Below are 144179 nucleotides of genomic sequence, written 5' to 3' on the forward strand. Positions count from 1 at the left end.
AGGTATAATTGACTGAGGGTTTAGACCAAATCAACTCTAATTTTTATTTAATTTAATTTTCAATTTGATTTATATTTTTATTGAAGTTACTAACAGTTTATTCATGATGTAGCAATTCAAGGAAACGCGGAAAGTGAGTAATTGATTCACTTAATTACTCTTATTTTTATTCTTATTGCTAGCATCATGATTAGGTTTTTTTTTATATTTGATTTGACTAACAATATTATTGTTAAATTGCTTCCAATATTAATGTTTATTCTATTATATTTTTTATGATCACCATATTGCATGTTAAAGGGAATATGTAATTGAAAATCATGCCTAATAAGATAATTTGGACAACCGGTTTAGGTTCCTTTTTAATCTTGTTATTTAATCAAGTGATCACAATATTTTAGAATTATGTGTTGCATTAATATTCAACCAATTTAGCTTAATAATAGATTGGAGCAAATTGAATATTTTATTTGCATGCCTTTGAAATCGCAGGAATCACTTTTCACTATAAGAATCGAGTAGAGGCCAATACAGGCAAATGTGACTCCATGACTCACTTCGTACCATCATCCCCGATCCTCCTTTCGTGGTTCCGAACCATATGGAGTTAGTAATCTCATGGATTATGAATGGGGTGTAACCTTCACGTGTCAATTGTTGTTGTCTATCGTTGTCCCTTATTCGTGGTTGCCTTAAACGATCCGTGAACGGTTTACAAGTTCCTTAAAAACTTGTTGGCGGCTCCCTACTTTATTTCTCCCTAATCGTATTATGTCAATTCCTACTTCCTATGACTGCCAAGCATATTCACAATGCTTTTAACATAGGCGCACTTCGAGCGACGCCTACAATTTGGCGACTCCACTGGGGAGGATTCTTGGTTATTTATCGATTTGAGTGATCGGTATTTAATTAAGATGAGTGGATGAGACTTGAAAGATTCTTGAAAAAATATTTCTGTGATTAATTTGGCATTTTTGCATATGCATAGGCGTTTTAACGTCGCATTTAGGTCTGTCCCGTAGGAAAAATTGAATAACTTGGTTGCGCACGAAGGAAAACAGGGCACCAGTTAGATCTTCTGACTGCCGTGCCACGGCAAAATCTGTCATGTCACGGTACAGTGCACCGTCTGACGGTGCACAGTACCGTGGCACGGGAATTTTTGCCGTGTCACGGCAGTCCTAAAATAAGTCCGGTGGCTTATTTTCTCTTCTAACAGTCAACTTCCATTGATTTTTCTAAAAAAAACGTATGTATTCTACATGCGTCTTAGCCCCGGGGGATTTAAGCTCTATCAACCCAAAAACGCTCATGGCAATAAGGGTTCATCCGAGTTATTAAATCCACCCAAACCATGGAGTCGAGTTCGATTTCATCACGAACTCGCGGAGCCGCCCGTTGGCATACACCCTCAAGGGAGGCTGCCTTGCTAACGCGTCCAAAGTCTTAACCATGGTACCCTTTTGACACCCAAAGCTTGACCAATAGTTGAACATAGATCTTGACTCTAGGTTGCGAACTTTTTTTACATCATCGTGCCTAAATGCTACGTGGTTGTTTGGTGCTAACCTTCATGTGTTTACTCTTTTGTTTAACCCATGACTGAGGGTTTTTATTCTCACATAGTAATTAGTACGGACCTAAAATCGATTAAAATCTGGAAAAATCACAAAACTGACCTGGAACTGCGCACCGTGTCACGGCATGTTCTGCCGCGTCACGGTGAACAGTGCCGTGACACGGGGCTTTCTACCATCTTATGGTAGACTGCACCGTGTCACGATAGTCAGCGTCGTGACACGGTGCCCAGGAAAAGTGTCCTGTCAGTATTTTTTCGGTTTTTGTGCGTACGTATGTGGTTGATGTGTCCAGTTTGGTGTCATGTCTAGCTGTACGGTCAAAACACGCGTCCATAACCTCACTTAATCACTCACATATCGTGTTCACACACTTTTTTCCTTAGTCGTGCGCTACTTTTTTTGACCGTATTTTAGGGTAGTCTTGTTTTTTTTGTCGTTTTTTTCGGAGTAAGTCGGATAATATCCTCCCATTTTTTTTTTTAAAATAAACAAATAGAATTTAAAAATTATAGATTTTTTTAAAATTCATTTTTTTTATCCGGATGGATTAAGGTTAAGTTTGGTCATTAATGGTGTGTTTGTTTCAGTGTCATAGCACTTGGTCAAGAAGCAGGGGTAGATTGTTACGGTTCGACTCAATACCTCAACAACCTCTTATACCAAAGAGGCGTACAAGGAAACCACCACAATCATCTCCACAAGATCCATCTCCAGTCTACTTTCAACCAATGGCTACTAAGGAAGACATCGAGAACATCAACAAGACAATTGAAATGTTACCTAACATGATGCAGACTCTCACCACTAGAGTCAACACGGTAGAGCAAGATAATAAAAACAATGTCACTACCGCTGCAATGGACAAGATTAAGGAACAGATGAGCAAGATTTCTGAAGAATTCACTTGTGTGGAACAGCCTGTCACCTCTTCGTCCATAAGGGACAAGCTTCCCGAGAAATTTTCCACTGCTGACATTCCCATATTCAAGCCTACTGATAATCCGCTTTTCCATTTGAAGGCTTTTTCTGCGACCATGTCTCTTAAGGGAGTAGATGTGACACTCATCCCTACAGTGTTCCCTCTTTCCTTGGAGCATGCCTGTCAACAGTGGTTTTACTCTTTGGAATCCAAACATGTTGCGACCTGGGAAGATGTTGCTGAAAGCTTTATGAATTGTTACAAGTGTAACATTCAGGCCAAGACTTCTGAACGTGAACTCTCCATTCTCAAACAGAAAGAGAATGAAGGCTTCACCACTTACCTAAGCAGGTGGAGGGAAACAGCTGCGCTCTTGGTGGATCCTCCCAAGGAAAAAGAAATGGTTCGCTTGTTCATTGCCAATCTGACTCATAAGTACAAGCAACACTTGAAGTTTCTGCCTCTGAGTACCTTTGAAGCTGTATACGATATTGGAATCAATATTGAGGACGAACTAATGAAGACTGCTGGTAGCAACAATAATAAGAGCACTTGGAAAAACAAGAAGAACGACACTCCTTCTTCTTCGTCTTCCAAGCCCAATAATGCTACCAACAATATCAATATCAATGATGTGCTGGCCCTTAATGCTCCTCCTCAAAGATTCCAAAGGCAAAGAAGGGTTTACACGCCTTTGGGAATGACTTATGATGCTGCTTTTGACCGTTTGCATGGTCAAGGATTGATTATGCCAATTGGACCATTTCTAGAACCTCGACCAGAGAATAGGACCGCTAGCTATGACCCTAATGCTTATTGCAAGTTTCATCAAGGCAAGGGTCATAATACTGAGAAGTGTTGGAGGTTGAAGGATGCAATCCAAGACCTAATTGATGCTAATCAACTTCCTGTCCCTCTAGGGGGCAAGAAGCCTAACATTCAAACAGGTCCTCTTTCTGATGCTTTGGCTATCATGGGAGATGAAGTCTCCTTTGATCCGTCAATACTCATTCAACTTGTGAATGAACCTCTGCTGGAAGTTATATTTGTCTCGAGTTATGAAGAAGTGAATGGAATTTGGGATAGTGACGATGAAGACGTCTATCTCAAGGATATAGCCTGTTCATCTCTTGGCACAAGTGAAGATGTTTGGGGAGACTTTGAGGTCAAGGTTCTCACCGGAAGTGGACGGTTGCAACAACCTAGTCCACCTCCACCACAATCACATCCGATAGTTGATCCCATCGACCCTGTGAACATCGTTGTGGTCAAACAATTGCAAAAGACCAAGGTGGAGATGAATGTATGGAAGCTTTTGGCCACCTCCCACGAGCATCGAAAGGCTGTGATGAATACTCTAGTGAAAATAGGAGTTGATGATGACATGACTCCTCAAGGACTGGTCAACTTTCTCACTACTGAATTGCCAAGTACTAGCAATCTGATTTCGTTTTCTGACAAGGATCTGCCCCCGGAAGGGGATCAACATAATAAGGCCTTACACCTCACTGTGGTGTGTAGGCAGATGAATGTTCCTATGAGCCTGGTTGATAACGGCTCTGCAATCAATGTATGCCCACTCCGCACTGCAAAGAAGTTGGGCATAAAGAATGAAGAATTGACTCCCTCGACCCAAGGGATTCGTGCTTATGATAATACTCGCCGTCAAGCCTTGGGTACTATCACACTAAACATAAATACTGGGGCCATTGAACGTCGCACCAAGTTTCAGGTGGTAGATATTAAGGCCTCTTTTAATCTGTTGTTAGGACGCCCTTGGCTTCATGAGCTAAAGGCGATTCCATCATCGCTGCACCAGAAAGTGAAAGCCATAGTTGGAGGGGTTCCAATTACCATTGATGCCTCTCCTATGCGCATTCAATTTATCGACACTCCTATCGTCCATGTCGAACATGACGAAGAAGACGAAGATCTTTGGGGGTTTTCACTTGATGATGTTCTCGTGATTGAAGAGGAGGAAAAGTGCCATCTCGACTTTGATCCCTATTCAAACACCAATATTAATGCCATTCTGAAGAAGCAAGGGCATTTCCCTGGAATGACCCTCGGACTCAAAAAGAAAATGGTTGAATTTTGGGGCCATCCTGGTGCACTCAAGAAGGATACTTTTGGCTTTGGATTCAAGTCGACAAAATAAGATGTGAGACAAGCCCTCTTGAAGATGAAGGCTCGCAATAATGCTCGAATCACGAAGACGGAAATGGCCATGGATCCATATCCATTCACCCTCAATGGCCATTATATCAAAGAGGGGGAAGACTTCCCATGTTATGAATTCCCTGAGCCATTTGTCCACGATGGGAAGCGTGAACCAGGATTCGAGATGTTCCTCGATTGTGACTTTGTTGATGAAGACGAAGAGCTCTTCGCAACTGAGAAACCAGCTAGCCCAAACTCTGAGGATCTAGGCATCAACCTGCTTTTTGGAATGGAGAAGAATAAGTCTAAGCCCGTCTGCAATGATAACTCCGAGCTCGTTCAAGCTGTCATAGCGAACAAGGATTTTGACCCCTCCTAGTTAATCGTCCGAGCTGATAATATTTCAAAGGGGTGGCGCAAGACATTAAGGATTACTACACCAAGCGGAGAGAAGTTGGAAATAACCGCTGGCGAAGGTCCTATGTTTGATGAGTCTGAGTCGTCTGGGTCCAAGTCTGAGTCTAAATCTGTAGACGAGTCCTTAGAGTCTGAGGTCGACCCTCTTTCTGTTATAGAGCCCAATCCTGAGTCTCTTGTTGAGTTTTCCCTTTCCGGTGAGGTCGCAGCTGACCTTGCCCCTCTTGATGTATTAGCCAATGAATTCAATAAAATGAGTACCTTTGCTTACGATGCGTGTCATTCCCCTAGTCCTGATCAATATTGCTTTGCTAATGATAAAAATGACAAAGAAATAATAAAAGCAATGGAAGAACACGAAAATAAAACAACAGTTATCGAAGATACAGAAACAGTTAACATTTCCAATGATACGACTGTTAAAGAAGTAAAAATTGGATTAACACTAAGTCAAGATGAATGCAAAGAGCTAATTAACTTGCTTAGTGAATTTGTTGATGTATTTGCTTGGTCATACCAAGATATGCCAGGAATTGACAGGGATATAGCTCAGCATACGATACCACTCATTCCAGGTATTAAGCCTGTCAAACAAAAGCTGCGCCGTATGAAACCAGATGTGGCTCTCAAAATCAAAGAAGAAATCAGAAAGCAGTTGGCCGCAGGTTTCATCAAAGTATCCAAGTATCCAGAATGGATAGCAAATGTGGTTCTAGTTCCAAAGAAGGATGGAAGGGTCAGAATGTGTGTTGATTACAGGGACCTCAATAAAGCAAGCCCGAAAGATGGGTTCCCTCTACCTCACATTGACATTCTGGTCGATAACACAACAAACCATGCACTCCTATCATTCATGGACGGTTACGCCGGATATAATCAAGTATTGATGGCTGAAGAAGATATGGAGAAAACCACATTCATCACACAATGGGGTACATATTGTTATACGGTAATGCCATTCAGATCGGGTTGAAAAACGCGGGTGCCACCTATCAAAGAGCAGCTACAGCATTGTTACACGACATGATGCACAAAGAGGTGGAGGTCTATGTCGATGATATGATCGTTAAGTCTAAAGATTGCCCAGGCCACATCGTTGCACTTCGCAAGTTCTTTGAAAGACTCCGCAAGTACAACATGAGATTAAATCCAGCAAAGTGTGCATTTGGAGTCACGTCAGGCAAATTACTCGGATATTTGATCAGTTCTCGAGGGATTGAAATAGATCCCACAAAAGTAAAAGCGATCATGGCCATGCCACCGCCCAAGAATGAGAAGGAGATTCGAGGTTTCATTAGAAGGCTGCAGTACATAAGTAGGTTCATATCAAAGCTCACAGCGATATGTGAACCTATATTTAAGAAGCTTAAGAAAAACGTCCCAGTCACATGGGATGACGATTGCCAAAAAGCTTTCAATAAAATCAAAGAGTACCTGGCAAACCCACCTGTGTTAGCGCCAGCAATACCTGACTTTCCTCTTCGACTCTACCTTACGGTCACAAGAGAAACGATGGGGGCAATGCTAGCACAAGAGATTGAAAGCAAGGAGAATGCAATCTACTACTTGAGTAAGAAGCTTCAAGGATATGAGACACGATACACACCACTTGAAAAGTTGTGTCTCGCACTTGTGTGGGCTGCACAGAAACTAAGACATTACATGCTCACTCATACAGTGCATGTCGTGTCCAAGATGGATCCTCTCAAATACTTGTTCGAAAAAGCAACACTCAACGGCAGATTATCAAGGTGGATAGTCAATCTTGCTCTGTTTGACTTGAAATTTGTACCACAAAAAGCCATCAAAGGTTCTAAGGTTTCTGACTTCTTAGCAGACTTTCCGCTAGAAGGAGTTGAAAAAGAAGAAGATGAGTACGATTTCCCTGACGAAGATTTAATCATGACCGAAGATGATAGTTGGAAGCTCTATTTCGATGGAGCTTCAAACCAAAAAGGATGTGGTGTAGGAGTCTTGCTCGTATCACCCAATGAAGAGCACATCCCAATTTCCATGAAGCTCGATTTTGATGTCACCAACAATGCTGCAGAATATGAAGCATGTATTTTGGGGTTAGAAACAGCTGTCGCCTTTGGAATTAAGAAGCTCAGAATCTACGGTGATTCTTCACTAATCATTAACCAAATCTCTAAGAGATGGAAAGTGAGAAGTGAAAGTCTCACTACGTAGCAAGCTCATTTAGAAACTCTCACGGAGCAACTAGATGAAGTGGAATATACGTATTTGCCGAGAGAAGAAAACCAATTCGCCGACGTACTAGCTAAATTAGCATCAATGGTGCGAATTCCAACGGATACAATCAGAATGTCGCTGACCATAGAAAGAAGATATGAACCGGCTTATGTTCACGCACTCGACGATGAACAAGAACCACAAGAAAAAGATGAAGAGCCATGGTATACAGATATCCTTAACTATGTGACAAGAGGAGAATACCCTCCTAATATTAATAAAAGGCACGCCGTGCTTTGAGGCTCCTGGACTAACAATATGTGCTCATCAGGGGAGAACTCCACAAGAGAACTGCAATGGGGAGAAATCTCTTATGCATATCCAAGAAAGAAGCACATAAAACCATGGAAAACTTTCATACTTATATATGTGGAACGCACATGAATGCAAAGATGTTAGTCCAAAAGATCCAACGACAAGGTTATTATTGGACCACTATGGAGAGAGATTGTCACGAATACGTCAAGAAATGTATGAAGTGTCAAGTCTACGCAAATTTACAACATGTTCCACCTTCGCTTCTCTACACATATACTTCTCCATGGCCTTTCTCCACTTGGGGCATCGACATCATTGGAAAAATAACACCACCAGGACAAGGGGGACATGAATTCATCCTCGTAGCGATCGACTATTTCACCAAATGGATCGAAGCTGCCTCATATGCTAAGTTGACGGCGAAACATGTAGCTCAATTCATTGAGAAAAATATCATATGCCGCTATGGGGTACCACATGAGATGATCAGCGATAATGGAACGCATTTCCAAGCCGAATGCGCGGAATTATTACAGAAATATCATATCAAGCATCACAAATCATCACCTTACAGACCACAAACAAATGGGGCGGTCGAATCGGCTTACAAAAATGTGAAAACTATCATCGAAAATATGACAGAAAATTACAAGGATTGGCCAAGTAAGCTACAAATGGTAGAAGTGAAAAAAATGAGCATACTTCAACTCATTTTCCGCACAAATTGGACAGTTAGTTTTTCAGTAAAATTACGCGAAAAATTCTAGGTGACGTTTAAAGGGTATCAAAATTACTATTTTGCCCCTAGCAAGCGTCAAAGTCAATTTGCCGACGTTTTAAACACCTAACATGGTCGGATAGTCAACTTGAAGGTGTGAATCATATGCGGCCCACGTTCGGGGATAATCGAACCATCATACACTCGCAAATTTCAGCGATTACAGTAGTTGTCGGCTTTCCTCAAGCATGGAAAGCGTTATCGGTGGATTTTTCTTCAAGTATAGAAAACCGCCAAGTCGGCTTTCCTCAAGCATGGAAAGCGTTATCGGTGGATTTTTCTTCAAGTATAGAAAACTGCCAAGTCGGCTTTCCTCAAGCTTGGAAAGCGTTATCGGTGGATTTTTATTCAAGTATAGAAAACCGCCAAGTCGGCTTTCCTCAAGCATGGAAAGCGTTATCGGTGGATTTTTCTTCAAGTATAGAAAACCGCCAAATTCCTTTGTCGGCTTTCCTCAAGCATGGAAGGCATTATCTGTGGATTTCTTCAAGCATAGAATGACACCAAATTCATACGTCGACTTTCCTCAGGCATGGAAAGTATTATCCGGTATGTTTCTTCAGGCTTAGAAAACTACCAAACTCCTCAGTCGGCTTTCCTCAGGCATGGAAAGCGTTTCAACAAATGTCACCCGGTGGATTCCTTCAAGAATAGGAAGCTGCCAAATTCGTTTGTCACCGATACACTGGTGCCAGATACGTATTCTATCCTTTTACTCTTTTATCTGTAGAATTAACATTTTTCTGCAAGTATCAGCGTATACAGAGTGATTTAGGATCGCAGAACGTCTTAAATCATTCTCCGTCCCTATCGACTACTTTGACTATCGTTTTTGAAACTGGCGTTTCTACAAACTCAGTCAAAGTGGGGGCTTCTGTAGACACCTAAAAATGTCTCCCCAAAACCAAACCCGATGATGAACAACCTTTCACCGCTACTATTGGTCGGGTCCAGTATTTAATCCCGAGAGTGTTTAAAAAATCGTATTTGATTAAATTCATATTTTTGAACAGTCCATGGATTAGTCTTGATATTTGGTAAAAGCATAGTTTTAATTTCAGCCCAAATTTATTATTTAATTTTAGCCCAAACCTTTTTTTATTTATTTATTGTTTTATTATTTATTTTTGGCCCAAATCTTTTATTTATTTTATTTAATTATTTTCTTATTTTAGCCCAAATAATAATAAATCAGAAAATGGCTTAAAATTATCAATCGACACTTAAAATGCTGAACGAAATTAGGGTTAAAAATGTATTTAGACGGAAAAACGGGCTGGGAATTCCCGCGCCATGGCAGGTACCCACCGTGTCACGGCAATCATTTTCGTCTGACGGTGGGATTTCCCGTGACACGGGAAATCTGCCGTGACACGGGAATTTCCGTGTCTTTTCCGCGTAAACCCTTAACGCGTTTTCTTCTCCGTTTACTAAAAATTTCCCGCGTCTCACTAAAAATGCACCGTGTCATGGGAATGTTTCCCGTCTGACGGTGGGGTTTCCCGTGTCACGGTACAGTTTGCCGTGTTGCGGGATACTTTTTTAGGGTTTTTATCATTTTAGGGTTCTGTGTGCTCCCTCAGCACATTTTCTCTATAAATACCCCCTCATTTCTGATGTACTGGGCACCAATTAATTCTCTATTTTTTCTCTCTTCTATGCTTTAGCTTAAACACTAGCCTACCCTTCTTATTTCAAAATTCCTTCTTCAAGTACTCCAAGGAGTACATACTTTACTCGTGGTTCTGTCCTTAAGCCAAGGCGTGAAAGGTAGAACTGTTTGAGGGTTTGGCCCCAAATCAACTCTACTTTATTTAATTTAATTTAATTGTTGTTTTATTATTATTTCCTTGAAGTTACTAACTCGTTTATTATTTTTTAGTTGCAAACAAACAGAATCAAAGTAAGAATTATGTTCCTTTTATTTCTATTATTTTTCTAACGATTTTATATTGTTGGAATTATTGTTAAATTGCTTCCAATATTAATGTTTATTCTATTATATTTTTTATTGATCACCATATTGCATGTTTAAAGGGAATATGTAATTGAAAATCACGCCTAATAAGATAATTTGGACAATCGGTTTAGTTTCCTTTTAATCTTGTTATTTAATTCAAGTGATCACAAATATTTTAGAATTATGTGTTGCATTAATATTCAACCAATTTAGATTAATAATAGTTTGGAGCGAATTGAATTTTTGTTTTTATGCCTTTGAGATCGCAGGAATAAATTTTCACTATAAGAATCGAGTAGAGGCCAATACGGGCGAATGTGACTCCATGACTCACTTTGTTCCATCATCCCCGATCCTCCTTTCGTGGTTCCGAACCATATGGAGTTAGTAATCTCATGGATTATGAATGGGGTGTAACCTTCACGGGTCAATCGTGGTTGCCTATCGTTGTCCCTTATCGTGGTTGCCTTTTTATGATCCGTGAACGGTTTACAAGTTCCTTAAAAAACTTGTTGGCGGATCCCTACTTTATTTGTCCCTAATCGTATTATGTCAAATCCCACTTCCTATGAGTGCCAAGAATATTCACAACATGCTTTTACGTAGGCGCACTTCGAGCGACGCCTACAATGCCCCTACCGCATTCATGCACCGATCTCATGAACTTGCTCCTTGCATTCCTTCAAACTTGAGCTCCAAATGACAAGCAAGAGGCATCCAAAATGATGAGAAATATGAGAAGAAGGCTCGGGAATCATCGGAACACGATCATAACCTGAAAATACACGAAAACAAGCAAATAAAAGGGAAAAGGACCAAATAAACAAAGAAATGCACAAAGAAAGAAACTAACTAAGGAAAGCACAAACTAAAGAAATAAAGAACAAAACTAAGGAAAACTAAAGAAAAGAGCTATAAAATAGCATGAAATTCATCCTAAAAGAAGTCAAATGAGTGCCATAAATGACACTCATCAAATTCCCCCAAGCTGAACTTTTGCTCGTCCTCGAGCAAATCAAAGCAAGAAAGAATAAGGATGAAAGACTTATTCAAAAAGAAAAAGAAAGACTCAAGATGAGAATATACACTAATATTCACTATCGTAGGAATCACGGTTGTTTTTAGCTTTAACAAGCCATTTTAAACCCCTAGATCGCCTTAGAGGACAAGTAATGCTCTCGTAAGGGTATCCTAAGAGTTTACCCATAACTCTCCCCTAACATCCAAGAGGCAAAACCATAAAAAGAAAAGAAAAAAGGAAAACAATACCTTTGCAAAATGGACTTACAAAGAGACTACATTGCAAATGAATGAAAATCTTTCTCAAGCAATCAAGGTATGCACGTTCCAAGATATCCAAGGTTGATTGAAACATAAGGTATGTTAAGCATAGGAAATAGACATCACAATCCACGTTCATCCCAAACGATCTTACCGCGTTCTCCCCACTAGTCTCAAATCTCCCCTTAGTGAGTGTCCCAATGATTCCTCGAAGGAACCGGAAGAAGAGATTTATTTAGGCTACTCGACAATCTTGACTATGCATCCCCTTTCCTTAGGCAATGACCCATGATTCCCTCCCCCGAATAGTTACTCAACTTCTAGGTCGAAAGGGCTTTCCCAAAGGTTGTAACGTAAGGCATAAAGGGTGAAGGTAGGCTAAAATTTAAAATTTGGCGGTTTTCCTAAATAGTGAAGCAAAAGGGTGATCAATCCTCAACATCACGAACAAGAATTCACCAAACAAAAGCAACTACACCCCAAGCTTATTAAAAGCTATACTCACAAGAATATGTACAAAAAGCGTAAACGCTTCTCCCCCAAGCTTAGATGAAGCATTGTCCTCAATGCTTAGAAGGAGAAAAGAATACATCAAAATATTTTTGAATTTTTTCACTTTTTGATTTTTTTTTTGTTTGCTATGCTTTGTCATTGCATCTTTCCAACTTCGGACGGCTTTTTCAATTTTGCACTTATTTGTCCATGCCTTTTTTTAATATAGGACGGCTTGTACTTATACTCATTTGCCATTATTCACAAAGAAAACATAACACAAGCTAGCATCAAGGGAACCACATATCCCAACTTTTTCACCACAAACTCTATCAAGAATGATCAATTGCTTCACAAAAAAACAAGAAAAGAAAGAAAATGAAACAAAAGGCCAAAGATCTAAAGATGTGGCTTGAAAAGAAGGTAATAGGCTCAAATGGTTGCAAGAAGGCAAATGTAAACCCAAAAACAAAGATGAAACAAACTATCCTAAAAATGAAAAATACCACCCCGAAAAGATGCCTTTGTCCTCCCTAGATAGCTCGGTCTCGGGTTGAAGAATCATAAATTAAGCTTTATAGATTAGGTCCGCAATAGTCAAGGATCCACGCCGCTCATACAAAATAGGTTGAAGGCTTGAAAAACAATGAACCTCACATGGATGTAGCAAAAACTCACTAGTGGTGTCAAATCGACTATAGGGAGTGATATGTCTATTTTATATAGTATTTTACCCCCGTCCCTTGGTCATAATTAGTAGTGTTTTTGGCCCTTTAGGGCCACTTTTATTACTAATATGTGTTTTCTAGTGTTTTCGTAGTTTTGGTTAAGTTTTGCAGGGAATTGCACCTTTGGAGCGTTATCCCGGGATTTTTATGAAGCAACTACGAGCATTGGAGGAACGCGACCACTTTTGGAGCCCAAGGCCGGCTAGAGTCATCGAGTCGGTGATTAAGGGCTCGGTTATTTGGATCAGGAGGCAATTGGACCATGTATTCAAGACCCGAGAGGAAATATGGATTGGGCCGAGAAATCTAGCCCAATCGAAGTCCAAGCCTCGAAGAAGAAGACCGGACCCGATCGGGCAAGCATATGCCCGATCGGGCGAGATGCATGCTGGTGCGTAGCCCAAGGCGCGCCCGATCGTGCGAGGCTTAGCACGATCGGGCGGGGCTATGAGAAGATCTGAGCGAGCAAAAAGGCGCGCCCGATCGGGCGCGTGTTTCTGGAGAACCATTTTTTACGAGCAATTAGTTTCTAATTAGGAGTTGTTTTAGTTTTGTTTTAAATACGTTTTGTGCGGAATAATTAGGGGTCTCTTCTCTTAGACCTCTTCTTCTTCTCTTAATTCTTCTTCCTTAGACTTCCTCTCTCTACTTAGTCTTCTCTCTCTAAACTCTCTCTCTAAAACTTTGTTCTTATTCCTTTGATTAATTTCAGATTATTTTGGTAACGATTTCTCTTCCTTTAATCTTATTTATTTTATTCCTTTCACCATGATTTATTTTATTACTTTGATTAGTTTAGTTTTTAATATGTGTGAGTAGTTTAATTTCTAGGGTTTATGGGGATCTAATAAATAATATGAAGGGGTAAATTATTGTTGTTGATTATCAATGCTAGATTAATTTCCTATTGATTGATTTAATGCTCTGTGACTAGATTAGGCCTATCTTTTATGCATGAGTTTGACAATATTGATTCAAGAATCGAGAGATGAGAATTAATGTTTAGGTCTGGTTTCAATAGGCAAGTTAATTTATAAATGGTTAAGTCAAGATTCGAGAGATGAGATTTAATACCGGTAAATTAATTGTGTGATTGTAATACGTAGCGTGAGCCCTTTACAATCTGGTTAATTGATGCATTGATGATTGACTATTATTGATTATTGGTATTGCATGATAATTTCTTATTGGATTGTTTTAATGTTTTACAATTGCGGCTTGTAAAAGTATAGCAATATTAAATTGATGAATCGAGCATATGTTAATTTGATATTAAAGGCTATTTTCAATAAGGACTTAGATCTAGTAAATTGCGAGAGCCTGTTAGATCTATGTTGATTAATAAATTGCGAGAGCCTGTTAATCATGTTATTTATGCAATGTCAATGATTGATTACTATGTTTTACCCTGGAGTATTATTTATTGGTGAACCTATGCCCTAGATCCCTTTATATATCGTTTTCTCCCTACTCTTATTCTTTGTAGTTTAGTTTCATACTTAATTATAAATATTGGTTACTTAAATAATTTAGATTATAACAATTAATTAGGAGTAAAAAGACTAGTTTCCCTGTGGAGATTGACCCTACTTCCCTATCTACCTTAGTTAGTGATTTAGGTAATTATTTTTTATTAGGGGATACGACTTTACCCTGTCAGGGAGCAACTACCAAGTATGCCACAAACAAGTAGAATCCGGCTTCATGATCCTCCTAGTTCAAACCAACTACCCTAGCATACACCTATCCTAGAGTCAACCAAGCATAGTCTCAAACCGTGCATACCTTTACTTCGTAGGAAGAAATTCATTCAAAAGACAAAATCCAATGTACAAAGTCCAATTCATAAGTAAAACAAAAAGGGGTGAAAAACAAGCCTCAAAAGCATACCACATAATAAGACAAGAACAAAGTAAAAATAAGGGAAAAGAAAAATAAAAGGAAAAGAAAAGAAAAGCCATAGATAAAGGAAGAATAGGAAAAATTGAGAAAGGAACTAGAAAGCAAGTTAAACACATATATCCCAATTGACATTCAAGTGATCGAATGACAACATCGTCAACGATCCCAAACACATTACGTGTTAACAAGCAATCATCCTCGAACCGTTCAACTTCCCCTAAACTAAACCTAATCTATGCATCCAAAGAAAATAAAGAGAAAAATTAGAAAGGTCTCACCGGGCTATCCATGCTTAGCATAATAAACAAAGGCGATAGAAAGAACCACCTTCGTTGCGCTCCAAAATCGTAAGCATCATCAAAAAGCCATGTGAGAACAAGAAAAGCAAAAGAATCTATAAACAAAGAAAAAGGTTAGTAACTTCAAAACAAAAGAAAAAGATACTAAAAAGTAAAACTAAACGAAGCTAACAAAAACACTAAACAACTAAGCAAAACTAAGCTAACAAAGACCAAACAGGAAAGTAAAGAAAGACTAAGTAAACAACTAAACAACAAACTAACTAAAAGACACTAGACTACAAGATTTGGATTCAAAGGGATTTGGATTCAAGGGTTTTGGATATAAGGGAGAAAGAATCAATCAACATCATCATAAAGAAAACATCACAACAACAATGGCAAAACAAGCTCATGGGACTAGCAACAAGCATCATCAAGACTAGAGACCAAGAATGAAAACCATCATGCAAGAGGCAAATAAAATACAAGGTAAGAAACAACAACAAATATTGGCAACCGAGATACAAATGAAGTTCCCCTAAGCTAAACATGAATACATCTCAACATCCTAACAATATAAATCAAGCACATAAAACATAAGGGATGGAGGTAAAAGGCACAAAAGTGAGGGAACAAAGACTCATCATTACTACCACCACTTGGCCCGGCCTCATTGGAATCATTGTTGCCCATGTAGTCATCGAAGGTTGGGGTGATTAAGGAGCCCAATCTCCGGTGAATCCCTCGGACCAACCACAATGCCCCTTGAAGTTATCTTGCTGCCAAGGGGCAAGAGGTGTGAATTGCTCGGGCAAGGCAAGCTCAAATGGATGGTTAGGGTGCACATAGGGGTAATTAGGGTCACCCCTATAGTCACACCCTCCGGGAGCAGGGTACCATGCTCGTCCGGGTAAGAACGAGGCTTGGTACCGGGCTCTAAAGGCCCTTGTCAATAAGGATGCCCATGCGAAGGTATAGGACCTTGCTGGGGCGAAAAGTAAGGATAGTTAACCAAGGGAGTGATGTTCCCTCGGTTAACCTCCGCATCATAGAGTTGTTGTTGTTGAATGAACATACCTTGTTGCATTTCAGAAATACCTCGCATTTGGGAGTAGAGGGCCTCAAAATCTTGGTCATACATGCCCTCCAAGCGAATTTGCAACCCACTCATTTGGTTGCTTAGGGCCTCCAAGTCCGAGCTAGCAAATTGAGGTTATTGCACTTGCCCTTGTTGTTGTTGTTGTTGATTTGTTGATGTTGTTGTTGATTTTGTTGATGTTGTGGCTCTTCTTCCTCTTCTTCTTCTTCTTCTTCTTCCTCATCGGAGTCTAAGTAGGGGCGACGGAAGCTCTTGGGGACATGCCACACATTAGGGGTGTCTATCCGGCGAAGAGATGTCAAAGGTGGGTTGGGAAGGTAGCACCAATGCTTGTTATCCCGAAGCCACTCATAATGCCCCTCCTCATAATGCTTGGAGATGAATTGAATTTGCCCCAATTGTTTCATATCAAGGTATAGGGAGGCGGCATCTCCAACCGGCTTGTAATATGGAAAATGATGATCAATGTGGAGGTTGGTCAAGAGCCTAGTGACCATTCCCCCACAAGGAATCTCCCTGGTGTCCCGGTCTTGCAAAGCTACACAGTAAGTGGCAAAGCTGTACCCCAAGTTCAACCGGCCACGATATTCTCCTTTAGTGGCCAACCATAAAATATAAAGCTCCAATTTACTCATCTTGCCCAACTCTTGCTTGGGGAAAACTGAGTACCCAAAAAGACGGTGAACAACCCGAAGACAAGGTTGGTACACGTTGCTAATCTTGGCCTGCTTGGTGACAAACTCACCACCTCCGGAGATATCATCCCACCAAGAATCCTGATCATACTACTCAAAAATATAAGGCTCTAGATCCAAGATATCACCATGAGGATCAAAATCTAGAGCGGCATTGAATTGCTCTGAGGAATAGTCGAAGAAGTTGTTGAAAAGCTGAAATCAAACCCTATATTGACCTTCTACGGGAACTATCTCAACCGTAGCAAAGAACTCGAGAGTGGGCTCAACATAGGTGCGGCAGCTATGGGAGATGAATGTGCCCATCCGAAGCTTGATCAACAACTCCCGTACATCCTCATCAATCCCAAACGCGGACATGTCGGGTTGGAAGTAGTGCCTTGTGGGCTTGAGGGAGCGGTTTTCCTTTAATTGATGGTATCGGTTCTTTTGTTTTTTATCGTGGATTTTTCTTTAGGGTGGTGGAGTAGGTTTGCGCGTTTGGGAGGTGGATGTGCTAGGGGTAGGTTCATCAATGGAGGTGATTGTTTTGCGTTTCTTGACAAGGTTTTTGAGGACTTTCGACATGATGAACTCCAAGTGTAGGATCACAAAAACCAATCACAAAATTTCCAACAACAATCCACAAAATTCACTAACCAAGAACTTCAATTTCCACCAATCACAATTCTAATCCAAATTGCCAAACAACACCAAACAACAAACAATTTCTTCCCACGCAATCAAAATCACAAGAAGAACCAACCAATACCACAATAGCACCTTACTACTGCTGCTATAATTTGTTACCCCCATCGCGTCGCTCGTTTTAGAAGGCATATACAAGTCTCCGTGTTGTCGATAGGCATTTCAGGTTCCGGATACGCTCACTTTTCTTATAGACCTCGGGATCGGAGGTTTGAATGACTCATATGGATGGTCGAGTCGGTTTCCGCATATTGCCCGGGCAAAGGCGCCCTCTCGAGGCTGAAGTACTTCCCTGGTACCCCCGGATCAACGCGTTTACACGCTTGTCTTTTTTCGGGCACCAAACTTTTCACAGGGCGCAAGGGTAAAAAGCTGTCTATCCCAAGCAGATAAGCCTTGCCTCGCGTCCTGCTACGTCAGGTAGTATACTTTCCTACCAAAATTCAAATTCCAAATTTCTCAACAAAAATTGCTCACAAATGCTACAAAATCAACAAACAACACAATGTGAGTTGAAATCAAACAACAAACAACTGAATTAATCATCCAAAAACAAATATCAATCATCAAAATCATAACAAATGATACTACTACTATTCATGCTCATGAACAAATCAAAACTTGCAAATATATGACATAATTAAGCAATTAAAAGCTAGAGAAGATGATTATACCATATATGAAGCAAGTTTGAACCAACTTTAGCCATCAATTCCCACCAAATTGAAAAGCCCCAAATTATACCCAATTATGGAGGAGAGAGATTGGAGGTTTAATTTGGTGAAAGTAGTATGAATTTGATGATTTGGATGAAAATGTAGAAGTTATTAGTGAATTTGGAGTGAGAAATTGAGTGATTTGTGTTGAAATTTGATGAGAATGAGAGGGAAGTGGTGCGGTTTCAAGGGTTTGAGTTGATGGGGGTCGAATGTAGAAGGAGGAAATAAGGGGAAATGAGAGAAGGAAGGAAGGAAGAGAAGATAAAGGGGCACGGGCTGGCTGGCGCGCCCGCACCAGCCAGGTGCGCGGCCGTACCAACCACGTGCGCGCCCGCATCTGTGCCTAGCCTGATTCTTCTTCTTTTTTATTTTTGGTGCGTTCATCGGTGGGTTTATCGATCAAGATCAACATTTGGGCTCTTGAACCCACTGAAAGTGGCAGATTCAAATCAAGATTTTAGTGGGTTCAAAATCCCAAAATAATGGTAGCACCACATGAACACACCAAGTGCAAAATACCTTCAACTTTAAAGCACAAAATTCCCTATCTTACCTCACTAAAATTCTTACCCTTTTACCTCAAATTCCGATGATATCGAATATAATCACATCAAAAACCGCAAACACCTTCTCATTCCTCATGCTTACTTGATGAAATCCAATCCCAAAAATGCAACCTACAAATCCAAACAAGTAGAAAAGTGAAAGAAAAGAAACTAAAAGAAGGAAAAATAAGAAAAAATCAAAAAGAAAAGTTAGAAATCTCCGGGTTGCCTCCCGGGAAGCGCTTGCTTATGGTCCTAAGCTCGACCCTTCCTCCAAATCTGGAGGGTCAAAGAACACCACCTTCTTCAAGGTAGCGAAAAGATCAAATTCCTCTTGAACTTCTAGCAACCTCTTGTTGTTGCTTGATGAAACTTCCTTCAAAGACTTTTCAATTGCAAATTTTTCTTTCCGCAACTTCTTTCTCTCTCTCTTCTTCTTAGAATAACGAGATTTTTTCTTTGGCTTGTTGTTCATTGTATATGGTTCCTCACCATCCATACTCATGGAAACATCCCCTTCATCTTGAGGATAGAGCTCAAACCAATGAGGAATTTCAACTACCTCCTCGTCCATAAGCTTGGGAATCATCATTTTCTCTTCACTAACCTTCTTGCCATCAAAACTTGAAAGAGCATAATCACAATTCTCAAGAACATCGTTAGTTGAAGAATCAATCATGCACACATTATCAATAGAGCGAGGGGAATTAGCACACATAATTCCTTGCACAAGAGACAAAGACTCATAACTCAAAACTTTCCTCTTTCTTACCAACTCTCAAGGTAATACGACCTCCTTTCGCATCTATTAAGGCTCCCGAAGTGGCTAAGAAAGGTCTTCCTAAAATGATAGGGATATGGTCATCTTCCGCAATCTCAAGCACAATGAAATCAACGGGAATAGTGAACCCACCTATCTTAAGAGGAACATCCTCAAATTTCCCCTTTGGAATCATAATAGTTCGATCGGCCAATTGAAAGGTTATGTTAGATGGGAGGAGCTCACCCTGCTTGAGTTTCTTGAAAATGGAATAAGGCATGACGCTCACACTAGCTCCAAGATCACGAAAAGCATTATCAAACATTTTTCCTTTGATCTCACATGGAATAGAGAAATTACCTGGATCCTCCATCTTCTTGGGCAATTCATTATGAATGAAAGCACTACAACAATTCCCAACTTCAACCGAATCAACCTCATTACACTTTCTCTTCCCGCTCAAAATCTCCTTAAGGAACTTAGAGTACCTAGGCATTTGGGTAATTGTATCGGTGAAGGGGATAGAAAGGTGAACTTCCTTGAGCATAGCAAGAAACTTTCCAAATTGCTCATCCATTTTGTGCCTCAAGAATTTTTGTGGGTATGGAAGGTCGGGTCTCCACACTTCCTCACGCTCTTTCTCACTACTCCTCTTTTTCTCTTGCACCTCCTCATAACTCACACTCTTAGACACAACCTTCTCAACTTCCTCTCTTGGGTCACTCCTGTACTCATCCTCCTCAATGGACCTTGAAACTCCCTCATTAAGAACACTCCCACTCCTAGTGGTGATAGAATACACGGGTTTCTTAGGTTCCACTCCTTGAGAAGGCAAAGAGGATGGACTAGCACAATCCTTTAGAGTGTTGGCTAGTTGGGTTATTTGTATCTCAAGCATTTTGTTATGAGTCATCATCTCATTAAATACTTGTCACTCACCGCCATATAGGTGTTTATGATCTTGGTTTGGTTATCAATCATTTCTTTCAAATTTGTCTTAAATGATGATGTTTGGGAATAAGATTTTCACCATTGGCTTGAGGCTTTGGAGAAAAACTGGGTGGGGGTCCCCTTCGGTTGTTATTTTGAAAACTTCCCCGATTTTGGTTGTTGTTCCAATTGCCTCGGCCTTGACTATTGCCACCATTATGGTAATGGCTACCAAAGCCTTGAGATTGACTTTGGCTTCCATACCCATGGCTTGGGTTTTGATTACTATAACCTTGGTTTTTATAGTTACCTCGGAAACCTTGGTTTCCTTGGTTCCTATAGCCTCCATTGTTGTAGTTATCGAAACCACCTTGGGGGTGAGAATTCCTATTGCCAATATTCTTAGGTCCATCAAACCTTTGACTACCATTGTCATTAGACACAAAGTTTACATGTTCACATTCATTATTTTCAACATCATCACATCATCAACAAAAGTTTGAGAACACATGGAAGAATCATGATCATAAGATCCACAAGAATCACAAAATAGACAACCACTTGGCATGTTGTTGGAAGTAGAAGGAGAAGAGTTAGAAAGTGTACCTATCCCTTCGGATTGGGAGGGAAGACTCAACGAATTCGTAGAAACTCTCTCAAGCTTGGCTTTCATCGATGTCATTTCCTTCCCTAGATTTGAAATTTGGGAGGACAAGTTGTTAATCGCGTTGAGATGATCCACCAAATAAACCGTCGAGCCACTCTTGCTCGTAGACTCCCTCTCTCCTTCTTGCCATTCTCTATAGTATCTCACCACATCCTCAATTATGTCAACTACCTCTTCTTCCGTCCTATTCATTATAGGACCTCCGGCTCCTCCTTCTAGGCATGACTTGCCTTGGGCACTCAAGCCTCCATAGAAAATTTGTATCACTTGATAGGTAGGAATTCCATGATGTGGGCACTCTCTTTGGTACTCCTTTTACCTCTCCCATGCTTCACAGAGATTCTCATTAGGCCTTTGTTTGAATCCTTGGATCAAGGCTCTAGCCTCCACCGTCTTCTTTTGTGGGTAAAAGCGAGATAAGAAAGCCTTTGTGAATTCATCCCACTTCCTAAGGGAATTGGGCTTAACCTCCTTATCCAACCACTCTAAGGCACAACCAATAAGAGAAAAGGGAAAAAACTTTAGCCGAATGAACTCTTGATAAATGTCATTCACCTTGATAGTATTACAATACTTCTCAAATTCCTGTAGGTGATTCAACGGGCTCTCACTCTTGGCTCCACTAAATTGCCCCCGTTCTATCAAAGTAATCATGGCCGGTCTTAGTTCAAAATCGTTCGCCGGTGTTGTAGGTGGAGCAATGTCGCTCTCTAACCTATAAGCACCAGGAATTCCCAACTCCTTCAAAGCTACTCTTGGATTCTCTCCCATGCCTTGCTCTTCTTCTTCCTCAAACCCTTCTTCACTTGAGGAACTTAGGCTCAAAGATCGGTTGGCTATCCTTCTTCGTGAAAGAGTTCTTTCAATTTCCGGATCCAAAGGAACTAAGGACCTATCACGAGTTCTACTATGCATGCAAAAACTAAAAAGAAATTGTTAGTAACGCGGCTACAAGTGTAGGCTAAAAGAAAGAAGAAAAATCTTTTTGTGCTTTTAAATAAGATGGAATAGACTCAACAACAATACACAATCACAACACCATTCCCCGGCAACGGCGCCATTTTGACAAAGGTCGGAACTAGGTAGTTGAAACTAACCCCTATTCTAGGCCAAACAAAATTTGTAATCTCTCAACACACCCTTACACAAGTATAATGGTAAGTTGAGGGTCGAACCACTAAAGAACGGTGGGCGATTATCTATTGCCTAAGTCAAGCTACTCCGAAATGGTAGGGTGTAAGTATGTAAACTAGGACAAGGATGACTAAACAACGAATTAAAATCAAGTATGTAAAACGCTAGGGCTAGGGTCCACATGTAATCGTAACGGATTAAACTAATTGGGAGGTCAAAGTGACTAAGTCAAGCAATGTGAGGGAAGACCAATCATGCAACCAAAAGAGCGTATCAAGCTATTTTCCTAGTGGTCTAACTAGCGTCAACTATGATAAACTCTAGCTAGGAATGTCAAAAGACACCTTAATCGTTAAATGCAAGCCACAAATCAATGGTCCATATCAATGTGAACTTACAATGCAATCTAGTGCAACAATCAAAGTTAGGTACTCTTTAATTAATCACACACATGCACATGATCATCAACTAATTTAATCACATAGTCAACTCCATCAATTTTCCCCAATTAGCATTAATCCATTACTCATACATGCTTCACCATTACCCTAGCAAGCAATCTACTCACTAGCCATTGAAATTAAGATCAAAACAACACTAAGCAACAAATTCATCATGATCAAATCAAACGAGATAAAATCAAACACAAATCAATCAAACTTCAATCAAACTAGAACAATCAAAAAAACAAATGAAATCAAACTAAATATCAAACTATAGATTGAATTAAAGAAAAGGAATCCTTACAAACTTGATAAAAAATCAAAGGAAATGAAGAAATCTTCAATCATCAACTATCCACCATGAATTTCCCTCTCTAAAAACCTAGAGTTTCTCTCTCTAAAATCTCTCTAATTATGATCTAATTGTCATCTAATTCAATTCTTTAATCCTTCTCCTCCCTCTAAAAATAGAAGGAAAGACTATATAAAGGAAAGATACAAAATAAGAGTTAGTTAGATCGTCCCAAAAGAAACCCCGGAAGGTGCGGTCGCATCAAGAGAGAGGCGCGGCCAGGGGAAAATGGGTACGGAACAGGGACCCAGGCAGGCGCGCCCGCGCCAACCAGGTGCGCGGCCGCACCACCCTCGTGCGCGCCCGCACCTGGCAGCAGGGGAGCAATCCTCTTCTTCGTCCTAGCTCATCCTCGTGCGCTCGTCTTGGTGATGATGATGAACACTAAGTTAGGCAGTCTTGAAATGGCCATTTTGGTGGGTTCATGCCAAAGATGATGCCCCCACCGCATGCATGCACCGATCTCATGAAATTTCTCCTTGCATTCCTTCAAACTTGAGCTCCAAATGACAAGCAAGAGGCATCCAAAATGATGAGAAATAGGAGAGGAAGGCTCGGGAATCCTCGGAACACGATCATAACCTGAAAATACACGAAAACAAGCAAATAAAAGGGAAAATGACGAAATAAACAAAGAAATGCACAAAGAAAGAAACAAACTAAGGCTAGCACAAACTAAAGAAATAAAGAACAAAACTAACGAAAACTAAATAAAAGAGCTATAAAATAGCATGAAATTCATCCTAAAAGAAGCCAAATGAGTGCCATAAATGACACTCATCAACCACCGAAATCACCTGCATGCTCTTTGAGTAACAATTCATGTTACTTAAATTGAATAACTCGGATTTACTCTGTATTTAATAAGGGTAAATATATAAATAATTTTAAGGGGCATAAGCGTCTCAACAATATTTATTAAAATAGAACATATACATTTAAGGGTAAATGCGTAAATAAACATTTTAAGGGATATAATTGTTTTAACATCAATAAGTGTAGACACCCATTTGTGTCTCCCCAAAACCAAACTAGTGATGAATACCTTTCGCGTTGAATCATAATCGAATGAAGTGAAAGTGTGGAAAGTCTAATGTTGTGGTTAGTTTTTATTAAAAGTCTCTCTTTCTGTTTTCAAAAATCTACTCTATTTTTATGAAAATAGTCAATCCAGTTTAGTTTGGTCCATAATAAGGGTTCAATAATGGTGTATTGGATTAGGTTGGAAAAGAGCTTTCCAACGATATATTATTAGCCCAATTCCGATGAATGATGAAGAAGTTATGGCCAAAATATTAAATTGAGTCCGATTTGGTTTTCATATATAGCCCAATGATTTAGAGGAGGGCCTATTATGAATTATCATTCCTAATGCAATTAGGATTATTTATAGTCTTTTAGAAACTTCTAGAAGGTTCTTTTGAATCCCAATGGGATTAGGATTGATAATTATGTTTTATGAGTTTTATTTGGAATAAAAGAAATGTTTTAAATGAAATTATGATTTTACCCTTCGTATGGACTTTTACGACTTGATTTTATCAAAAAGTAGATTCCGCGTTTGGAAAACCTTCTACATCGCCAAACGATAGGGTGTCGCCTAGCGACAGATCCTGTTGTTGGCGACAGAGGCGTGTTGTATTCCTTTTCAAACTCTGATTCGTATTATCAATTCTGGACTATTTTATTATAAATAGCGTCCTTAGACCTCCGTTTTCAATCATAAAAAATAACCAGAATTCTCTAATTTTCTTCTCTCTCTAAGCTAAAGCTTATTCTCTCTCTCTCTTTTTCTAAGCCTAGCCTTTTACAAACACAACTCCTCATACATTAGCACTAGACACACCTAGCCAAGTTCGAAGTTGCCTTCGCCCTAGACGTGAAAGGTTTGATATTTCTGAGGGTTTGGTCCCAAATCTCTATTTCAATTATTTAATTTAATTCTTTAATTTTATTATTTTCTTTGAAGTTACTAACGTGTGTATTTTGTTATTAGAAAGAGATACGAGACATCCAAGTAAGTGCTTTAATTGTTAATTGATATTATGATATAGAAATCATGTTTAGGTTGTTATTTTGATTCCTAGTATCGTGTTAGGATGCTTTTCTTAGTATGATGTTTAGGGTAAAGAATAAATTTCTTAATTAAATCAATTATGATTTCTTTGATGCTTCCTATTTTCTTTCTTAATATCATGTTAGTATCATGTTAGGGTTAAAGCTTTGATTTTTATTGTTTAATGACATGCTAGGGTTTGTTATTACTCTTGTTAGTATCATGCATAGGATCTTGCTATTATTATGCTTTAACATGATTATTTTAATTATGATTATTATTATGATTATGATTATTATGTTGCTTAATTTATATTTATTGTTATTATTTGATCACGCCTTTTATGCATGTTTAAAGGGAATTTGTACTTGTAATCAGTGGCAGACTTACACGTGTGCACACTGAGTCACGTGACTCGGCAGTGCCAAAAAAGAGAGAGAGAGAGAGAGAAAACGGCCAAAAGGCCCAAAACGCGTGAAACTGAAATGGAAACCTCACAACCCTAAATCCCTCTCTCAAATCAGCCGCTACAGCGCTACTTGCCTACTTCGCCGGCGCCGTCAACCATGCCGGAGGCCGGAGTAGCCAACGTTCAGTGACTCAGTCAGTCGTTCGACGCACAACGTCAACAATTCGAGGCCTCGAGTCCCTCAACTTCAAAACCCCAACTCGACTGTTGTCCTTCAAGGCTTCAACTCGACTGCCACACCGCCCTCGGAATCTACGCCACCGAGCAGTCATCAATCGAGCACGGAGCACCGAACCACCGTCTACTGATTGAAGTTTTTGAAGGCAACTGTCAATTGAGCAAGCAGCCAAGCAGCAAGGTATTATACCTTTTAAGTTTTAATTTGTTTTGTTAATTATAATTTTAGTCATTTGATTGATTAAAATGAAATTAATTGTTAATTTGTTGTTCATTATTGATTTATTGTGTTAATTACTTAATCAATTAATTTCAATCATTTATTGATTTATAAATTATAATTTCATAGTATTGAAAATTTGTAGTTGACAGTTATTTTGTTGTAATGTGGTTCATTATCACATTGTGGATTTGTCATTTGTGGTGTTGAATTGTTGAAATGCGGAATTGTTTAGTAGTCTTAAGTACTGTTGGACTATTGGTACTTTGTAGTTTGTAGCCTTTCGTGCATTCAAAAGCTTCCCATTATCTGCATATACCGTTAGCAAAGTTGTCCAAGTAATGATATTTGAATGTGTTATGTGTATTCAAATGAACTGATTGATATTTGGGTCAGAGTAGTTGATTAGTTGGTTATTTGATTCAGATTTGATTGAGATTTGAATATATTTTGTGTATTCAAATGAACTAAAATTGTGTGTATATGATTGTAAAAATGAATTGCTGAATTTTTTGTAATTGTTTATTTGCTTAATTGATTTTCAGAATGAAGCAGAAACGTACTCCAAATAAAATGCAAAATATCGCTAGTTTCTTCACTAAATGTAATCCTCCTAGTCAACAAAATTCTTCTCCAAATGAACAAATTTCCACTCCACGTCATACTAGTGAACAACATGCCTCTCCCACACACAATTCACCTCAAATTTCCCCTCAAATATCCCCTCAAAATTCCACTCACAACTCCCCTCAAAATTCCACTCACAACTCCCCTCAAAATGAAGTGGAAGACACTAGTCCTCTTAATGCTTCGGGAGATGGTGTTAGATTAAGTGAAATGATCTTGCCAATCTTCCTCACGACCCAGGATTGCAAAGAAAGATGAGTGATTTCCAGCCTGGTGATAGAGACATAGTGAGGAGAACTTACATTCAAAAAGGGCCATGCCAACCTAAAAACCATGTATTTCCTTAAAGACTCATTGCCCCTAAAAAACGTCGATTTTGTGTGAAGTGGTTTGAAACTTGGGGTTCTTGGCTTGAATATAGTGTGGAAAAGGATGCTACCTATTGTTTCATTCGTTACTTATTCAAGGATGAAAATGCATTTGGAGGTGATGCATTTGTTACCAATGGTTTTCGATCATGGAATATATTAGACATACTAAAAGCTCATGTTGGTAAGCACATGAGTGCTCACAACAATGTCGTGCTAGCTATGGATCTATTCAAGAAACAAAAGTCAAGCATCACCACTGCATTTTTGTAGGGAATATTTTCAAGCCTTTAAAATCCCACTATCTTGAACCCCATTGTGATCATACACTAAAGTACGGTGGCGTCCAAAAGGGAAGAAGATAGAGCAAAAGAGTCGCCAACAAGTTTTTTAGGAACTTGTAAACCGTTCACGAGGTGAAGGTTACACCCCTTAACGATCCAAGAGATTGTCAACTCCATAAGGTCTATAACCAAATAAGGGTTCGGGGATGAAGGTACAAATCCAACCTAAAAGAGATTGAACCTACCCTAATAATAGGCCTCTACTTTATTCTGATCGTATTCATGTGCGCTTTCTGATTAACATGCAATCAATAGATTAACCCAAAACCTGTTTAATCTATGTTGGTTGAATTTAATGCACAAATAAATCTATTATTGGCGATCACTTGAAATCATAATCAAATCAACCCTAACAAGATTATTAATATCTTATTAAGCGTGATTACAAGTACCAATTCCCTTTAAACATGCAATAAAAGGCGTGATCAAGCAATAACAATATATCAAGCAACAATAAATAATCATGATAAATATCATCATTATAAAATCATAAAAATAAATTATAATTAAAACAATCATAATATCAATAATAATGATCATCACAATAACAATTATAACAAATATTATAATCATAAAATCATAATCATAGCAATCATAATTAATGATAATCATAATAATAATTATAATAATATTCATGTTAAAGCATAATAATAGCAAGATCATAGGCATGATACTAACAAGATTAATAACAAACCCTAGCATGTCACTAAGCAATAAAAATCAAATCTTTAATCCTAACATGATACTAACAATCACAAATATTAGGAAGAGAATAAAAGGCATCGCAGGAATCATATTTAATATTAAAATTACCCTAGACATGATACTAGGAATATCATAATAACAATATAAACATGATTTCTACATCATAACATCAATTAAAACAATTAAAGTACTTACTTTGAAGCCTCGTACCTCTTTCTAATAACAAAATACACACGTTAGTAACTTCAAGGAAAATAATAATCAAACAATTAAATTAAATAATTGAAAGAGAGATTTGGGACCAAACCCTCATAAATTAAAACCTTTCACGTCTAGGGCGAAGGCAACTTCGAATATGGCTAGGTGTTTCCAGATCTTGTGAATGCGGAATTTTGTATGAGAAAACAAAGTAAGAAAGAATTGAATGAATGCTAATTAAAACTGATTGTAGAACTTGTGAATGATGAGAATTGGTGAATGAATTAATGTAGATGATGATTGAAAACAATTGGTTAATGAATGAAGATGATCGGTGAATGAATGTAGATGATCGGTGAATGAAAACGGAGTTTTTAATACGATATTTATAGAAAAAATCAGCCAAAAAGATAAATTAGACAAAACAGAGTCTAACGCTCAGAAAACAGAGCTGGCGCCAACCCTGGCTAGCTGGCGCCAGGCACCAACACCAGCGCCAGGCGCCAATGGCTAGCGCCAGGCCTGGTTCCAGGCGCCAAGGCCTGGGGTTAGGCGCCAAGCCTGATACCAACGCATTTTCGAAAATCCGATAAGTTTACCGTACTGGAGGATAAAATAATATAATTTCTTCGAAAATGCTATTTGATTTTGATTAAAACTCTGAAAAGTCAACAAAAGTCAATTTATCAATTCTAATTGAATTAGGAATGAAAAGAACCTTCTAGAAGAATCTAGAAGACTTAAACCATTCCTAATTGCATTAGGAATGATAAATCATATTAGGCCCTCCCCTAGATCATTGGGCCGCACATAAAGCTAAAACCGGACCCAGTTTAGTAAATTGGCCATAACTTCCTCAATATTCATCGGAATTGGGCTTATAATATATCGTTGGAAAGGTCTTTGCAAGCCCCATCCAACTACACTACTATTGGACCCATATCATGGACCAACAAAATTGGATTGGCTGTTTTCTTAAAATAAGTTTTCAAAAACAGAGAGAAGAGAAAAGAAATAAAAACTTTCCGCAACACTAGACTTTCCACACTTTCGTTTCATTCGATTATGATTCGACGTGAAAGGTACTCATCACTGGGTTTGGTTTTGGGGAGACACAAATGGGTGTCTACAATTTTCAAAACAAAGCAAGGAGTCTATGAGTAACTATAGGAAGCAATTGGAAGCATCAATTATTTCTGTACAATGGCTTTTAGTTGGAACATTGCCTTTTCGAGCTCATGATGAAAAAGAAACTTCTTCAAACAGAGGTAATTTTATCAAACTTTTGACTCTTGTTTCAGACTTACATCTTGATTAATCAAAAGTTTGTCTGAAAAATGCTCCTGGTAATTGTCAACTTACTTCTCCGATTGTTCAAAAAGACATCATAAATGCATGTGCAAAAGAAACTACTAAAGCAATACTTGAAGATCTTAATGGTGGTTTTTTTGCTATTCTTGCTGATGAGTTGGTTGATATTTCTGATAAGGAACAAATGGCTATTTGTTTGAGATATGTAAATAAAGAAGGAGAAGTGTGTGAGCGTTTACTCGGTATTGTGCATGTTGGGGATACAACTTCTTCAACTCTTAAGGTTGCTATTGAGTCATTATTAATTCAACATTCTTTTTCCTTCTCTCAAGTAAGGGGTCAGGGTTATGATGGGGCTAGTAAAATGCAAGGTTAGATTAATGGCCTTAGAACCTTAATAGAGAAAGAATGTAAACAAGCATACTTTGTTCATTGCTTTGCTCACCAACTTCAGTTGACTCAAGTTGCACTTGCTAGAAAGAATCCTGATTATGCTTGGCTCCTTAGTGACATGCTTGCTCCTCTCTTGAATTTTGTGGGTTGCTCACCAAAGAGGAAAGAATTTCTTCGTGAAAAACAAGCTCAAGCAGTTGTTGATGCATTATCCTTAGGTGAACATGAAACGGGTTCGGGTTTAAATCAAGAACGGGGGTTAGGAAGACCTTGTGACCCCGTTGGGGTTCCCACTTTAAAACACTTGTTAATGTTCTTGATATATTTCCTTCAATCCTTGGCTCACTTGATGAGATTACTAAAGCTAGCGAAGCAAAATCTATGGCGGATGATTTTAACAGAGCACAAAGTATTATTGGTTGGTTAATGACTTTTGATTTTGTGTTTGTGGCTCACTTAATGGTTCCTATATTTGCAATTACAAATGAGTTGAATGTGGCTTTACAAAAACATGATCAAGATATTGTTAATGCAATGGCCATGGTTAACGTAACCAAGACTAATTTGCAAGAGTTGAGAGATGAGGGATAGGATTCCCTTATGGAGAAGATCTTGTCTTTCACAACCAAATATGAGATTGAGGTTCCAGATATGAATGCGACATATGTTGTTCCCGGGAGAAGGATGTTCAGAGGTAAGCGTCCGGGAATGTCAAATCTTCATCATTTTCGAGTTGAGGTGTTTATAAGTGTCATTGATCTTCAGTTACAAGAGCTTGAAAATTGATTTCCCGAGATAAGTAAAGAACTTCTTGTGTGTATGTCTTGTTTTAGTCTAGTTAATCGATTCTCTTCTTTTGAAAAAGTTAAATTGACCAAGCTAGCAACATTCTATCCAAATGAATTTTCAAGCTCGGAATTGATTTACTTTGAACACACACTTCAAAATTTTTTTGTCGCCGTTAGAGATGATGAAAGGTTTTGGAATTTGAAGAGTCTTAGTGAGTTGTCAAAGAAACTCGTTGAGACGGGATTGTCCGAAACTCATAGTAGAGTATACTTGCTTTTGAAATTGGTGTTGGTTCTCCCCGTTGCAACAGCAAGTGTTGAAAGAGTATTTTCTGGTATGACGATCGTGAAGGATAAATTGCGTAATAGCATGGGAGATCAAATGTTGAATGATTGTTTGATTACTTTTCTAGAAAGTTATTTGTTTTCGAATGTTAAAATAGATCACATTATTGATCAATATCAAAATATGAAAATTCGTTGTGAACAATTGTTATAGTTTATTGTACTATGTGCTTGTAATATATTATTTGTAGTACTTTCAGTTTGTAAGATGAATTTTTTAAGTACTATTTGGCTGTAGTATGAATTTTTTTTTGTTTTGGTTCAAATGAAGGTGGTTGAATCCAAAAATAGAATTTTGTTAATATTTTTGGATTCGAAATTTTTTTTGTACTTTTACAGGTGATCAATTATTTAGGGGTGACTCACAAGTTTAGAAATCCTGGATCCGCCACTGCTTGTAATCATGCTTAATAAGATAATTATTAATCTTTTTTAGGGCTAATATGATTATAATTCAAGTGATCGCCAATAATAGATTTATTTGTGCATTAATCACTAGTAGAAAAAAGGCTATTTGTAACTGGCGAAATTGACTTTTTGTAACTGGCATTGTTGGTTGCGAATGTCACCGTTACAACTCGTGAAAACTATTTGTAACCGGCTAATGTTAGTTACAAATAATGTACTATTCGTAACTGGCTTAACCTTACGCCAGTTACAAATAAGCTATTTTCCAAGTTAAAAAGCATACTATTTGTAACTGGCGTTAAGTTATACCGGTTACAAATAAACCTTATTTTGTAACTGGCATAGCCTAACGCCAGTTACGAAAGTGTTTTATTTTTTTAAAAAAAAATGGTAGCAGTAGCAAATTCCTCTACTTCCACCATCCGTAGACTACATTTATATATATATTTTTTTAATGTAAAGACCATAATTGTTAATAACTATCAATCTAACCAATATAAGACCAACTTTAAGCGACATCTTGTAAATTATATTGAATTGATGTACTTGTAAATTACAAATATTTCTCTCACAATTCACACTAAATAATACTCTATAAATTAAAAAAAAAAAAAAAAAACTTGTTAGTTAATTGATACAATGGTGAACCTTCAAATTTTGACGATTTTGTCAATTTTGTCTCCGTCTGCTTCACAAATTTGACTGTTCTGTATGGGATTGTAGCAGTTCACACTGAGCACTTGATATTACGACAGAATTCTGCATGGGAAAGAAATATATACATAAACAAAATCCAAAATTAAAAAGGGTTGTTTCAGACAGTCACCAAGTGAACTCTACCAACATGGTCAATGCATCAAACTAAGGGGATATAAAAAAATAAGCAACAAAACTGAGGGAGACTATTCACGTAACATCAAACATCGACATACACTTAGGAAAGTCATTCTTTGCAAAAATATTTAATTAAATTGATGAATCTAAGTGCCTAAACTAGCTCAAAACTCTAGTGATGAACTCCAACCTGAACATTGTATGTAATAAAAAAAATTATCTTTATAGCGTTTGATTAACAAGGACTGTCCCCTTAACAGCATTACCTTTGTAAAATAAACAGAACTGCATCAACAAAGGCTGGAAAAAAGAAGATAGCAAATTCAAGTTATATGATTAAATAGCATGGTTTATAAAAATATGTTCTCGTGTAAGATTATAAAAGGCAGGTGTAACAGTTCAGCAAATTGTGAAGAAAGCATATTGAGCTCGAAACTATGGACATCATTTATCTGGAGAGATAGAATGAGAGAACAAGAATGCAATACGTATCAGGGAAGAATACAAGACTAGCCCCTGAAAAATTACAAATATTACATCAATAAATTGCATATGAACACCCCCCTCCCCCAAATAAAAAAAGGATAGGCTAAACCATTCAAAACCATGCCAATACCATTCAAATTGTATATAGCAGCATTTTACAAAATGTCAAGGCATATAACAAAGTAACAGCACATAACATGAAAATTACTATGCTTCGTGAGAGTTTCGATGATCTTAGAGAATTTCAAAGAGACAAGATAAACAAATAAACTTATGGCCAGCAACCAACACCCTATAATTCAAGCATCAAAGAAAAGAATAAGAGTAAGCTCTCCATAGAGTTTTTCTTAGGTTCTTGTAATTTTGCAAAAGCCTCATGACTTATAAATCCGTCTATCATGATAAGTTGATGACAGTTATATCGGAATTGAAACAAAAAAAAACCATAAAGATAACATGTCAGTCTAAGCTTAAACACAACACCTGATCTGTACATTTTATGCAGTTGTTTTTACATAGGAAATAAAATACTGAAGATTATGATTTGATAGCAATCCTTCACCGCATAAACTACAGTAAATTTGAACTTTAAAATGACAAAAGAATACCTTAGAGTTATGGTCACTCATCAATTTAGCCTTACAACTATTCCAAGAAAACCTGCAAACTAGGTCCTCAAATATGAAGCCAGTTCCACAAAATAGGAGCATTCAATAACCGCAATTAACTTGCACAATTACTACACAGTACACAAATATAGCAATCATACAGGCGGGCTTCAAAATTCAAAATGAAGCTCCAAGGTCATAAAACAAGTACAATAACAATGAAAAGAAGACACCAAGGAAATACATAAATCTGCTTCAAAGCAGGGCAAACACTTTCAGTTCAAAAAGTAAAGAAGCTATAGATGAAAATTAAGAGGGCAAAACATGGACCTTGGTCAAGAGACCGTCATGCTAGCTTATAATTGCTGTCAGCATGGCTCTTTGCTACCACACGCTCATCAGTCCAAAAAATATACCACTTAACCCAATCAATAGTTTTGTTATAAGGCGCTTTCAACAAGTTTTCTGTTTTGGCACAAAATGATATACACAAATAATTAACCAAAAGGCATGAATAATGTAAAATATAAGCAATGAATAGATTGAATACCCCAATAAGCCAATGAGAGAACCACCAGATAAAGCAATGATAAAAACGCCCCGCTCTTTTACTGATGCATCTGATAATTAAGATATATATTCTACCAAGTCAGTGCTTAGATCATCTAAACTCTCATGAATCCTTAACTCTCCTCTACTCGTCTAAACTCAAGGAAACACCATGCTTTCCTTTACACAACAAATTTGATGAACAAGTTCTGTACAAGAAGATAAACTCTTCAGTTTTAATCAACATACATGAAAATTCAAGTAATACACCTAATATACAACAATGCAACTATACATGAGAAACAATAATCTTAATTTTTTTTTTTTTTTTTTTTTTTTTTTTTTTTTGTAGATTAAGTTCAAAAAACAGAAATTTAAATCTAAATTTGCATTGTAACAAAAGTACTACGTAGACAAAATTAGGAGAAACTCAACCAAATTCAAATGAAACAAAAAAGTCACTCCCATTACTATATATAAATCGTAATTGTTGGTTTGTATGAATGCCCAAATGCAATGCATTAAACAAATACCCAATTTCTTAATTGTTAGTTAATTTATCAATCAATTTAAAATTCATAAAACTAGGAAATAATTACAAAGGATACATTGAGCTATACCTTATTTAACTTCTCAATAAATCATCTCGCTGCGGACCCACCCTTAGATAACCCCCCTGTAACGGCGGCAAGCCAAGTACGCCACCCAGAAGCAACGTGCTCTTCTGCTACATACAACGATTTCAGAATCATCCCACTACTCGCCAATGATGGTGAGGAATTACAAATTCTGGTTTCTCTCTCTTGCGATCGAACCCCTTGCCCCCAATCTGCTACTACGAAGCCAAATTTGAAAGAATCACATAATGAAACCCCTAAACACCCATTAAATTAAATTAAAAAAAAGGTGAAAACAAACCCTAGAATTTTATATTTTTATTTCTTGAATAATCGGTTAGATCAGAATTAATTAAAATATAAATAAATTAGGAGGAGATCGAGGGCGTACCTTGTTGATAACTTCCATGATTGAGTTTGGAGGAGCTTCAGAGCAGTTTTGGAGGAGTAGAGCAGTTTCAGAGGAAATGATCCGTCAAAATACATTACATTCAGAAAATCACATATTCACAAATGAATAAACTCACAATTTCAATTAACAATTAAAAAAATAGATTAATTAAAAACTAAACCTGGAGACTAGAGTTTTGCTTTGTCGAAGAGAGAGAACTCAGAGAAGGCTAAAGGCAAGCAGGAAAACACCGGTCGGCCGTCGGCGGAGTGCGGCCAACGTCGATCTAAGAGCAGCGTCGGTCCTTGAATGAGAGTGAGGGGGGAGGAAGTCAGTAAGAAGTTAGGGTTCTTCAATGTTTTCTTTCTGTAAAATTGGGAATTGGGGATAAGTGAAAACCAAAAAAAAAGAAAGTAAATAAAGGTGTGTAGGCAAAAGAAGCACAGACTAGTAGGCAAGTACCAACTATTTTTTTTTTTAAACTAATTTTTTTGTTTAAAATTTAAAAAAAAAATACAAGTGAAGCGTGAGTGGTGGGCGCTAATATTAGTAACTGGTCTTAATAAAGCCCCTTACAATTAATAAGGTCTATAAAGTTTCACTTATTATTTGTAACTAACATTTTTTATGCCCCTTACTAAAAGTTGGTCAGCCTATCATTGACCTACTATTTGTAACTGACCTTGGTTATGCTAGTTACTAATACTAGTTTATTTGTAACCCGCATTATCTATGTCAGTTACTAATACTCTTTTTGTAACTAACATAATTTATGTCAGTTACTACTAGGGCGTTACAAATAGCACTTTTTCTACTAGTGAATATTCAACCAACATAGATTAAACGGGTTTAGGGTAAACCTATTGATTGCATGTTAGTCAGAAAACCCACATGAATACGAGTAGAATAAAGTAGAGGCCTATTATTAGGGCAAATTCTTTTTCTTTTAGATTGGATTTGTACCCTCATCCCCGAACTTCCAGTCATGGTTCCTGACCTATTGGAGTTAATGATCTCTTGGATCATTAAGGGGTGTAACCTTCACCCCGTGAACGGTTTACAAGTTCCTAAAACTTGTTGGCGACTCTTTTGCTCTATATTCCTTCTCTTTGGACGCCATCATGCTTAAGTATATGATCACAGTGGGGTTCAAGTTTAAGGTAATTCTTGAAATATTCCCTACAATAAGACAACTGAAAATTTTAATAAGGGTAAATAGAACAATACATCTTAAAAGTTTTATTTTAACATCAATAAGACAACTGAAAATTGGTTTTCACCACAAATCAAAAAATTTGTTGAGTGGGGTTCACCATATCCACATGTCATCAATATATTAGGTTCACAAAAGAAAAAAAATTAAAAGAAATTAAAATATTTTTTTAACAAACAATTTAAAAAAAAAAAAAAAGCCCCCACCGCCACCCCATGCGCGGCTGCGCATCCCTCTCCACCACCATCCCTCTTCCCGACCCGCAAAACAACTCCTTCCTTGACCCTCGACCACTCCCGACCTCATAAAACCACCCGTTCTATTTCCTTCACCTTTAAAACAGCCAAAAATTAGTTGACTTTGGCTGTTGATTTTACCGTTTTGTGGTGAGGTAAAAGAATTGGTGATTTTAGTAGTAAAAAGGCTTGTTTTGAAAAAATAGGAGTGAAAGGTTAGCTTGTTCCCAGATTATGCAAAAGTTGACTCATTGGCAAAAACTCCACCTCACCTCACCTCACCTCCCCACCCCACCTTTGTTTGCTTAATGTTATATCTTCCAATCCTAATCCCTAAAATGGTGAAATATGTTCATCATTAATTCTCTGAATAATTTCAAGCATCCCACACTTGATCCCCACTGTGATCATACACTTAAGCACGGTGTCATTTAAAGTGAAGGAAGCTACAGCAAAAGAGTCACCAACAAGTTTTAGGAACTTGTAAACCGTTCATAAAGTGAAGGTTACACCCCTTCACGATCCATGAGATTGCTTACTCCATAGTGGTCTGGAACCATGACTAGATATTCGGGGATGAAGGTACAAATCCAACCTAAAAGAGCTTGAACCTGCCTTAAAATAGGCCTCTACTTTATTCTTCTCATATTCATGTGCGCTTTCTGGCTAACATACAATCAATATATAATCCTAAACCTGTTTAATATATGTTGGTTGAATATTAATGCACAAACAAAACTATTATTGGCGTTCACTTGAATTATAATCACATTAGCCTAAACAAGATTATTAATTATCTTATTAAGCATGATTACAAGTACAAATTCTCTTTAAACATGCAAGAGAGGGCGTGATCAAGCAATAACAATAACATATCAAGTAACAATAATAACAATCATCGTCATAATAATAATCTCAATAAAGGATATAATATTAGCAAGATCCTAGGCATGATACTAACATGATTAATAACAAATCCTAGCATGTCATTAAACAATAAATATCAGAGCTTTATTCCTAACATGATACTAACACGATAGAAAAAAAAAAATAGGAAGCAACCTAAACATGATACTAAAAAGCAATAAATAACATCTTAACATGATACTCGGAATTAAAATAATGTAAGCATGATTTCTATATCAAAAGAGTAATTAAATAATTAATAATTAAATTACTTAGTTCGATGCCTCGTATCTCTTTCTAATAACAAATACACACGTTGGTAACTTCAAGGAAAATATTAAACAATTAAATTAAATAATTGAAATAGGGATTTGGGACCAAACCCTCAGAAATTATCAACCTTTCACGTCTAGGGCAAAGGCAACTTTGAACTTGGCTTGGTGTGTCTAGAACTCGTGAATGCGGAATTTTGTAAAAGGGAGGGTTTAGAAAGAGGGAGAAGAATAAGCTATTGCTAGAGAGAATTAATGATGATGATTCTTGATGATTGTCGATGATTAAAAACGGGAAAATAAGACTCTATTTATAGAGAATATAGTCTGAAAATGATATAAAAGAATTAGAATTTGAATCGGAATAAAACAGGCTCTTGTCGCTAGCGACAGAGCCCAACGCGAAACGACAAGCATCACGTTTAGCGATAGACTTGCCGTTTGACAATAATTAAAAGATAAAACGTGCTTTTGTACGAAATCCTTTTCCTAATATAATTAAACAATTAAACTCTGTGCTTATCCATTTTAAATTAGATTTTATCATAAATATAAACACTTGTTTTATTTCAAACCAAATCCTTAATTTCTAAAAAGATAATTACCAATCCTCACTTCATTAGAATTTAAAATAACCTTCTAGATTATTCTAGAAAATTAGAATCAATCCTAATAATATTAGGAATAATAATTAATGGGTCCTCCACTAGATCATTGGGCCATAAAACCATTTCAGACCCAATTTAGTATTTCGGCCATAACTTCTTCATTATTCATCGGAATTGGGCTCATAATATATCATTGGAAAACTATTTGCGAGCCCGATCCAACTACACTATTATTGGACCCTTGTTATGGACTAAGCTAAATTTGACTGGTTTTCTTCATAAATAGAGTAGATTTTTTAAAACGACCGTATCACAAGACTTTTCACACTTTCACTTCGTTCAATAATCAAGTGATGTGAAAAGTATTCATCACTGGGTTTGGTTTTTGGAGAGACACAATTAGATATCTACACGTACACATATTACAGTTGAGTAAAATTACACAATTAGATGAGATTAGGAAAAAAAAAAAGTATAGATTCGATAAGCTAAGCAAAAATAAAGAGAACTAAATAAGCGCTTATATACTTGTAGACACCCATTTGTGTCTCCCCAAAACCAAACCCAGTGATGAGTACCTTTCGCGTCGAATCATAATCGAATGAAACAAAAGTGTTGAAAGGTTTAGTGTTGCGGAAAGTTTTAATTTCTTTTCTCTTCTCTCTGTTTTTGAAAACTTATTTTAAGAAAACAGCCAATCCAGTTTGGTTGGTCCATGATATGGGTCCAATAGTAGTGTAGTTGGATGGGGCTTGCAAAGACCTTTCCAACGATATATTATAAGCCCAATTCCGATAAATATTGAGGAAGTTATGGCCAATTTACCAAACTGGGCCCGGTTTGAGCTTTATGTACGGCCCAATGATCTAGGGGAGGGCCTAATATGATTTATTATTCCTAATGCTATTAGGAATGGTTTTAGTATTCTAGAATCTTCTAGAAGGTTCTTTTCATTCCTAATTCAATTAGCATTGATAAATTGACTTTTGTTGACTTTTCAGAGTTTTAATCAAAATCAAATAGCATTTTCGAAGAAATTATATGATTTTATCCTCCAGTACGGTAAACTTATCGGATTTTCGAAAACGCGTTAAAATCAGGCTTGGCGTCTAACCCTAGGCCTTGGCGCCTGGAACCAGGCCTGGCGCCTGGAGCTAGTGTTGGTGCCTGGCGCCAGCTAGCCAGGGTTGGCGCCAGCTCTGTTTTCAACACGACTCTCCAGGACACCCTCAGACAACTGACCGAAGTTGTGAAAAACAACCAAGCCGGTCCCTCCCGCCGGCAACCGCAAGACCAGGGACGCCAAGCGTCGCGGAACAGTCAAAGGGCACAACCCCACAATGTTCGTCGACGAAGCGGTGGACAAAGCCATAGGGCACAACCCGTCGGTACTACTAGGTCCGCCCTAAGTAGGTCTGGAAACCGTCGTCGATCTCCTCATGATCGGCCTGTCATATCACCGGTCTACATAGAATCCAGTCGGCACTCTACTGTAAGCCGACGCTGGAGGGAGGGTGAATCGGCGAACCGGGTTAGAGACCCAGATGCTAGACGACTCATTGATGAGATGCGCTTACAACGGCACGAGATGGACGCCCGAGAACTCATTAACAGACGCAGGGTAATCGAGCAACGCCAAGCACGTGATAACGAGGAGAATAGGGCACGAAGTCGTAGGCAAAGTCAGAGTCCGAGATCGCCTAATCAGCGATCACCTTCTCGTCGGGAGGATGTAGGAGAATCAGAAGATCCTCCAAGGCAGGACAGATCTGAGCGAAATCCCATATCTCGTCATACAAGCCATAGACCTCGGGAAGAAGAAAGAGCTCGAAACCAAGATGAGCAGCCACCACGGTTGCCATCACATTTGTCTACGCCGTTGACTCCATTGAGCCAGGAGCTAATGAATGCCCCAAAAGTAGACAAGGTCAAGATGCCTACCATAGAGCCTTTCGCTGGAACTACCGATCCTGATGAGCACTTAGCCGCATATGCCGCGCAAATGAGTGTGCAAACAAGTTGCGAGGCCACATGGTGTAAGTATTTCCCTACTACTTTAAAGGGACAAGCCTTGTTGTGGTTCCAAAAATGTGTGCCTAAAGGTAGTATCCATAGCTACCAAGACTTGGAACGTGTGTTTGTTAGTCGTTTTAAGCACGCAGCAAGACAGAAAAAAACAAGTGTCAATCTGATGGCTGTAACACAAGGGAAGACGGAGACCTTGCAGAACTACATACGAAGATTCAATCAAGAATCTTTGAAAATCCAAAACTTACCAGATGAGACAGCCCTAACTGCCTTTTTGGCCGGGCTGAGTTCCACGGATTTCAAATTTAAGCTGATCGAGTCAGGGGTTTCAACCCTCACTGAAGCCATGGAGCGGGAACATAAGAATATACAAGCCTCAGAAGTTTGTGGCACAAGCCGTGAGAATAATCCACCAGAGAAAAAAAAGAAACATGAGGATGAACCTTCAAGGAGCCAACCATCCAAACGATCCAACCTGATCACAGATCATTGTAACGACCCTCGGTACAACCGTAATCGTCGAGAGATCTACTTGGACATTAAAGAGAAAAACATGTTGTCAAGGACTCCTGTAGTTCGGACCCCCGAGGAGAAGAGGGACAAGAGACTCTGGTGCGAGTATCATCGCGAATGCGGGCATACCACAAAGAATTGTAGGGAGTTAAAGAAAGCCCTTGATCAACTTGCTGACGAAGGAAAACTTAACAGATACCTCAAAGAATCTGACCGCTCGAACAAGGAGAAGGAAAAGGCAAGAGATACTCGCAGCGATGACACCGGCGGACATGTCGCCGTCATTGCCGGTGGCTTAGCACTCGGAGGATCGATGAACAAAGCAAAGGACAACCTAAGAACCTTGCAACATCAAGTGCTCAAGGTAACACCCGTTTTAGTTCCCTCTTCGCCTATCATGACGTTCGGTGGGAAGTTAGAACGCCCTTTGCAAGTCCCTCACGATGACCCCTTGGTCATTGAGATGAAAATTGCCAACTTCAGAGTTAGTCGAGTGCTCGTCGATAGCGGGTCATCAGCAGACCTCATCACCCTTGATTGCTTGAGGTGTTTGAAATACAACGAAGAAGATCTAACACCCGTAGATAGACCCTTAATCGGCTTTGGAGGACAGTCCGTCTTTCCCAAAGGGACAATCCGTTTACCAGTTTGACTTGGTCCCAAAGGGAAGGGTAGATCAGTGATTACCCACTTTTTGGTGGTGGACACACCCTTGCCCTACAATGTCATACTCGGACGACCGTTATTGAACAAGGTAAAGGCAGCCATATCAGTCTATCAGCTGCTCATGCAATTCGAGCTTGAAGATGGAACAGTTGGAAAAGTATATGGAGACCAAGGATCCGCTAGAGAATGCTACGTCAATAGCTTGAAGCGAGCATCCGAAGCACCCGCTGAACCATCGAAGAAGAACAAGGTAACCGACCCTTCCGTCCTTTTCACTGAAGAATCTAGGGGGGTAGACAAACCCCAGCCCCTAGAAGAAGACAAGGAAGAAGTCATTGGCAGCGCTGAAGAAACGGTGCGGGTCGGAATAAATATCGACGCTGCATTGCGCACTCAAATAATCAATGTGCTTAAGGCACATCGTGATGTCTTTGCCTACTTAGTAGGCGAGATGCCCGGCATAGACCCTGCCATTATGACTCGTCGCTTGAACATCAAGCCAGGCTACAAGCCTGTTAAACAAAAGTTGAGGCATCAAGGCCCCGAGCGCACCGCAGCAGCTGCAGCAGAAGTAAAGAAGCTACTCGAAGCAGGGTTCATTAAAGAATGTCAGTATACGGATTGGCTCGCGAATGTTGTGTTGGTCAAGAAACCCTCTGGGGCATGGAGGATGTGCGTCGACTTCACTAACTTAAACAAGGCGTGCCCAAAGATGACCATCCTCTCCCTAAGATAGACAAGCTTGTGGATTCAACGGCTGGACATGCTCTATTCAGCTTCATGGATGCAAACGCGGGATATCATCAAATCTCCATGGCAGAAGAGGACCAGCCGCATACCGCGTTCATCACTGGCCAAGGAGTATATTGTTACAAGGCCATGCCTTTCGGCCTCAAAAATGCTGGAGCCACATACCAAAGGTTCATCAACAAAATCTTCGAAGGGCAATTAGGGAGAAACGTCGAAGCTTACGTTGATGACATGATAGTAAAGAGTCGTCATGAGAAGGACCATGTCACAGACTTGGTCGAAACGCTTGCGACATTGAGAAAATATGGGATGAAGTTAAATCCCAGAAAGTGTGTGTTTGGAGTCAAGGGAGGCAAATGCCTTGGCTTCCTTGTCGATGAAAGGGGCATTGAAGCTAACCCCGACAAAATCAGAGCCATCCTAGATATGCAGATCCCTAGAAGTGTAAAGGAGGTGCAGAGGCTGACCGGATGCATAGCCGCCTTTGGCAGGTTTCTTTCAAAGTCGGCAGACAAGAGCTTATCCTTTTTCAACACACTCAAGAGAAAAGTGTTCCAATGGGACGCAGCAGCAGAGATCGCCTTCCAACAGCTAAAAGAACACTTGGCCTCTCTTCCCAAGTTGGTTTCTACTCTGCCAGGGGAGATATTGTTCTTATATTTGGCTATATCAGAATACTCGTCTAGCGCAGTGTTGGTTGCCGAGAGAGATAGATCACAACACCCGGTATATTTCGTCAGCCATGCTTACAGAGGAGCAGAGTCAAAATATTTCCAAATTGAGAAGTTGGTGTTCGCCCTAGTCATGGTAAGCCGAAAGCTGAAGCCATACTTCCAGTCTCACCCTATAAAAGTTTTGACTAGCCATCCTATAAAGAAGGCAATCGAAGGGAGAAACCATTCAAATAGAATGACAGATTGGGCAGACCAGCTTGCAGATTTTGGCCTTGAGTATGAGCCTAGAAGGGCAATAAAAGCACAAGCTCTAGCAGACTTCATCGCCGAATGCACTCATCGCCCTAATGATGATGGATCCAAACCATGGCAGTTATATGTAGATGGCTCCTCCTCCAAGGCAGGAAGCGGGGCCGGCATTTAAATCATGTCACCGAGCAGCGAGAAGTTTGAGTATGCAGTCAAGTTCGACTTCAACGCCTCAAACAATGAGGCTGAATATGAAGCCCTTATCTTAGGGCTAGAGTTGTGCCAGATGGCGGGAGCCATGGTAGTTCATGCCTTTTCTGACTCCCAATTAATCGTAAGCCAAGTCCAAGGGGAATTCGAAGCCAAGGAAGATAGCATGCGCATGTATCTCAACAAGGTCAAAGAAACTGCTTCGCCGTTGTCCGAATTTCAGATCAAGCATCTTCCAAGGGCAGATAACCAACAGGCAGATGCCCTTGCACGAATGGCAAGTTCCGCTCAGGGGCTCGGCCCTCGCTCTATAATATGGGAAGTTCTCAAACAGCCAAACATCAATGCCCCTGCAGTTCACTACTTGGACCGATCAGATACTTGGATGGATCAAATAGTGCACTACATGCGAGACAATGAACTCCCAGAAGATCCTAAAGAGGCCGACGCAATTAAGAAACGAGCAGAATGGTTTGTTTGGCACGAAGGAAACCTATACAAAAAGTCGTACACTCATCCCCTCCTCAAGTGCATCACCCCAGAAGATGGAGATTATGTGCTACAAGAAATACACCAAGGAGCTTGTGGAAGTCATCAAGGGGCTCGATGCATAGCAGGCAAAGCACTAAGGGCAGGGTTTTATTGGCCTACCCTAAGGGAGGATGCGACCAAATTAGTACAAAAATGCGACAAGTGTCAGAAGTTCGCCAATGTGCAAAGGCTCCCCTCGAGCCCGCTACAAACAATCATCGCCACCCTACCATTTGACAAGTGGGGCATGGATTTTCTTGGACCATTCCCAGCAGCTTCAGGGCAGAGAAGATTCCTCATGGTCGCCATAGACTACTTCACTAAGTGGATTGAGGTCGAACCCCTAGCCTCCATCACTGATAAGCAAATTCAAAAGTTTATATGGCGCAACATCATCACAAGGTTTGGCGTGCCCAGAAGTCTCATGTCAGACAATGGGAGACAATTCTATAGTCGAGCGACTGTTGAGTATTGCGAGAGGTTTGGAATACACACAAACTTTAGTGCTGTATCTCACCCTCAAGCAAATGGCCTAGCTGAGGCTGCAAAAAAAAATCATACTCCACGGCCTACAAACTATGTTGGAAGGGGACAAGGGGTCATGGGTTGATGACCTACCAGGTGTTCTATGGTCAGCTAGAACAACTCCGAAAGATGCAACGGGCCAAACCCCGTTCGCCCTTGTTTATGGCAGCGAGGCTGTGCTACCAGTCGAAATAGGGATTCCATCGCCCAGGATCACATTCTACGATTATAGGAGGAATGAAGAAAACAAAAGCATGGATTTAGATCTATTGCCTGAAATAAGGGGTAACGCCCTACTCAGGGCAATCTCACAAAAACAGAAAATGACCCGTCACTTCAATAGGAGGGTCAAAGAGAAGCAGATCGGAGTAGGAGATTGGGTGTTACGCAATATAGAGGCCACAGGCCGCAAGCCCGAGCTAGGAAAGTTATCACCCAATTGGGAAGGGCCTTATAAGGTCACAGAACAAGTTGCAAAAGGGACCTTTCGCCTAGAAACTCCCGAAGGCAGAGCCTTAGAAAGGCCATGGAACGCAGAGAACCTCAGAAGGTTTTATGTTTAAATTCATGTTTTTTAGTATTCAATTTAGTATATTTTCAACGCTTACACGATGAAATGGGGGCATGGGTACTACAAGTAAAGGCTATGTGAACATTTCATCATTGTAAGACGTTTGGTCATAGAATAAGTGCATTTGTTGCCACAAAAGTAATCAATTTCCATTAATAGCAAACTTAATATTTTCCATTCGCAATTTTCGTCTCCATTTTACCACAAAGTCACATGTTTACAATTACCGCCCATCCATGGGGCTCATTAACCCCACGGGGCACTAAACACATTGTCGCCCATCCAAGGGGCTCATAAGCCCTAAGGGGCGTCAGACACATTACCGCCCATCCATGGGGCTCATTAACCCCACGGGGCACTAAACACATTGTCGCCCATCCAGGGGGCTCATAAGCCCTAAGGGGCGTCAGACACATTACCGCCCATCCATGGGGGTCATTAACCCCACGGGGCACTAAACACATTGCCGCCCATCCAAGGGGCTCATAAGCCCTAAGGGGCGTCAGACACACTACCGCCCATCCATGGGGCTCATTAACCCCACGGGGCACTAAACACATTTCCGCCCATCCAAGGGGCTCATAAGCCCTAAGGGGCGTCAAACACATTGCCGCCCATCCAAGGGGCTCATAAGCCCTAAGGGGCGTCAGACACATTACCGCCCATTCATGGGGCTCATTACCCCCACGGGGCAATAGACTTATTATCGCCCATCCGAGGGGCTCATTAGCCCCAAGGGGCACCAAAAGACATCAAACGTAAGTGGACATAAGTAAACCGGAACAATCTGTTATTTCATTGAAGTTGCCTTAAATACAAGTCTGCTTGAAAATAAAGGGATACAAGAACAAGGAAAAGCAATAAAAAAAGGAAACTAGTCATGACGAGAATGAGTGCTAGAAACATCATCCTCGGAAGCATTACCCTTGGAACCACACTTTTTTAGCACATGATATTGATGATTGCCCACGGGGTATTGATCAACGGTTGGTTGATGCTCGTAGGCTTGACTACCTTGGCCCTCACCGCAGAGCGAAAAATTCTTCATCATCTCATCAAGCTCGCTCTTGAGGATTTCTTGGTACTTGCCATAGAGAGGCTCGAACTGAAGGTCAGGGTGAACAAGTTCAAAGGCAGCCTGTAGGCGACGGACTCCCGTTTCTTGCCCTAGCTCGTTAGCTTCGACGCACTCTTCTTCAACATAGGCCCTGCCGTCTGGTGTTTGGAGCCAAGCCTTCGCCACCTCTTGTTGAGTAGCACCAGCCGCCCTCAACTGCTCCTCAACACTTGCCAACTTCTCCTTTGCGGACTCCAACTCCTCTAGAGCCGTCTTCAACTGTTCCTTGATCTGATTCTTTCTTTTCTAAGTCGGAGCTTCTTTGTGATAGCAGTTTTCTTAAGGCTCGTCATCTCTTCAAGCTGCGACTGTAAGTTGGCAACCTGCTCCTTAAGCGAATTGAATTCTCGTACAAGTGCATAATTCTCCTTAGCTAGGCCAGCGACCATAAGCCCTCGTTGTGCTAACGCGGCGGCCCGTACCGAATACTAAAGATGACGAATAAGGCATGTTAATCACGGTATGATAGTAAAAGTAACGATAAGAAGAAAGAGGGTCACAAACCTCAGCCCATGATTGCTGCATAATCCTAAACTCTTCCTCGTGATCCAAGCTTTTAAAGTGGTCCGCATCAACAGTTGAGTAAAGGTGACCTAAAGCCAACTCAGCACGGGTCTCTTTTCCCGAGCCATCGAGGTCCCAAAACGAGGCCCTACTAGATGAGCCACTCCCGTCATCGCGCCTACTCCTTTTAGGGCTTGGTGGACGCCGAGGAGATGGCACCACTTGTCGAGGGGATGGCACCGTCAGGTCATGGCTTTCTAGCATTGTTGAAGGTTGAGTTTGGTAATCTTCAGGAGCCATACTAGAGGTTTTCCCTGATATCTCCACCGGAGCCAAGGTAACTTTCCCCTGGGTCCTCTACAAAGTAACAGATCAGTGAGATTCAAACCATTAAAATGCATTCAAAGTCAACAAAGATAACTTACCAAGGGTGGGGGAGGTATCTCCCTGGAACCGCTCTTTAGTAGCTTCCTCACCGCAGCAGCTTGCAGGGCAAGGGCCTTCCGAGTTTTCAAAGCTTCTGAATCCATGAATCCTGCACAGAATTAGGAAGAAGTTAGAACAACACCAAGATACCTATAATCAAAATGCGTGTGGAAGACCCCCCCCTCTAGCATACCCTCTGAGCGGAAGCCAAGGCCAATTGTACAAAGCTTCTTTTCATCCTCTAGAAAGGCTCGGTTGGGTATCCAATTCATGGGTAATTGAACAGCGTCTCCATTGACCACGAGACCCTTAGTTTCCAACAAAAGGGCAACTACAGCTTCCTCCCCGTTTGCCCTTTTGTTTATGTGTTTATGTGGATATATAAAGAGAAACGTTTGCCTCGTAAAATGAGCCAAAGGACACTTGTTACTCATGCAGAAGAGTATGTATGCTTATCATCGCCCACCCAAGGGGCTCTTAGAAAGCATCAATTATATCATCGCCCATCCAAGGGGCTCTTAGAAAGCATCAATAATATCATCGCCCGCCATAGGGGCTCATTATGGGGTGGTCCAAGCCCGTACCGTTCCAAGGTAGGCCTAAAAGTGAGACCGTAATCAGAAAAATGGCATTTTCACCATGCTAGAGGCCTTTTTTCGCGATTCCGGTGGGCCGAAAAAATACACAAGTTGAAAAAAAAATTTGCTCGATTCGGACACCCGGGGACCAAGTTATGGCCTCCTGAAGTATTCGTCAAAATTTACTAAGTAACGGGCAACATAGCTCCCCGTGGGTGACGAGATGGGTCATTTTTAAGCATTCTTAAAAATAATATATGGTTCCCAAGACACTCCATCACCCACATGACACCCCGAGCGCCAAAACGACCTTTTTTATAAGTTGGAAAGACGTGCAAACGCGATCGAAAAAGTCCGAAACTATTGGCCGAGGGTTGAATCATCGCCCATAAAGATAAGGGGTTAAAATGCCCAAGAAGATCATCGCCCATCATGGGTTAACCTAAGTCAAAATCGTCGCCCCTCCAAGCTAGGGCTAGGCCTAACGTGTGCTGGTGCGAGCTGGTGCCCAGTAAGTGTGCTAGGCATCAGCACCCAACAAGCATGCTAGACATTAGCGCCCAGCTGCTGGTGCGTGATGGTGCCCAGCAAGCTCACCAAGCATCAGCGCCCAACAAGCTCACCGAGAATCAGCGCCCAGCAAGCCTGCCAGGCAACAGCGCCCAGCAGCTGCCAGCACTAGCGCTCATCAGCAGCAGCTAGCTGCGTGCCAGGCAGCATCAGCGCCCAGCAGCAGCAGCTAGCTGCGTGCCAGGCAGCATCAGCGCCCAGCATCAGCAGCTAGCTGCGTGCCAGGCAGCATCAGCGCCCAGCAGCAGCAGCAAGCTGCGTGCCCGGCAGCATCAGCTAGCTGCGTGCCAGGCAGCATCAACGCCCAGCAGCAGCAGCTAGCTACGTGCCAGGCAGCATCAACACCCAGCAGCAGCAGCTAGCTGCGTGCCAGGCAGCATCAGCGCCCAGCATTCGCAGGCTGCCTGCCAGGCAGCAACGACGCCCACCAGGAGCTCGACCAAAAAAAAAAAAAAATGATGCCGGGTCGATTGATTTCATTCGATCAATATTTTTCCGACAAACTCACAAACCGCAGAGTGCGCTTTACGACTTTGTCGTGGGGCTAATGTTTGGACCCCCTGTGGGCCCACGTTCATTAAATACATAAATTACCAGATTGCCCTTAGTTAAACCCTAAATAGGAAAATTTGATCATCGTGCACAGCACGCATCCCGAGAAGCCCTAATATAGCCCAACAGGGCCTAACACGGCCCAAAACGGCCATAAAACCTAATCCTAACCCTAATCAAGTTAGTTAATCCTCTCCTATAAATGCTAATCTTCACAGATTAGCGAGGTAATTAATTTCTCTCTCCACACACTCTCTCTCTACAAATTCTCTCTCTAAACACAGTTTACTGACTTAACCGTCGGAGGGGCTTTCTCGGGAACACCCCCCGAGGCAGTTGACTTTCGTTGTTTTGCAGGACTCGGTTTGACCAGACGAGCAATTCCCCTTCAACTTCAATCCGAATTTTTTTGCAGAAACACTAGGGTTTGTTATTAATCTTGTTAGTATTATGCCTAGGATCTTGCTATTATTATGCTTTAATATTGACATGATCATGATTATAATTGTTGGAACGATTATGAATATTATTATTTTAATGATGATTATAATTTATTTATGATTATTTATTGATTATTATTATGTTGCTTGATGCTATTTATTCTTTATTGCTTGATCACCTTCATTGCATGTTTAAAGGGAATTTGTACTTGTAATCACGCTTAATAAGATAATTAATAATCTTGTTAGGTTAACTTTGATTATAATTTAAGTGATCACCAATAATAGTTTATTTGTGCATTAAATTCAACCAACATAGATTAAACAGGTTTAGGGTAATCCTATTGATTGCATGTTAATCAAAAAGCGCACATGAATACGATCAGAATAAAGTAGAGGTCTATTATTAGGGCAGATTCAACCTCTTTTAGGTTGGATTTGTACCATCATCCCCGAACCCTTATTTGGTTCTAGACCTTATGGAGTTGACGATCTCTTGGATCGTTAAGGGGTGTAACCTTCACCTCGTGAACGGTTTACAAGTTCCTTAAAAACTTGTTGGCGACTCTTTTGCTCTATCTTCTTCCCTTTTGGACGCCACCGTACTTTAGTGTATGATCACAGTGGGGTTCAAGCTAGTGGGATTTTAAAGCTTGAAATTATTCCCTACAGCAAGCGTAATAAAAGAAACAGGTCAAGTAAAAAAGAACAGAGGAAGTAAGTGTTACCTTTCTTTTTGGCAAAAAGCTAGTACATTTTAATATTATATCTTTCTATTTTCATGATCCCCATGACCCCACCCAACTCCACTCCTACTTTTTTTTTTTTAATACTTGTATTATTTTTTTCCCGTCACATTCTTTACTTTTCTATAAACTACTAACCCCACTATCTTTCTATTATAATTTTTTTAAGGAAAAATTAGAAATAATAATCCCAACTTTCATCAATTTTGGTAGAATAATCCCAACTTTGAATTATATTGGAATAATCCGAACTTTAGGGGGTCTTATTTTTCTTCAATCCCTAGCCGGACAACAAAAGTTAATGACCTATTATATCAGTTCACTTGACATGTGTCAAACCCTGATTGGTCCAAAAAAAAAAACAAATAATTTGAAAACCTAGCCGACCTTCCCTCCCTCACTGTGCCCTTCCCCTTCCCCCACCATCATAGCCAGACCGCCACCTCTCCCCTCGTCGGACTGCCGCTTATCCCCACCCCTAGCGTCGTCGTATTCCCCCTCCCCGAAACCCCTTCCTATTCCCCCACGCAACCACCGAAAGCCAAAGTTCCCAGCCACCGAAATCCCAAAACCCAGCCACCGAAACCCCAAAATCGCAGCCACCGATTCCTCAAATCGCAAATTTGAGGGAGTTTCACAAAATCAGGGGTGGGTTAGGTGTTTTCGGGATTAGGGGAGGGGTTTCAGGTGAGTTTCGTGACCGGTTTGCCGGCAGTGTTCGTGGCTGCGAGAATTGAGAGGAGAGAGAAAATGAAAAAGGGTTATTTTTGGCCGAATTTCGTGGTTGGGACTAGATTTCGTGCGTGGTGGCCGGATTACGTGGCTAGTAGCTGACTTTCGCTGCTGGTGGTCAGGTTTCTTGGCTGGCCGGATTACTTGGATGGTGGGCGGCGTCCGTGATTGGTGGTCTGCTTCAAGGGTCTTTTGATTTATTTTTTTTATTTTTTATTAAATTTTTTTAACCAATTAATTTGCAACACGTGTTACTTTAACCAATAATTTTTTTTTAACTCATTCAACCGGTAACGGGTAATTGGGATTGAAGAAAAAGAACAACCCCTAAAATTCGGATTATTCTAGAATAATCTAAAGTTGAGATTATTCTAGCAAAATTGATAAAAGTTGGGATTATTATTTCTAATTTTTCCTTTTTTTTAATACTCCAACTAATTAGTGTCAATTAAATATCTCTAAACTATGTACCGGTCAAAGTGTAACACTTATTAATGAACTAAAATTATGCCCTGTTCACTTCACCTCAAAAAAATAATATTAAGTAAAAATTATTTCAATTCAGTAAAATAAGCTCAGTTCAGCAAAAATAATTTCAGTTCAGTAAAAATAAGTTCAGTCCAGAAAAAATAGTTTCACTTCAGTAAAAATCAGTAATTTCAAAGAAGAAATATAACATGGAATCAGTAAAAATAATTTCATTTCAACAAAAATAATTTCAATTCAGTAAAATTAATTCAAATTCAGTAAAAATTATTGAAGTTCAGCAAAAAATAATTTGTATTCAGTAAAAATAATTTCAGTTCAGCAAAAATAAGGTGAAGTGAACGGGGCCTTATTTTACTGAACTGAACTTATTTTTGTTGAACTGAATTATTTTTATTACTACTCCCGTTACATATTATTTGCAACGATTAGACATTTTTTCTCTCTACTTTATGTCAAATCGTTGCAAATAATATGTAACGGAGGTAGTATTTATTTTTGTAAGGTAAAGTGAATAGGGTCTAATATTATATTTTATTTGGGTTCCCCCCCCCCCCTATTTTTAGCTTCTTATATGTAGCCCTTTATATTGTGTATAACATTTTCCAATATAGATATGTATAGAATTTTTCAATATTAAATATATACTCCCTCCGTATTTTTATTTCTTGTTCTACTTTCCTTGTAGCTGTATTTTATTACTTACTTTATTTTCTTTTTTGAAAAATTTAACAGTATTTACTATTTCCCTCCTCGTTAAGGGTTTGTTCTCATTGACTGAAATGAGCTGAATTGAACTTATGAGAACTGAATTGAACTAATAAGAACTGAATTGAACTAAAATGAATATTTTATGAGAGAAGGAAATTAGGAGCTGAAATGAACTGACTTGAACTGAGCTTATTAGAGCTGAACTGAACTGAACTGAACTGATGAACTGAAAATAATCTGATAAGAACAGGGCCTAAGTCTCCTCATATCATATTTTAATATTTTTCTTATTTTCTCTCATCTCCACTTATACTTAATTACTCACTTTTGGTTTTTCATTTTTTATTCAACCAACCTCACTTTCATCATAGGAAAAATGCTATACATAACCCTTATGGCTAAATATAAATTTTATAAAGTTGGGAAATTATAAAAATATAAACACTAATTACACATTTATGCTTATTTTTGTCATAAATTTCTAATTTTTAACAATTTTCAAGAGTTTATTAAATGCTTATATATAGCTTTTAGAGTTACATATAGTATTACCCTTCATCATAAAATAATACAGACCAAATAATAGTTTAATACAAAATTATAATCACAAAAGTTAATTAAAATCGCAACTCAATACAATATTTGGACCGCGAAATAGTTTATTTTGAAACGAATGAAACACTCATGATAATCTAAAAACGACATTGATCTCAACAATTCTATACTCCGTAGTATTATTGTTTTTTATTCATTCATTTTTCATTAACTTAATCCTTTTCAAGGTATGCACGTTTGAAACTTTGAAGTACTTAAATAATCCAAATGACTAAAGTACCAAACCAAAACTTACACCAGTAAGTGACTAGGTCAATCTTATCCAAAACCAAAAACGTCAAGTGTAAGTATAAGTGGATGAATGTGTGTAAGTGGAGGCCACGCGTCAAATGCCTAGAATGACACGTAGGAGCTAGGAAAGAGAATCCAAATCTATTACGGTAGTACGCTTTGATTATCATAATGAGACTTTTGTAGAGTGAGAAATGGATAATAAACCGACAAATATTGGAGGCTAAAAGCCGGCGCTTTGATGTTGACACTTATGTCGTCATTTTCACCATAGTTTTAGGCGTCGATTTCTTAGAGGAAGCTATTGCCGACATTTAAAGCGTTTATAAAAAAAACGTATTGGTCAACCTTGCCGTGCTACTACCTGTAACTTTGGATGTTAATTGGAATTCTTTTATGTGACGGCCTTTTTGCACATTTTTAGCCCACGACATTACGTTTCATACATTAGTACGTTAGACGACTGCTTATAGGGACGGATCTAGGAAAAATATTTAACGGGATCAAAATACATTTGAAAAATTTTAGTGAATTTAAATGGAGAATTTTTAAGAAAGAAAAACTCAATTTTTAGACAAGCACTTAATTATAAAAACTTAATTTTACAGGAAAAAAACTTCTTTGTAAATGTTCAAGTGGGGTCAAAGGACCCCACTTACTTATACTTGCATCCACCTCTAACTGCTTAGTGCTTACCTCTACATTTAGGCCCTAGTTGGCACTACCATTTTAGGTAGCGTTAGCATTTAAACCACTAGTAGGAAAAAATTATGGGGCCGTTTGGTTCACACGGGGTAATTGGAATAAAATGAACAAAGGAAAAAAAAAAAAGGAATTCAATGGAAAAACCCCAAAAGTGTTATGTTGTTTGTTTTGAATAACAAAGGGAAACAAGCTACCACTTCCACCACCTTACAAGACATATTATCTACCTTCTCCAACCACCATAACACTCAACGCCCCTGCCCCACCACTCACCGCCCATCGCCGGAGCTCCCCCGTCCCTTGCCGGAGATCCCTTCCCCCGAAAAACTTCCCTACACCCGCAAAAACCCTAAAAACTCACCCCTTTCCCCCGTAAAACAGCCAGCCGACCCTCGAGGGTGGGAGGAGGGTCCGCCGCTTATTTTACGAGGAAAGGGGTGAGTTTTTAGGGTTTTTGTGAGAGTGGGGGAGTTTTTTGGGGGGAAGGGATCTCCGGCGAGGGACGATGGAGGGCGGCGATGGTGGCTGGGTGGTGGAGATAGGGTACGATAGTGGTGGCTGGTTTGGATATGATGGTGTTGTGGTGGCTAAGGAAAGGGAATGGAAAAATCTAGGGGGATAGGGAATGAAGTTGGAAGAATTTAAGGTAATGGAGAGGGTAAAGTTAATGGAAAAAAAATGTCAAACAAACAACAACAAAGGGAATCAGGCAGTTGATTCCCATTACCTTGATGAATACCTCCAACCAAACGGACCTTAATTATGTTTGGTAAGGTAACAATTCATGTATTGGTTAGTGGTAGAGGTAGCTGTTTAGGGTAAAAATAACCCCAATATGTGGACAAATCCAATAGCGACACGTGACCCAGCCAAAGGGCGACACGTTTTCCTATGGGAATTGAAGATGACACGTGTAAAAGGCCTACAAAGAGCACCTGAAAAAGAGAGTAAAGGGTTGTCTTACATCAGGAAGCCCAAACCCCGAGAAAGTCGCAAAACAATGCTCCTTTCTGGACACGTATCAACACGTGATTGCGTCGCCAATCAGAACACCTAATTTTAGTGTAATAACCCTAAAGGGGAACAATTCTCCATCCCTATAATACCCCAATCATTTATGATGGGAGGGGTGGATTGTGATATAACATTGAATAGAGCATTAAAAGACCTGCGCTCTAACTTCTCTCTACTTTCTTTCTCTAGCCTTTCTGTTTTTAGGTTACTAACTTGACCGTCATTTTGCAGGTGCCCGAGCCGTCTGTACAAAGAACGCGACCAATATCCCTAGGGAGATCACAAAAATACCCAAAATAGTAGCGTTTATTTTTTTGTCAAACGTTAATAATATTACCATTTAAAAGGTAGCGGGTATCTTTTGACAAATTTTGTTTACTTTTTAAATATTATGCATGTATTTTTACTTTATCTTAACATTTCAACATTTATATTTGTCAAACACTCATACTATTAACTGTTACCTTGATAGTTAACCTCTACCCACCACTAATTTACAGCTACTCGCTGCTCTAACATCTACCTTTTACTCGACCGCTTAAAGCTATCCGCTACCGCAAGTACGATACCTAAATCTTTGAAAATCAACTTTACAATAAAATCATTTGAGTTGGTTAATTAAGTGTTTGTTTGGTTCAACATGTAAATTTTTCACATGAAATTATATGAAATTATATACCACGTTTTTTCCCTTGTTGCATAAAAATTATGCAAAAGTGTTTGATTGACTTATGCACTGTAGGAATTCACTCATGTAGGGGGCTTGGTGAGTTATTTCCAATTCTATGTGGGAATTAAGATTCCCCTTGGAAATTTCATTTCCTAGGAAATTTCTAACCAACCCCAATATACTTTAGCTATTGCTTAGGAATTTCCATTTCCAAGGAAATTATCTTCCAACCAAACAAGCACCAAGTATATGGTGTACAATTGCTTTAGGTTATCTCGGATTTTAGGTATGTTAGTTTGAGACAATATATAATTAGGTCGGATCGGTTATCGAGTTCAGACTTGAGTCAAGTTTGAGTTAGGTCATTTCGGATCAGAATTTATAGACAAACTCATTTTGGTATGAGAATTTGGGTCAAGCTTACATCCATTACACTTACACATTACAAAATAAAAGATATAAAAGTTCAGGTCGGTTTTGGTTGAAGTTATTTTCAAATCTAGTATGTTTGGGTTAAATCCATGTCAAGTTAGATTATTTTGCATTTGGGGTAACTATGAATTGGGTAAATTCAGGTTTGATCACTTCAGGTATTGAGTCAAAAAGCAGGTTGACTCCACTTCGGATTGGGTTGGGTAATTGTAGCTTTTGGATATGGTTCAAGTCATTGTATTGGGTCTAGATCGGATCTCAAATCAGTTATTTCGGGCCGGATGATTGGGTATAACCGTATAGGTCAGCTTTGCCAAGTCTACTCTGTATTATTTTATTCAACTTTTGTAAAACTCAATCTTTGTTATGGCACCTTATCAAATTTTCATATATGTACATTTTTTCGCCATCCTTTAACTCAATTCACCTTTTTCTTGAACTTACCTGCATTCTTGTCTATTTCATCTGCACGCTTTCTCTCTTAAACTTTAATTTTATGTTCTAACAATAAATTTTAGAGCCAAAAAAAAAAAAAAGTATTATGTACTTCGGTTCTAATATTGCAACAAGAATGAAATTACGCATTCCAAATCACATTTTTTACGCTAAATATCTATAATTGTGTAAGAGTAAAAATTACAAAAGTTGATATATATTATGAAACTATTTTATGAGACAAATCCAACAAGATCCCACATGATTATATTTTGCTTAGTGTATAAATCATACGGAGTACTCCGTATTATATGGACAAACAAGAGTGATGAATAGTGTAAAAAATCCATTGTTACAATGTTAATAGAATGGAAGAAGTAGTAGATTGTAAGTCAATACCATAACAGTATAACACCCCTCAATCTCCATTTGTTATCGCATTTAAAATTTATTTAAAAGACAAAAATTTAAAGTAGCTAGGTTGAAATCATAAAGACATAGGGAGTACATAAGCGAGTCTAAAAATCAATTTCCAAATTGGTCTATTAGCCCATATAAGTCAAAGGCATAGATACATAAATCTAGTACTTGTATAATGTTAGTTGAATGACTTGAATCATCACTAAACATTCTCCAGGAAACATGATTAATTATATTTATACACATCCAAGTGGATGTAGCTTTAGTGCCATTTTTTTGCTCACGACTCCTCTTTTTTTCCTATACCTTTTCCTCATACTTGGTTTTCATGTTTGAAAAACCGTTAGTGTACGGGATAATACCGGCAGCAGTGTTAATTGGCCGAAAGTAAAGTCTTTCATATTACTATTTAGTAGAACCCGAACGTCCTTAGTGGCTCTCCACTCGGCCACGTGGAGAGCTGCTCCCGGCCACGTAGGCACCTGCTACGTATAAGGTCGGTTCGCCACCTAACATCATAAGGTGGCACCAGCTTGGTTCTTCCCCTATATATACCCAGGCACATTCTCATATCAAGGTACAATATTTCTCTCCCTCTAAACACTTTCTCTCTCTAAACACCCTCTTTATCTTCATTCTTTCTTCCCCAGATTCCTGACTTTAGCATTGGAGCGGTTATTCCCGGATAACCCCCCGGGCTAGTTAATCGGCGTTGACTGTGCAGGTATTGAATTGGACGGTAAATCTTTACCAACCCCGAAGGCATAACGGTATCGGAATTATGCAGGAACAATTGGCGCTAGAAGGAGGGGATAGTAATAACTTCTATCGTCCAAAAACACCTCCAACAGTCATGGAAGGAAACAATGAAACCACACCAATACCAGAAACTGAAAATCGGAATGTTGATAACGGCGTCCTGAACACTAACACCAACAACACTGTAAAACTTATGCCAGAAATAATAGTGGAAGACGAGACCCACCGGAAAGAATTCGGGCGTCAACCCCAAATCCTTTGAGAGAGTTTACTCTAGAAGAGCTAGAGATAACAGCCAAGGTTATGCGGACAATGTCCCGAAAAAGAAAAGAGGTCGAGATTGCGGCCACCAAGGAACCCCGAAATAGACCTACAACCCCTGTGGTCATCAACCTCGAGGATCAGTTCAATGAAGCTGGGACGCAGCCTAACCTACGACCACTGCCCCAGGAGATGGTAGTGCCAGCAGAGCATTAGGGGACACGAACGGCGTTAGGAGGAGAATCAGAGTCCGACCGGCATGAGGCTAGTAGCGGGCCGTCAAGGCGTATAGCCCGAGCTGTAGTCTGGCCAAGGACATCACCCTTTACACAAGTGGTCCTTGATCAACAAATGGAAAAAATAAAAATGTCGTCATGCACGTATGACGGCAAGGGTGACCCAAAAAGGTATATAGCGGCATTTGAGAGCCACATGTTGCTGTATACCGATACCGACGCTGTGTGGTGCAAGGTCTTTCCCACGACGCTGGTAGGAGCAGCCTCGGATTGGTTCACTAACTTGGGGCCCGGGTCTATCGATTGCTTTGATACATTAGTTGAATTATTTACGGGCCAATATATAAGCAACAGTGCGAGGCAGAGAACATCAGGAGAGCTTATGTCCATCCGACAAAGGAAGGACGAATCGCTGAGAGATTTCGTTAGGCGATTCAATAACGAAGCTAACACCATACCTAAATTGCAGCAAGAAATAGTCGTTATGGCCTTAATGAATGGTTTGGCTGATAGTGATTTCAAGAAATACATGGCGCGGAAGTCCTTCCCCAATCTCGGTGCGGCATTCAACAAAGCTCATGAGTACATTAAGAGTGAAGAGCTTCTAAAAGCGAGCAACCAAGTAACATCAGCAGAACCGTCTCGGCGGCAGAACGCTTACGCATCGCCCGAAACCATCGGTGGGATCAGTAGGCAAAATCAACAAAAAGCAAATAGGCCTGCTAGAGGCCTAGGCCGATATAGTAATTACACCCTGTTGAATACGCCCAGGGCCGCTATCTACTCGATAAATCAGCACAAGGAGGACTGGAGTCGAACGACACCAATGATAACGAAGGGCCGGGATATGAAAAAATACTGCATGTTTCACAAAGACGTTGGCCATTATACAGAGGAGTGTATCCAACTGAAAGAAAACATAGAGGATCTCATCAGAAGGGGACATCTATCTCAATACCGGTCTCAAGCAAGTACAAGCCGACAGCCGATGCGACAGACAGAGTATCGAAAATAAGGAGAGCCGTCAGTACAAGATGACACACACCGGCAGGGTAACAACGAGGTTTATCGGCAAGGTTATGCGCCCCCTGGACGAAAAAATACCATTGAGGTAATTACTGGAGGGCCTGTGCATGGAGGATCTGTTAGCGGTACCAAGAAAAGCCAATCGGAATATAAACACATAGTAAATGCACTGGGGGTAGATGAACGGCCCCGTTTAATCGGTATTCCTTCCGTATCCTTTTCTGAAGCTGATGCCAAGGGTACCGTTTTTTCCCACGATGATCCATTGGTTTTGATATTGTCAATTAATGGGTGTGACATCAAGCGCGCATTAATAGATGGGGGTAGCTCGGCGAATATTTTGTTCGCCAGAGTGTTTGATGCAATGATGATAGGCCGAAAATATTTAACACCGGTGTCATATCCTGTTATCGGTTTTAATGGTTCTACCGTGAGACCCGAAGGTAGCATAATCCTACAGGTTAGAATCGGAGAAGGGCCCAGAGATTGAGATGTGATGACCGAATTTTTAATTGTTGATGTACCGTCAGCGTACAACGCCATTGTCGGTAGACCACTAATCCATGATGCACAAGCTGTGGTCTCGACATGTCACCTCACAATGGTGTACGTCTCTAATATGGAAAAATAGAGCGTGTTAAAGGAAGTCAAACGATGGCAAGAGAGTGCTACGTGTCGGCATTAAAGCAGCCAAGCCGACAAGTTCCCAGGGATCAGAATAGCCAGAAAAGGGAATGATCCCCACCTGCCCATAACTTGGCAATGGCAAACTTTGACACAAGGCCCATGACGATACCAAGACCGTTGCCAGGAAGGGATACTATTGAAGTTGAGTTGCAACCAGGCGTTGTAAACCGAACAGTAAAAATTGGATCCGATATTGATACCGAAATGCAGTGCCACTTGGTTGAACATCTAAGAGAGAACGCTGATGTTTTTGCTTTCTCGGCCGATGAAATGACGGGAATTCACCCTGATGTAATGGTACATAAGCTGAATGTGGATAGGCGAGCTAGGCCGGTGTGACAGAAGAAAAGGAATTTCTCCACAGAAAAAATTGAGGCGATACAGGCAGAGGTTAACAAGCTTTTAGCAGCAGGTTTCATAGAGCTGTGCACATACCCAGAGTGGCTGGCTAATGTCGTCATGGTCAAAAAGCCGTCTGGGAAGTGGAGAATGTGCATTGATTTTACAGACTTAAACAAAGCATGTCCAAAAGACTGTTATCCCCTACCCAGGATTGATCGCGTTGTTGACTCTACATCTGGCCATGCGCTCTTAAGTTTTATGGATGCTTTCTCAGGGTATCATCAAGTCAGTCTCTATCAGCCAGATCGGAACAAAGCGGCATTTATTACGGATGCCGGGGTTTAATGTTATAGAGCCATGCCCTTTGGGCTATGAAATGCAGGAGCAACGTACCAGAAGTTAGTAGACAAAGTCTTCGCAAACCAAAAGGGAAGAAATGTTGAAGTATATGTGGATGATTCAATCATGAAGAGTCGTTTAGCTACGGACCATGTTGAAGACTTAAGGGAGACATTCGATACCTTACGACGGTATCGAATGAAATTAAATCCCGAGAAGTGCGTATTTGGTGTCAAGTTTGGGAAGTTTTTAGGCTTTATGGTTAGTGAAAGGGGTATAGATGCTAATCCCGATAAATTTGAGGCCATACTCAGTCTCTCGCAGCCAAAGTCCATTAAAGATATACAGAAATTAACAGGTCGGATGGCAGCATTAACAAGATTTATCAGCAAGTCAGCCGACAAAGCCTTACCATTCTTTGTTGTCCTCCATCAAAACAAGACCTTCGTTTGGGGGCCAGAGCAAGTCAAAGCACTAGAGGCCGTTAAAAATCACCTATGATCACTGCCAACAATTGCCAGACCAGAAACGGGAGAAGTATTACAACTTTATATTTTGGCTTCCCCAAAGACGGTAGCGGCAGTATTGCTAGTAGAGCGAAAAAAGATGCAAATGCCTGTATATTTTGTTAGCCATGTGCTAAATGCTGCAGAACGAAGATACCCTATAGTGGAAAAAACCGCATACGCAGTGGTTATAGCGACAAGAAAACTGCGACCATATTTTGATGCACATACCATCGAAGTTCTGAGCAATCAGCCGCTAGAGAAGTCACTTCAGAAAATGGACACTTCCGGCCGTTTGTTGAAATGGGCCATTGAGTTATCGGAGTATGTGTTAGTTTATAAGCCTAGAGTGTCGATCAAAGCTCAGGCCTTATCTGAGTTCATTGTGGAAACTTCTTATACTGAGGAGGATGATGCAGTCGGTATCTGGAAGGTGTCAGTTGACGGCTCCTCGGCTTCAACTGGATCGGGGGCAGGTATCATCTTGACGTCCCCACAAGGGGACATATTCGAATATGCATTAAGGTTCAAGTTTAAGGCTTCTAACAATGAGGCCGAATATGAAGCAGCACTAGCAGGGGTTCAACTATGCATAGTAGCAGAAGCCAAAAGGGTGGAGTTATCCACAGATTCACAGCTAGTAGCCAGCCACTTCAATGGCGACTATGAAGCTCATGAATTATCGATGATAACCTACTTGGATAAACTCAGAAGCATAGCCACAACACTTGATCACTTCGTAATCAAACTATTACCTCGTGCCGAAAATACACAAGCGGATGCACTGGCAAAACTTGCGAGTTCTGCCTTTAACGACTGAGAGCGCACCGTAATGATCGAGGTCCTCAGCCTCAAAAGTATAGACGAAGAAATCCGGAAAGAGGTGAATTGCGTAATAGGAGGCCGTGAGTGGTACGATGATGTTCTGGCTTACAAAGTACAAAACGTACTTCCCACAGATAAAAACAAAGCGCGGAAAGTCAAAAAAGATAGCGTCTGGTTCGTTATGTTTCAAGGCACGTTGTATAAAAGAGGTTTTTCGTTACCGTTACGCAGGTGTATAACGACATATGAATCTGAAAGGTTAATAGAAGAAATACACGAGGGTGATTGCGAAAATCACTCGAGTGGCCGGTAAATGTCTTTGGAGGCAATGAAAAGGGGATATTATTGGCCGACTATGAATGCAGATGCAATGGCCTATGCCAAGAAGTGCGACAAGTGTCAGAAGCATGGACCAGCAATAAATCAACCCTTTAACGACCTGACGCCTATCCTTAACCCTATAACATTTGCACAATGAGGTATGGAATTTTCGAAGAAATTATATTATTTTATCCTCTTGTACATGAAATTTATCAGATTTTCGAAAACGCGTTGAAATCCAATTTGGCGTCCAACCCCAGGCCTTGGCACCTGGAACCACGCTTGGCGTCAGGCGCTAGCCATTGGTGGCTGGCGCTAGCTAGCCAGGTTTGGCGCCAACCTTGTTTTGCGTGCGTCAGACTCTGTTTTGTTAAATTATCTTTTTTGGCTGATTTTCTCTATAAATATCGTATCAAAAATTCTGTTTTCATTCACGAATTCTCATCAATAATTAGTTTCAATTAGCTTTCATCAACAATCATTAATTCTTTAGCATTCTTTCATTCATTCAATTCTTTCTTACTTTTTCATACAAAATTTCGTATTCACAAGATCTAGATACACCTAGCCATATTCGAAGTTGCCTTCGCCCTAGACGTGAAAGGTTTTAATTTATGAGGGTTTGGTCCCAAATCTCTCTTTCAATTATTTAATTTAATTGCTTTGATTATTATTTTCCTTGAAGTTACTAACGTGTGTATTTTGTTATTAGAAAGAGGTACGAAGCATCAAAGTAAGTACTTTAATTGATTTATTGACATTATGATGTAGAAATCATGTTTATATTGTTATTATGATCTTCCTAGTATCATGTCTAGGGTAACTTTAATATCAAGTACGATTAAAAGTATGATGCTTCCTAATATTTATGATTGTTAGTATCATGTTAGGGTTAAATATTTGATTTTTATTGCTTAGTGACATGCTAGGGTTTGTTATTAATCTTGTTAGTATCAGGCCTAGGATCTTGCTATTATTATGCTTTAATATGAACATGATTATGATTATAATCGTTATAATTTATGATTATGAATATTATTATTATTATTTTGATGATAATTATTTTATTTATAATGATATTAATTATTATTATTATAATTATTATTCATGATATTGATTATTTATTGTGTTGCTTGATTATTTATATTTATTGCTTGATCACTCCTTTTATGCATGTTTAAAGGGAATTGGTACTTGTCATCACGCTTAATAAGATAATTAATAATCTTGTTTAGGGTTAATGTGATTATAATTTCAAGTGATCGCCAATAATAGTTTGTTTGTGCATTAATATTCAACCAACATAGATTAAATAGGTTTAGGGTTAATCCTATTGATTGTATGTTAGTCAGAAAGCGCACATGAATACGAGCAGAATAAAGTAGAGGCCTATTATTAGGGCAGGTTCAATCTCTTTTAGGTTGGATTTGTACCATCATCCCCGAACCCTTATTTGGTTCATGACCTTATGGAGTTTACGATCTCTTGGATCGTTAAGGGGTGTAACCTTCACCTCGTGAACGGTTTACAAGTTCCTTAAAAACTTGTTGGCGACTCTTTTGCTCTATCTTCTTCCCTTTTGGACGCCACCGTACTTTAGTGTATGATCACAGTGGGGTTCGAGCTAGTGGGATTTTTAAAGGCTTGAAATTATTCCCTACAGTTTTTTGGCGACTCCACTGGGGAGGATTTCTATTTTAATTCCTGAATTTGTTTCGGCAATGATTTAGAATGAGTGGATGAGACTCGAAAAGTTCTAAGTATTTCATGTGCGTAATTTTGATTAACATTATTGTCATATGCATAAAAAGGTTCGCATTGGAAAGACCATCCGTAATGAATCAAAAACATAGGATCTTACACGTAGCAAATTTGAGAAATGTCTTTCACAACTAGGACTGAAATAACACCACGCGAAATTGGAAGATTTTATCGAGCATAGAAAGCTGCTGAGGCATGTGGGAAGTAGCGTCAGGGGCCAGAGCTTGGCGCCACTCTTTTAGCCGTAGCGCCAAACGCCAGTATTGGCGCCAGGCGCTACAATTAAATGTCGGCGCCAGTCTCTGTTTGCTGGCGCCAATTTCCCCCAATACCGAGCCAGAAATATGCGTTCTAATTTCGACCGGTTTTTTGTATTGTTTGCTCGATCTTACTTCCTGATTGAATTTTTTCTCACTTTTCTGAAACCCATATGTGTTCTACATATGGACATAACCCTCTGGGAATTCATGCTCCATCTACCCGATTGAACGCTCCGTGCAACAAAGGGTACATCCGAGATGTTGAATTCACCAAACCATGGAAGCGAGTTTTTTCTAAAGCTCGCGGTGTCCCATCCACTCGCGCCAACCCTTCACGGTTAGGCTTCCGCGCGGTGCATCCGGACAATTAACCATGGACCCTCTTTGACTAAACCATATCCCGAACTTTAGAGAACTAGAGCCATGGTAAGGTTGCAAACTCATTGCATCATATTGTGCCTACTTGACTAATTGTGCATTATTTGTTGTGCATATATATTCTATGTTTCACTTAACCGTTTGTTGACTTGTGTTGAGATTAAATAAATTAATGACTTAAAGAACTTTGCGTAATTAATTAATTAATTAATTAATCTGAGTCAATAAAATCTATTTTTTCAATTGGAATTGACCTAGTACGACTTTAGGCATACCCCAGCTGACTAATAATACCGAAAACAGTCCCAGACTGAAGTTCCACTATTGGCGCCAAAGTATGAGCTGTAGCGCCACACTATGGTGTGTAGCGCCAGACGTTAACTAAATTGTCTAGCGCCAACCACCACAGCGTTACGCCAGTCTTGTCGCTTGGCCGACAGTTCGGATTATTTGTCGAGTCATCATCTAAAGTCTAATTAATCAGTCTTCTGTTTAATTCGGTTAATTTTGCTGACAATAATGCTTAATTGAATCAATGATCGAGTTTAGGCACTAAGTCCCATGGTCTTACACAAGAGTCCAAACATGTCACATACACTCACTAGTCTTAGCACACACTTTGAGTATACATCACCATGGTCATGTCTTAGGTTCATGCATGAGTCGATCTTTTCCATCATTTGAGTTGGGGGGTACATTCTATTCCTAATTCTTCATATCCCTCCATCTAAATCTTCTTTCACATTCTATTACAATTTTTCTTCACTTCCTCCATCCATTGCATGTTGAATAAAGTTTGAGTCAAATAATTAACAATAAATATCCCCAATTTCCTTTTCCACAGTACTTGGTCGAGGAGAGAAGGGCGATTAATCAAGGACAACCTCTTTATTCAAGTCTCACTTTTTGATAAACTAATTCGTCAAAAGAAGATAATGGCAACTCAAGAAGAAGTCAATGATCTTAAGAACCAATTGGCTACCATGACTGAAACACTGAAGCTCCTCACACTTAAGGTCGATGATCCCGTGAAGCAACAACAGATGGATCTCATGCAAGAGAGTCTAAGCAAGCTATCTTGTGACTATAAATTTCAGGGCATGAGTTCACAAGGGGTCTCGCTGGACAAGGAACTTCTTCCGCATAAGTTCAACGCCACTGACATCCCTAAATTCAAGGCAACAGATAACCCTTACTTCCATCTAAGAGCTTTTGAAACTATAATGAGCATTAAGGGTATCGATAAGAAGGTTTTCCCCTCTCTGTTCCCACTATCTCTTGAAACCGTTTGCCAACAATGGTTCTTCTCCCTTGACAAGGAGAAAACCTCTACCTGAGAATCGATAGTAAACGCTTTCGTTGATAGGTACAAGTGCAATATTCAAGTTGAAACCGAACATAGACAACTTGAGATGCTAAGACAAAAAGAGAATGAAGGCTTTACTTTTTTCTTTAATAAGTGGAGGAAAACTTCCGCCAAGATTATTGAGGTCCCCACCGAAAAGGAGTCTGTGAGGATGTTTATCAAGAATCTTCAAGAGAAGTATTCAAAGCACTTAAAATATCAACACAATCTAAATACTTTCAAGGCCGTTTATGACATCGGAATTGAAATCGAAGATGACCTCGCGAAGCAAAAAGCTACAAACAATAGTAACCACGGTGGCTGGATGATGAGTGACATAAATGTCACTCTTAGGAAGTATTTTTAGAGTCATTTTCGTGTTTATTTTATCTTATTTTCCCTTTCTTTCTCTTGTTTTCTCTTTAATAAAGTTTCTTGTTTATTTGGTAATTTTGGAGCGTTTTAGTTTATTTTCTTTATTTTATTAGCTTTAGTTTATTTTCGTATTTTATTTTACTTTATTTTCTTGTATAGTTTTTGTTTTATTTTTATTAGTTTAGTTTTATGTCTCTTATTTTCTATTTCATTTTATTTATTTTATTCTATTTGTCGTGGTTTTGTTTTATTTCGTCCTTTGTTTATTTTCATTTTATTTTATTTTTTCTTTGTCCCAATTCTCCCTTGTTTTTATTTGGTTATGTAGGATCGTGCTCGGAGGTCGGAGGCTCGGGTCAAAGGTGTCAATCCAAGAAGCTTTCAAGCCCCAAAGCTGCTGCCCAACCTTATCCATCACCGCACCCTCCATTATCCTACACCACCCCAAGCAACAGCACTCTTCCCCTGCTTCACCTCACAACACCAAGAACCCACTGCACCTGCTTCACCCCGCAGCAGCACCAACACCAACAGCCCCTGCTCCACCACACATCTACTAACCCCAAAATCAGCAGCCCCTCACCAACGCATCAGCCAACAACCACCTGACCACCGCAACCCAGCCGCAACAGCCCCTGCTGCCTCCACCGCACCTTACCAAACACCACAACAACACATAGCAGCCACAAACCGCATCTAGCAGCCCTGAACCACCTTCAACTACCACCGCAATTAACCTCCCTCAACCAATTACAGCAGCCGCACCTAGCAGCCACCAAACAACACCAACACCTAGCAGCCCACCAAAAAACCTCACACCTTACCACCACCGCGCAACAGAGCAGCCACCACCAGCATCAATTACAGCAACAATTGCGCCATATCGTCACCAATTCGCACAGCAACAGCCCCAAATTAGAGAGAAATGCAAGTTCATTTGGGTTCGAGCAAATCAATGAGTGTTCGGCCGAACTTCGAGTCAGAGACTTCGGGGGTTTTGTTATTCGAAGATGAGTGGTCGAACATACCCTTGGTTCGACCGAACCAACCTCGTAGTTCGGTTGAACCAGCCACCGGTTCGATCGAACCATTTCACGAGCCTCGCACATGATTTTTAATGAGGATCGAACGATGATGATGCAATTGGTGTTGATAGCCATTGATTTGGAGCATTGATTTAATGATAATGGTTGATGATGGTGGTAGGAGAATCGAAAATCAGAGCAGCCATGAAGATGGAATGAAACCGTCTTATTGTTTTTGCTTTTGGGATTTAATTTTGTTTTTCTTTTATTTTTATTTTCTTTGTTTTCTTTTCTCTTTTTCTTATTTTCTTTCTTTTATTTTTTATTCTTATTTTAGTTTTCTATTTTTACTTTTCCTTTTAATTTAATTTATTTTATTTTCTTTTTCTATTTTTTTTCCTAGTTTTATTAAGTTAGTATAAATACCCATTTTTTGGGGTAATAAAACATTGAAGAACTATCTATTCTTCTCTCTAATTAGTTTTAGGTTAGGTTAGGATTAGTCTTCATTGGTAGAGAGAGAAAGTGAGGTTTTCTTCATTAATGAACTTGGATTTTGAAGAAGGAGCTTGTTTAATCCTTTGTAGACCTTCATCTTCTATTAATGAGCAATCTCTTACTCTCTCTCCTCTATTTTTATTTGTTTTCTTTTGATTATTATTTTAGTTTTTGGTATTGCTTGTTAATCATGTTTATCCTTGATTGTTTGTTAATTAATCTTGTTATTAACATGATTAGTGAGTAACTTCCCCATTAAGGGGATGGTTGTGGTGTAGTTGGACCTTGAGCATGTTCTAGGGTTTATAATTGATTTATTTGTGATTAAAGTCTTTATATGCTTGATATTCTTTAATCTTCTTGCAAGTGCACATTGTTGGTTGATTAAAGGTGAATCTTTGCTAACAAGAAACGGAAGTTGACTTAGTTAAGGTTCATTATTATCGATTGTTATTTAATAGTACCTCCTAGTATATGGTTCTAATGTGGAAACATAGAGGCTATGTTAGGAGAAGCCAATTGACCCCGGAAGGCGACTAGATTGGATCCTTTATTTCGATATTCGAGCATGTTTAGTTCATAATTAATTCAATTTCTATGCGTTTGTTTATGTTCAAGTGAATGCTATACCTAAACCATTTTCCTTAATGTTTTATTTCTTGTTTTAGCATCTTTAGACTTTAGTTTATTTATCTCCTATTCCGGACTAGCTTAATTGTCGATAACATTTGGTGGTGTTTACCGTTCTCTGTGGTTCGACCCCTATGCTTGCCTTATACTCGTATTAGGTTTGTTTAGGTTGTATAAATTGTATTTGATCTAGGGATAGACAATTGACGACGCGTTTATTCCCTTGTCAAATTGGCGCCGTTGCCGGGGACCGGCTTCCATTACCATTGTGTTATCTTATTTGGACTAGTCCATTGTTTATAATTTTCTTTTGATTTGTTGGTTTTTATTTGTGTTGCTTTATTTGAGAAAAAATGGTTTATATTTCTATTCCTCAATTTGATAATGAACCGTTTTGGGTGTATTTCAATAGACTTGAGGATTTCCTAGATGGTGTTAAAGGTTTAACCAAGGGTGATTATTGTGAAATCATCAATTTGGGATTAAATGAGAATTTTAGAGGAGTAGTTGATAATATTTTAAATGGTAAATTTCAAGACATGTCTTTGGATGAAGCTTGGGATTTCTATTCATGGTTAGCTAGGGATAATTATGATTGGGAGAGGGCCAATCATGAGACTTATGTTCGGGATTCTCATGCTTTTAATGTTGATGCTAATTGTCATGATTTGTCTAATATGAATCCCCATGATGTGCTTGATGCTCCCCATAGTGACCATGTAATGCATGATTTCAACTCCCCTCCCTCTATAGCTCAATGTAATGAGGTACATTCTAATGATGATGAAGTGCATGCTCTTTCTCATATTGCATCCGATTTTGTCATGAATTCTAAAGGTCTGCCCCATAGTCCCCTAGATGATTCCAATGAGAAAGCTTTTGACTCGTCTATCCATGATGATTTGGACTCATTTGAGATTATGGCCCAAATATTTCTTGAGTTTCAAACGGTAGCCCATAACCTTATGAGTGAGTTCATTGATAAGGCTTTATTAGAAAGAGATGAGTTTGAGAGAAATTTGCCCCCATTCACTCTTGATTTTGAGATAGTAGAAGGAAAGGTTGTTTATTGTGGTGAAAAGGAGGATAAGGTTGATTACCTTGGAGTTTTTGAGCTTGAGGGAGATGTAGAACATGAGGGTTCTTCATTTGAGGATTCCATGATTGATTTTCATTCCCTCATTAGTGATGTGAGATCTTGTGATGAGGGATTAGCTACCCCTTTTTGCCTTTCTCATACACCTTTTTCCCAAAGGTTTAACCATATCTCCTACTATCCTATGTTCCTCCCTTCTTTTCTCAAAGAACCTCTTAGGGATCCTCTTCCTTTTCATGCTTCCGAAGCCCCTAACTCTTTCATTGTTGATGAGGAAAAGAGTTATAATGCCAACCAAAAAGATTTTTGTGAGGATTTTTCTTTTTCTTCTTATTTTCTTGTTTTTTCTTTTGATTCTTTTACCTTTTCTTTTCTCCCTTCTCTCAAGCATAAAGTCTCCTTGTACTTTATGTTTTCTTGTCATATGAGCATCGCGTATGCTCTATTTCTTGATATGTTTGCCGGTGCATATGACAAGCTATTGCGTTCTTTGTCGGGTTATTTACTAGATTGGTCATGCTTGGACGTTAAGCAAGCCTTTGCGGGAAGTAACCCGTGTTTTATTGTTTTCTTTTTCTTTCTTTTGTGTTTCTCATTTTTGTTTACTCTCTTGTCTATGTGTATAGGTACTTGATGCATATACTCATGTGCAAGGATTTTGGATTGAGCTCCTTGAGAAGAAGCACACCAATGATTGCTTGCATTTGGGAAAGCAACAAAGACGAGGAATTAGATGAAATTGTGGACAATATGCTCAATTGCGGGTTTCAACACCCACCTCACATTTGGTTTACTCTTTCCTTCTTCCCTCATCTTGGATTTGCTTTCTTAATTGCATTTGGATCGAATGAATATGATTTGTTGTGTGAATGTGTTTTCTTTCTTCCCCTCCCACCCACCCTTTGTGCCTTTATTTTGAGCATTGAGGACAATGCGCCATTCTAGCTTGGGGGAGTAGCTATTCGCTAGCTTGGGGGGGTTATCTATATCTCTTGGTGGTTTCTTAATCCATAGTCTCATGGTTGCTTGATTTATTTCTCTCATACTTGCCAAAGTCTATTATTGAGATTGGTTTTCTATGTTTGGATGGCCATGAGCGCCTTATTGAGTTGACTTTTGGTATTTGTAGCTTTGATTGATCATGCTTTCATCTTGCACAATTGTATATGCATTCTTGAGTATTGTTGGTTTTGTGAATATTTGTCTGTATAGTGTCTTTCCATGGCATTCAAGGCAAGTTTCAAAATGTTTTGTTTTAAACTTGGACATAATTGGGCTTTAGCACCTAGAATACCCTCTTTGCTAGTTGTTAGAGGTTTTTGTGCACTTGAATGTCGAGGTTGATTCACACATATAACATTGCCAAGGTAGTAGAACTTAAGGGCTATGAGACCTTAGCTCACTTGGTTGTGGTAAGATGGTTGTCGCTCTCTAGCTAGTTGAAGCTTTAAAGGTGATTTTTGCTACTCCACTACCGTCATTTTTGTGAGGATGTGTCTATTTTGTTCTAGCCTTCTACATTTCTTGCATGTGTGGCGTTTGGATCCTTGGCATTGCTAGCTTATATCGAGAATTTGGCTTAATCTACCCAAGATCGAGACCGAACCAACCTAGGGGAAGACGAAGGCAATTAGGATTTCTGTTTTGTTTTATTATTTTCTATTCTTTTATTTTTCTTTTGCATTTGCTCATTTAGTAACCCAATTTGAGCCATTTTACCTTCTTTGGCATAACCACATTACAAACCAATGGACCTTTGCTTTATTTTCACCTTTATTAGTTTTTGTGAAGCATTCTTGGGACTTGATTTGTATTTTTGGTTAATGAAAGTGAGAAAAAGAATGAAAAAGAAGTGAAAAACTCAAATTTTGGTACTTGTGATTATTTTTGTTATGTTGAATGGTTTGAGTAAATGAGAAGAAAATAAAGGAAATGAAAGAAAAAGCCGCTCAAAGTTAAAAGAGGCGAGAGCAAAGAATAAAAAGAAATGAAAAAAAAAAGAAGAAAATATTGAGAAAATACAAAAATATTTGTTGTTTGGTTGAAAAAGAATAAGCTTAGGGGAGGAGTTGCTAGAATTTTTTATTTGAAAGTTGGTAGTTTATTGAGTTTGAATTGAGGAATGATCAACCTTGCTTCACTTCTAAGTTTACCACCAATTTCCAAATTTATTTCCACACCCTTTACCCTAGCCTAAACGTTTCAACCCTTTTAAGACCTTTTGACCTTAGTGAGGTTTAGTTACTACCGATGGAGGGTAATCAAGCCAAGCCTATTGAGCGAGCTATCAATGCCAAGATGTCGGGTAGCCTAAATGTTTTTCATTGATTATTTCTTCCGATTCCTTCGAGGAATCTCGAGATATCACCTTAAAAGTGGATGCAAAACTAGTGAGGATGCGGGAGTTTGGTCGGAGATAAGGAGGAGTGTAAGTCCCCCTAAGTTCTCTACCCTTTGCATGCTTTATGTGTGCATCAACCTTAGCTATTCTTTTGCTTGGCTACCTTTAATGTCTAGAAAGGATTGTATTCTTGTGCATTTAGCCCATTGTTTGTGTTTGGTTTGAAATATCAAAACTCGAGTTTTCTTGATTTCACCTTTGCCTTGAATGTTATGTGTTGCCAAGAGTTGTGGGTTAAACCTATTAGGAAACCCTCACGAGAGCTTACTCGTCCTCTTTGGCGACATAGGGGTTTAAAGGGCTTGATGCATACGCTAAATGCATCCGTGATTCCTACGACAGTGAGTTAGTGTACATTCTTTCCCTTTGTTTCTATTTTGTTTCTTTTGCCTTTAATAATTCCATCTTGTTCTCTTTTGCCTTAGCTTTGCTCGAGGACGAGCAAAGGTTTAGCTTGGGGGAATTTGATGAGTGACATAAATGTCACTCTTAGGAAGTATTTTTAGAGTCATTTTCGTGTTTATTTTATCTTATTTTCCCTTTCTTTCTCTTGTTTTCTCTTTAATAAAGTTTCTTGTTTATTTGGTAATTTTGGAGCGTTTTAGTTTATTTTCTTTATTTTATTAGCTTTAGTTTATTTTCGTATTTTATTTTACTTTATTTGCTTGTATAGTTTTTGTTTTATTTTTATTAGTTTAGTTTTATGTCTCTTATTTTCTATTTCATTTTATTTATTTTATTCTATTTGTTGTGGTTTTGTTTTATTTCGTCCTTTGTTTATTTTCATTTTATTTTATTTTATCTTTGTCCCAATTCTCCCTTGTTTTTATTTGGTTATGTAGGATCGTGCTCGGAGGTCGGAGGCTCGGGTCAAAGGTGTCAATCCAAGAAGCTTTCAAGCCCCAAAGCTGCTGCCCAACCTTATCCATCACCGCACCCTCCATTATCCTACACCACCCCAAGCAACAGCATTCTTCCCCTGCTTCACCTCACAACACCAACAACCCACTGCACCTGCTTCACCCCGCAGCAGCACCAACACCACAGCAGCCCCTCAACCCACTGCACCTGCTTCACCCCGCAGCAGCACCAACACCAACAGCCCCTGCTCCACCACACATCTACTAACCCCAAAATCAGCAGCCCCTCACCAACGCATCAGCCAACAACCACCTGACAACCGCAACCCAGCCGCAACAGCCCCTGTTGCCTCCACTGCACCTTACCAAACACCACCACAGCACACAGCAACCACAAACCGCATCTAGCAGCCCTGAACCACCTTCAACTACCACCGCAACCAACCTCCCTCAACCAATTACAGCAGCCGCACCTAGCAGCCACCAAACAACACCAACACCTAGCAGCCCACCAAACAACCTCACACCTTACCACCACCGCGCAACAGAGCAGCCACCACCAGCATCAATTACAGCAACAATTGCGCCATATCGTCACCAATTCGCACAGCAACAGCCCCAAATCAGAGAGAAATGCAAGTTCATTTGGGTTCGAGCAAATCAATGAGTGTTCGGCCGAACTTCGAGTCAGAGACTTTGGGGATTTTGTTATTCAAAGAGGAGTGGTCGAACATACCCTTGGTTCGACCGAACCAACCCCGTAGTTCAGTTGAACCAGCCACCGGTTCGATCGAACCATTTCACGAGCCTCGCACATGATTTTTAATGAGGATCAAACGATGATGATGCAATTGGTGTTGATAGCCATTTATTTGGAGCATTGATTTAATGATAATGGTTGATGATGGTGGTAGGAGAATCGAAAATCAGAGCAGCCATGAAGATGGAATGAAACCGTCTGATTGTTTTTGCTTTTGGGATTTAATTTTGTTTTTCTTTTATTTTTATTTTCTTTGTTTTCTTTCCTCTTTTTCTTATTTTCTTTCTTTTATTTTTTTATTCTTATTTTAGTTTTCTATTTTTACTTTTCCTTTTAATTAATTTTATTTTATTTTCTTTTTCTATTTTTTTTCCTAGTTTTATTAAGTTAGTATAAATACCCATTTTTTGGGGTAATAAAACATTGAAGAACTATCTATTCTTCTCTCTAATTAGTTTTAGGTTAGGTTAGGATTAGTCTTCATTGGTAGAGAGAGAAAGTGAGGTTTTCTTCATTAATGAACTTGGATTTTGAAGAAGGAGCTTGTTTAATCCTTTGTAGACCTTCATCTTCTATTAATGAGCAATCTCTTACTCTCTCTCCTCTATTTTTATTTGTTTTATTTTGATTATTATTTTAGTTTTTGGTATTGCTTGTTAATCATGTTTATCCTTGATTGTTTGTTAATTAATCTTATTATTAACATGATTAGTGAGTAACTTCCCCATTAAGGGGATGGTTGTGGTGTAGTTGGACCTTGAGCATGTTCTAGGGTTTATAATTGATTTATTTGTGATTAAAGTCTTTATATGCTTGATATTCTTTAATCTTCTTGCAAGTGCACATTGTTGGTTGATTAAAGGTGAATCTTTGCTAACAAGAAACGGAAGTTGACTTAGTTAAGGTTCATTACTATCGATTGTTATTTAATAGTACCTCCTAGTATATGGTTCTAATGTGGAAACATAGAGGCTATGTTAGGAGAAGCCAATTGACCCCGGAAGGCGGCTAGATTGGATCCTTTATTTCGATATTCGAGCATGTTTAGTTCATAATTAATTCAATTTCTATGCGTTTGTTTATGTTCAAGTGAATGCTATACCTAAACCATTTTCCTTAATGTTTTATTTCTTGTTTTAGCATATTTAGACTTTAGTTTATTTATCTCCTATTCCGGACTAGCTTAATTGTCGATAACATTTGGTGGTGTTTACCGTTCTCTGTGGTTCGACCCCTATGCTTGCCTTATACTCGTATTAGGTTTGTTTAGGTTGTATAAATTGTATTTGATCTAGGGATAGACAATTGACGACGCGTTTATTCCCTTGTCACTGGAAAGGAAAGAAGAACGACAATCCTTCTTCTTCCGAAAACGCCCACTCTAGTAATAGTGTTAGTACCTTTGACCATAATGGTGTCTTAGCTATAGACAATCAAGGATCTTAAAGGAAACCCAGGTGAGAGTTTACACCCATTGGAATGACTTACGATGCTGCTTTCGATCGTCTCTATGATCGAGGATTAATCAAACCTATTGGCCCTACCGAGGATCCAACACCAGAAAATCGATCTTCGAGATGGAATCCAAATTCCTATTGCAAGTACCATCAAGGAAACGGTCATACCACTGATGAATGCTACAGGTTTCAAAATCTCATTCAAGACCTCATAGAAGCAAACAAGGTCCCATTGCCTCTAGCTAGCGAGAAGACTGGGTGATGATGAAGCGAATGACACAAGACAAGAGGCGAGCTGCAACGACAAGATTTCATGGCCTCTTTTTCTATTTATTTTTCATCTTTTCTTTCCCCAATAAGTCTAGCATAGGCACCTTTTCCTTTCCTTAGATTAATTTTGTAGATTCTTTATTTTCTTCTAATAAAATGAGCATTTATTTCCTTATATATGATCATTTCATTATATTGCATCAAATATAATAAAAATAAAATAAAAAAAGAAACAAAAATCCATGTCGAATTAAGCACAAGGTATACCAATGATTTGAGGCACCCCTTGTAGCCACATCATATCTCCTTTCGCCTTTCTAATTTACAAATCCTTTCTTCATAAACCACTTTGAGCCTCGTCTAACGATAGACCTTTCTTTTTTCTTTTTTTTTTTCAACCTACATTTACCTAACCTTGGGATGGGATGGTGTATAACTTATGCAATTCTAAGCTTGAGTGAATCCAAAAAAAAATTAAAAATAAGCAAAAGCAAAAAAATAAATAAAAGTGTACAAAAGGGCAAGTGTTCCAATGTCTTTGATATGAAAATATCTTCGATAAGAACACGTCTCAGATTGAGTCTCTTATCAAGTGCTCGGTACCGTGCCTGAGAAACATGAATGCCAAGTGAGTGATAGACCGCATGATCGGGATTGCCCACACTTATAAAAATAAAATGGATGCTAAAGCAAAAGAAAAGAAAGAGCTAAAAAAGAGTAGAAAACCTCAAGCATAAAAATACAAATATTCAAAAGCAAGGTTGCACACCATGGGGGCTTATCTAGGGTTTTGAGCCTTTATCCCCTTCTTCTTCAAACCTTTAGCCTAACCACGTTACAACCCTTAAAAAGACCTTTTTTTGAGGTATACACACTTGTGCGAGGTTCGGCTAGAGCTACGTTCGGCCTGATTCCTAACATATAGGTAGGCAACCTCACATCGAGGTGCGGACGTAATAAAAATGCATTCATATTCACATTCACACACTTACACCATGATCATATCAAGGGATCCCCTGTGCTCATCCCTATTCATTTAGAGCTAGACTTGGGGGCTTGATCCCTACATCATTAGCTTACCTAGCCTAAGAGTCACCACCATTTGACTATTTTCAATAATATATTTTTCCACACACTTAGCTCTTGCGGCCTAACTTTAGTGTCACTATCACACACATCACGCATACATGACCAAATATATTTCCCTTAGGAACCCTTTGTCATGAAATCTTAACGCTGAAGCATGCTTCGTCAAAATCACTCATAATTGTCATTGCATCACGAAGTATAAAGTGCTTAGCCTCTGTGCCTAAGTTACCCAAATACTTTCATCATGGAGTCAACAGTTGAGATAGCCTAGGATGAATTAATCCTTGAACCTTGAGAGATAGTATCAAACAACATTTGACTAAGCTCATTCAACATGCATCTTCAAAACTTTTGATTTTCTTTTTCACGTCTTTCTTTTTCGGGAGAAAGTCGGTACCCTCCACAAAAATGACGGAAAATTTTTGCTTTTTTGCATTTTCGAGTCGCATAATCAACACTATGCACACACGGGTCATGAGTCACACGTGTCATCTCACTTCGAGTCGAGTCAACCTCGAGTCAGTCAAACATATCGAGTCAAGTTTATACCTTGAGTCGTGTCAAGTCGATGAGTCAAGCAACATTAAGCCTTAGGTCAACCCTAAGATAATTAAAGAAATTGGCAAAGTTCTATAGTCAAAAATAAATACAAGTGCAGCAGAATAGGGAAGACCCTACTCCAATTCTTGGCGCCAGAGATATCTCAGCAACGACAGAGCTCGAAGCCTCCCAGAAAGGTGATTTCGACCTCATGCAGCAATTTCGGGTTCCTTGGTACGCCAATTAGCCCCTATAAGCAATTTGACATGATTATTAGTCGGCTCGATTACAATCGTAGTAAGTGATTGACCTGACAAAAAATCGTCTCACTTAGCTTAAGCGCCTAAAACACTGGCTCATTACAATCGGTTCAAAAGCAAGCACTTAAACGACAATATTTCCAAATATGGATTGTCGCGCATTCTTATTAAACGACAAAGTTTTCCAAAAATTGGATTGTCATCCCCAACTGACAATATTTCCAAAAATGGATTGTCGTGCATCTTCTTCAACGACAATTTTTCCAAGATTGGATTGTCATCTCTGGCAAAGTTTCCAAGCGTGGATTGTCGTGCTCCTTCTTTGTTTGGCAATTTTTTCCAAGTTCGGATTGTCATCGCTGGCAAGTTTTCCGAAATTGGATTGTCGTACACCCAGTTCCCTATAGCAAAATTTCCCAAAGGATTGTTGTAGGTTTCTAATCATCATAAATATCGGCAAAAGTTCCTCAACGTGGATTGTCATTCATTTCAGTAAGTGGCAAATTTTCCCGAAGTGGATTGTCGGTCGACTCTTTTTTGCAAATGTTCCAAGACGCGGATTGTCAATAGTGGCAATATTTTCCCAAAAGGATTGTCGCATAGCGTTGGCAAATTTCCAAGGTGGATTGCTTTCAAGAGTTATATTCCAAGATGTGGATTGTCGATCGTAGCAAAGTTCTTATGAAAGATTGTTACGAAGCATTGGCAACTTTTCCAAAAATTGGATTTTGGCAAATTTTTCGAGGTACGGATTGTCGCTTCATCGTGACAACATTTCCAAGGATGGATTGTTACGTGGTATTGACAACTTTCCCTAAATCGGATTGTCATACATCATACAAGAGTTTTATTGGCAACTATTCCCAAAGAAAAGAGGATTGTCATTACAACAAAAGCACCGACATACTGGTTCACAAGCAGCAAAGTACCGACGTACTGGCATAGCAAACATTAAGAAGCAGTGATCTTTTCGAAGACTATCACAGCGGAAATTAGAGTCATATCAAAAAGAAGCTCTTTGTTCAGAGACGAGTGAACATCGAAACAGCAAGGTGACGTTCCCTAGATTGTGGAGAGTTGTCACAAACAACTGAGGATTGTTTCAAGAGAAGCAATCTTTGATAGTATTCCCTTGGACGTGGAATGTTATCAATGCGGATGAGGATTGTTTCAAAGAAATAATCTTCGATAGTATTCCCTTGGATGTGGAATATTATCATAGCGGAGGAAGGTCGTTTCAGGGGAAGCAATTTTCCAAATTGGACGCAGTTACGGGCGTAGCGGTTTTCAAGCGGGATGGCATTCTCTAGCTTGCAGAAGGTCATCAAAACAACAGTAAAGCGACAGCAAATCGGTTACTTTCAGAGACGTGTGCTCGACGATGCAAGATACGCGTTTCTTAACTCTTTTATCTATTTAACTAACGCTAGTTTTGCAGGTATCGGTGTTACAAAATTGATTTAGGATTGCAGAACGTTCTGAATCATTCTCCGTCCCTATCGATACTTTGACTTTTATTTTTGAAACTTGCGTTTCTCCAAACTCAGTCAAAGTGGGGGCTTCTGTAGACACCCATTTGTGTCTCCCCAAAACCAAACCCAGTGATGAGTACCTTTCACGTCGAATCATAATCGACTGAAACGAAAGTGTGGAAAGGTCTAGTGTTGTGGAAAGTTTTATTTCTTTTCTCTTCTCTCTGTTTTTGAAAACTTTATTTTAAGAAAATAGCCAATCCAGTTTGGTTGGTCCATGATATGGTTCCAATAGTAGTGTAGTTGGATGGGGTTTGCAAATACCTTTCCAACGATATATTATAAGCCCAATTCCGATGAATATTGAGGAAATTATGGCCAATTTACTAAACTGGGCCCGGTTTGAGCTTTATGTGCGGCCCAATGATCTAGGGGAGGGCCTAATATGATTTATCATTCCTAATGCAATTAGGAATGGTTTTGGTCTTCTAGAATTTTCAAGAAGGTTCTTTTCATTCCTAATTCAATTAGCATTGATGCGTTGACTTTGTTGACTTTTCAGAGTTTTAATCAAGATCAAATAGCATTTTCGAAGAAATTATATTATTTTATCCTCCAGTACAAAAAATTTATCAGATTTTCGAAAACGCGTTGAAATCCAGTTTGGCGTCCAACCCCAGGCCTTGGCGCCTGGAACCAGGCTTGGCGCCAGGCGCTAGCCATTGGTGGCTGACGCCAGCTAGCCAGGTTTGGCGCCAACCTTGTTTTGCGTGCATCAGACTCTGTTTTGTTAAATTATCTTTTTTGGCTGATTTTCTCTATAAATATTGTATCAAAAATTCCGTTTTCATTCACGAATTCTCATCAACAATTAGTTTAAATTAGCTTTCATCAACAATCATTAATTCTTTAGCATTCTTTCATTCATTCAATTCTTTCTTACTTTTTCATACAAAATTCCGTATTCACAAGATCTAGATACACCTAGCCATATTAGAAGTTGCCTTCGCCCTAGACGTGAAAGGTTTTAATTTCTGAGGGTTTGGTCCCAAATCTCTCTTTCAATTATTTAATTTAATTGCTTTGATTATTATTTTCCTTGAAGTTACTAACGTGTGTATTTTGTTATTAGAAAGAGGTACGAAGCATCAAAGTAAGTACTTTAATTGATTTATTGACATTGTGATGTAAAAATCATGTTTATATTGTTATTATGATCTTCCTAGTATCATGTTTAGGGTAACTTTAATATCAAGTACGATTAAAAGTATGATGCTTCCTAATATTTATGATTGTTAGTATCATGTTAGGGTTAAATATTTGATTTTTATTGCTTAGTGACATGCTAGGGTTTGTTATTAATCTTGTTAGTATCATGCCTAGGATCTTGCTATTATTATGCTTTAATATGAACATGATTATGATTGTAATCGTTATAATTTATGATTATGAATATTATTATTATTATTTTGATGATAATTATTTTATTTATAATGATATTAATTATTATTATTTTAATTATTATTCATGATATTGATTATTTATTGTGTTGCTTGATTATTTATATTTATTGCTTGATCACTCTTTTTATGCATGTTTAAAGGGAATTGGTACTTGTCATCACGCTTAATAAGATAATTAATAATCTTGTTTAGGGTTAATGTGATTATAATTTCAAGTGATCGCCAATAATAGTTTGTTTGTGCATTAATATTCAACCAACATAGATTAAATAGGTTTAGGGTTAATCCTATTGATTGTATGTTAGTCAGAAAGCGCACATGAATACGAGCAGAATAAAGTAGAGGCCTATTATTAGGGCAGGTTCAATCTCTTTTAGGTTGGATTTGTACCATCATCCCCGAACCCTTATTTGGTTCATGACCTTATGGAGTTTACGATCTCTTGGATCGTTAAGGGGTGTAACCTTCACCTCGTGAACGGTTTACAAGTTCCTTAAAAACTTGTTGGCGACTCTTTTGCTCTATCTTCTTCCCTTTTGGACGCCACCGTACTTTAGTGTATGATCACAGTGGGGTTCGAGCTAGTGGGATTTTTAAAGGCTTGAAATTATTCCCTAAACGATGGCAATGGTTTTTTTATCACGGTTCACAATTCGACTGCACTCCAGTTAAAAATTTTCTTGCTATATATAAAGTAAAGTTCGCCTATGCTGCAGTTTGGCATCCTCAATCTAAAGGTCAAGCAGAAGCTGCTAACAAGCAAATTCTAAATGCTATGAAGAAGAAAATAGAAGATGCCAAAGGGCTATGGGAAGATATAGTACCAGAGATATTGTGGGCAAACAGAACGACAACGAAGGCAACACATGGTGAATCACCGTATAATCTTGCTTTCGGCTCAGAAGCGGTTATACCGGCGGAGGTGGGGCTTCCAACATTCCGAGTTCAAAATTTCTGTGAAGACCAAAATGATCTACTGTTACGACAACAACTAGATTTCCTACCAGAGATCAGACTAACGACCGAAATTAAATCGGCAGCATTTAAAGACATAATGAGTAAGGCGTACAACAAACGAGTCAACTACCGGCCGTTAGAAGGTGGAGATCTAGTGCTACGGAGGACAGAAGCAACATGTAAAGGAAATGTTGACGGCAAGCTTACTGCCAACTGGGAAGGACCATATCAGGTGTACGAAACCATAAGGCAAGGTTCTTACCGTCTTATGACCCTGGAAGGGAAGCCGTTAAAAAATGTATGGAATGCAGCAGTGCTTAAAAAGTACTATATTTAGATACTTTTAATTTAGTTCAAGCTTTAAAAGTGGTGTTCACTTAGTTAACGGTAATTTCTGTCTGTAAGGCATATGTTTCATGCTTTAAGTTTTTGTAATGCAGCATAAGATATGTATAAAGTGTTATTTTGTAACACAATATGGAATCATTTGCTTACTTTTGATATGTACGTGTAGACGGCCTAGCTAGCTGTTACACCCATTCAAGTAACGAGATGGTTGGATAACTAATGCACCTACAGGTGAGTTGAATGGATAGTCTGATCCACTTCCATCGCTCGGTCAACAAAGGTTGCAAATATAATCGCAGAGTATAACCGATATCAAACTTTATGAAATTCAAAGTGAATTCTATTCCAAGTTTATGGGTACAAATCAATGTACTCATAAACTTGGGGGAGCAGAAGTATAATCATGAGAACGAAAATATAGCATAAAAGCGCGGTATAGGCAAATAAAAGTGAAATATATGTACACATCACCAGGTGTACCTAAAAGAGCTAAAAATAGTTTGAGCAGATACATCAAAAGTGCGATAAGAACAAAGAAATGATTGTTAAGTACAAAAACAAGAACATGAACCACATGATGAAATTGGCGATGACAGCCGCAAAATTTAATCCTTCGTTGCCGATTCCTTCTCTAAACCGTCATCACGAGGAGGAGTAGCGAGAAGGGCGTCATCAAACTCTTCTTCAGGAAGGCTGCGAGGATCAAGGTTTTTTATAGTAGTTAGGACGGGGGGGCTCTCAAAATACGACTCCTTGTATCTTGTAGGAGAGAGATGGCTGTCAGCACCGTAAGCATCCTCCACCGTCTGCCATCTATCCTCATCCCAGTCCTCGGCCTTACAAACACATCGATGAGCAGCAACCCAACCGCCGGTATAGCGGTTAATCAGTTTATCCCTGTATAAATCAGACCTCAAGAACTAATTGACGGCCCGACGCTTGACCAGGGGCCTCTCCAAACGGACAAGCCGAAGTTCATCCTCGGCCTTCTGTCTATCTGCGCTCTCGGCTTCCAATTTCTTTTGCAGCTCTGAAATTTGAGCTTTTAGCTGTGTTTGATCCTCAAGCTGCTTTAATAGGTCGTCATGGTCGACCACCTTTTCCTCTAGCTTGTTAATTTGGCTTCTATATCTGTCAACCTCAGCTTTGTGAGCTCGGCGCTCCTCGTCGGCATTTTTTAGCACGACCTCTGCTTTGTCAGCCTGCCTTTGGTAATGTTTGTACATATGTACAACCCCGACAGCAGAGTTGACAATCTACCAGAAAAATGTGTTATCGTTATCAGCAGGATAGGTACCAAAATAGTATTATATATATGTATGTATATATATATATATATATATATATATATATATATATATATAATACTAATAATGAAACACATACCCTGAGAATGTCGTTCATCATTTAGCCGCAAGGAGCCACAAACTGACCAGTGGGTCTGTCGGCCGGTGTTGGCAGATCCTTGAGCATTCTCTAGCCGAGACTACCGCCAGAGGAAGGATCGTCAGCATAGACAGACTCTCCCCTATTCACAGTAAGAATGGGGTTCCAAGGCTCGCTAGCGTTGCCGACAGGGAAGTCTAGAAGCTCATCAGATACTTCTGCAGGGATCCTCATATGGGGAACCTCGATGAAGTCAAATACAGAGGCCGGCACGAAAGTAGTTGGGCCGGCCGACCCAGTCAGACCAGTGGAGGATCGGGGAACCTCCCTGGAAACAGAGATCACCTTCTCAGCATCGGTGATGGTGGGCGGGGGAGCAGGTATATCGGTAGCATGAGCCTCAGACTCGGTGCCGATAACATCCTCTTCCAGGTTCACAATAACCCTGGTCTCGGCGGTAGAATCCTTAGCTTGATTTGTTTGTTGGTCGGGAGTAGGAGTGGACTTTTGCTTTTTAGCTTGCTCTCGGTCACTGGCGGAGTTCGCCCTTTTTGATCTACCAGCACCGCCACCTCTTCTAAGAGGAAGAAGAATCTGACCTTCGGAAGATTTGGGTTTGGATAAAGCGGTCATGTCTTGCTTGCTTCTCTATTTTCCTTTCTGAGAACGAGTGGCAAATTTGGGAAGGGTATCAAACTTACCCTTAGGATTGGGGGGACACTGTCGTTTTATGCTGCCGTCTGGATGCAAGCCTAGCTTCTCGTTGTCTAACTTCTCAGGACCTGATAAAACAGGCAGAAAGGGTGATGTCAGCCTAGATATGAAATTATTTAGGACAGTGGACATTCCGATAAAATACTAAAAAGGCAGTAATGCACAACGAGTAGCTTAGGTAGAACAACAACCATAAATGATAACAAAAAATAAAAAGAAATGAAATGAAGAAAAGGGATAACTAATTATGATTAAAAATGACTGTTTAAATCATACCATATGCATCAGTATGGCAGAGACCGATATGAGAGAGGGGAGCGTTGCCCAAGATATAATTACAGTTGGGCAACCACTCCCTAGGAACAGCTTTAACCTTTTTACCTTCGTTAACATACATACAATCAAAGAACCAAAAAGCTTTCCATTCAAGAATGCCTAACTTTCTATCTCTAATTGTGTCAAATCTAGTATGAGGAAGATAGAATGTTCTTCGCAAAGTAAAGGTGTCAGGAACCTTAACAAAGTAAAATTGTTTTTGCCACATTTTGCAACTGGTCAATTTCGGCCAGACTGTAAGTTTGCCGATAACAGTATACAAAGACCAGCAGCCTGGAGATTAGCAGTCTTTTTTCAGCCAGTGAAGTTTGCGAATCAAATTCAATGTTAACGGAAAGTCCATATATATCATGACCCAAACTAATGACACAACATTACGAATAGTTGCCGGTGTCAATTGTGCAATACAAACATTCCAAGCTTTAAATATTTTTCCAATAAAAGGGTGAAGTGGAAAACGCAGACCAAACTCAAAATGCTTAGCATAAACAGCAATATGCCCTTCCGGGAAATCAGCAACGGTGCTACCAGACTTAGGGAGGGTAAGAACATAATCATCAGGAAGGCGGAAAAATCTCTTGCCAATACTGCAATAGTTCTTCTCGGCAGCTGTTCTTAACTAGGCATCATCTACTTTTACCTGAGTAACCTTGATCTCATCAGAGAGCTGCAGCGGTTGCCGATAAAAAACATCGTCATCTTCTGAGTTATAACCTTCATCAAGGCTTTCCTCGGCAATTACTTGCTCGCCGATATTGATATCCTCGTTAATTTCCTCATCAGTTTAACTGTTGATACCGGCTTCTTCGTCTTCTTCATCTGCTTCTTCCTCTTCCCCCTGACTGCTACCCTCTTCTTCATCCTCTTCTCTTTCAGACTCTATACTCCGTTCGAAGGATGCAACATCCTCAGCTCAAACATCAGACCCTTGGGTCTTGGCTTCCTCTAGCAATTCTTTCCCAAGACGTCTAAGAGAGCTCTCGGCCTGATCAGAGCCGATGTTTGGGCGCTTGGACCTCGGCATTTCTGAATTTTTAACACTTATTTTCCCAAGGTTAGAACCGTACTCGTTAATGAGAATGTCTGAATCACTTTCGTCAAGTATGCTGATGGATTTAACCTCCACAATGTCAACGTCTTCTAATAAAGTAGTATTAACAGGCCAAGAAAACTTCTCAGATTCCTTCTCTAGCGATGAGGACAAGTGTATAAACGGGTCAGCCACAATGGCTTTACCCGTAGTATAATTCTTTACAAATTCAGGCATAAACACACAAAAACACCAAAATACCTAAAAACCCACCATAAACGCATACGAAGCACACCAGAAATTCAAAAAACATACATGGAGGACAATAGTTTGAGTTTTTTACCTCTGCAAAGCACTAGTCAAGCCACTGGACTATTGAAATGAAGAAATTGCCACCACTTCATCAAGATTTATGGAAGTACCCTGGGTTGCGATTTGAAGACGACGAAGAAACACGATGGAGATTTCTTACTTCGTAATTATGTTTTTTGAAAACCTAGTTAAAAAGTATAAACCGTTCGTTTTCTCATTTTCTATATATATATTCAGTAAGTGACCTTTTTTGATTTGACATTTATTGCATGACATCTTACGGTTGTAATTCCGACACATCACTACACGCCTCTTTATTTTCGCAACACGTGTCCCACTACAACTTTAGAAATTTCCCGCCAATTTCCAATTGTACTATCATCTAGGAAAAACATTTTTTTAATTTTCAAAATTTTTAAATCCTATTTTTTTAAAGATAATCAAGTCCCTTTGCTCCAATTGAGCAAAGTACTATCGGTACTTAGCTCACTTTGGGGGCAAATCGGAGATTTTTATTCTCAATTCCCTTTGCTCTAATTGAGCAAAGTACTATCGGTACTTAGCTCACTTTGGGGGCAAATCGAAGATTTTAAATTCTAAAGTTCGTTTGTTCAATTGAGCAAAGTACTATCGGTACTTAGCTCACTTTGGGGGCAAATCGGAGATTTTTAATTCAAAAGTCCGTTTGTTCAATTGAGCAAAGTACTATCGGTACTTAGCTCACTTTGGGGGCAAATCGAAGATTTTTAATTCTAAAGTCCGTTTGTCTAATTGAGCAAAGTACTATCGGTACTTAGCTCACTTTGGGGGCAAATCGGAGATTTTTTATTCTAAAGTATGTTTGTTCAATTGAGCAAAGTACTATCGGTACTTAGCTCACTTTGGGAGCAAATCGGAGATTTTTTAAGCTCTTATAACATATAAAGATGTCACTTACTTCAAAATCCCAAAAGTGAGAACATCGGTTTTACCGACGTCCTCACTTGGGAGGCTAGTTGTACGGGATAATACCGGCAGCAGTGTTAATTGGCCGAAAGTAAAGTCTTTCATACTACTATTTAGTAGAACCCGAACGTTCTTAGCGGCTCTCCACTCGGCCACGTGGAGAGTTGCTCCCGGCCACGTAGGCACCTGCTACGTATAAGGTCGGTTCGCCACCTAACGTCATAAGGTGGCACCAGCTTGGTTCTTCCCCTATATATACCCAGGCACATTCTCTCCCTCTAAACACTTTCTCTCTCTAAACACCCTCTTTATCTTCATTTTTTCTTCCCCAGATTCCTGACTTTAGCATTGGAGCGGTTATTCCCGGATAACCCCCCGGGCTAGTTAATCGTCGTTGACTGTCCAGGTATTGAATTGGACGGTAAATCTTTACCAACCCCGAAGGCATAACGGTATCGGAATTCTGCAGGAACAGTTAGGACATGAGTGTATGATATATTAATTACTTATTGGTCCGGGTGATGCCCCGGTACATTATATATTATAATTGTTTGATCAAAATTAAAAAAAACGGTTAATGTTAAACAATACATATTATAATAAAGTGAGTGATAAATATAATAATCTATGTTATGTTTTATTAATATATATTTGAAATATGCATGTCAAATTTAAATATGGAGTTATACCTATGAAGAGTGTTTCATGAAAATTAAATATTATTATAGAGAAATTTTAATTAACTACACATTACTACATAATTCAATGCAGTGAGAAAAAATGATACACGTATGATGATACATGGCGCACATGTGGCACTAAATAATAATTAAGGGTGACACATGGCATTAGCAGGTTGTTCTTATGAGTTTTAATAATAGATATAGACTAGATTAGAACCTGTGTGATGCGCGGTCCACACAGTTTATATAAAACCTAATTTTAATTTTTACATTTGAAAAATAAATCGTTATTATACATGAATATAAATAAGAATTACTTATATTTTGTAATTCTAAATTTTTTTAATTTTCATCAAAATTATGATATAGTATCTATTCAACATTGTCTAATTCATAGATCAATATAGGAGGTCATTTATTAGTGTATTTTTTAAAAATTGTTTCAATTTTCTACAATAAACTGGTAGCTTTTAGTAGTAATGTAGAAGCTTCCAATATTTAAATTTCAAAAATGTTAAATATAATAGCTTTACACAAAAAAATAAAAAAATAAAAAGAATAAAACAAAAAAAATGACATCATCATTACATTTAGGCGGAAATTTTTTATTGAGAAAGCGACACGTGAGCAATGGTGACATCAGCAACTTCTATTTTAGTAATAGTTAATAGATTATGAAGAACCATTTGTGTTGGAAAAAACCTCTTTTGTTTTTTTTTTTTATAGCCAAATTGATTTAATTAGTCACTTCTTTCAATATTGTTAAAGTGACTTTAGCCTCTCTAAGTTTGAGCATATTATAATTTGAAGATTTAGACTTTCAAAAGGAAGTTTGACTCAAGTTTCCAATCCCGGTCTTGTAGAGCCTCCTGAGTATACATGAATACATGATATGGTTTGTCAATATATTGAAGTTTATGTTGATGTCCTTTTATATCAAGAGAATTTATTAATCTGCACAAAAACAATGTTACAATTTATTAATCTGCACAAAAACAATGTTACAATTTATCAATGATACATTTTGTTGTTCAACATATAATAAAGAAAATTTATTAATCTGCACAAAAACAATGTTACAATTGTTAACTTATTATTACACACGGTATTAAAACATGTATATTCCTAATCTACCCTCAAAAAATTATGTAAGGGTCTGTTCACATTTACTTAATTTCAGTTCAGTTCAATTCAGTTCAGCTCCAATCAGTTCAGTTCAACTCATCACTTAATTTCCCTATCTCATAAAATATTCATTTCAGTTCAGTTTAGCTCCAATCAGTTCAACTCCAATTAAATCAGTTCAGCTCCAATCAGTTCAGTTCAGCTCAGTTCAATAAATGTGAACATGCCCTAAATGTGGAAATGAAGTCCTATCGTCTAATCTTGAATAGGGTTTGGTGTTTGAGAGGAAGCTAAGATTCAAGCCTGACTAGGCAACCCATGTTTTCAAAAAACAAAAGGCAGTCCTTGTAAAAACAAAATTAGTTTTCCAATTCTTAAAATCCAACCCAATATATGTTCGATCTAAAGTCTTGCTTGGGGTCATCGTCTTACTCCAAATCCAAGTCAAGTCTAGTAGTCTAAAACCAAGTCACTCATGACACTCAAGTCCAACCCTAGTCCAACGCCACTCTAGTCCAATAATACTCAAGTCTAAGCATCTCTCTCTCTCTCGATCTCTCTCTCATCCATGCCAATTCAATGTCCATACACTCAAGCTCATGTTCATATCACACAACTCAATTCTAAGTAATGTTACAAATGAATCCAAGTGTATGAGTATCACTTGGTCCAAGTCTAGTCCAACTCCTTCTTTATTTTTTTTCTTTTCAAGATAACATGATGCAACATTGCCGCAATGGGTTATGGGTCTCATCATGCTCGTCTCCTGTCTCCTCTAGAGTGACATGGAGCACCTCACTCAAGGTTGAAAAGCCCATCTGTAGACACCCATTTGTGTCTCCCCAAAACCAAACCCAGTGATGAGTGCCTTTCACGTCGAATCATAATCAAATGAAGTGAAAGTATGGAAAGTTTAGTGTTGCGGATAGTTTTAATTTCTTTTCTCTTCTCTCTATTTTTGAAAACTTATTTTAAGAAAACAGCCAATCCAGTTTGGTTGGTCCATGATATGGGTCCAAAAGTAGTGTATTTGGATGGGGCTTGACAAGAGATTTCCACGATATATAATAAGCCCAATTCCGATGAATAATGAGGAAGTTATGGCCAAATTACTAAACTGGGCCCGGTTTGAGCCTTATATGCGGCCCAATGATCTAGGGGAGGGCCTAATATGATTTATCATTCCTAATGCAATTAGGAATGGTTTTAGTCTTCTAGATTCTTCTAGAAGGTGTTTTTCATTCGTAATTCAATTAGCATTGATAAATTGCCTTTTGTTGACTTTTCAGAGTTTTAATTAAAATCAAAGAACATTTTTGAGGAAAAGATACGATTTTATCCTCCTATACGGCAAAATTTATCTGATTTTAGAAAACGCGTCAAAAACAGGATTGGCGCCTAACGTCAGGCGTTGGCGCCTGGCGCTAACGTTGGCGCCTGGCGCTAACGTTGGCGCCTGGCGCTAACGTTGGCGCCTGGCGCTAACGTTGGCGCGTTGGCGCCTGGCGCCAATGGCCAATTCCTGGCGCCAATCTCGTTTTGCGTGCGCCAGACTCTGTTTTGTTAATTTTATCTTTTTGGCTGATTTTCTCTATAAATAACGTATTAAAAAATCCGTTTTCATTCACCTACAACCAGTTTTCATTCATCAATTCTCTCATTCTCTTTAATCATTCATCCATCTCTCTCTCTTTCTCTTTTCTAAACTCGTCTTTTACATACAAAATTCCGCATTCATTAGATCTAGAAACACCTAGCCATATTCGAAGTTGGCTTCGCCCTAGACGTGAAAGGTTTAATTTCTGAGGGTTTGGTCCCAAATCTCTATTTCAATTATTTTATTTAATTGTTTTATTATTTTCCTTGAAGTTACTAACGTGTGTATTTTGTTATTAGAAAGAGGTACGAGACATCAAAGTAAGTACTTTAATGGTTTTAATTGATATTATGATGTGGAAATCATGTCTAGATTGTTATTATGATATTCCTAGTATCATGTCTAGGTTAATTTTAATATTAAATATGATTGTTATGATGCTTCCTATGTTCTTCCTAATATTTATGTTCTTCCAAGGGATGTATTCAAGGCACTTAAAATACCAACACAATTTGAATACTTTCAAGGCTGTCTATAATATAGGCATTGACATTGAAGATGACCTTCTGAAAGATAATAGTGCGAGAGGAAAGAAGAACGACCATCCTTCTTCTTCCTCTCCCATTAATGAGGTACATGCCACGAACGCCTTTAAACCACGAATCCAAAGATCAAAGAGGATGTTCACTCAACTTGGTATGAGTTACGAAACGACTTTTGAGAAGCTACATCACAAAGGATTAGTCATGCCCATAGGGCCCATCAAAGATCCAGTTCCAGAAGCCAGGCCACCTAAATTGACCCTAATAAGCACTTCAAATATCATCAAGGAAAGGGTCACGACACTGAAGAGTGTTGGAAACTCAAAGAAGCTATTCAAGATCTAATCGATAACAAAGAAACTTCCGAGATTCTAGCCATCGAAGATGACCAAGCATGCTTTGATCCATCACTTCTTATCACACCTGTAGGAGAGCCCATGATCGAGATAGCTTATATGACCTGTCTCGATGAAGTGGCCATAATTGAGGAGGATGAAAGTCTTTTCTTAGATAATACCAAGGAAGACTCGTCAAGTCTAAAAGAAGACGTTCGAAAACTGCAAGATGTCATTGCCATGCTCTTGAATGTGGTAGAAGGACTAGCAAATCGGGTAATGGCCATCGAACAAAATTCTCGCCAAGGGTTTAATGAAGAACTCAAGCCACAGGCAAAACGGACCATTGAAGAATACACACCAATAGGAATGACTTACAATGAAGCATTTGACTGTCTTCACGATCAAGGTTAAGACCCTCCACCTGAAAAACGTTTTCCCAATTGGGATCCAAATTCCTATTGTCGATACCATAGAGGTCGCGGTCACACTACTGAAAACCGCCTCGCCCTCAAGGATCGTGTTCAAGACTTCATTGATTCAAATCTCCTTCATGTTCCTCCGCGCGACAAGAAGGCCAAGATTAGTAACAATAGTAACTGTGGCTGTAAAGGGTAGAAGAACGACCATCCTTCTTCTTCCGGAATCACCTACTCTAGTAATAGTGTTGGTACTTTCGACCTTAGTGAGATCCTAGCCATGGGTAATCGAAAGCAACCAAAAAGGGAATTTACCCCTATTGGAATTATCTACGATGAGGCTTTTGATCGACTCCATGCCAAGGGAATCATTACTCCCATTGGACCTATTCAAGATCCCCCACTTAAGAAAAGATTGCCTAGTTGGAATCCAAACGAACACTGCAAGTACCATCAAGGTAGGGGTCATGCTACTGAGAGCTGTTGGAAGCTAAAGGAGGATATCCAACATTTGATTGATAATAACAAGCTTCCCATGCCTCCAGTTAACAAGAAGAGCGAGTGATGATGAAGGAAACAACACAAGACAAAAGGCGAGCTTCAACGACAAGATTTCGTGACCTCTTTTTTCTATTTCTTTTTTATTTACCCTTTCCCTAATAAGTCTAGCATAAGCACCTTTTTATTCTCCTTAGATTTATTTTTGTAGGATCATTATATATTTTCTTTTAATAAAATGAGCATTTATTTCCTTACATATGATCATTTCATTATATTGCATTAAAAAAGAAAAAAATTAATTAAAAAAAAAAATCCATGTCAAACTAAGCACAAGGTATACCAATGATTTAAGGCACCCCTTGTAGCCACATCATATTTCCTTTCACCTTTCAAATTTACAATCCTTTCTTCATAAACCACTTTGAGCCTCGTCTAACGATAGACCTTTCTTTTTTCAACCTACATCTACCTAACCTTGGGATGGGATGGTGTGTAACTTATGCAATTCTTAAAAAAAAAAATGGGGGCTTGAGTGATTTCAAAAGATTAAAATAGCAAAAAATAAGTAAAAAATAAATAAAAGTGTATAAAAGGGCAAGTGTTCCAATGTCTTTGATGTGAAAATATCTTTTATATGAACACGTCTCAGATTGCGTCTCTTATCGAGTACTCGGTACCGTGCCTGAGAAACATGAATTCTAAGTGAGTGATAGACCGCATGATCGGGATTGCCCACACTTATTAAAATAAAATAAACGCTAAAGCAAAGAGAGCTAAAAAAGAATAGAAATTCAAGCATAAAAATACAAAGATTCAAAAGCAAAGTTGCACACCTTGGGGGCTTATCTAGGGTCTTGAGCCTTTTATCCCCTTCTTCTTCAACCTTTAGCCTAACCACGTTACAACCCTTAAAAAGACCTTTTTGAGGTATACACACACTTGTGCGAAGTTCGGCTAGAGCTACGTTCGGCCTGATTCCTAACGGATACGTAGGCAACCTCACATCGAGGTGCGGCCGTAATAAACATGCATTCATATTCACATTCACATTCACACACTTGCACCATGATCATATCAAGGGATCTCCAATGCTCATCTCTATTCACTTAGAGCTAGACCTGGGGGCTTGATCCCTACATCATTAGCTTACCTAGCCTAAGAGTCACCCCCATTTGACTTTTTTCAATAATATCTTTCCACACACTTAGCCCTTGCGGCCTAACTTTAGTGTCACTTTCACACACTTCACAGATACATGACCAAATTTACTCCCCTTAGAAACCCTTTGTCATGGAATCTTAACATAAAGCATGCCTTGTCACATCGCTCATCACTTATCAATCATCGTTGCATCACGAAGTATGAAGTACTTAGCCTCTGTGCCTAAGTTACCCAAATGCTTTCATCATGGAGTCAACAGTTGAGATAGCCTAGGATGGGTTAATCCTTGCACCCTGAGAGATAGTATCAAACAACATTTGACTAAGCTCGTTCAACATGCACCTTCAAAACTTCGATTCTTTTTCGCGTCTTTATTTTTCGGGAGAAAGTCGGTACCCTCCACAAAAATGACGGAAAATTTTTGTTTTTTGCATTTTCGAGTCGCATAATCAACACTATGCACACACGGGTCATGAGTCACACGTGTCATTTCACTTCGAGTCGAGTCAACCTCGAGTCAGTCGATCACATCGAGTCAAGTTTATACCTTGAGTCGTGTCAAGTTATTGAGTCAAACAACATTAAACCTTAGTTCAACCCTAAAATAATTAAGCCTTAGGTCAACCCTAAGATAATTAAAGAAATTGGCAAAGTTCTATAATAAAAAATAAATACAGGTGCAGCAGAATAGGGAAGACCCTACTCCAATTCCTGGCGCCGGAGATATCTCAGCAATGACAGAGCTCGAAGCCTCATACAGCAATTTCGGGTTCCTTGGTACGCCAGTTGGCCCCTATAAGCAATTTGACATGATTAAGTAGTCAGTTTGATTACAATCACAATAATTGATCGACCTGATGAAAGATCGTCTCACTTAGCTTAAAACGCCTAATCACGGAGACACCGACATACTGGTTTTAGTGGAAGCAAAGTTCAGGCGAGCTTTAGAGATCGACAAACGTTGGTCTTCGGAAATTTTTCTTCAGAATATTATCGCAACAAACGCTCAAGTACCGAAGCTCTATTTTTCAGAGACGCGTGAACATCTCCATCAAAGCTCTTTGCTCCAGAGACGCGTGGGCATATTATTCAAGCTCTATTGTTCAGAGACGCGTGGACATATCATCAAAAGCTCTTTTGTTCAGAGACGCGTGAACATTTCCATCAAGCTCTTTTGCTCTAGAGACACGTGGGCATATCATTCAAAAGCTCTTTTGTTCAGAGACGCGTGGACATATCATCAAAGATCTCCTATTTTCAAGCTCTTTCGCTCAGAGACGCGTGGGCATCCTATTATCAAGCTCTTCGTGCAGAGACGCGTGGACACATCATTCAAAAGAACATATCCAAAAAAAGAAAAGAAGCTCTTTGTTCAGAGGCGCGTGAACATATAAAAAAGAAGCTCTTTGTTCAGAGACGAGTGAACATCAAAATAGCAAGGTGGCGTTCCCTAGATTGTGGAGAGTTGTCACAAACAACTGAGGATTGTTTCAAGAGAAGCAATCTTCAATAGTATTCCCTTGGACGTGGAATATTATCAATGCGGAGGAGGATCGTTTCAGGCAAAGCAATCTTCTAGTTTGGAAGCAGTTACGGGCGTAGCGGTTTTCAAGCGGGATGGCATTCTCTAGTTTGTAGGAGGTCATCAAAACAACAAGGATACATCAACAATCGGTTACTTTCAGAGACGTGTGCTCGACGTTGCAAGATACGCGTTTCTTAACTCTTTTATCTGTTTAACTAATGTTAGTTTGCAGGCATCGGCGTTGCAAGAGTGATTTAGGATCGCAGAACGTTTTGAGTCATTCTCCGTCCCTATCGATACTTTGACTTTTGTTTTCGAAACTTGCGTTTTTCCAAACTCAGTCAAAGTGGGGGCTTCTGTAGACACCCATTTGTGTCTCCCCAAAACCAAACCCAATGATGAGTGTCTTTCACGTCGAATCATAATCGAATGAAGTGAAAGTGTGGAAAGTTTAGTGTTGCAGATAGTTTTAATTTCTTTTCTCTTCTCTCTGTTTTTGAAAATTTATTTTAAGAAAACAGCCAATCCAGTTTGGTTGGTCTATGATATGGGTCCAAAAGTAGTGTAGTTGAATGGGGCTTGACAAGAGATTTCCAACGATATATAATAAGCCCAATTCCGATGAATAATGAGGAAGTTATGGCCAAATTACTAAACTGGGCCCGGTTTGAGCCTTATATGCGGCCCAATGATCTAGGGGAGGGCCTAATATGATTTATCATTCCTAATGCAATTAGGAATGGTTTTAGTCTTCTAGATTCTTCTAGAAGGTGCTTTTCATTCCTAATTCAATTAGCATTGATAAATTGACTTTTGTTGACTTTTCAGAGTTTTAATTAAAATCAAAGAACATTTTTGTGGAAAAGATACGATTTTATCCTCCTGTACGGCAAAATTTATCTGATTTTAGAAAACGCTTCAAAAACAGGATTGGCGCCTAACGCCAGGCATTGGCGCCTGGCGCTAACGTTGGCGCCTGGCGCCAATGGCCAATTCCTCGCGCCAATCTCGTTTTGCGTGCGCCAGACTCTGTTTTGTTAATTTTATCTTTTTAGCTGATTTTCTCTATAAATAACGTATTAAAAATTCCGTTTTCATTCACATACAACCAGTTTTCATTCATCAGTTCTCTCATTCTCTTTAATCATTCATCCATCTCTCTCTCTTTCTCTTTTCTAAACTCGTCTTTTACATACAAAATTCCGCATTCATTAGATCTAGAAACAGCTAGCCATATTCGAAGTTGTCTTCGCCCTAGACATGAAAGGTTTAATTTATGAGGGTTTGGTCTCAAATCTCTATTTCAATTATTTAATTTAATTGTTTTATTATTTTCCTTGAAGTTACTAACGTGTGTATTTTGTTATTAGAAAAAGGTACGAGGCATCAAAGTAAGTACTTTAATGGTTTTAATTGATATTATGATGTAGAAATCATGTTTAGATTGTTATTATGATATTCCTAGTATCATGTCTAGGTTAATTTTAATATTAAATATGATTGTTACGATGCTTCCTATGTTCTTCCTAATATTTATGATTGTTAGTATCATGTTAGGGTTAAAGATTTGATTTTTATTGCTTAGTGACATGCTAGGGTTTGTTATTAATCTTGTTAGTATCATGCCTAGGATCTTGCTATTTTTATTATGCTTTAACATGATTTATGATTATTTTTATATTTGTTTTGATTATGATTATAATTTTATTATTGCTATAATTATTATTATTATGATTAACATGATTGTTATTATGATGATTATTGTTACGATTATGATTATAATTATTATTTTTATTATTGTTATTATCATGATTATTATTATGTTTCTTGATATTATTTATTTTTATTGCTTGATCACACCTTTTATGCATGTTTAAAGGGAATTTGTACTTGTAATCACGCTTAATAAGATAATTAATAATCTTATTTAGGGTTAATTTGATTATAATTTAAGTGATCGCCAATAATAGTTTATTTGTGCATTAAATTCAACCAACATAGATAAACAAGTTTAGAGTTAATCCTATTGATTGCATGTTAGTCAGAAAGCGCACATGAATACGATCAGAATAAAGTAGAGGCCTAATATTAGGGCAGGTTCAATCTCTTTTAGGTTGGATTTGTACCTTCATCCCCGAACCCTTATTTGGTTCTAGACCTTATGGAGTTGACGATCTCTTGGATCGTTAAGGGGTGTAACCTTCACCCTGTGAACGATTTACAAGTTCCTAAAACTTGTTGGCGACTCTTTTGCTCTATCTTCTTCCCTTTTGGACGCCACCGTACTTTAGTGTATGATCACAGTGGGGTTCAAGCTAGGGGTTAATGCTTGAAATATTCCCTACACCATCACTCCTCTACAGATGACCAATGAGCAAATTTTCAATGAACTTCAAGCTAGGGGGCTTAAAGCACCAATTAAGCCAAATCGAATATTAACTTCTAAAGGATAGGTGCATGAGTTGGAATCGAATTGTATTGCAAGTTCCATCGAGGCAGTGATCACTTTAAAAAATGAATGTTTCCTTTTAAAACATGAGATCAAAACTATTCAAAGCTAAAACAATTATAATCCATCATATTGCAAAGATCAACATTCATGCAAACCTCTAGGATTCCACTTCAAGCCATTTAAAATCCAATTCAAGTTAACTTAGGTGAAAGATGACCCTCTAAATAAAGTCACCATCTTGTCCAATCCAATCTAATCAAGCCTTTCCTTTGTAACATTAAGTCATTTATTTGTGCAATAAAACTAAACTTTGTAGGAACACTTTTAACAACTACAATGACGTCTCTTAAGGACACAAGTATGTTTTGCGAATATCGACATTTGCTAAAGATAGTTTGTAGTTGTCGAACATTTCGAATTATCCTCTGATTGGACTCGACTACTTTGATTTTTGTCTTTCATTGAAAGCTTCAGCCAAAGTTGGGGCTTATAGAAAACACATAACCGTGTGTCTCCTCAAAAAAATCCGATCATTAGATAAGTATGGCCCAACTGATGTGGTTTGAATATGAAATGATCAAAGAAATCAAACCTTTCAAATTGAGCCCAAATTGATATTAGTATGAGATTAATATCTAAAGTATCGGTTCAAATTTACGTATATTGGATCTTTGGATATTCGGATTTTAGGATAGTTTTGCTCCGCCCTAGTTTGATTCTTATAGAGTGTCATATAGTCTTTTTAAGACTATGGATTGAAGATTAGAGAAATAATTACTTTGAACTATGAAATCCTAGGTGGACAACTTGACACTATAGACCTTTTTGAGGAATAGTTTTAAGCTAGCATTTATTTAGCACGATAATTTAGCTAATCAAATTGTTCTTAGTTTTCTAACACCCTTAATAATTTAACTAAGTAATATGAACCCACAATATCACTAAAACAAAAATAAATTACTCCATCACGTCGGAGTTAAAACAAATTCCCCAAATACCAGTCTTGGGTGTTTATTTTTATTTTTCATTTTTTATTTACTTTAGTTCAACATATAACAGCTATTGGACTGGTGTTTATTTTTATTTTTCATTTTTTATTTACTTTAGTTCAACATATAACCGCTATTGTTATATACTTGTGATTCTTGTCTAAATTAAAATTGTTACTCCGTACTACAATTACCGATTTAAAAAAGAAACAGTCAAAAGAGACTATACTTTAAAACAACCAGTTATCAATTTCCCTAATCAGTAATGACCAAAGTTTATGCGAAGCAACAAAGTGAGAGCATAAGAGTTCTAGATTTATACATATAAATTACAAAGAGAAGACATTTCTACATTATTAATCGATCTCTTTACTTTAAAAAATCCGCTAATCCTTATACAACCGCTAATGTTAGTTGTTAACAGTTTTAATTTAAATCATTGAATGTATTAGCGCTTTATGATGAACCAAAATAAAATAAACCCTCAAAATCAATCGTACATATAGCACATAAGGAATTTGTTTTAATTCAACCTTTTTTTAAAAAGAAAAAAAAAAAAAAAAAAAAAAAGAAAAACCTATTCTTTTTTATTTTTGAAACATTAGGTATGCAATTTTATTTACTACCTGTAGGCGTCGTTTGAAGTGCGCCTACGTTAAAGCATGTGGTGAATATGTTTGGCACTCATAGGAAGTGGGAATTGACATTACGATTAGGAACAACGATTAGGGACAAATAAAGTAGGGAGCCGCCAACAAGTTTTTAAGGAACTTGTAAACCGTTCACGGATCATAAAAGGCAACCACGATAAGGGACAACGATAGGCAACAACGATTGACCCGTGAAGGTTACACCCCATTCATAATCCATGAGATTACTAACTCCGTATGGTTCGGAACCACGAAAGGAGGATCGGGGATGATGGTACGAAGTGAGTCATGGAGTCACATTCGCCCGTATTGGTCTCTACTCGATTCTTATATTGAAAAGCATTCCTGTGATCTCAAAGGCATACAAACAATAATTCAATTCGCTCCAAACTATTATTTAACTAAATTGGTTTAATATTAATGCACACATAATTCTAAAATATTGGTGATCACTTCAATTAATAATAAGATTAAAAGGACCCTAAACCGGTTGTCCAAATTATCTTATTAGTCGTGATTTTCAATTACATATTCCCTTTAAACATGCAATATGGTGATCATAAAAATAATATAACAACATTAATATTAAAACCAATTTAATCACAATTCCAACAACATAAAATCGTTAGAAAAATAATAAAAACAAAAGGAGCATGATCCTTACTTTGATTCTATTTGTTTGCAACTACAAAATAATAAACGAGTTAGTAACTTCAAGGAAATAATAAAGCAATAATTAAATTAAATTAAATAAAGTAAGGTAGATTTGGGGCCAAACCCTCAAACAGTTCTACCTTTCACGCCTTGGCTTAAGGATAGAACCACGAGTAAAGTATGGACTCCTTTGAGTACTTGAAGAAGGAATTTTGAAGTAGAAAAGGGGTAGGCTAGTGTTTAGGCTAAAGCATAGAAGAGAGAAAATTAAATCAGAGAATTACTCGGTGCCCCGTTCATCAGAAATGAGGGGGTATTTATAGGGAAAATGTGCTGAGGGAGCACACGGAACCCTAAAATGATAAAAACCCTAAAAAAGTATCCCGTGACACGGTCAAACTGTACTGTGACACGGGAAGCTCCACCGTCAGACGGTACACTTTCCCGTGACACGGTACATAATTGATGTGAGGTGGAAAATTTTCAGAAAACGGGATAAAAAACGCGTTAAGGGTTTACGCGGAAAAGATACGGAATGTCCCGTGTCACGGCAGACCTCCCGTGTCACGGGAAATCCCACCGTCAGATGGGAAGGATTCCCGTGACACGGTAGGTACCTGCCGTGGCGCGGGAAATTCCCGCCTGTTTTTCCATCTAAATACATTTTTAACCCTAATTTCCTTCGGCATTTTAAGTGCCGATTGATAATTTCGGGTCTTTTCTGACTTTTTATTATTCGGGCTAAAATAAGAAAATAATCAAATAAAAATAAATAAAGGGTTTGGGCCAAAAATAAATAATAAAACAATAAAATAAAAAAGGTTTGGGCTAAAAATTAATTAATAAGTTTGGGCTGAAATTAAAACTATGCTTTTACCAAACATCAAGACTAATTCATGGACTGTTCAAAAATATGAATTTAATAAAATACGATTTTTTAAGCACTCTCGGGATTAAATACTAAACCCGACCAATAGTGGCGGTGAAAGGTTGTTCATCATCGGGTTTGGTTTTGGGGAGACATTTTTAGGTGTCTACACTACCGTTTCATACTTTTTGCAATTTTTACCAAAATTGATGATATATATTATTTGCAACTAATGTTTTCTTTCCTTTTTAGGTTATCATTTCTCTCTATCTATCTTCTCATTACATATATTCCTATTTTTTCTCATTCTATCTTACATTTACAAACAAATTTTGCCTTGGAGTCTGTGCACCCTTCAAAGTTGCAAAAAATGTGAAACAAAGGCAGTATAAATTACAATATGTCAAAGTTACAAGACTTTATGGAAAATAACTCATACAAACTAGTTTAGAACACCCACACGCATTCCATTTTCCAATAGATTAATTACCATAATGTTATCTACCCTTTAACATTAAACTAGTTTTTGGCCTCGGGGAATGCTCCGGGTCATCATCATCATATATATATATATATATATATATATATATATATATATATATATATATATATATATATATATATATATATATATATATATATATATATATATATATATATATATAAGGTTTTATAATAAAAATTATGTAATAAATACAAATATAGATGTTTTCAAAAAAAAAAAAAAAAAAAAAAACAAATAAAGATTAAATCAGTTACAGTTGTTGTAAATAAAGGAGTAGTCTAGACCAAACAATATAAAAATATTTAAGTAACATCAAAAAGATAATGTCACGAACAATGGAACAATATCGGTACATTGTGATGCAAATCACTGACTTGAAAACTAATTTCCAACGCAACCAAGGTGCTCAATTGTATTTGCCGGCACGAGCTGATAACACACCACTTCCACACAAAGACATTTTTGGGTGGAAGGTTTGAGTTAACTAACTTATGCCCAATAGAGAATGTGTTTAGACTATTGTGCTTGATGTAAGTTGTATTTTTCAAGTGTAAAAATCAGGGAAAAAAAAAGGCTTCTTCTATTTATATAGAAGTAGGGGTGGCAATTTGGGTCAACAAGTCGGATTCGGGTCAAAATTCGGGTCGATTTCGGGTTATGTTTAGAAATTATCAAAAATAGTGTAAAACTTAATATTATAACGAAATATTAAATTTGGGTCAATTTGGGTAGAATTTGGGTTGTTCAGGTTCGATTCGGGCTAGGTTCGAGTTTCTTTCAATAACTCCGGGTCGGGTTAGGGATTGCCAGCCCTACATGAACGAACATAGAAGAAGAATTCCAAGCATCAAGGGAGATAAATAATCACATTAAACATCTTAAATAAGGGGTTATTAAAGTTATTTATCAAGAGAATAATGATGGTAATTAATCACCTTAAACACCCTCTTAAATTGGGGATTTTAAGAGTTACTAAAGATATGACATGACGCCACATCATCTGCGTGGCGGGCTCATGCATTCGCATTGAGTTTTAATACTACCTCCGTTACAGGTTATGTGAAACGATTGAACATTTTCCCTCTCTACTTTATGTCAAATCGTTGCACATAACCTGTAATGGAGGTAGTATATAGATAGATATAGATATAAATATTCAAAATTTATACTACACTCACAAATATTCCATTTTACAATTGATAAATTACCGTATTACCTACCCTTTTAACATTAAGGGAAATTCTCAATGGTAGCCACGTATTATTGCTTATTCTCAATGGTAGTGTTGACACCCATTTGTGTCTCCCCAAAACCAAACCCAGTGATGAGTACCTTTCACGTCGAATCATATTCGAATGAAACGAAAGTGTGGAAAGGTCTAGTGTTGCGGAAAGTTTTTATTTCTTTTCTCTTCTCCCTGTTTTTGAAAACTTTATTTTAAGAAAACAGTCAATCCAGTTTGGTTGGTCCATGATATGGTTCCAATAGTGGTGTAGCTGGATGGGGCTTGCAAAGACCGTTCCAACGATATATTATAAGCCCAATTCCGATGAATATTGAGGAAGTTATGGCCAATTTACCAAACTGAGTCCGGTTTGAGCTTTATGTGCAGCCCATTGATCTAGGGGAGGCCCTAATATGATTTATAATTCCTAATGCAATTAGGAATGGTTTTAGTCTTCTAGATTCTTCTAGAAGGTTCTTTTCATTCCTAATTAAATTAGCATTGATAAGTTGACTTTGTTGACTTTACAGAGTTTTAATCAAAATCAAATAGCATTTTCGAAGAAATTATATTATTTTATCCTCCAGTACAGTAAACTTATCGGATTTTCGAAAACGCGTTAAAATAAAGCTTGGCGTCCAACCCCAGGCCTTGGCGCCTGGCGCCTGGCGCTAAGGCTGGTGCCTGGCGCCAGCTAGCCAGGGTTGGCGCCAGCTTTGTTTCCTGAGCGTCAGACTCTGTTTTGTTAATTTATCTTTTTGGCTGATTTTCTCTATAAATATCGTATTAAAAACTCCGTTTTCATTCACCAATGCTCTTCATTCGCAAGTTATTCACCTACAATCAATTATCATCATCTACATCCATCATTCATCTCTTTTAAAACATTCAATTCTTTCTTACTTTGCTTTTTCATACAAAATTCCGCATTCGCAAGATCTAGAAACACCTAGCCATATTCGAAGTTGCCTTCGCCCTAGACGTGAAAGGTTTAATTTCTGAGGGTTTGGTCCTAAATCTCTCTTTCAATTATTTAATTTGATTGTTGTTTATTATTTTCCTTGAAGTTACTAACGTGTGTATTTTGTTATTAGAAAGAGGTACGAAGCATCAAAGTAAGTACTTTAATTGATTAATTGATGTTATGACGTAGAAATCATGTTTATATTGTTATTATGATATTTCTAGTATCATGTCTAGGGTAATTTTAATATTAAATATGATTGCTACGATGCTTCCTATTTTCTTCCTAATATTTATGATTGCTAGTATCATGTTAGGGTTAAAGATTTGGTTTTTATTGCTTAGTGACATGCTAGGGTTTGTTATTAATCTTGTTAGTATCATGCCTAGGATCTTACTATTTTTATTATGCTTTAATATTAACATGAACATGATTATGATTATAGTTGTTATAATTTATGATTATTATTATTATTATTATTATTATTATTATTATGATTTTGATTATTGTTGTTATTATGTTGCTTGATATTATTTATATGTTGTTGCTTGATCACGCCTTTTATGCATGTTAAAGGGAATTTGGTACTTGTATTCACGCTTAATAAGATAATTAATAATCTTGTTCGAGTTAATTATGATTATAATTCAAGTGATCGCCAATAATAGTTTATTTGTGCATTAAATTCAACCAACATAGATTAAACAGGTTTAGGGTTAACCTATTGATTGTATGTTAGTCAGAAAGCGCACATGAATACGATCAGAATAAAGTAGAGGCCTATTATTAGGGCAGATTCAATCTCTTTTAGGTTGGATTTGTATCATCATCCCCGAACCCTTATTTGGTTCTTGACCTTATGGAGTTGACGATCTCTTGGATCGTTAAGGGGTGTAACCTTCATCCTATGAACGGTTTACAAGTTCCTTAAAAACTTGTTGGCGACTCTTTTGCTCTATCTTCTTCCCTTTTGGACGCCACCGTACTTTAGTGTATGATCACAGTGGGGTTCAAGCTAGTGGGATTTTTAAAGGCTTAAAATTTATTCCCTACAGTTTTTGGCGACTCCACTGGGGAGGATTTCTATTTTAATTCCTGAATTTATTTCGGCAATGATTTAGAATGAGTGGATGAGACTCGAAAAGTTCTAAGTATTTCTTGTGCGTAATTTTGATTAACATTATTGTCATATGTATAAAAAAGATCTCATTGGAAAGACCATCCGTAATGAGTTAAAAACATAGGATTTTACACGTAGGAAATTTGAGAAACGTCTTTCACAACTAGGACTGAAATAACACCGCGCGAAACTAGAAAATTGTATCGAGCACAGAAAGCTGCTGAGGAATGTGGGAAGTAGCGTCAGGGGCCAGAGCTTGGCGCCAGTGTTTTAGTTGTAGCGCCAGACGCCAGTATTGGCGCCAGGCGCTACAGTTAAAAGCTGGCGCTAGTCTCTGATTGCTGGCGCCAATTTCCCCCAATACCGAGCCAGAAATATGCGTTCTAATTTCGACCGGTTTTTCGTATTGTTTGCTCTATCCTACTTCCTGATTGAATTTTTTCTCACTTTTCTGAAACCCATATGTGTTCTACATATGGACATAACCCTCTGGGAATTCATGCTCCATCTACCCGATTGAACGCTCCGTGCAATAAAGGGTACATCCGAGATGTTGAATTCACCAAACCATGGAAGCGAGTTTTTTTCTAAAACTCGCAGTGTCCCATCCACTCGCGCCAACCCTTCACGGTTAGGCTTCCGCGCGGTGCATCCGACAATTAACCATGGACCCTCTTTGACTAAACCATATCCCGAACTTTAGAGAACTAGAGCCATGGTTAGGTTGCGAACGCATTGCATCATATTGTGCCTACTTGACTAATTGTGCATTATTTGTTGTGCATATATGTTCTATGTTTCTCTTAACCGTTTGTTGACTTGTGTTGAGATTAAATAAATTAATGACTTAAGAACTTTGCCTAATTAATTAATTATTTATTTATTTAATTTGAGTCAATAAAGTCTAATTTTTTTTAATCGGAATTAACCTAGTACAACTTTAGGCATACCCCAGCACTACAAGAAAAATCTCTTTTCGTAGCGCTTATTTCGTAGCGATTGTACATTCGCTACAATATACAAGTATGTTTGTGAAATAATTAAGGATGTCGTATCATTTTTACATAATCATACATATCAACACTATTTTTACACATTTCTATAATTTTGAGAAATCGTAACATTTACAATCGCCACTAAATCCTAAAAATCGATACGAAAGGCCTTTTCAACACTAGATATATAAATATTGTTTGACAAAGAATATATAAAATATGTCATAGCTTAGTGGTGAAACATTTAATATAAGAGTTTGAGGTTGCATGTTCGAATCTTGTAAAGATCATACGCATGTTTTTTTTTTGAAGAAAATGAGTTAAACATTTATAGAGATTGTAATAGCTACAATAATCACCACGATTGGATGTAGTTTTTCGTATCGATTATTGAGCCTAACCCCAGCAATATTGAAAACCACTACTAAAGGCTAAGGCAACGGGAGATATTGTATCGAATGACCATTCGTTAGGAAAGCTTTTTGTTGCAATTACAATCGATACTAAAGGTTAAAATAATCGCTACGAAAAGGTTATTTTCTTGTAGTGCAGTTGACTAATAACACCGAAAACAGTCCCAGACCGAAGCTCCACTACTGGCGCCAAGGTCTGAGCTGTAGCGCCACACTATGGAGTGTAGCGCCTGACGACAGATATGTTGTCTGGCGCCAAGCTCCACAGTTTGACGCCAGTCCTGTCGCTTGGCCGACAGTTCGGATTATTGGTCGAGTCATCACCTAGGGTCTAATTAATCAGTTTTCTATTTAATTCGGTTAATTTTGCTGTCAATAATGTTTAATTGAATCAATTATCGAGTTTAGGCACTAAGTCCCATGGTCTTACACAAGAGTCCAAGCATGTCACTTACACTCAACGCACACACTAATACACATACTTTGACCATGATTAAGAGAGTCTTGTGTGCGCGTTTTTCCGTAATTTTTTTTAGGGGGGTAAGTCGGATATTAATCCTCCAACATAAAAATAATAATACTTAGTTCCCTAAAACGCATGGTCAAGAAAGGAAGGACGATTAATCAAAGATAACCTCTTCGTACAAGTCCAACTTTTTGACAAACCTATAGCTCGCAAGAGGAAAGCAAGAGTTATAATGGCAACTCAAGAAGAAGTCAATGATCTTAAGAACCAATTGGCTACTGTGACTGAGACACTTAAGCTTCTCGCACTTAGGATCGACGATCCCGTGAAGCAACAACAAATGGACCTCAGGCAAGAGAGCCTAAGCAAGTTGTCCAGCGACTACAAGTTTCAAGAGCTTACATCACAAGGGGTCTCCGTGGACAAAGATCTTCTTCCGCAGAAGTTCAACGCCAACGACATCCCAAAATTCAGAGCAATTGACAACCCTTACTTCCATTTAAGAGCATTTGAAACAATAATGAGTATCAAGGGTATTGATAAGAAGGTCTTCCCTTCTCTTTTCTCACTATCTCTCGAGACCGTTTTCCAACAGTGGTTCTTTTCTCTCGAAAAAGAAAAGACCTCTACTTGGGAGTCTATAGCAAACGCTTTCGTTGATAGGTACAAGTGCAACATCCAAGTCGAGACTGACCATAGAGAACTTGAAATCCTCAAACAGAAATAGAATGAAGGCTTCACCTCTTTCTTTAACAAGTGGAGAGAAATCTCAGCTAAAATGATTGAGGTACCAAGCGAAAAAGAGTCTGTGAGACTGTTTATCAAGAATCTCCAAGAAAAATATTCCAAGCATCTTAAATACCAAAATAATCTCCATACCTTTAAGGTTGTTTATGACATTGGGATCAATATTGAAGATGACTTGGCTAAGTCAAAAGCTGCCAACAATAACTCCAACAGTGGCTGGAAAGGAAAGAAGAACGACAATCCTTCTTCTTCCAAAACCGCCCACTCAAATAATGTTAGCACCTTTAATTTAGGAGAAGTTCTTGTCATGAACAACTAAGGACAGAAGAAACCATTTAGGAGGAACTTCACTCCTATTGGCATGAGTTATGACACCGCATTTGATCGATTAAATGCAAAAGGTCTTATAACTCCCATTGGACCATTTGGGGACCCACCAGTCGAGAAGAGGTCGGTTAACTGGAACCCCAACACACACTGCAAGTATCACCAAGGTAGGGGCCATTCTACTAAAAGCTGTTGGAAGCTTAAGGAAGCTATCCAAGACCTAATCGACAATAACAAACTGTCGTTGCCCCCTGCCAGTAAGAAGCCAAGCATCGACAATGCACCTCTAGCTCATACTCTTGCTATCTCCGACGAGGAAAACGAGATTGACCCCTCATCTCTCATTAAACCTGTTGAAGAAATCAATGCCATAGAAAAAGAAGAGGAGACCTTCTTCGATGTCAAAGATAGCCTTCCAGAACCGACAAATAAGGAAGACATACAATTGCTCACACTGTCTATGAAGGAGGCATCACAACTAACTACGTGAAGCTCTCAAAGTTATGAACGAACTCCATAAGAAATATGATGAGCTTCCACTTCCAAAAGAAGAACCTAAAAGAGAATTCACACCAGTGAGAACGACTTATGAGGCAAAGTGTTTTCCCTTACAAGTCACTGAAAAACCCAAGAAGAGCAATAGAATCTACACTCCAATTGGGATCCCATATGCGCAAATGTTCAAAATGCTATCAAATCCCTTACAAGGCATTAAACCTCACGGTAGTCTGCAAAAGGATGAATGTTCCCATGACTCTTGTAGACAATGGATCGGCTATCAATGTCTGTCCACTTAGAACTGCGAGGATGCTCGGCATAAGGGATGAAGACTTAACTCCGTCCACACAAGGAATAAGAGCTTACGATAATACTCGTCGTCAAGCTCTTGGCAAAATAACCCTAAATGTAACGGCAGGAGCAATAGAACATGCTACTACTTTTCAAGTAGTAGACATCAAAGCCTCATTCAACTTGTTGTTGGGACGCCCTTGGCTTCATGATCTAAAGGTCGTCCCTTCATCTCTCCACCAACAAGTAAAAGCCATAGTTGGAGGAATTCCAATCACTATCGATGCTTCGCCTATGAGAATCAACTCCATAGAAAATCCAATCATTAATGTGGAGCACGACGAAGATGATGAAGACCTATGGGGCTTTAACAAAGAAGTTTCCTTAATCCAGGAGGATGAAAGGACATCTCTTTGCCATGACCCCCATTCCAACATGATTGTCAACACCATGCTGAAGAAACAAGGACACTTCCCTAAGATGACCCTAGGAAAGAAGAAAGGGATCGCAAAATCGCTGGAGTCACCTGGCCTCCCTAAGCTAGATACTTTCGGACTTGGTTTCGAACCGACTCGGAAAGATCTCAAGCGAGCCCAGGACAAGTTGAAAGCACGTAGGGACGCTCGCATTCAAAAGAAAGCAATTCCAATGGATCAGTACCCTCTTACGCTTAATGGTCAGTTCATAAAAGAAGGAGAGGACTATCCATGCCATGAATTTCCCGAGCCATTTGTTGTAAACGGCATACGACAACCAGGATTCGAGATTTTCTTGGATTGCTACTTCACTGATGAAATCCCAACTCCCGTCCACAAGGAGAAAGCACCCCCATGCTTTGACTTTAACGTCATGGGATTATTGTTTGGGCGAGAAAAGAATGAGCCAACTTACGAAGAAGATAACTCCTCGCTCATTCAAACGGTCCTATAAAGTGAAAGCTTCGACCCCTCGAAGCTAATTACTCCAGCCGAAGGATCACTACAGTACAAGGGTGGCGCAAGACTATCAAAGTGACTACTCCAAGCGGAAGGAAGATATCAATCACGACAGGGCAAGGACCGATGTTCGAAGAGTCGTCTGAATCAGAGTCTGAGTCAGAGTCTTCCCCTTTAGAGTCTTCTAAGTCTTTAGTAGTAACACCTCCCCCTCCTATTTCTTCTCCTAGGATAGTTAGTGATCCAGTCCCTGAGGACGTATCACTCTTTGATGTAATGATCTCAAAGTACAATAATATTTCTCATTCTCCTTACTTCTTGTGTTCTTCTCTAACCCAAGATGACGAGCATTGCTTAGCTAACGATGAAAAAGACAAAGAAATTATTAAAGCAATGGAAACACTCGAAAAGAAAACAAAGACAAAGAAATTATTAAAGCAATGGAAACACTCGAAAAGAAAACAAAGACAAAGAAATTATTAAAGCAATGGAAACACTCGAAAAGAAAACACTAGTAATTGAAGAAACTGAAACAGTTGACATCTCGAACGATTCAACTCATAAAAGAGAAGTTAAAATCGGACTAACATTGAATAAACAAGAAAGAACCGATTTAATTAACTTGCTTAAAGAATTTATCGATATATTTGCTTGGTCATATGAAGATATGCCAGGTATTAATAGAGAGATAGCTCAACACACTATACCACTAATTCCAGGAATGAAACCTGTAAAACAAAAGTTGCGCCGAATGAAACCCGACGTAGCACTTAAAATAAAAGAAGAAGTTCAAAAACAAATAACTGCAGGTTTCATCAAGGTATCCAAATACCCTGAATGGGTCGCCAACGTCGTCCCAGTTCCAAAGAAAGACGGAAGGGTGAGGATGTGTGTCGACTATCGAGATCTAAATAAGGCAAGTCCAAAGGACGACTTCCCTTTGCCACACATCGATATTCTGGTAGACAACACGGCAAATCACGCGCTTCTCTCATTCATGGATGGATACGCAGGGTACAATCAGATTCTCATGGCAGAAGAAGACATGGAAAAAAAAAACCTTTATAACACCATGGGGCATTTACTGCTACACGGTAATGTCATTCGGGTTGAAAAACGCGGGTACTACTTACCAACGTGCAGCAACTGCCTTACTCCATGACATGATGCACAAAGAAGTCGAGGTATATGTCGACGACATGATTGTAAAATCAAAAGACCGTCCAGGCCATCAAATAGCCTTAAGGAAATTCTTCGAAAGGCTAAGAAAATATAACATGAGGTTGAATCCATCAAAATGTGCTTTTGGAGTTGTAGACATCTAAAAATGTCTCCCCAAAACCAAACCCGATGATGAACAACCTTTCACCGCCACTATTGGTCGGGTTTAGTATTTAATCCCGAGAGTGCTTAAAAAATCGTATTTTATTAAATTCATATTTTTGAACAGTCCATGGATTAGTCTTGATGTTTGGTAAAAGCATAGTTTTAATTTCAGCCCAAACTTATTAATTAATTTTTAGCCCAAACCTTTTTTATTTTATTGTTTTATTATTTATTTTTGGCCCAAACCCTTTATTTATTTTTATTTAATTATTTTCTTATTTTAGCCCGAATAATAAAAAGTCAGAAAAGGCCCGAAATTATCAATCGGCACTTAAAATGCCGGAGGAAATTAGGGTTAAAAATGTATTTAGACGGAAAAACAGGCTGGAATTTCCCGCGCCACGGCAGGTACCTATCGTGTCACGGGAATCCTTCCCGTCTGACGGTGGGATTTCCCGTGACACGGGAGGTCTGCCGTGACACGGGACATTCCGTATCTTTTCCGCGTAAACCCTTAACGCGTTTTTTATCCCGTTTTCTGAAAAATTCCTGCGTCACACCAAAAATGTACCGTGTCACGGGATTGTGTACCGTCTGACGGTGGAGCTTCCCGTGTCACGGTACAATTTGACCGTGTCACGGGATACTTTTTTAGGGTTTTTATCATTTTAGGGTTCCGTGTGCTCCCTCAGCACATTTTCCCTATAAATACCCCCCTCATTTCTGATGAACGGGGCACCGAGTAATTCTCTTATTTTATTTTCTCAATTCTATGCTTTAGCCTAAACACTAGCTTACCCCTTTTCACTTCAAAATTCCTCCTTCAAGCACTCAAAGCAGTCCATACTTCACTCGTGGTTCTATCCTTAAGCCAAGGCGTGAAAGGTAGAATTGTTTGAGGGTTTGGCCCCAAAATCAACTTTACTTTATTTAATTTAATTTAATTTAATTATTGTTTTATTATTTCCTTGAAGTTACTAACTCGTTTATTATTTTGTAGTTGCAAACAAACAGAATCAAAGTAAGAGTCATGCTCCTTTTATTTTTATTATTCTTCTAACGATTTTATGTTGTTGGAATTGTGATTAAATTGGTTTTAATATTAATGTTATTCTATTATTTTTTATCGCCATATTGCATGTTTAAAGGGAATATGTAATTGAAAATCACGCCTAATAAGATAATTTGGACAATCGGTTTATGATCCTTTTTAATTTTGTTATTAATTGAAGTGATCACAATATTTTAGAATAATGTGTGCATTAATATTAAACCAATTTAGCATAATAATAGTTTGGAGCAAATTGAATATTTTTTTTGTATGCCTTTGAGATCGCAGGAATCACTTTTCACTATAAGAATCGAGTAGAGGCCAATACGGGCGAATGTGACTCCATGACTCACTTCGTACCATCATCCCCGATCCTCCTTTCGTGGTTCCGAACCATATGGAGTTAGTAATCTCATGGATTATGAATGGGGTGTAACCTTCACGGGTCAATCGTTGTTGCCTATCGTTGTCCCTTATCGTGGTTGCCTTTTATGATCCGTGAACGGTTTACAAGTTCCTTAAAAACTTGTTGGCGGCTCCCTACTTTCCTTGTCCCTAATCGTATATGTCAATCACCACTTCCTATGAGTGCCAAGCATATTCACCACATGTTTTTTACGTAGGCGCACTTCAAACGACGCCTACAGGAGTCACCTCAGGCAAGCTCTTGGGATACGTCATAAGCTCTAGAGGAATAGAAGTAGATACAACCAAGATTAAAGCAATCATGTCAATGCCATCGCACAAGACCGAGAAACAAATTCGAGGATTTATTGGCCGGTTGCAATACATAAGTAGGTTCATATCAAAACTGACGACGATATGTGAACCAATCTTCAAGAAGCTCAAGAAGAATGTACCAGTAATATGGGATGACGAGTGTCAAAAATCCTTTGAAAAGATCAAAGCCTATCTCGCAAATCCTCCCGTATTAGCGCCAGCACTTCCCAGAATACCTCTTAGGTTATACTTGACGGTTACCAAAGAGACAATGGGAGCCATGCTAGCACAAGAGGTAGAAGGCAAAGAAAACGCAATCTATTACCTAAGTAAAAAGATGCTCGAATACGAAACACGCTATACACCGCTCGAGAAATTGTGCCTCGCCTTGGTGTGGGCCACAACTAAGTTAAGACATTACATGTTGGTACATACCGTTTTCGTAGTCTCCCGATTGGATCCACTCAAGTATCTGTTCGAGAAATCTACACTCAATGGACGCATATCAAGATGGATAGTCAATCTAGCCCAGTTCGATGTACGGTTTATGCCACAAAAAGCCATTAAAGGATCTGTGGTGTCAGACTTTCTAGCAGATTTTCCAATAGAAGACTCGACACCAATACAGGACAATGAATTTCCAGACGAAGACTTAATGGTCACTGAAGATGATACTTGGACCTTGTATTTCGATGGAGCCTCAAACCAAAAGGGATGTGGCGTCGGAGTGCTACTAGTATCACCTAAAGAAGAGCACGTTCCAATCTCAATAAAGCTTGATTTCGACGTTACCAACAATGCTGCTGAATATGAAGCATGCGTGGTAGGCCTTGAAACAGCTTTGGCATTGGGAGTAAAGAAGTTAAGAATATTCGGAGACTCTTCTTTGATCATCAATCAGATATCTAAAAGATATAAAGTAAGGAGCGAAAGCCTAGCCCCTTACCAAACCTATCTGGAAACTCTTACCGATCAGTTAGAGAAGGTAGAATACACATATCTACCTAGAGAAGAAAACCAATTTGCTGATGCCTTGGCAAGATTAGCCTCAATGGTTAGGATTCCCACGGAAATCGAGCAAATGCCTCTAACTATCGAAAAAAGGCACAAACCAGCATATATCCAGACTATAGAAGACGACGACTTAGTCCAAGGCGAAGAAGAAGAAGAAGAACCGCGGTACACAGACATACTCAACTATGTCACCAATGGTGAATACCCTCCTCATGCTGACAAAAGAGCAAAGCGATCATTGAGACTTTTGGCTTCTCAGTATGTACTCATAGACAACAAGCTACATAAAAGGGTACCTAAAGTTGGAGCTCTCCTATGTGTAAGAAAGGTGGATGCACAAAGAGTAATGAGAATAGTTCACGAAGGAATCTGTGGCACTCATGTAAACGGCAAAATGTTATTCCAGAAAATAATGCGAGAAGGATATTATTGGACTACAATGAATAGGATTGCCATCAGTATGTAAAAAGATGCCCTAAGAGCCAAATTTACGCCAATTTACAACATGTCCCTCCATCTTTGCTCTACACCTACACATCGCCATAGCCATTCTCTACATGGGGAATTGACATAATTGGCAAAATCACTCCCCCAGGAACAGGAGGCCACGAATTTATTCTAGTAGCAATTGATTACTTTACAAAGTGGGTCGAAGCGCAATCATACGCTAAACTCACTGCAAAACATGTAGCACTCTTTATCGAAAGAAATATTTTTTGTCGATATGGAGTCCCACATGAAATGATAAGTGACAATGGAACTCACTTTCAAGCCGAATGTGAAGAATTGCTACAAAAATATGGCATCCAACATCATCATTCTTCCCCTTATAGACCTCAAGCAAACGGAGCAGTCGAGGCAGCTAATAAAAATCTAAAGACTATCATCGAGAAAATGACAGAAAATTATAAGGATTGGCCTGACAAGCTTCACTTCGCATTGTGGGGTTATCGCACGTCAATCCGTACATCAACGAGAAATACGTCATTTTCCTTGGTATATGGAATGGATGCCGTACAACCTGTCGAACTAGAAATACCATCTCTACGCATTGCGCTAGAGAGTAAACTCGATGAAGTTGAATGGACTAGGGCAAGATATGAAGAATTGATTCTGCTCAACGAAAAACGACTAGAAGCTCTACATCACACTCAGTGTTACCAAACTCGTATGGCTAGGCATTTTAATAAGAAGGTCAAGACAAGAAATATCAAAGTAGGAGATTTGGTATTAAAATCACTAAGGAAAAATGTTTTAGACTTAAGGGAAAATTTAGACCTAACTGGTCTGGCCCCTACATTGTCAAAACAATCCTGTCAGGAGGTGCAGCAAAACTAACTGATATGGATGGCAATGAATTCTCAAACATGACTAATCTTGACCAACTTAAAAAATACTACCCATAATTACTTGAGTAGGATACTCAAGAGAGCTACGTTCGGCCTGATTCCTTAAGAAAGGATACGTAGGCAACCCTTTACGGGTGCGGCCACTTTATTTTTGACATCTCCGCGTTCCAAAACTAATTAAAAAGTCAACAGAAAATCGGCGAATTATTGGCGTCGCCAAACAGAGCCTGGCGCCAGCCAGAAGTCATCAGCGCCAGCCGATGGAATTGGCGCCTGGCGCCAGACTTCAATGGCAGGCGCCAAATGCCAATGACTGGCGCCAATCTGGGAATAAAATCTGGGAGAATTTCGGTGTTTTTCGGAAAATTTTCGACTTCCGTACTCGAAGAATTTCTGGAGAATTAATTTTTTCGATTTTCATTGCTTTAATAAAATGAATTTAAAGTAAACAATTTAATTGAAAGCTAAAATTTCATTAATAAAATAAAATTACATTATTGATGGAATTTAAATAAGGCTGAAATAAATTAACTTTAAATAAAAATAACAATCTAAGTCTAATAAATCTAAAGCTAAGCAATGCTCTTAATCTTTCTTTTCTTTTTTAGCTCTTTTCCAATTCTTTTCTGCTTCCTCCTCTTCATCCATTACTTTAGCTAGTAGGCATCCTTTAGAGGACCTACATTCAATTTAGAGAAGATGGTCTCCCCTTCAGCTAGCACTCCATGCTTCTTTTCCACCCAAGCTTTTTTGTCTGTGGTGTTAGCTTTCCTTTTTCCTTTGTCTTTGGTAGTATTTTTCTTCCTAGGCATTGTAGGTGTTTTGAATTCAATTCTTGCACCTAAGAGTTCTTTGGCAGGAGTCACCCTGTCACCTAGACGATTCTTCACATCGGTTTTACCCTGATCAATTAAAGATTTCTTCAGTAACCACTTCTTTACATCATTAGGCAGAGAAGGAGGAACCTTTTGGGTAATCACTTCCCATAAAGGTCTAGCGCCCCAGTAAGCATCGAATTTATCTACTTCTTGAGATACAGGGTACTCATAGTGAGGTCGAAGATCCCCGGAAGGAATATTCTGCAGCAAGCCGTATTGTCTTTTTACCCTGCAGGGATAATAATAAGTTACACGAGACAAGCTTGGAAGACGGCAGAAAGGTTGCTTGTTAACACCAACCATCCTTTCTATTTTCCACCATGGGATGACCCACTTGATAGCAAAATCACATGATTCAAATACTTTTCTCCACCCATGGCGCCCAATTTTAGGGATGCGCTTCTTCCTTCTCACGAAGCAATTGGGAGTATATTTTTCAATGTCGTCCGGAGGGCTAATTAATCCTAGCCACATCTGTAAAAAAAATTGCAATGCAAATAAATTATTACAATACAAAAATATATTTTTTGATTTCTGTAATTAAAAATATTATTTTTCTACCTATAATAAAATTGGAGAACCGCGAAGAGGCGCTTTTAGGTCCCTTTTCAATTCATCTAGACTAATCATAGTCTCTCCAACTATTAATGGCATTGGATTTCTCCCTGATTCAATTTGTTCTAAAACAGTGGTTATAATTGATTGACCCTCATTATTTTTACCACTACTAAGAAAAAATTGATTGAGCATGCAAAATAAGAACGCCCTTCTTTTGTATATATGAAAAGATTCAGAAAGAGGTTTATCAAAATAATGGCGTGCGAATTCTTTCAAATTAACTATGTTGCCATTCACTATTTTTGATAAATCCCTTTCCTTTAAATTAAAGAAGCGCTCAAAATCCTTATAATAGTATGCATCTACTCTAGGGATTACTACGAGGTCTATTGCAGGGAAGCCTAAAATAGCACCAAATTCCTCTGGCAAAGGGCTAATCTCATCATACCCTATTCTGAAACAATGCGTATCAACATTCTAAAATTCTAAAGCGGTATGTATAAAGTCTAGGTCTAGATCTACCCCTTTGATGCCATAAATTCCCCCCAAGTGAAATAAATCTAATTCTTTTCTGTCTCTAGCATTAAGAGATCGACACCATTCATGAGTGTATTGGGTGAAGGTTTTAGTGGCTAAAGACATGATTATTATTTTTTTCTAAAGAAGAGAATAATTTTATTCGCTGGAATTATGAGAAGAATCGGCTGGGCAGGGGGCTATTTATGCACAAATTGCAGAGAGTTTTAATCAGAATGAAACACGGAATCAGCGTCAATTGGCGTCAAACCCCCAAGATTGGCGCCAACCGCCAGAGCTTGGCGCCACACGCTAAGTGTAGCGCCTGGCGCCACACGCCATAGTGTGGCGCCAGCTGGCGCCAAGTCACCAAGACAGCCGCGCGTGCTCAGTTTGTGTTTTTAATATTAAACTCGACTCGGTTAATGACTTTATGGCTCCGTTTAATATTCCTAAACATCTTTTCTATCTTTTTTTTAATTAATTAAATATAGCTATTATTTTTAATTTATATTATTCTTTTTTTTGGACTTTATTTTAAATTCCAAAACCCGACATTTTTTTGATTTTTTTATTTTTTTAATTTTTTCTTTTTGGGGGAGAGAGTCGGATAATATCCTCCATCAATAATAAAAATGACGGAATTTTTGCGCAAAATTGTTGTCACATTACTTTTGCACACACTAACATACACATAATAATAAACAATCAAATAAATTTATGATAACATAAAAATACAAAATGTGTCTCTAAATGATGAGTCAAAGGCAAAGTTCTATAAAAAAAAGTCAAAATAAAATATACACAGGAACGAACTACGGTGCCGGAGGACGTAGGCCCATCATACCATAAAATTGCGCCGTATGAGGAGTCACCTCTCCACCGGCTCCAGCTCCAGTCTCCGTAGGAGGAGGAAGACTCAAGATAGAACCACTCCAGCCAGGATCAACCTGAGGCTGAGGCCGCGGAGGCTGCTACGACGACGAGCCGACCTCGTACATCCCACCACCTCTGAAAGCCGAGGTAGCCTCTCCTACCGGTGCAGCAGGAGCACCCTCAGAAGAAGATCCCGAGCCCTCAGCAACGTCGGCTCGAGCAGCCTCAGAGCGACCGCCTCTACCCCCTGACAAAGTGCGACGACGTCTCGAGCTAGACCTCGTCGGATCTCTTCGCCCCTCAAGTCTCGTGCGGGTGTGAGAAGCGATAGGCTGGCCCTGCAAAAAGAATTAAATCAGAAACAAGGTAAAACTGAAGCAGTAATGCAAAAATAATAAGTAAAGAAAGGTTACCTCTCGGACAACGTCATCCTGACGACAGGTGGCCGCGTTCCTCATCCGAACGAGCTGGCTCCGGAAGGCATCTATGCATCGTGCCCTAGCCGAAACCACCTCGCGTGAAAACTTTCAGAAAAATAAGTCAGTAAAAATGCATGATATATGAACACAAAATTCTGAAAAAACTAGGCTTACTCGAGTCTGGTGGCGAGGAATCGACCGCTCTACGAAGCGCTCGCCCTCGGGAGCCGGAGAAATCATCTCCTCGATCGGCCCGTACATCCCCTGGTAGTGGATAGACATACGGGGTGGCACGAACTCAGCAGCACCATCCTGATAAAGCAGAAAAAATCAGTAAAGTATTACTTGGGGGCTACTTAGCGAAAAATAAAAATCTAAGAATCTTACCCTCACATCCTCAGCCGGTACTGGCGCTGGAGCTAACAAAGGTAGTAGCTCCTCAGCATAACACCGCCCGAGGATCACATGGGACCGCCAAGGGGTACCAGCTCCCTCAGACATGCTCGACAACCGCGCCTCGTCGAACATATGACGTGGTGGAGCGGCAGGAACGACAAAGACATCAGAAGAGTGTTGTCTAGCGACCCTCTCTCCTAAGTACGCGACCGCTCCATAGGTCCCTAGAAAATAGCGACGCTCAGCAGAGTACTGTGCGGCTAATCCAGGGACTGTCCAACCGCCCCCACGGTCGGTATACCACCTCAGGTCCCTATAAAAAGCATCAATCAGGCAAGAATATATCTAAAGCACTGCGGAAAAGCAAGATAAACGATAAAAGTCGTACCGAGATGATCCAGCTCCGGACACGTGCAGTAGACATGTCCACGTGGTGGCCGCCCCAAGAGGCGCTCACCGGAAATCCCCTCGGCGATGGTCTCGCCGGCGCAACGGAAGGAAAGTACTCGTAGAACCAGATCTACAAAGAGTTAAAAGTGTGAATAAATGCTAACTAATATGTAGGGATAAACTTTATAGGGAATAATGTTTACCTCTACGACCTGCTAAAAAGCAGACAAAGCGACGTTCGTCCTAAAGGACCGGTGACGACACGAGTCCCTCAGCGCACGAACGAAGTCAGCATAGGCCAAGCTGGCCCAGTCATAAGTCCCGATCCGCTGGAGATCACGGACAGCAGGAAGTTAGTAAAGCAATGCCCTACTACCCTTGTCAGGAGAGAATGTCCCCGACAACAACATCAGCACAAAGATGCGCACCCGCTGCTCTCGGGTGGTCACATCGTCGTCAAGAGCCGCTGCCAGCATCGAGCGGCGAATTCCCCTAGCACTGAACTGAGTCGCCTCGACCTCAGCTCGGGCCCGAATAGCGATCGGCCCCAACAACTCCTCGACCTCTGAAGAGAAGACGTCGATCCCACCGTCAAACGGCAGTGGCACAGAAGTGAACTCCAGTCCTGTGATGAGACTGAAGTCCGTAGGGGTGACCATCATCTCGCCCCAAGGGAAATGAAAGGTGTTGGTGGTGTCCCAGAAGAACTCCACCAAAGCGCGCACTACGTGATGACCCCCGCTGGAGGCGACCATAGCCTCGGAGGTCTCAAACAGAGTAGCTAGCCCGCAAGACTCCCATAGGAGCCTCGTCTCAAGATCCCTAGCGATGTGCATCCTGTATAAATCGCCTAAACCGTCACAGCCAGAGCCGTGATGCCGTGTCCTCCCGGGTTCGGTACCCTGTCTCACCCTCTCGGAAATGTGGTGGACAGGGGCGAAGAACAAAGTCCGCTCGTCCCACTCCGAAAGCCGGCCGAGTGAAGTGGATGGCGTGGCGTCGTCCTCTACGGGCTCATGCTCCCGTCTAGTGTTTCGGGACCGTGAACCCGAGCCTCGCTGTCTAGCCATGCTACATTGTGCAGAATTATCATGAATTAAGGTTCTATAGTATCTAAGGTTCGCCTTGCCGCATGATACTATGTTCGCAAAAAACAGAATACGTAGTACTAAAACAGAGCACAAATTCAAATTGAGCATGACAACATTTTTCAAGCAATCAAACCATTTCTTGCAACAATTTAGTGATTATTGGGACAAATTGGACAAGAATTGCTAGCAAAAACATCAAGAACGAGTCACATTGTTCTTCACGACCTTAAGAGGTCCAACAATGGCAAATTGCTCATTTCTTCACCAAATTGAGTCAAACAAGTCTCAAATTACTCCCAAGGAAATATACAAACATAATCAAGCAAATTCATGGCATAAAACTTGACAAACAAAGCAAATTGAGCATTATAAATTTCAAATTTTCATGAAATTCGTGAATAAACATGCCAAGAATTCATAAAAACTGATGTGAGTTTGAGGAAAACTTACATAGATCAGGAAAATAGATGAGAAGAGCTTTAATTTGCAACAAATTTGAGCGAATTCAGTTGAGAAACGAGCAAGCAATGAGCAATTGAAGCTTTCGGTTTCCTCGAGCAGTTTCGCGACGAACAGAGCAGCGAAATGAAGAGAAAATGGGTATTTAAAGAAATTCCCGTGCTGGCGCCAGTCCCTATGCATTGGCGTCACAAGTTGGGCTTGGCGCCTGGCGCCAACATCAGCGCCTGGCGCTAGCACCAAATAGCTGGCGCTGATGGTTTTTCAGCGACGCCAAAGCACCTAGCCACCTGTTGAGGTTGTGCTAGCTTTCTGCAACATATTTTGGGTTCCTTGGTACGCCAGTTAGCCCCTCTAAGCAATTTGACATGATTTAGTAATCGTCTTGATTACATAAAGTGATCGACCTGATAAGAGATCGTCTCACTTAGCTTAAAGCGCCTAAGCATTGGCTCATTAGCAAAAGGCACCGACATATAGGTTCAAAAGCAAAAGAGCACCGACATACAGGTTCAAAGCAAAAGAGCGCCGACGTACAGGCATAGCGGAAGCAAAGTTCAGGCGAACTTTTAAAGATCGACAGGCGTGGATCTTCGGTAATTTCCTTTGGAAATTTATCGCATCAAATGAGGATGACTTCAAGAGAAGATATCTTCGACAACGTTCCCTAGCTTGCGGAGAGTTGTCACGAGCAACTGAGGATTATTTCAAGCAAAATAATCTTTGATAGTATTCCCTAGGATGTGGAATATTATCAATGCGGATAGAGATTGTTTCAAGAGAAATAATCTTCGATGGTATTCCCTAGGATGTGGAATATTATCATGCGGAGGAGGATAGTTTCAGGCGAAGCAATCTTCCAAATTTGGAAGCAGTTACAGGCGTAGCGGTTTTCAAGCGGGGGGGCATTCTCTAGCTTGTAGGAGGTCATCAAAGCAAGGATACAGTAAAGCGACAACAATCGGTTACTTTCAGAGACGTGTGCTCGACGGTGCAAGATACGCGTTTCTTAACTCTTTTATCTGTTTAACTAACGATAGTTTGCAGGTATCGGCGTTACAAGATTGATTTAGGATCGCAGAACGTTCTGAATCATTCTCCGTCCCTATCGATACTTTGACTTTTGTTTTCGAAACTTGCGTTTCTCCAAACTCAGTCAAAGTGGGGGCTTCTGTAGACACCCATTTGTGTCTCCCCAAAACCAAACCCAGTGATGAGTACCTTTCACGTCGAATCATAATCGAATGAAACGAAAGTGTGGAAAGGTCTAGTGTTGCGGAAAGTTTTTATTTCTTTTCTCTTCTCCCTGTTTTTGAAAACTTTATTTTAAGAAAACAGCCAATCCAGTTTGGTTGGTCCATGATATGGGTCCAATAGTGGTGTAGTTGGATGGGGATTGCAAAGACCTTTCCAACGATATATTATAAGCCCAATTCCGATGAATATTGAGGAAGTTATGGCCAATTTACCAAACTGGACCCGGTTTGAGCTTTATGTGCGGCCCAATGATCTTGGGGAGGGCCTAATATGATTTATCATTCCTAATGCAATTAGGAATGATTTTAGTCTTCTAGATTCTTTTAGAAGGTTCTTTTCATTCCTAATTCAATTAGCAATGATAAGTTGACTTTGTTGACTTTTCAGAGTTTTAATCAAAATCAAATAGCATTTTCGAAGAAATTATATTATTTTATCCTCCAGTACGGTAAACTTATCGGATTTTCGAAAACGCGTTAAAATAAAGCTTGGCGTCCAACCCCAGGCCTTGGCGCCTGGAACCAGGCCTGGCGCTAGCCATTGGCGCTAAGGCTGGTGCCTGGCGCCAGCTAGCCAGGGTTGGCGCCATCTCTGTTTCCTGAGCGTCAGACTCTGTTTTGTTAATTTATCTTTTTGGCTGATTTTCTCTATAAATATCGTATTAAAAACTCCGTTTTCATTCACCAATGCTCTTCATTCGCAAATTATTCACCTACAATCAATTATCATCATCTACATCCATCATTCATCTCTTTTAAAACATTCAATTCTTTCTTACTTTGCTTTTTCATACAAAATTCCGCATTCGCAAGATCTAGAAACACCTAGCCATATTCGAAGTTGCCTTCGCCCTAGACGTGAAAGGTTTAATTTCTGAGGGTTTGGTCCCAAATCTCTCTTTCAATTATTTAATTTGATTGTTGTTTATTATTTTCCTTGAAGTTACTAACGTGTGTATTTTGTTATTAGAAAGAGGTACGGAGCATCAAAGTAAGTACTTTAATTGATTAATTGATGTTATGATGTAGAAATCATGTTTATATTGTTATTATGATATTCCTAGTATCATGTCTAGGGTAATTTTAATATTAAATATGATTGCTACGATGCTTCCTATTTTCTTCCTAATATTTATGATTGCTAGTATCATGTTAGGGTTAAAGATTTGATTTTTATTGCTTAGTGACATGCTAGGGTTTGTTATTAATCTTGTTAGTATCATGCCTAGGATCTTACTATTTTTATTATGCTTTAATATTAACATGAACATGATTATGATTATAGTTGTTATAATTTATGATGATTATTATTATTATTATTATTATTATTATTATTATTATTATTATTATTATTATTATTATTATTATTATTATTATTATTATTATTATTATTATTATTATTATTATTATTATTATTATTATTATTATTATTATTATTATTATTATTATTATTATTATTATTATTATTATTATTATTATTATGATTTTGATTATTGTTGTTATTATGTTGCTTGATATTATTTATATGTTGTTGCTTGATCACGCCTTTTATGCATGTTAAAGGGAATTTGGTACTTGTAATCACGCTTAATAAGATAATTAATAATCTTGTTAGGGTTAATTATGATTATAATTCAAGTGATCGCCAATAATAGTTTATTTGTGCATTAAATTCAACCAACATAGATTAAACAGGTTTAGGGTTAACCTATTGATTGTATGTTACTCAGAAAGCGCACATGAATACGATCAGAATAAAGTAGAGGTCTATTATTAGGGCAGATTCAATCTCTTTTAGGTTGGATTTGTACCATCATCCCCGAACCCTTATTTGGTTCATGACCTTATGGAGTTGACGATCTCTTGGATCGTTAAGGGGTGTAACCTTCATTCTATGAACGGTTTACAAGTTCCTTAAAAACTTGTTGGCGACTCTTTTGCTATATCTTCTTCCCTTTTGGACGCCACCGTACTTTAGTGTATGATCACAGTGGGGTTTAAGCTAGTGGGATTTTTAAAGGCTTGAAATTATTCCCTACAGGTAGCCAATTTTTTTTTGGTTCTCAATGGTAGTGTAACACCCCCAAATCTCCCTATACGGAAATACTAGTATAATACGTATAATTATACCGTAGAGATAGACTTAGGCGTATTACCGCCGCGTGAAAACGCAAGGCTACTCAAACTTACTAAAAATAAACCAATACTTAGCAGCGGAAACTTCAATACTCTTCCTTATTAATAATAACCATAATAGTAACCAAATGTTATGAGTACTCAAAATAGATACAAGACCAAATTCCTAATTTAGTGAAAACCAATCCCGGGACTCCAATGCATCATTTATTGACTCCAACCTGAAAATAAGCAACACTGCTTACCATTACGGTAAACAGGGCGAACCAAAACAAATAAGAAGTACGAGTTAGCAAAATATGCTAAGTACGATAAGTGCAAGATAATTAAACTCAATTTATTCTCAAACATGCTTTAAAACCAATTTCCAATAAATAATCTAATAATTCCAAACTCATGGTTTAAAACCAATTCTCAATAATTCCAATATCAATAATCAATAAAACCAAATCCAATTATTTTAAAACCAATTCCTCATATTAAAACCAATTCCTCTCCCAAGTGTGCACACCCCCCAAGCTAGTCTCCTTATGTTACAAGGCTATTCTTGAGGAAAGACCCGGTCATGCAAAGTCCAAGGCCTTATCAATAAACCAAATCCGCATAGTGGGATTACTAACTTGCTTATAAAGCATAAATAATAATAAATCCATGATTCAATAAATCCTCTTTTAAATCCAATAATTCAACCTTTAACGAAAACTATCCAAACTCCTTTTCCATAAATCCAACTTGCTTTCAAAATCAATCCTTTTTAAACATGAATAATAAATTAATTAATCAAAACATGTTATAAAAATCAATACTCCAATTTAATTATTAAAACCAATCTTTTAAACATACTTTTATTTCATAAACCATAATTCAATTCAATTTAATTCAAACAACATAAATCATTCAAACATGTTTCATTCAAATCGATCACTTCCAAGGTATCTAGCCACCTAACGTACCTTGATCTTCACTTAGCCAACAACACTTCAAAAGAACTCTCAAGTAGCTTGATCAAAAACACCCTACAAATAAATATAACCTTAATCAATATAAGGTTAACAAATAATCACAAATAATTAAATTAAACCCTCCCAACTATATGTACATGAACCTCTTAAATTAATTCATTATTAAAATCTGATTTTATATAATTAAAACTAATCATAATAATTTTATATTAATCTCCCATAATAATAATAATTGAATAAAAGAAAAGGAGAAGAAAAGAATTGGATTTGCGTAGGAAATAAAAGGCAGAACTTTCAGAGGCTATAACTCCTTTGATATAGCTCCGAATTGGGTGATTCTTGAGCCTAACCTCAAGGATTTTTCGAGAGGAACAACTTTTTGTGAAACGTCACTACCCCAAAAACTGAAGTGCCCGAAAATTGGCTTCAAAGATGAACGAGATGATTTGTATAAAATTGAGGAGAAGAAAAAGAAGAGAATTGGTGTGAAGAATGTGAGAGGTATGAAGGGGTATTTATAGGCTAGTATGAATGTGAATTATGGTAGGAAAATGTAGGAAGAACTATGGTAATTAGGGTTTAAGAGATTACTTGGAGAAGTGAGCAAAGATTTAAGGAAAGTTTTGATATTTGAAGGGATTGTGTATAATTGAATATGGAAGGTATGTATGTCATGAAAAATGTTAAGGAAATTGGAATTGCTTGGGGAATAATTAAGAAGAATGAATGGCAAGAAAATATAATAATTGGATATCAAAAAGATGGAGAATTAGAATTATGGAAAATAGGAGATTTAAGGGAGATAATTAAAAATACAAATTACCAAAATATTTTCCCAAAATCTTTATGGGATGGCCGAAATTATTGAGCTTTCCTAAGCTCATATTTTCGGCCTTCCTATTTAGTATTTAGGAATATATTTTGCTAGTTTAAAGGAATTAAAAATAATTGTGTAAATAATATTTATTGTAATAAATAATTAAATAATAAAATACCAAATATTCATCAAATAATTTAACTAATAAAAATCAGATTTTATACATAAGAAAATCTGAAATTATTAGCTAAGTGCTTGTTTGGCATCAGTTTTGGTTTTCAGTTTCCAGTTTTTTTTTAAAACCAAAAACCAAAAACAGGAAACAAGAAAAAGGTGTTTCCACTATTCTGTTGTCAGTTTTTAAAATTATCATAATTTTAATAAATTTATATAATTTTTGATTCATTATGGGACTCATATCATATACTTTAGAAAACAAAAAACCAAAAAACAGAAAACCACAGCAATGCCAAACGAACCCTAAATAAATGGGATTTTCGGACTTATTAAAATAATAATAAAATATAGCTTTTGCCTTAATTAAAATATCCGAAATATATAAATAATCCGGTTTTTAAAATAGGATAAATGGATAATAAATCTTATCCAAAATAATGACTAGTTTTCAAAATACTTTTGGCGCCAAAATTTAAATATCATTTTGGCTCCAAGATTTAAATAGTAAATTGAATTACTAAAATACCCTTTTTAGAAAATAATAACTAATTAGGAAAATACGTATGAAAATACGGGGTATTACAGGTAGCCTCCAACTTTTTAAAAGTTTCAATTGTAACCTTATTTATGTACTTCTGTTAGATTTCTGTTAAATCTAACCTTATTTAAAATGAAGGTTAACTTTTTTTAGATAAAAATAAATAAAATACAAGTAAAAATAATATAAAAATAAAATAAATAAAAAATAAAACAACCCTCCACACCAGCCACCAACCCTTTCCCCCATCTCCTCCACCGCCAATTTTACCCCAGCCCTTAACCGAGACCCCAATCATCTTCTTCCCCCAGCCCCCTCTGATTTTTAAGCTCAAGCTAAGGTAACAATGGCGATACTCATGAAGAAGTAACCGCCGAAATTGTCTCACGCTAACCCGTTAAATCACTTCTACGCTTCCAATGCGTTTGCAAATTGTAGAATTCCTTAATCAATTTCCCCAATTTCATCAAACTTCAACTCAATCAAGCCCTAATTTCCAACTCCGAATTAATTGCTAAAGACGAAGAGGACCTTATTTGGGTTGCTATCGAACGATTTCCTTCTTTTAGACGATCAAATTTTGCTCAATATTCGTCGAGATGATGACTGTGGTGGCGTGCGAGTTTTCGCCATTAATGTCCCAAAGTTTGAACGGAACCATCGCGAGTGCATTTGGGGGTGTGGGTAAGGGGGATGTGTTTGAAAGGAGGACATGGGATGTCAAGGGGAAGTGGCATTGGGTGGGGGTTGGCCGGTGCCAGTGGGCTAGAACGGAGGAAAGAGTTAGGGATGGCAGCCATGAAGGGAGGAAGAAGATGAAGAAAATAGGGATGGGTGGAAGCCATGAAGATGAAGGGAAGGAACAAAAAAATGTTTAATTGTAGTTAAATTTAACAATTATTTTGCTAAACTCTAGTTAACTTAATAGTTACTTAACGTTATTTAGTAAATGAGGTTACGGTTGAAACTTTAAAAAAGTTGAAGGCTATCATTGAGAATCGAAAAAAAAATTGGCTACCATTGGAAATAAGCAATAGTATGTGGCTACCATTGAGAATTTCCCTATTTTATACTCAAAATTTAGTAAATTCAAAATTTATACTCGTAAAAAGCTAAAATGTAAAATTTAAATTTTTAACACAAAAAAAATATTTTTTAAAAAAATCTTAAAATTAGGCGGTCTTCCACCCTACAAAATTCAAAAATAGGAAGAGGTTAAACCCAAAAACGTGTTGAAAATGTTGAAAAACCAGTACATCCCTTAATTAATAACCAGCTCAACCCCGCAGCCCTTCACTCTAAAGCCACCGAGAACCCCTTTTGTCTTTTTCCTCTTTTTTCTCTCTCTTTTTTCATCTTCCTATAAATAAAATCCCCAATTTTATCCAATTTCAATCACTTGTTCTAGATTCTAGATTTCACAAAATCCTACTCTTACTTTACTATTATTAAATTAAATAATCAATTAATTTATAACCCTCTTCAATTTTCATTTCAACTACCACCAATTCATAAACCCCCAATTTCATCACATCACCGAGAATTTCAGTTAAAAATTTACAATTCAACTATCAATTCGTCAAAATCATACAAAACCCTTTTTTTTTTAAATTTTGCTACAAATTCAAAGATAATACCCAATTACAAGGAAAATTGAATTTGGTGAATGAGAGGTGATTTGGGGAAGTGGTCAAGAGCAGAGGACAAGTTGTTCGAGGAAGCTCTAGTAATATTCGGGGATTTAGAGACGGAAGAGCGGTGGCAGAAAATTGCCGACCATGTTCCGGGGAGGTCAGCGACGGAGGTAAGGGACCACTATGAAGCTCTTCTTCACGACGTCGAGCAGATCGACTCGGGTCGTGTTGAACTTCCGAGTTACTCTGACGAGTTGGCTGCCTCTTGGTTTGGTACCGAGTCACCGTCCAATCGATTGAATCAAATATCTTTTGGGTCGTCTGATGGTAATAATAGTAATGCTAATAAGCCTAAACAAAATGATGTTGAGAGAAAGAAGGGTACTCCTTGGACTGAAGAAGAACACAGGTAATTATTATTATTACTATTATTACTACCTTCGTTTCGTTTTATTATTATTTGCGATTTGACATAAAGTGATTAAAAAATGTATAGTTGTTGCTAATAATATGAAATTGAGGTAGTGGTTTTAATTTGGTTGGGATGAATTATAATTTCTTGAATTATTTGCTTAGCAAATTTTAATTTGCTTTTTTTTTTTTTTTTTTTTGATATGAGGATAACCGTATAAATGTGAATTCTATTATACGTAGTATTTGTGAATAATTGTCCAAATGCCCAAATTGTTGCGAGTATTATTTTGTGAATATATTGAAGGTTAGAAATGTGCTAGTGTCTCTTTGCTGGATAACTGGTTATTTTGGTTAATTTTGTTATACACTCGGGTGTAATGTTACGCCCTATCACTTAAGAAAACCCTTATCGAATGCTCGAGTGTGGAGCATTTGAGGACTTGATGATGCTAGAGGGATAATTTTACACTCGGGTGTGGTATGGACACCGGGGTTAGTTTGTGACCGCAATTTGGTAGAAGTTTGGTTGGAAATGGAGGGTAATAAGGATGGGTATGAAATGTAGAATATATTTTTAATCAATTATGTCCATGTTATTTGGGTTTGACAGGTCGTTTTATTAGGAGGAATAGTAATCTAGCACGAAAGCTTAATTAAAATATCTTTCAAACCTAGTTTTGATTAGCTGGATTACAAAGACAGACACCTAATTTCAATGATATTTTAGTTAGTTGGTAAGAAAAGCAAATCATATATCCTTTGTTTAATCTAGTTCTTGACTAGGTTGGGGTTGATAGCAGTTAGCGCGGTTATCCTTTGTACAGCGCGCTGGGTAATCCTATGTTGTTTGGTTATATGGCATTATAATTGATTCTCTTATGTTTGTCTAAACAGGCTTTTCCTGATTGGGCTCGAGAAGTATGGCAAGGGTGATTGGAGGAGTATATCGAGGAATGTGGTGGTGACAAGAACTCCAACCCAGGTGGCCAGCCACGCGCAGAAGTATTACCTTCGTCAAAACTCTGGCAAGAAAGAAAGGAAAAGATCAAGCATCCATGATATTACTACCGTTGATGAGAAATCTGCTGCACGGCCTGCTGTAGAACAAAGTTGGATTCCGCAACCTGGAGGCAATGCCATGGACCACCATACAGCATATCAACAAATGGGTGCATCACCCCCATTCAATGCTGCTAATACTACTCAAGAGGGTTCCCCATTTGGCTATCAAACTTTCAGGTTCCCGATGTAAATGTATGGAAGTGAAACAAAGGTGGTAGTGGTGGTTTCCGATACAGTCTGAATGTCTGATTCTGTACATATAAGGAAGTTGTGTGTTGTAGAATTTGTTTGGTAGTTATACTTTAAAGGGAATACTGGTGTAGTGGTGTGTGAGTGTGGAGTAAATATGAGGGCAGAGTGTTGGGGTTGAAGTACCCATGAATGAAGTGGTTTTTAGGATAGTGAAAGGACAAGTAAACATAGGCACTACATGATGGAAAGTGTTAGATGACAGTTAGAATGTACTTGTAACTTCAAATATAGCAGTCTTTTTCTTATTTTAAACTACAGCAGTCTAAGATGGAATCTATACATCATGATATCTTAATTGCTAAATACTCTAGATATACTTGGTTTAAATTTGTTCTGGTTTGTGCTTTTTATTGGAGGCTGATTTTGTGATGCTGAGGTTTGTTAAATCATGAAGAAAGGAAAGAGACTCCAATTGGTGAGTCTAGATCCAATCCAAAATATTTTGGACTTGAAAATTTGAGTCGAGAGTCCAAACTAAACTTTTTCAAATTCGATCTGACTAGACTGGATTGGACTAGATTAGATTTCGGACATATACCCCTTTTTTTTTTGAAGGATTTTGGTTTTTTCTTGTGATTTCCCCCTAATACCAAAGGGGAAACAAAGATTTTTGCAGTTAACAACAAAATGACCTGCAATTTCACATGCACACAGTACAGTAAACTCTACTCTTGATCATTTTTTCACAGCAAGCTTTTACACTCTCCTGGGTAGATTGAGAAGACCGAAACTCAAACTACCTTTGTTGGGGTGTAGTTGTCACATTACAATTTAATTACAACATGACATTGACAATTCATTTTGGAAGGCGGGAGTACTAAAAGCAAGATTCTTTTCTCAGCAGTCACAGGGACTCAAACCATTGCACTTACAAGCCCATAACCAAACAAAGAAAACTTGCCTGAACTCATTAAACAAGGGTGTACAGTACATAACAGTCTCAGGTTCTCAACTAAGTAAGATTGCATATAGCAGAATCTCAAACCAGGGATAACAACTAATACAACAAGTTCATGAACAAATATTGTACCCAATGTCTAGGCAGGCTATACAGGACATACAGATTCACTTGGGTACAATATACATTTATTTCCCAGGAAGCAATCAGAGAAACTGCAAGACTCCGAATCTGCTTTGGTTTTAGTGAGAATCTCCCTCGGTTTTCTGCAAGAAAATGAGAATAATAAGAAAATAAGAATACAAAATAAACATTGTGGTTGAACAAGCAAAGGATACAAAAGACAGATGATCCATTGAAAACTAAAGGAGATGATTATGGAAATATCAGCACATGTATATCATCAAGAATGCCAGCATTTACATTTTTCCTTTATTTTTAGGAAATCAAATTATCTGTTTTTATAATACCCTTCTCTAGCATGCAACCTTTTAACCATTTACAATGGAAGATGTCACAAAGAAGAAGAGCATGAGACAGGAGAAATCCAATTTAATTTGATAAGGGTATCAATTATTATCGAGCCTTGTAAGTTGTCGTAGCTAGTTTGTTAGTATACAATTTCTTGGGAAGACATCTTCCGTCCATAATTCCAAGCCTTAGATATAATAAGAGCAAAGTAACTCGATGTAAAGGAAAAACAAATTTCTAACAGCTCACACTTTTCACTGGAAACCAAATAACCTCAGTTTTCCTTGGAACTTCATATTATAGCCTCCCAATAGCAGATAAGCACCAATTCTCTTTCACAATTTTACAATTTGTATTATTTCAGTCCCACTTTTAACGATCAGAGTATACTTATTCAGTATTAAGTAGTGGTAGAATTATTGTTATTGTTGTTAATTAATCACTAAAAAATCCAGTCCAATTGTATCCCAACGTTTTTGGGGGAATAAAAAAGGCTTTGGGGGAAAAAAGATCATTATTCTAATTTCGAGCTCCATTAAAGCATAGACAAAAAGCTAATCAGAACTTATATTGGTTAACTCAGTTTTGTATCAATCACATAGGGTCAGTTAGCCAATATTTGCACTTTTTGGCTTTTGCCATACTAGAATAGGCCAGAATCTCAGGTTTCATCATTCATTTAATGATGCTAAAGAGAGCTGTTCAAATGTTATAATCCATAAATTCAATAATAATCTCAACTTTCAGCAAAGCATTTTTTTATACCTCAATATCCCTCCCCCTCCTCACGATTGCAACAAAAAGAAAAAAATTGAGGCCCCAAAAATAAACACTAAAAAAATGAAAGCGAAACTTGTTTCATCATTTGTGTTTTAGAACAGGCATATTGTTGCAAAAATAGTAGAAACCCAGATATATGCTATGTAAAGCCACAGTTATTTCTTCCTTGCGTTTACCATTTTTAACAGACTACGCATATAAAAACATGTAACAAAGATTCACAAAGCAACAAAGATTTAACTTGACAAGTCAAATTGTTTCTTCCTTATGTTTATTATTTCTAGTTCTAACAGACTAATGCATATAAAAACATGTAACAAAGATGCAGAAAGCAACAAAGATTTAACTTCACAAGCCATGTCCACTACAAATGACAATCATAAACTTAAAGATGTACCCCTACGGCCCCACCTATATATAACTCGGACTCTTTATTTCATTTCAAGTACTTGTGTTGAATACTCCATTCCTCCATAAACAAACACTTCATAGACGGATACAAGTATGACACTTAACATTTCATTATGGACCCATACCATTCAAAGTTTCTCAAATAATGCCGGGACTGAAACTTGGCAAAAGTATTTTGTTTAAACACACTTCTTCCGAGTGTAAGTATCATAATCCACCAGGCACCACCAACAATGCAGAACAGTCAAGCACAAATAAATCGAAATTCATGAATATCATGATCTATATATATACATTAAACATCAACTTCATCTGAAACCGAAGTGAATTAATATCAATCAATACCAAATACTAAACTATATACTTGTTCGGTCTAAATTAAGTTGTCGCATTACTAGTTCATATTACACCATCAACCTGACAAATAAATAAAATAAAATTAAGCAGTACAACAAATTTAGGGGAAATACCTTCTCAGCACCTTCCTTTTCTTTCTCAGCCTTCTCTTTTTCTTGCTTCTTTTTCAATTTCTCCAACCTCTCCCTCTCCATTTTCTACAAATAAACAGGCCAAAGCAAAAATAAGAAACAAACCCTCAGAATAGTGAAAAAATGCAAAAAAAAAAAAAAAAAAAAAAAAAAAAAAAAAAAATCCAAATTTACAAGAAAAAAGCAAACAATAAAATAGATCAAAAAATAAGAAAAAGGAGAAAGACCTGGATATAGACGGTTTCTTTGGCACGTTCCTCCTCGCTAAGAACGCGGCCATCGCTGGAGAAACGAGCAAAAAGAGAAGAGCTACGAGAAGTTCCGTCCATGATGCGATGAAGTGATGAGCGAGAAACACTAGTTGCTGCGGATCTCATTGCCATGACCGATGGTAGATTTTCAGACTCTTTTTTCTCAAGGTTTCTAGCGACGACGACGATGACGACTAAAACGGCTACTTGGCTTCGAGGACCTACCTGCTTCTTTTTTGTTGGGCCTACTCTATGCTCTTATGGTTTTTGTGGATATATGACACGAGTTATTCTAGATTTTTCCTCTTTACGCTGAATACTAACCTGAACTGAACTAAACTGAGCTGAGCTGAGCTGAACTGAACTGAACTGAAATGAATATTTTATAAGAGAAGGAAATTGGGAGCTGAGGTGAACTGAACTGAACTGAATTTCAACGTAAGAGAACAGACCCTAAGTAGGGGTGTCTATTTGGTTTTCGATTTGAATTTAGCCCAAATTCAATCTGATTCGAAATAAATTTCGGTTTTTAATTTTCAAATCCAATTCAATCCGATCCAAAGTACTTACCACTAGAGGTGTTAAACCCGAACTGACCCGAAAAAAATTATCCGTTTCGAACTGTAACCGATCCGATTTAATCCGAGAAATTCAAGACCCAAACCCGATCGGTAATCGAACTGAACTCAACCAGAATCCGAACTTAACCCGATCTGAACTTAACCCGGCACCGATTTGATCCGACTTGAACTCAACCCGAATCCGATTTGACCCGACCTGAACTCAAACTAAACTGATTTGACCCGACCCGAGCTCAACCCGATCCGAAATCGACCCGAAAAATAACCGATCAGATCCGATCTGTTTTGACCCAAACTGATATTAACCCGACCTGATTTTAACTCGATTTGATTTTTACCCAATCCGAATTTAACCCGACCATAATTGATTATTGACCTTTTTATTCAAGTTCTTATACTATATATTTACTAATTATTAATAAGTTAACTTTTTTACTACAAAGAAATAGTCTGGAGTCTTAAGTTTACTACAAACCCATCACGTGAGACAATCTGACCAAAAGTAGGTGGGGTCCACATAAAGAGCTATCTCTTCCTATCTCTCTCCTTTTTTCTCTCTCTACCAGGTGTTTTTAGAATATTTTAATAATTGTTATGTATTTACAAATACATAACATTCCTTCATTACTACTTCCTCTACAACTGTGCATTATCCTAGAATTATAGGCGTTATACATCGTACGGTTATATACACACTACATACATATGCAATAATTTATGCTCAAATAAAAAGAATGTACATAGTAACAATTAACTATCAATATGTATAATGTCAAGCTTTTAATATAAAAATTGAATTAGTAATAAAGTAATTCTACAACTCTAACAAATATCTTATACAAATTGAATTAGTAATAAACTAAACTAATAGTACAGAACTCATAACCTCGTAAGATTGTACAAGTAATGAAGAGTTGTAACCTTGTAATAACCTTAAAAAATTGATTTTTTTTTTGTATATATCACCATATGTAACTATAAGTCGTCAATATATCACTAGCTCGGTCTCACTTATATAGGTATGATAAGTTATCGATAATTATTCAATCTCAATTTTCCTTTAAGATAAAAATTATACATAACTTGATCAAATATTCAAATGAGAAAACTAAAACTTTGTGCTTCGTAATTAATAATCATATTGAACCAATAATAAGGTAAAAACTCAATAATATCTCTAGATTAAAAATAACCTTATTTGGATATGAATTTGGTCAGCTCGACCAAAATCCAGCCAAACACAAAAAAAAATTGAATTGAAACTGACCATTTAATGAATCAACGGATCAACCTTATCTTAATCAAACCGAACTTGACCGAACCGAAATCATCCGAACCGAAATCAACCCGACCCAAATTCTTCCGACCCAAAGTTATCCGATTAAACCCGTTTTAAACCCGATCCAAATTTATCCGAACCGAAAGTGAACCGATCTAGAGTTGACCCGACCCATATCCGACCCGGACTCGATAGACCATGACCCGAATTTGACCCGACCCGAATTTGATCCGATCCGACCCGATCCGAGTTAAAAGGATAATTTTTATCCGAACAGACCTGTAGGGAATATTTCAAGCATTACCCCTAACTTGAACCCCACTGTGATCATACACTAAAGTACGGTGGCGTCCAAAGGAAAAGAAGATAGAGCAAAAGAGTCGCCAACAAGTTTTAGGAACTTGTAAACCGTTCATAGGGTGAAGGTTACACCCCTTAACGATCCAAGAGATCGTCAAATCCATAAGGTCTTGAACCAAATAGGGTTCGGGGATGAAGGTACAAATCTAACCTAAAAGAGATTGAACCTGCCCTAATAATAGGCCTCTACTTTATTCTGATCGTATTCATGTGCGCTTTCTGACTAACATGAAAACAATAGGTTTACCTTAAACCTGTTTATCTATGTTGGTTGAATTTTAATGCACAAATAAATCCATTATTGGTGATCACTTGAATTATAATCAAATTAACTCTAAACAAGATTATTAATTATCTTATTAAGCGTGATTACTGACAGGGTAAAGTCGTATCTCCTAATAAAAAATAATTACCTAAATCTTCTAACTAAAGTAGATAGGGAAGTAGGGTCGAACTCCACAGGGAAACATGTCTTTTTACTCCTAATTAATTATTATAATATAAATTATCTAAGTAACCAATATTTTTATGAATAAAATCTAAACTACGGAGAATAAAGTCGAAAGGAATAAAGTAGGGAGAAAATCAAATATTAAAGGCCTAGGGCATAGGTTCACTAATAAACAATATTCCAGGGCAAATCATAATAAGCAATCATCAAGCATTGGTTAATCAGATTATAAAGGGCTTTCGCTACGTATTATAATCACAGAGTTATCTCATCTGTCGAATCTCGACTTAACCATTTATAAATTATTCCGCCTATTGAAACTAAGCCTAAATATCAATTCTCATCTGTCGAATCTCGAATTAATATTGCTAGACTCATACAATTAAATCTGGCCAAACCTAATTGCATAGCATTAAAACAATCAATAGGAAATCAACCAAGCATTGATAATTAACAATCACAAAATTACCCCTTCATATCATTTATTAGATCCCCATAAACCCTAGAAATTAAACTACTCACAAATCATCATGACTAAACTAATCAAATAAATAAATAAAAGCATAATCAAGAAAGCAAATAGAATAACTGAAATTAAAAGGGAAGAAATTGTTACCAAAAAGAAATCTGGAATTAAAGGAAAAATTAAGAACAAAAGTTGAGAGAGAATTTAAGAAAGAGAAAAATACTAAGTAGAGAGATAAAGTCTAAAAAAGAAGGTAATCTAATAATCCGTACAAAATCGTACTTAAACGTTTTCTAAAACAAGAATTAAAACTAAACTTAATCAGGTCTTCTAAAAATGCGCGCCCGATCGGGCGAAGGGCCGCCCGATCGGGCGCGCCTTTTTCTTCGCGTTCCTCCCAAGCAGCATCGCCCGATCGTGCTAGATGCTCGCACGATCGGGCGCGCCTTAAGATGCACAACACTATGGTATTGTCGCGCCCGATTGGGCTAGAGGTTGCCCGATCGGGTCCTTGCTCCCCTTTGAGGCTTGGACTTCGATTGGGCTAGATTTCTCGGCCCGATCCGAATTTCTCCTCGGGTCTTGAATACTTGGTCCAAATGCCTCGAGATCCCAATTACCGAGCCCTTAATCACCGGCTCTCACCGATCCTGGGCTCCAAAAGTGGTCGTATCCTTCTAGCTTCCGTAGTTGATCCATAAAGCCCGGGAAAATGCTCCAAGAGTGCAATTTCCTGTAAAATACAACTAAAACTACGAAAACACTAGAAAACACAAATTAGTAATAAAAGTGGCCCGAAAGAGCCAAAAACACTACTAATAACAACCAAGGGACGGGGGCAAAACACTATATAAAATGGACATATCAATTACAAGTACAAATTCCCTTTAACATGCATAAAAGGCGTGATCAAGCAATAACAATAAATATCAAGCAACATAATAACAATCACAATAATTATAACAATAATTATAATAACAATAATTATAATCATAATAACAATAATAATAATTAAAATAATCATGTTAAAGCATAATAACAGCAAGATCCTAGGCATGATACTAACAAGATTAATAACAAACTCTAGCATGTCACTAAGTAATAAAGATTAAAGCTCTAGCCCTAACATGATACTAACAATCATAAATATCAGGAAGAACATAGGAAGCATCATGCTTTTAATCATACTTGATATTAAAGTTACCCTAGACATGATACTAGGAATCAAAATAACAATCTAAGCATGATTTCTACATAATAACATCAATTAAACCATTAAAATACTTACTTGGATGCCTCGTACCTCTTTCTAATAACAAAATACACACGTTAGTAACTTCAAGGAAATAATAATTAAAACAATTAAATCAAATAATTGAAAAAGAGATTTGGGACCAAACCCTCAGAAATTAAAACCTTTCACGTCTAGGGCGAAGGCAACTCCGAACTTGGCTAGGTGTGTCTAGTGCTAATGTATGAGGAATTGTGTTTGTAAAAGAGTTGGTTAGAAAGAGAGAGAATCAAGAAATTCTTGATGAAAGTTTGTGAGAATTGGTGAAAACCGATGAGAATGGATGAGAATTGATGAATGAAAACGGAGTTTTTAGAACGCTATTTATAAAGAAAATCAACCAAAAAGATAAAACATCAAAACAGAGTTCTGACGCAGATAAAATTTGATTAGCGCTGACGCCGGCAATTGGCGCCAGACGCTAACATTAGCGCTAGGCGCTAACGCTAGCGCCAGGCGCTAACGCTAGCGCCAGGCGCTAATGTTGGCGTTAGGGGCTAATCCCGTTTTTAACGCGTTTTCTAAAATCAGATATAATTTAACCGTACAGGAGGATAAAATCGTATTTTCCTCAAAAACATTCTTTTATTCTGATTAAAACTCTAAAAAGTCAATTTATCAATGCTAATTCAATTAGGAATGAAAAGAACCTTCTAGAAGAATTTAGAAGACTAAAACCATTCCTAATTGCATTAGGAATGATAAATCCATATTAGGCCCTCTTCTAGATCATTGGGCCGCATATAAGGCTCAAACCGGGCCCAGTTCAGTAATTTGACCATAACTTCCTCAATATTTATCGGAATTGGGCTTTTAATATATCGTTGGAAAGCTCTTTTCAAGCCCTATCCAAGTACACTACTATTGGACCCATATCATGGACCAACCAAACTGGATTGGCTATTTTCTTAAAATAGGTTTTCAAAAACAGAGAGAAGAGAAAAGAAATTAAAACTTTCCGCAACACTAAACTTTCCACACTTTCACTTCATTCGATTATGATTCGACGTGAAAAGTACTCATCACTGGGTTTGGTTTTGGGGAGACACAAATGGATGTCTACAGAAGCCCCCACTTTGACTGAGTTTGGAGAAACGCAAGTTTCGAAAACAAAAGTCAAAGTAGCAATAGGGACGGAGAATGATTCAGAACGTTTTGCGATCCTAAATCACTCTTGTAACGCCGATACCTGCAAACTAGCGTTAGTTAAACAGATAAGAGAGTTAAGAAACGCGTATCTTGCACCGTCGAGTACACGTCTCTGAAAGTAACCAATTTGCTTCCGCTTTAATGTTGTTTTGATGACCTTCTGCCAAGAGAATGCCATCCCGCTTGAAAATCGCTACGCTTGTAACTGCTTCCAATATTGAAGATTGCTTCGCTTGAAACGATCCTCTTCCGCTTTTGTGACCATCTTCTACGTCTAAGGGAACATGATCGAAGATAAATTTGCTTGAAATCACCTTCAGCTGTTTGTGACAACTCTCCACAATCTAGGGAACACCATCCTGCTGTTTTGATGTTCACTCGTCTCTGAACAAAGAGCTTCTTTTTTTTTTGGATATGTCCACGCGTCTCTGAACAAAGAGCTTCTTTTTTCTAATATGTCCACGCGTCTCTGAACAAAGAGCTTGATAATAGGATGCTCACGCGTCTCTGAGCAAAAGAGCTTGAAAGAAATGTCCACGCGTCTCTGAACAAAAGAGCTTTGATGATATGCCCACGCGTCTCTAGAGCAAAAGAGCTTGATGGAAATGTTCACGCGTCTCTGAACAAAAGAGCTTGAAAATAAGATGCCCACGCGTCTCTGAGCAAAAGAACTTGAAAGAAATGTCCACGCGTCTCCGAACAAAAGAGCTTGAATGGATTGTCCACGCGTCTCCGAACAAAAGAGCTTGAAAGGATTGTCCACGCGTCTCCGAACAAAAGAGCTTGAAAGGATTGTCCACGCGTCTCCGAACAAAAGAGCTTGAAAGGATTGTCCACGTGTCTCCGAACAAAAGAGCTTGAAAGGATTGTCCACGGGTCTCCGAACAAAAGAGCTTGAAAGGATTGTCCACGCGTCTCTGAACAAAAGAGCTTCGATGCTTGAATGTTTGTTGCGATAATATTCCGAAGAAGAATTTCCGAAGACCAACGCTTGCCGATCTCTAAAGCTCGCTTGAACTTTGCTTCCGTTATGCCACTACGTCGGCGGTTTTGATGCTTGCGAACCATTATGTCCATGATGAGCCAATGCTTAGGCGCTTTAAGCTAAGTGAGACGATCTTTCGTCAGGTCAATCACTTATTACGATTGTAATCAAACCGACTACTTAATCATGTCAAATTGCTTATAGGGGATAACTGGCGTACCGAGGAACCCGAATTTGGTTATTTGGATCCAATTCGAAAATCCGAATTAAAATATGTTGCTAATTATTTTTGGATCTAATGCGATTATTAAACTAAAATTGCAATAATAAAATTCAATTCTTGAAAGTATAGTAGTGCAAAATTAATACAAGTATTGAAAACATAGGTTTACATGATTAATATTATTATAACCATAAACAAAGTTTAACATGAATAATATTAACAATATTTATTTTATTTCTTTGTAAAATAATGCTTTCATAATTCGGTTATTTCGATTTTTTGGATCTGAACAAGGTCAATCCGATCCGATCCAAAAATCCGAATTTTAAAAAAAAATCAACCCGATCCAATTTAAAGTTTGGATCCGATTCGAATTAATAATTCGGTTTGGGTTGGATTGGATTTCGGATTTTATCCGAAAATACTTTATCCATTTTTTAAAATGTAACAGAGTTAAATACTTTATCCTTTTTTGTTAAAGGCAAAATTGGCCTCAACATTATAAACTATGGCTAGGGTGCACCCAACACCCTGACTTTGCTTAGTAGTCAAAACACCACAAACTAATGACTTAGATGCAAAGCGCATCTTTATTGAGTTTTCTAGCCACCATTCTCGCCGAAACCAGTAAATTTTTTTGATTTGCGTGCCGAAAAATGTCTAGTAAAGATTTCGGAGGTCATTTTGAATCTTAAGAAACCAAATTGAGCTCAAAACAAGCAAAAAAAAAAAAAAGAGTAAATGACTCAATTCGGCTTAAAAAAATAATGACACGCAAATCTATATGGTTTAATTCTCCCTTTTTTCCGTGAAATATTATTTACTTAAATTTTATATAACCACCCAAAAATGTAACCATTTTTGAACTAACCAACCGTTTAATGTTTTATTTTAAATTACTACCCCTTAAATTATATAAAGGAAAAGTTGTCAAGAATTACCCACATAATAGGTCATTTTGTCAACAACTACGCGCTTAAATTTTTTATCAAAAAAACTACCCATTAAATTTAAAAAGTTTGTGTAGCACTACCTATTTTGGTTTTCTGGCAACAAAATCCGGCAAGTGTGGCCGAATTTTATTTTTTCCCCCAAAACTTTAGCCCAAACCTCGTATATAATAACCAATCTTATCTCCTTTACAACGACACACCCTAAAAACACAAAATTTTTAATATTTTTCCAATTAAAGAGGGTGAAAGTAATAGTGATTTTAGTTAAGAAATATGTAATGCTTCTAAATTGATGTTGAATTCACTTGGTTTGGCTTCTTAATTGAGTTATTCATCATTTTCTATTTAAATTTTGGAAGAAAAAACAAAAGTGAGCCCCCCTCGCTTAATTTTGTTGCTGGAAAATCAAAATGGGTAGTGTCAGTCAAACTTTTTAAATTTAGTGCGTAGTTTTTTTATAAAAAATTTAAGCGGGTAGTTGTTGACAAAATGACCTATTAGGCGGGTAGTTCCTGACAATTTTTCCTTAAATAAATGCTCAGATTACCACCCATTTCAAAAATCCGGTGGATTTTCCGTCTATGGGCTCCACCTAACGCTTATTTTGACCCTTTTACTGCTTTTTTCCCTGAATTTTAATTAGCATTCAATAAAATTAAACTTTGATTTAATTCTTTTTAAACAAGGTTTGATTAATTTTTCATTTAATTTCGACCTAAGAGATTAAAGAAAAATAAAAAAATAATACATAAAAAAAAACATTAGAACTACGCAAAGACCTGATTTCGTAATGCGAATACGTAAGCAATCTTTATGATTCGGTCATATCAAAATATAAAAATATAAAGCTCATTTTATTTCATTAAAATTTCAAAGAAAAGAGAGACATTGTTGAACTAGATTGTAAATGAAAAAAAAACATAGTAGTGATTACACTTTATTCAATTTAAAACTAATAGCGAAACTGTGTAACACTCTAAGGTTTTACTTTGTCCTCAATTGTCACGGACGATGGAGGAGTAGTTTCCATCGCAGTATTTTCAGAAACCTTAGAACTTTCTCCTACGCTCTTCTTCTTAACCCATACATTGTTCTTCAATTTAGGAATTGGGGTCTTTTTAACCTTTTTTCCCTTTTCCGAAGCTTTCGTCAGGGTCCCTTTTCGAGTTTGTTGCAAAGGTTCCTTGATTATCACACCTCGTTGTGCGGGTTTGGAGGGAGCTTTCCTTTTTATTTCCTTCGAACGCGCCTTAGGAGATGAGAAGTCTAATTTTCTTCTCACCCCTTTGTTTTGGCCACTAGGAGGAGTAGTGGTGGCCGAATGCATCAAGGGCTTAGATTGATTGCGAGCTGTGACGGCTTGATACTGAGATCGAGCCTTGTTTAATTTACCCTTATCCTCTGTATTCATCCAAGCTTTGTAAAAGGAAGATAATACAATACTCGCAGTTGATTTTGTACTACCCATCCAGGAAGACTTGACCAATACTCCATCCAACGAAAAATTTGCTCGGGTTTAAAAATCACATCTTTAGGGGCATCACAATCTTGCGAGGGAATAATTTGTTTCATCCCGTATTGTCTCATTACCCTGCAAGGAAAAATATAAGTAGTACTAGATAGGCCTAAAAGCCTAATGTTAGGAAAATTGAGACTATTCCCAACCATACTATTTATGTTCCACCAAGGAATCACAAAACGTATGTTAGGAACTCCATGACAGAATAACGACGTCCATTCCTCTTCATTCTTATGCTTATAAAGGATTCGACGTCCAGGGAATGTCCTTACTCCATTAGCCTCAAGGTTTTGTGGCTAATCAACAATTCGCAAACGCTCCATGAGCCAAATCTACAAAAAAAAAAAAGAAAAAAAAAATCAGTTTGCGATTTTTACACAAGCAGGTGGCGCGCGCATCAAAACTTGTTGCGCGTGCCATCCGCGCGCAGCGCAGAAGATTGCGCTGGTCATGCCAGCGCAACTTCGTAACTTGCGCTGATAAACAAAAAAAAAAAACGTACGTGTAATAGGAGTGAACTTCCCGTGAAACCGTTTTCGTTAGGGTCTCCTCTAAGGCGATTCAAACATAGAACGGTTTCCGCCAAAGCCAAAGGAGCGGGTGAATGACATCCCTCTATTTGCTCTACTATGGACACCATGGAATAATCTCTGTATTCTTTGCTTGTCCTAAGTAAACAATTAACAACAAGACAATAACATAAAGTATGAATTTTAAAGCGTTGTTTAGTCATGTTGTCACAAGGGGCGACGAAATGTTCAATAAATTGAATCAAGTCCACGCCTTCTTCAGTTCCAATATTGGTCATATCATTGTCGGATAAGCCAAAAAATCTTTGGAATATAGGTTTGGGATCCGACAAGGTAGGCGAATAAGTCACAGGGAGAGTATTTGTAGGGAAACCTAGCAAGGCCTCAAACTCACCGGGTAGGGGGACAATTTCGTCCCCTTTAAACAAGAAAATATGGTGGTTAGAGTCCTAATGGTTGACTGCGGCATGAAGAAAATCGAAATTAATCACTAGTTGCATATAGTTCAATAGAGGGTCTAGGTGATAAATTTTGATAGCTAGTTTGTCCTCGGTTGAAAGGGAAGTGACCCATTGCTTCAAACGTTGTTCAAAGGTCTTCGCCATTGTTCAAAAAAAAAAAAAAGAGAGTGAGAATTTAGAGAGATTAATTCTTTTTAGTTTCTTATGATATTACTAAGCGAATGAATGCGAGATGATCAAAAGCCTACACGAAACCACGTTTAAATAGACCCAAGAGGGGAAAATTTTCGGCAAATTTGGCTCAAAGCAAAGTTCACCAACAGGTGGCGCACGCAACTCATGAGTTGTGCGCGACATCCGCGCGCAACCAATTCACATGCGCGCGACAGCCGCGCGCAACTCATTCAGTTGCGCGTGTCTCCCCTGTCACAGCATGTGAGTTAGATTTATATCCGTATTTTGGCTCAGATAATGACGGAATCTTCACGAAATCTTAAGACAAATCATACGCTTGCCTTTTAACCCTTTGTGTCCCTTTTCTTTCCTACTTTCTTATTTTCTTTTTCTTTTTATTATTTTCTTACTTATTTTCTTTTCTTTTTTCTCCTTTTCTTCCTTTTTGCTTTCTTTTCCCCTTCCTTTTTCGAGTTTTGGTTATTTTTTTTGAAGGGGGGGGGGGGGGGGGTAAGTCGGGAACCCTTTCCCTCCCTCGAAATTTTTTGCCTTTATATATATATATAATAATAATAATAATAATAATAATAATAATAATAATAATAATAATAATAAAATAATAATAAATACGTACACATGGAAACAAAAAATAATAATAATAAATGAGTCATATGTACAACAATGCAAAAATAAATATGTACATCGGTTTCCTAAAAAAAATATATGTAATATGTGTACAAAAGGAATCAGGGTGCTCGGCGACTACTAGACGGTTGCTGCACATCCTGCAAAATCCAAAACGAAGATTAATACATGAAATGTAATAACTTCGTTGAAAAGAAAAAGAAATAAAACTTACCGCGATCATTAGATGATCACAGCATGACAAAGTCACAAGGGCTCTCCGATAAGCAGCTCGGAAAGCACGTAAAGTCCTCACCATGCCGTTCACGGTTTCCCGCAAAACCCGTTCCAAGAATACAAGGACAGTTAGTAAACAAATTTATATGAAACAAAAAATAAATAGAAATGCTTAAGTACATATACACAAAAGACATACCGACTCAACCGTCTCAGGTACAAACGGTATCCCCTCATCATCCTCCGTTGCTGGAAGGGTCTCACGAATTACCGATCCGACAGCATCGGTATATGTGATCTCCGCTGTAGGAGGCACCCAACCACCTAGCTCGACCCGCTAACATATATATATATGAAAAAAGGGTCGAAGTTCCGAAAAATAAATAAAAACAAGGAAAAGAGAGAGTTAGAGTACTAACTGGAACAAAAGCTGGAAAAGGAGTCAGCCTGGATGTAATAAAAGCCGGATAAGAAACCTCCGGCAGCACCAGCTGCTCCGCTGGATAACCAAGGATCGCCTGATCTCGATCCTCGGTAGATAGCAAGTCCGGACGTAACATCCGGATCGGAGGATCCGCAGGAACCAAAGGCTCCTCGGACGAAATCTGCCAGAGAACACGTTCGCTTAAAAACCAAGCGTCTGTCCTCTGGAGCACCGGAAGTCCCGGATAGAGGGCCCGGAAACGACAACGAACTATGCCAGATCGGATAAACTCAGGGACCCCGACGATCAAACTCCAAGGATGGAGATCGATCTATAAAACACAACCACATGAAAAATCGTCAGAAAATAAATAAAATAAAAAAATGCACATGTAGTTGGAATACTCACCGACGCACGAGTCGCCGAAAGGATCTTGTGGCGAAAGTCGCCGGCAGAAGTGGCTCGTCTCTTCTTAATCGTGACCAATCGATGGTCGATAGGAAAACGAGCAGCCCCAAGCATCCCGGGGGCTAAGAAAGGCAGGTACGAGTATCCCCAAGCCTGAAACCGAGAAAAGATAAGCCTAAAGGAGAAAAGCAAAAGCAATAACCAAAAGAAGCTTAAAACACGTACCTCAAGGATACGACCATTCCACGTAAGGGAGATCCGAGGCACCTCAGTAGCTGCCGCGGAATCCATCACCCGAGTCGCCTTGCTCATAGCTGTAAGAATACGGGAATACGACACCTCCGCCCAACTCAGGTCACCTACTTGCCCCAAATCACTAAGGCAAATAAGTAACCCAATGGCGAAACGCTCTCCTCGATCACTAAAGATAGTGACGGAAAGAACGTGAGCAATGTATATCTGAGCCAGCTGCTTAGGTGTACACTGCCGATCAATCTCGTCAGCTGATAACTCGTCGGCAAGAACCGAGTACGAACAAGACTGCGCGTACACGTGAAGGGTCGACGCAAGACGGTCCCCCACAAGGTCGCGCAGTCTCTCATCTGACCCCTTAACGAACTTTATGACCACGGGCTTGCCTCCAAAAGGAAGACCCGTAATCATAGAGAAATCTAAAGGGGTAAATGTCATCTCTCCCCATGAAAAGTGGAAAGTGTTGGTGGAATCCCACCAAAACTCTAGCAATCCACGGAGGAAAGCTGACGATGCAGGCTGACTCGATAAATCTCGAAGAGCCGCCAGCAGGGAGTCTGTAGGGAATATTTCAAGCATTATCCCTATCTTGAACCCCACTGTGATCATACACTTAAGCATGGTGTCGTCCAAAGGGAAAGAAGATAGAGCAAAAGAGTCTCCAACAAGTTTTAGGAACTTGTAAACCGTTC

The 144179-nt window shown here is 38.4% G+C and overlaps 5 protein-coding genes, 2 long non-coding RNA genes and 1 other non-coding gene across 11 annotated transcripts; 6 read left to right on the forward strand and 2 right to left on the reverse strand.

Moving 5' to 3' along the window:
• The first annotated feature begins 21394 nt into the window (after positions 1-21394).
• LOC145629533 (small nucleolar RNA R71) lies at positions 21395-21500 on the forward strand. Its single transcript, XR_014111699.1, has one exon. It is a non-coding gene; the product is annotated as a small nucleolar RNA R71 (small nucleolar RNA).
• Positions 21501-29363: 7863 nt separating this feature from the next.
• LOC145627807 (uncharacterized) lies at positions 29364-30502 on the forward strand. Its single transcript, XM_081680153.1, has 4 exons — positions 29364-29475; positions 29533-29801; positions 29973-30169; positions 30280-30502. Exons 1-4 carry the CDS (start codon positions 29364-29366, stop codon positions 30500-30502), a joined length of 801 nt encoding a protein of 266 aa, XP_081536279.1.
• A 1546-nt stretch (positions 30503-32048) lies between these two features.
• LOC145626871 (uncharacterized) lies at positions 32049-35384 on the reverse strand. 4 transcript variants are annotated; one of them, XR_014111128.1, is made up of 5 exons: positions 34938-35111; positions 34550-34803; positions 33956-34138; positions 33711-33845; positions 32049-32211 (listed from the first exon to the last, which is right to left on the reverse strand). It is a non-coding gene; the product is annotated as an uncharacterized LOC145626871 (long non-coding RNA). The 4 variants fall into 4 exon arrangements; XR_014111126.1 differs by having other exon boundaries at positions 32051-32211; positions 33931-34138; XR_014111127.1 differs by lacking the exon at positions 33956-34138 and adding an exon at positions 35119-35384 and having other exon boundaries at positions 32056-32211; positions 34938-34972.
• A 4376-nt stretch (positions 35385-39760) lies between these two features.
• LOC145627808 (uncharacterized) lies at positions 39761-41365 on the forward strand. The gene has a single exon (XM_081680154.1). It carries the CDS (start codon positions 39761-39763, stop codon positions 41363-41365), a length of 1605 nt encoding a protein of 534 aa, XP_081536280.1.
• A 16294-nt stretch (positions 41366-57659) lies between these two features.
• Positions 57660-58544, forward strand: LOC145627809 (uncharacterized). Its single transcript, XM_081680155.1, has one exon. It carries the CDS (start codon positions 57660-57662, stop codon positions 58542-58544), a length of 885 nt encoding a protein of 294 aa, XP_081536281.1.
• Positions 58545-59317: 773 nt separating this feature from the next.
• LOC145627810 (uncharacterized) lies at positions 59318-80809 on the forward strand. The gene is made up of 4 exons (XM_081680156.1): positions 59318-59539; positions 59859-59982; positions 60576-61229; positions 80232-80809. The coding sequence occupies exons 1-4, from the start codon at positions 59318-59320 to the stop codon at positions 80807-80809; spliced, it is 1578 nt and encodes a 525-aa protein (XP_081536282.1).
• Positions 80810-125752: 44943 nt separating this feature from the next.
• On the forward strand, positions 125753-128133 carry LOC145629060 (transcription factor SRM1-like). Its single transcript, XM_081681537.1, has 2 exons — positions 125753-126502; positions 127402-128133. The coding sequence occupies exons 1-2, from the start codon at positions 126126-126128 to the stop codon at positions 127757-127759; spliced, it is 735 nt and encodes a 244-aa protein (XP_081537663.1). The 5' UTR covers positions 125753-126125; the 3' UTR covers positions 127760-128133.
• Positions 128134-128700: 567 nt separating this feature from the next.
• LOC145626872 (uncharacterized) lies at positions 128701-131377 on the reverse strand. Its single transcript, XR_014111129.1, has 3 exons — positions 131097-131377; positions 130852-130935; positions 128701-128985 (listed from the first exon to the last, which is right to left on the reverse strand). It is a non-coding gene; the product is annotated as an uncharacterized LOC145626872 (long non-coding RNA).
• Positions 131378-144179: the final 12802 nt, after the last annotated feature.

This window comes from Chenopodium album, chromosome 4, assembly GCF_948465745.1.
Source record: "Chenopodium album chromosome 4, dcCheAlbu1.1, whole genome shotgun sequence".
NCBI classification, from domain to species: Eukaryota; Viridiplantae; Streptophyta; class Magnoliopsida; order Caryophyllales; family Amaranthaceae; genus Chenopodium; species Chenopodium album.

Bases quoted from the DNA above. Each gene is read 5' to 3' on its own strand.
- LOC145627807 (XM_081680153.1), top strand. From the start codon at position 29,364: ATGAGTAACTATAGGAAGCAATTGGAAGCATCAATTATTTCTGTACAA. The intron at 29,802-29,972 runs GTTGCTATTGAG...CACCAACTTCAG, and splicing joins CAACTTCTTCAACTCTTAAG to TTGACTCAAGTTGCACTTGC. The intron at 30,170-30,279 runs GTTAGGAAGACC...TACTAAAGCTAG, and splicing joins GGTTTAAATCAAGAACGGGG to CGAAGCAAAATCTATGGCGG.
- LOC145627808 (XM_081680154.1), top strand. From the start codon at position 39,761: ATGGACGCCCGAGAACTCATTAACAGACGCAGGGTAATCGAGCAACGC.
- LOC145627809 (XM_081680155.1), top strand. From the start codon at position 57,660: ATGTCGTCATGCACGTATGACGGCAAGGGTGACCCAAAAAGGTATATA.
- LOC145627810 (XM_081680156.1), top strand. From the start codon at position 59,318: ATGGCAAACTTTGACACAAGGCCCATGACGATACCAAGACCGTTGCCA. The intron at 59,540-59,858 runs GTACATAAGCTG...ATGCTTTCTCAG, and splicing joins GAATTCACCCTGATGTAATG to GGTATCATCAAGTCAGTCTC. The intron at 61,230-80,231 runs GTTCTGCCTTTA...CCTATGCTGCAG, and splicing joins TGCACTGGCAAAACTTGCGA to TTTGGCATCCTCAATCTAAA.
- LOC145629060 (XM_081681537.1), top strand. From the start codon at position 126,126: ATGAGAGGTGATTTGGGGAAGTGGTCAAGAGCAGAGGACAAGTTGTTC. The intron at 126,503-127,401 runs GTAATTATTATT...TTGTCTAAACAG, and splicing joins TGGACTGAAGAAGAACACAG to GCTTTTCCTGATTGGGCTCG.